Consider the following 144,179-nt stretch of genomic DNA (forward strand, 5'->3'; position numbering starts at 1 on the left):
ATGGGTAGATCACATGACTAATGAGGAGGTACTGAATAGGAGTGGGGAGAAGAGGAGTTTGTGGCACAACTTGACTAGTAGAATGGATCGGTTAGTAGGACATGTTCTGAGGCATCAAGGGATCACTAGTTTAGTATTGGAGGGCAGCGTGGAGGGTAAAAATCGTAGAGGGAGACCAAGAGATGAATACGCTAAGCAGATTCTTAAGGATGTAGGGTGCAGTATGTACTGGGAGATGAAGAAGCTTGCACAGGATAGAGTAGCATGGAGAGCTGCATCAAACCAGTCTCAGGACTGAAGACCACAACAACAACGATAGTTATATAAAATAAAGGCATATGTACAGTAAAATGGCGGAAATATACTTCAAAGTGAGCTGAGTTTGACAACACCTCTGCTCCATGTTGATTCCTACAGAGGGGACGATTCTTTCTCCAAAATATTTCTGCTAGTTTCACGACATTTCAGGAAGGCACGCTCCGTTCGCGTGATTTCATCTCAACAATAGCAAGCAGAGTGTGTAATTTTCTTTTTCGTCGCTGACCAGAGCCAGTGACAGGCAGACAGCTGCGGAAACAACTCACTGCGACCGTCCCACAACAGCCGGTGAAAATAAAAAAAATTTAAATTAAAAATATGTGTCCAGTCTGTCACGTCAGCTCGACAGCAGGAAGCGTGCTGAACAAACTTTAGCGACAGGTGAGGGAACCGCTCGTGCAGCTGACAGTAATTTCTGTTTTGCCACCATGTCACGCGGAGTGAGACGGCGCGGGGGAGGGGTATAAGTGCGGCTGCGAGCACGCAGGCAGGCGCCACAGCCTCCCTCCGCCAGCCACCATGAGGACGCTCCTGATCGCCGCAGTAAGCGCTCTGCTGTTCTCCGCCGCCTCGAAGGTAAGCCAGCGAGCTGCTGCTGCAGCGACTGCTGCTGGAGGCTCGAAGTACCGTCTCCTTACCGCCTGAAGCGTTTCGCAAATACGAGCTGCATTCAAGTTCTAAGGCCTCCAATTTTTTCTATTTAACTACTCGCCCGAAATCGATGAAACTGGCGTTAGTTCTCGACGTAATCGCCCTGCAGACGTACACATTTTTCACAACGCTGATGCCATGATTCCATGGCAGCGGCGAAGGCTTCTTTAGGAGTCTGTTTTGACCACTGGAAAATCGCTGAGGCAATAGCAGCACGGCTGGTGAATGTGCGGACACGGAGAGTGTCTTTCATTGCTGGAAAAAGCCAAAAGTCACTAGGAGCCAGGTCAGGTGAGTAGGGAGCATGACGAATCACTTCAAAGTTGTTATCACGAAGAAACTGTTGCGTAACGGTAGCTCGATGTGCGGGTGCGTTTTCTTGGTGAAACAGCACACGCGCAGCCCTCCCCGGACGTTTTTGTTGCAGTGCAAGAAGGAATTTGTTCTTCAAAACATTTTTGTAGGATGCACCTGTTACCTTAGTGCCCTTTGGAATGCAATGGGTAAGGATTACGCCCTCGCTGTCCCAGAACAGGGACACCATCATTTTTTCAGCACTGGCGGTTACCCGAAATTTTTTTGGTGGCGGTGAATCTGTGTGCTTCCATTGAGCTGACTGGCGCTTTGTTTCTGGATTGAAAAATGGCATCCACGTCTCATCCATTGTCACAACCGACGTAAAGAACGTCCCATTCGTGCTGTCGTTGCGCGTCAACATTGCTTGGCAACATGCCACACGGGCAGCCGTGTGGTCGTCCGTCAGCGTTCGGGGCACCCACCTGGATGACACTTTCCGCATTTTCAGGTCGTCATGCAGGATTGTGTGCACAGAACCCACAGAAATGCCAACTCTGGAGGCGATCTGTTCAACAGTCATTCGGCGATCCCCCAAAACAATTCTCTCCACTTTCTCGATCGTGTCGTCAGACCGGCTTGTGCAAGCCCGAGGTTGTTTCGGTTTGTTGTCACACGATGTTCTCCCTTCATTTAACTGTCGTACCCACGAACGCACTTTTGACACATCCATAACTCCATCACCACATGTCTCCTTCAACTGTCAATGAATTTCAATTGGTTTCACACCACGCAAATTCAGAAAACGAATGATAGCACGCTGTTCAAGTAAGGAAAACGTCGCCATTTTAAGTATTTAAAACAGTTCTCATTCTCGCCGCTGGTGGTAAAATTCCATCTGCGGTACGGTGCTGCCATCTCTGGGACGTATTGACAATGAACGCGGCCTCATTTTAAAACAACGCGCATGTTTCTATCTCTTTCCAGTCCGGAGAAAAAAAATTGGAGGCCTTAGAACTTGAATGCACCTCGTACTGTACGAGTAAAGTCCGTGTATTCGTGTGCCGTCAGTTACGGTGCCTAAAGACAAACACAAAGTTTCTAGTTGGTGAATGTGTAACCTCCCCCTCACTTATCGACCTCAATGACAGTAAATTTTAAACCGCATGTACCTAATGGAAATTTGGGAAAAGCAATCGTCACCAAAGTTAATCTGTCGGTAAAGAGGGAGGAAAGGGTTACATCTAAATGAAAGGAAAAATGCAAATGAAACTGGTGGAAATTAATTTTGAAAAGGGGTCAAGTTAATAAAGAAAGTAAATGTGCGGTCGTTACGTTAACAATTAACTGGCGTTAATTAGATATTTGAGATTTGGGGAAAATTACGGTCGCCAGTCCGATGAACAACTACTATAATAACTGAAAAAGAAAGGTTACTGCACATATAATTAGCACTAAAAGCGTGGCAACTGAAGGTTGACACGTGTGTGAAAACTGAATGTTTCTCAGAAGTGATAAATTTCGCTACACTCTGACTTAATTTAGCGAAAGAATTAATAAAACCGGAAAATTGAAAGTTAATTTAGTGACTGAAATTAACAGAGAACTTTGTTTCTGAACCACTACGAAATTCAATAAAATAAGGTTAGTCTTGGGCTACCTCAACAATCATTTCAAAAGCTACTTGAATCTACGCAATTTAGAAATAAGAGATTTAACTTTGAACTTGAATTAGATGTTTCTGAACAATTAACAATAGTAAAATTTAGTATGTACCAAGCTGAGCTGAAGTCACAGGTAAGCTAAAATATGGTAACAAAACTCGCATTCCTTATTTGTGCTTGTGTAATCTAAATATTGTAGCCAGCTATGAATACCTTAACTGAATTTTGAAATTAAAGCAGTGAAATCGAACGATATTACTTTAATTCTGGCGTTTGAATTTCGGAAAAGGAAGGGACCCTGCTTGGTAATGCAATTGGGACAATGAGCAGCAAAGGTTCATGCTAAATTGCTGTATTTTAGTGATGCAAATGGAACAGTTTCAAATCCTGAGGTCTGCCATACTGTTCTAAAACTTTACGTGCTTTCAGTCTTCCTTGTTGGCAGATTGAAGGTTTGAAGTCATCGATCGAGGAGGTGGCGACAATCACTCATTGTCGGCCGTAGCTGTGGCAAAAGCTGGATGTTGGCGCGCCTTCTTCTCAACACGGTCTCCATGCGAAAGGGGCTCTTGATGTGTGCCTGCTAATGTTTCCCGCCCGCGACACCGTGCCAGAAACTATCATAGCAAGTCGAGCGCAATTACATGCTGCCAAACCCCGAAAGCGCGGCAACTCGCGGGAGCGTCACACAACACACCTGCTCCACCGCCCTACTCCAGCCAGACTCTACCCTGCCCGCGCTCCACGCGGCAGAGTTCACACTACCAAAGATCCTAAACACTTTGGTCCTCCACACGACCTATCGATATAATCGTTCGATAGCATAGTTTTCCCTAGGCCAGACCCAGCGTAAAAATACAAATAATATTTACAAAACAAACCAATTATACATCGACATAAATGCATAAATTTACACACACACACACACACACACACGCACACACACACACACACACACACACACACACACACACACACACACACATATATATATATATATATATATATATATATATATATATATTAAAACAATTACAATATATAGAAACAGAAATGTCATATCTTGAGGTAACAAAATAAGGAAAAAATTTATAGTACAACAGATGGAAATAGGAGGATATGGATTTCCGTCGTTACAAATGACGCAACCAGCCTCAAATACTTATAGAATGTTTCATTTTAGTGCCATAACCGGTGTCAGGCTACCGTGCCCATCTTCAGGTGGCTAATATTACCGTTGCACAGATGTTGCGGTTACAGCATGTCGTCTGCTCCACACTGCACAAGAATATATATACACTATGTGATCAAAAATATCCGATCCCCAAAAACATACGATTTCCTTATTAGGTGCATTGTGCTGCCACCTACTGCCAGCTATTCAATATCAGCGGCCTCAGTAGTCATTAGACATCGTGAGAGGACAGAATGGGGCGCTCCGCGGAATTCACGGACTTCGAACGTGGTCAGGTGATTGGGTGTCACTTGTGTGATACGTCTGTACGGGAGATTCCCGCACTGCTAAACATTCCTAGGCCCACTGTTTCCGATGTGATAGTGAAGTGGAAACGTGAAGGGACACGTATAGCACAAAAGCGCACAGGCTAGCCTCGTGTGTCGACTGACAGAGACCGCCGACAGTTGAAGAGGGTCGTAATGCGTAATAGACATCTATCCACACCATCACACTGGAATTCCAAACTGCATCAGGATCCACTGCAAGTACTATAACAGTTAGGCGGGAGGTCAGAAAACTTGGATTTCATGGTGGAGTGGCTGCTCATAAGCCACACATCACACCGGTAAATACCAAACGGTGCCTCGCTTCGTGTAAGGAGCGTAAACATTGGACGATTGAACAGTAGAAAAACGTTGTGTGGAGTGACAAATCACGGTACAGAATGTGGCGATCCGATGGCAGGGTGTGGGTATGTCGAATGCCCGGTGAACGTCGTCTGCCAGCGTGTCTAGTGTCAACAGTACAATTCGGAACCGGTGGCGTTACGGTGTGGTCGTGTTTTTCGCTGAGGGAGCTTGCACCATTTGTTGTTTCGGGTGGCACTATCACAGCACAGGCCTACCAGTATATCGATGTTTTAAACACCTTCTCGCTTCCCACTGTTGAGGACAATTCGGGGATGACGATTGTATCTTCCAACACGATAGAATTCCTGTTCATAATGCACGGCCTGTGACGGAGTGGTTGCACGACAATGACATTCCTGTAATGGACTGGCCTGCACAGAGTCCTGGCCTGAATCTTGTAGAACACTTTTGTGATGTTTTGGAACGCCAACTTCGTTCCCGGCTTTAGCGACCGATGTCGATACCTCTCCTCAGTGCAGCACTCCGGAAAGAATTGACTGCCGTTCCCCTTGCAGCACCTGATTGAATGGATGCCTCCGAGAGTGGAAGCTGTCACGAAGGCTAATGGTGGGCAAACACCACACTGAACTGAATTCCAGCATTACCGATGAAGGGCGCCACGAACGTGTACGTCATTTTCAGCCAGGTGTCCGGATACTTTTGATCATATATATACTACACAGTTGGCCACGGGGCATGGCTGGAATTTGTATCCGCATGGGCATAATTTGCTTTGGCGGCGAAGCCACTTTCATTTGGATGAGTTCGTCAGTAAGCAAAATTGGCGCATTTGGGAGAGTGAGAATCCACATTTCGCGATCGAGATGTCGTTTCGCCCTCAACGGGTGACTGGGTGGTGTGCAGTCTCCAGTCACGGAATAATCGATGCGATATTCCTTGATGGCACGGTGACTACCGAACGGTACGTGAAAGTTTTGGAAAATAATTTAACCCCCATTGTCCAAAGTGACCCTGATTTCGACAGGAGGTGGTTCATGCAAGACGGAGCTCGATTCCATTGAAGCAGGAGAGTGTCTGATGTCCTGGAGGAGCACTTTGGGGGCCGCATTCTGGCTCTGGGGTACCCAGAGGCCACAGGCATGGGCCTTGTTTGGTGTGTTATTCTCCGAATATGAATTTGGTGTCATACTCTCTGAACACATGAGAGTTCTTTCTGTGGGACTGTCTTAAAGACAAGGTGTACAAAAATAACCTTAAAACCATCGCTGAGCCGAAAACAGCCTTTCAAGAGGTCATCGACAGCATCGATGTTCCGACACTTCAGCGGGTGATGCAGAAGTTCGATATTCGTCTGCGCCACATCATCGCCAATGATGGCAGACATATCGAACATGTCATAATCGTACAGTCTTTCCAATTTAAGGGAAAAAATCAAGTGTATAATGCACATGCGAGGCTCAACATGCATTTTATGAACATTGCGAAGTGAGCCACAGTGATTTATTTACATTATGTGTGTGTGCTATGGTGGAATTCAGGAACATATATATCGAGCTACAAAACCACATGGGCCACACCAATACAGATCGCCATCTGCTGGAACGTATTGTGGGCAGACGGTATGCTATTGATCAAAACATCTCTGTAATGAAAACTATTAGCCGTCTGAAGCTGGACATGGTAGCCCAAAATCGGTTATGGCTCTAAAATAAAACACTTAAAAAGTATTTGAGGCTGGTTATGTCGTTCGCCAACCATGATTAATGGGCGCGGAGTCCACAAGATCAAAAATGGTTCAAATGGGCCCTGAGCACTATGGGACTTAACATCTGAGGTCATCAGTCCCCTAGATTTAGAATCACCTAAACCTAACTAACCTAATGACAACACACATATCCATGCCCGTGGCTTGAAGCGCCTAGAACCGCTCGGCCACAGCGGCCGGCTTATGAGTGTTTGAGGTTGTCGGCACCACATGGTGGGTGTCACCAGGACATCTGTCTCTTTCGTATCAATGTATTTTTCAAGGGAGAAATGTAATGTTCTCGGCCTTGTTATATAATTTTCTTAAATACGTCTTGGATACTCCACATATTGCATTGTTCCGCACTCTGGAAAAATCATCTTAACCGATCATTTGTGTAACGTACTGAAGATACAGGAACAACTCATCCAGAAAGTACAACCCTGTATAGAGGAACAACGTAAAAACGAATGGTTGTATGAGGGAAAAATTTTAGCAGTAAAAATGAAGTAGTTCAATGAACCAATTAGCGAATGTTCGGCGTGTTAGGGGTGTAAGTGCACACATTTTTACTGGTGACTGAGGACAGTGTACTGAACATCATTACGTCAGTATTTACTTCATCACTTAATTAATTTGTGGTAACGACTATGGGACCAAACTGCTGAGGTCATCGGTCCCTAGGCTAACGCACTATTTAACCTAACTTAAACTAACTTACGCTTAGGACAAAACACTCACCCATGACCAAGGGAGGACTCGAACCTCCGACGGGGGGAGCCGCGCGGACCGTGGCAAGGCGCCTGAGACCGCGCGACTACCCCGCGTGGCTTTACTTCATTTGCAGACTAATAATTGTAGATACTAGGACTAGTATGTCTTTAATCTTCGTCGATCCATTATGGATCGTGGGACGACGGCTGGCATGAACTTCTTGATGCAATAATTTACCAACAGCCGTATGTGTTGTAGAAATTTATTTTATTTTATGAACTTCTATGTGCTACCACTTTCAGCATTACATTGATGCCATCTTCAGGCCCAACTCGTCATAGTCGTAAAACCGCTATACACAGAAGGAGCCATATAACTGGATCCGTGTATCAAATCGTTATCACACTGTGTCGCCTGGCCACCAAGAGCTGTTGCAGGACGATTGATTCACGGATCCAGTTATATGGCTCCTTCCGTGTATAGTGATTTTACGACTGTGACGAGTGGGGCCTGAAGATGGCATCAATATAATGCGGAAACTGGTAGCACATAGAAGACCATAAAATAAAATAAATTTCTACAATACATACGGCTGTTGGTAAATTATTGCATCAAGAAGTATGTTTTCAGGTTGGTTACTACCTCCAAGTACGTGCAGGAAGAGCAAGCCATTAATGTTTATTTTCCTCTGGGTAGAAAGTCAGGTGTATGCAAAACGGTTAGCCTATACAGAGAGGCGTAGTCCACTTAGTGGCGCAGTTAAGACCATTCAGAAAACATCATGTAGTAAATTATGTGACATGCTTGTGCAAAAACTGTAAGGTATTAATGATCACAAAATCAGTACCCACAGTGAAGTCTCAAAAATCATGAGATACTTCCAAATATCGTGTCAGAGCACCTTTTGCCTAGTATAGTGAAGCAGTTCGATGTTGCATGGACTCAACATGTCGCTGGAAGTCGCATGCAGAAATAATGAGCCATGCTGCCCCTATAGCCGTCCAGTAGAGGAATTTGTGCTCCAACTGACCTCCCATAAATGTTCCCTTTGGTTCATGATGGGCGATCTGGGCGGCCAGATCATTCGCTCGAGTTGTCCAGAATGTTCTTCAAATCAGTCCAAAAAATTGTGGCCCGATGACATGGCGCGCTGCTATCCACAAAAATTATATGATTTCCATGAATGGATGCAGATGATCTCTAACTAACCGAACATAACCATTTCCAGCCAGTGATCGGTTCGGTTGGACCAGTGGACCCAGTACATTCCACGTAAACACAGTCCCCACCATTATGGAGCCGCCACCACTTTGCACAGTGCCTTGGTGACAACGTGGGTACATTGTTTCGTGAGGTCTGTGCTGCACTGGAATCCTACAGTCGGGACTCATCTGCCCAGACCACGGTTTTCCAGTTGTCTAGCGTCCAACCGATATGGTCACGAGCCCAGGAGAGGCACTGCAGGCCATGTTGTGCTGTCAGCAAAGACACTCATCGTCTGCTGCCATAGCCCACTAACGTCAAATTTCGCCCCTAGCGGATACGATCGTCATACGTCCCACACTGATTTCTGCGATTATTTCGCGCATTGTTGCTCGCCTGTTAGCACTGACAACTCTACGCAATACAGATGGACAAAGTCGTTCATCCTTGGGAACTGACTAATGACCTCAGCAGTTGAGTCCCATAGTGCTCAGAGCCATTTGAACCATTTGAACCTTGGGAACTAGTTCACTGGTGATCGCTCTTTTTTGGGAACCGTTCATTTTTTCTAGTTCACCGTTCATTGTGCTTGGCGGCACACCGAACGAAGAATTCCTGCCCCACATCACAGTGAAACAGAACGACAGACAAAGCGCTATGCAAGATACATACAACGGTCCTCTTAGGGACCAACTGACTAAGGATCTCGGACTATGCATCCGAATCTGCCATTTCAACATTGAGGGTATAAGCACAGCAAAATGTCAAGTATTGCAGAGAATTTTACACGATAACGACATTGACCTGGTAGCCATACAGGAAACTCGTGCTGAAAATAGAGCCCAACTTGAAGCTAGAGGAAGTATACTGGGATATGATCTACTTGGAGCCACGTATGACAGACACTATGGTGTTGCGACATATTTGCGTGGGGACATAGAGGACGCCTTTCTAGTTGAAGCCTCCATTGCAAATGATATCCAAGAAGTTGTCATCAAAGTATCAGAAGTTACAGTAACTAACATCTATAAACCTCCTGCTACGACATGGCCGGCTGAAGTGATAAAGATCCACCAACACCCAAATCAAAATGGTTCAAATGGCTCTGAGCACTATGGGACTCAACTTCTGAGGTCATTAGGCCCCTAGAACTTAGAACTAGTTAAACCTAACTAACCTAAGGACACCACACACATCCATGCCCGAGGCAGGATTCGAACCCGCGACCGTAGCGGTCTCGCGGTTCCAGACTGCAGCGCCTAGAACCGCACGGCCACTTCGGCCGGCACCACCCACACCCAGGCGTATACGTTGGGGACTATAATAGTCACCACGAAATGTGGAAATACAGTACGAATGATAGCAATGGAGGCATGCTGGTCGATTGGTCCGAGGAACAAAATACATATCTGGTCTCTGATGCCCAGGACCGAGTGACATTCAGCATGGAACTGCGACTATAACCCGGATCTGTGCTTTGTTTCGAGGGATACAAACGATAAACCACTGACAGCCTCGAGAAGGGTCCTGACGGACTTCCCTCATACCCACCACCGCCCTGTGCTTATTAATATCGGTATATCCATCCCGATAATAAGGGCTTACCCTCGACCAAGGTGGAATTTTACAAAACCAGCAAGAGCTATGAGAGGTTTGTGCGAGCGGTCATTAGCTCTGCGAAAACAGCGATCCCAAGAGGGTACCGCAAAAAATACATTCTCAGTTGGACTGGGATATGCGATGACCTGTACGAGGAATTCCTCAAGAATGGGGACCGGGAAATAGCAGATGAACTATTACATAACATGGACTTTATTAGACGGCAAAAATGGGAGAATACTGTTGAAAATCTAGACTTTTCAAAATCAAGCCGACAAGCCTGGTCCCTACTGCATAAACTTGGAGGCGCAAATCCACCTGAACATAGAAAGGACAAAATATCTCCTAACAAGGTTGCATCCCGCATAGTTTCTGCGTCTAGAGCCCCATGAAATAGAAAGCACACAACAAAAGTGAAGGACTTAAAAACATTAAAAAGGACCCGTGCAATGGACTCAGAATATTCATCAGAAATTCGTATCGAGGAGCTTACCAATGCCCTGAAGAAGGTTAAACCAGGCAAAACTCCGGGTTTAGATGGTATCCACCCTGAGTTCCTCATACATGTCGAAGCCTACGCAAAACAATGGCTGGCTAAGTTCTTTACGGACATTCTCCAAGTGGGTAACATTCCTCCCTCACTCAAACGAGCAAAGATCATCGCAGTCCTGAAACCTGGTAAACTAGGCGATAGACCAGAGAGTTACCTCCCCATTGCCCTTCTCAGTATGGTCTATAAACTACTAGAAAGACTGCTCCTCAACAGAATAGGCCAAACTATACTAAAAAAATCCCTATCGAACAAGCAGGATTCCGTCCATATCGCTGCTGTACAGAGCAAGTCCTATCACTGACAACAGTGCAGAAGAAACATAAAGTAGCGCAGGATTCATAGACCTAACTGCAGCCTATGCTACAGTTTGGAAACAGGGACTCATGCACAAATTAATCTGTGCCGTTCCCTGCAAGAAGATAACCAACCTCATTGACGATATGTTGTCAAATAGAACCTTCCAAGTAATAATGGGGAATGAGAGAAGTAAACAGATGAAACTCAATAATGGACTCCCACAAGGCTCTGTCCTTGCTCCCCTTCCTTTCAGCCTTTTCATAGCTGACATGCCTGCAGCCAGATCGCGTAAATTTGGTTATGCTGACGACTGGGCTCTGGGAACAGCCCACAGAAACATAGAAACTGCCGAAGATATCCTTACGGGTGACTTAGGGATTCTCAGCGAGTACTTTAGAAAATGGAGGCTACAACCTAGTGCCACAAAGACGGAAGTATCTGCCTTCCATTTGAACAACAAAATGGCCAACAGAGAACTACAAGTATATCTAGACGGGAAATTACTAAATCACAACAAACACCCAAAGTACCTTGGGGTTACCCTAGATAGGACACTAACATTCAAAGAACACCTGACGAAAACTGCAGCGAAACTTAAAACACGCAACAACATATTGCAGAAGCTCTGTGGCATCACTTGGGGCTCCACAGCATCTACCTTAAGAACATCCGCACTCGGCTTGGTGTATCCAGTGTCAGAATACTGTGGCTCAACAGCAAACACACACACATGGTAGATAGCCAACTTAATGCAACAATGCGTATTATATCAGGCACAATCAGGCCAACTCCTACAGTGTGGCTGCCCGTTCTCAGTAACATAGCCCCTCCTAACCTGCGCATACACTCGATTACGAATCGCGGGCTTAATGCGGTTGTAAGTCTGTCTGCCTTCCATAACAATGAACATGCTCTTTTACCTTGGATCGAAAAAAGACGGAAAATGGTCACTCGTGTGTGCGATGGCGACGTCCTTTGCATGTGTAATAACAAAAAGAAAATTGCCTTTTTACGAGTATTTCTTCTGCTGTTTATCGAAATAGTGAAGTAAGCTGATACGCTGTTTTGTTACCTGAAAAGATCTATGTATTGCATACCACGTAATTTTTACGTAATTTACGTAATTATAAAATACATTTTAATTACCAGTTGTGGACGCTGAATAGAATACGAAAAGAACCAGAAGTTCAGAGTTCAAAAAAGGTTTGAAACAGATCTAGAATGGGCGTGCGTAGCGAACGAAACGAACAACTGGATACTGGACTATGAGCAGAAAGCCGCGACTGAACTATGTAAGACCGTTCCCTAGAATTCGTTCCTCGCTCGTTCCGTTCATCTAGTGAACCGTTCCATTTGGACCCGTTAGTTCGCCAACGACCCATCTCTACCACGCAAACGTCTCTGCGTTGCCCGTGGTGAGAGGTAATGCCCGAAATTTGGTATTCTCGGCATACTCCTGACAGTGTTGTTCTGGGAATAGTGAATTTCCTAACGATTTCCGAAATGTGGCGTCCTATGTGTGCAGCTACAACCACCACTCCGCTTTCAAAGTGTGCTAACTTCCGTGGTGCGGCCACATACACTTGGCCGGCCGCGGTGGTCTAGCGGTTCTAGGCGCGCAGTCCGGAACCGCGCGACTGCTACGGTCGCAGGTTCGAATCCTGCCTCGAGCATGGATGTGTGTGATGTCATTAGGTTAGGTAGGTTTAAGTAGTTCTAAGTTCTAGGGGACTGATGACCACAGATGTTAAGTCCCATAGTGCTCAGAGCCATTTGAACCACAAACACTTCGGAAACCTTTTCGTTTGAAGTACCTGATTAGAAATAACAGCTCCGCCACTGCACTGCCCTTTCATACCTTGTGTATGCGATACTGCAGGAATCTGTATACGTTCAAATCTTTATCCCATGACTTTTGTCACCCCAATGTATACACCTAATAACCTGTAGAATAAGGTACAAAGTGAAAAAAATATTAAAATCCATTGGTACAATGGTGAAGCTAGGCGAATGCGTAAACTTCCCAAAAGAATTCATAAATTCGTTCAACGGTCTCGGTATGCCGTCGCAATAAAGCGTCTGAACAACACCATAGAAGCGGAAGACAAAAGCGAGTCAATAATCAATGCCACAAATTCCAATCGAGTCAATTAACATTCAGTCTTTAAGGCTCCAATTTCCGGTAAGGTTATCATACAGTATGGCTAACAATAAGGTGCAAAGGGAGAGATTCCATTCTTGCCGAGTGAATTTAAAATAATCCTGTTTCTCGGAGTGACAGTTATACATAGCGCGTTCACGTGTCGGAAAATCACAGAACTTGTTCGTCTTTGCACCTAAAAGCAAATACCAACTGTAGGTTACAACAATATACTGAGAATAAGTTAGGTGTTTGTGCGGGTCCGTGATCTATTGTCAAAGATCTGGAGCCACGCTACCAGAGTCGAGACTCTGCAGATATAAAGGAGCACGCACAGCCCAGCTAAGGGTCTGTGGGTCCCGTCTGCAAGCAGTGCTCTACGTGGCGCCGGAAAAGTAAAAGTCCGTACAGAATACGGTGGCCGATGATCAGCGACCAGTTTTCGTCCAAAGCGCAGGGCGAGTTCTTTCGTTTGTTCGGAAAGGAAGGCCGTCAAGTGTTTTCCACCTTTCGGCCGGTCAGCGATGACGGAATCGAGACGCACGCCTTACAATCTTTCTTAAACGATTTTACACAAATTATTAAGTAAAAAAAATGTTTTTTGCTTTACTTATAGCTTTATATCTCACGTTTATGATGACGTGCCCATCATCACGTTAGTGGTCACACTTAATGTGATACGAGGGCTATCCACAAAGTACATTACGTTTTGGAATTAAAAATAGATAAAGTATTGGAATTTTTTTTATTATATACAGATGAAAGCCACACTTCAATACTACTTTTCTACATAGTTTCCATTGAAATTAAGGCATTTATCATAGCGATGGACGAGCTTGGAAATTCCTTAGTCGTAAAATTCGGCCGCCTGCGCCTTCAACCACGTGGTTACCTCTTCTTGAAGCTGTGCGTCGTCATCAAAACGCTGCATAGTCAACCACTTCTTCATTGCTGGGAATAAGTGGAAGTCGCTCGGTGCCAGGTCGGGGCTGTACGGCGGATGAGGAAACAACTCCCACTTAAAAGATGCGAGAACTTCACGAGTGGCATTTGCCGTGTGGGCCCGGGCGTTGTCGTGAATCAGCCAGACCTTTGAGCCCAACTTTCCCCTGCACTTGTATTGTATTGCTCTTCTGAGGTTGTGCAGAGTTTGGCAATACCTTTGAGAGCTTATTGTAGTGCCTCTTTCCAGGAAATCCACAAAAATCGTATTTCTACCGGGTTACTGATTAACCATGTGGTTGAAGGCGCAGGCGGCCGAATTTTACGACGAAGGAATTTCCAAGCTCGTCCATCGCTACGATAAGTGCATTAATTTAAATGGCAACTATGTAGAAAAGTAGTATTTAAGTGTGGCTTTCACCTGTATATAATAAAAAAAAATTCCAATACTTTATTTATTTTTAATTCCAAAACGTAATGTACTTTGTTGATAGCACTCGTATTTACGTGGAAGTAAGACACTGCGCGAAATTCGGAAAAGTCTGCAATGAAAAATAGAGGTCGCTATGATTTTGCGTTTGGTGTATATTACATAATATGTTTTTGGGTATGAAATTCAGCTAACATATTGAATTTTTCTTCAGACTGGTAGCGGTATCTATGTGTCACCAATCTCGAGAAATTTGCCGTGCGGGGTGGCTGCGCGGTTTAGGGCGCCATGTCACGGATTCCACGGCCCCTCCCGCCGTAGGTTAGAGTCCTCCCTCGGGCGTGGGTGTGTGTGATATTCTTAGCATAAGTTAGTTTAAGTCAGTGTAAGTAGTGTTTATGTCTAGTGACTCATGACCTCAGCTGTTTGGACCGTCAGGAATTCACACACTTTTTTTTTTTTTCTCTCTCGAGAAATTTGACGTGACGTAGGACACTCATTTGCGATCTCTCTGCACCAGTGATAAAGCCATAGTGAAATGTCCACAACATTCCTCATTATTCATAAACGGTTCCAGATATCAAAATGAGATTTTGGCAAATGACAGCACTCAAACAGGAGAGTATTTTGCCGTACCGTTATTATGTAAAACTTCATTATGTACTATGTTATTTCACTAATTACAGACTTTTTGCATGAAGCAATGTAATTTTTATCGGCCATCGATAGCTGGTGAAACGAGAAATGCTATGTATTTTGGAGGAGCTTGAGTGAAGACATTACGCGTTTGTTTGTACCAAGGATGTGCTTTTTCATAAGCTACTGACCCTACTGTTCCTCAGTTCCTCACTTAATAATCTTAATAAACCACTGTTTCAGAATTCTCTCACAATTGTGTCTGCACAAATGTTGGTGAGGTGAGACTGTGTAAACTCCTCTGTGTTTCGGCAAAAGAAGCAAATTTTAATGTGGTAACCAGGGAAATGTGTGGGTCTTACACAATATTCGCCACGCATGATGGTTCTCAGAAAGTTACAGATGGTTAACAAGTAAGGCGGAAATAAATCGCTGGATTTTCGGCAGAGTTGTTTTTAGATGCTAATCAAAGCAGAGGTGACAATAGATCTTTGTGAATGGTCACCATACAAGCGTGGGCGTTGAGGTTCGCCACATAACAGTTACAAAAAATGTGAGTGTAGGCTCCAGTTTAGAATAACACTTCCCCTCCAGTGCTCTGCATTTCTCCTACAACGCCTGCACATAAACCGCTCCACTACCGCTCTCCCTAAGTGTTCCCTAGCGTCGGTGCCTCTAAGTGCCACAGAATTCTGCGCAGACTATAGTGACGGCATTCTGTGAGTTGCTTCATGACCCTGTGGGTCCTTGTGCGAAGGTCCTCTGGTATTTGGATGTGTACTGTCGTTCCTTGGGTGACATAGTGCACTTTGCAGTGGAATAACCGTGGTAACCATAGGCGATTTTACTAGGTACGGCCTATTGATAGAAGTGCTGCACATCAGTGACCAGAAACGCCAGACGGAGTTGTCAGCCACTCCACATATTAGTCGCCTGACGTGGGTGCTTCCCGAAATATGTTTGCTGTTGGAGAACAAAGCAGCACTTCATGCCATGGTGAACGTTACGTCTGGATGCAAAATAGTGTTTTCACTGTCATTAGGACAAGAGGCTCACTTGTTGTCTGAACGTTCGGGTGTATGTCTGGGCTTTCATGTTCCTGAATTTCGCTGGCACTAAAGCTTTTGTTAGTTTAAGAATAGAGGTTAAACCGTTTACAATTCATTGTGTGTTTTTGAGACTATACCTTTTAAACATTTTCACATCCAGGAGGACGACGGTTCAATCCCGCGTCTGGTCATCTTGATTTAGATTTTCCGTGATTTCCCTAAATCGCTCCAAGCAAATACCAGGATGGTTCCTTTGAAAGGGCACGGCCGACTTACTTCCCTGTCCTTCCCTAACCCCTTGAGACCGATGACCTCGCTGTCTCGTCTCCTCCCTCAAAACAACCCTAACCCATTATTATTGTGTTTGCCCAGTTACTTTAGTGCTGTTAAACTTTCTGTAGTTCATTTTCAATTGAAATGCTCAGGACGCTTGAGGCAAGTTGTACTTATTGTACTGATCCGAAACTGAGTTTACACAAGCGTTAAAATTATGGCTTAAGATAGAGTGTATTTTGTGCTAAAATTTTTTTTTTGGCGCTACTGGGCATAATCTTTGTAATGAATATTAAGTTTGAATACTGTTTCTTAAACTCACCTAATTTAATTTCATTCCCACCGAAAGACCGCCTACACAAGTGTCAAGCTGGTTTCCATTTAATTATGTAGAATGAATATTTGTCAGTGTACGTTTTGTGATTTTTTGACATAGGTGTATCATTCTATGAAGCCAGAGGTCAGCAAGTCAAAGGGGCTGTTTGCTTGGAAGCTATACATTCGATGTTTGCCAATGTCATTGCCAATTAAAAATTTTGTAAACTTTTCAGACTGTTATTTGTTAGTAGTTTATCGTGGAAGAAACATATGCCTGTTTCTCTGAGTTTGTGCCCACGGTCCTTCCACGACAGGATTGAGTGAGCTTAAGTTTTTATGTCCTGTAGTACGACTAGGACTACTCAGTCTTGTACAGATGAGATAACTAATTGTCCGCAGCTCGTGGTCGTGCGGTAGCGTTCTCGCTTCCCACGCCCGGTTTCCCGGGTTCGATTCCCGGCAGGGTCAGGGATTTTCTCTGCCTCGTGATGACTGGGTGTTGTGTGCTGTTCTTAGGTTAGTTAGGTTTAAGTAGTTCTAAGTTCTAGGGGGCTGATGACCATATATGTTAAGTCCCATAGTGCTCAGAGCCATTCTTTTTTAGATAACTAATTACACCGCTTTTTCAATTCAGAAAACAAATTTAAAAAAGGGTCAACCAAAACAGGCCGTTTTAAACTAGCTGAGTAATAATACACTGAAGCGGCTAAGAAACTGGTATAGACATGCGTTTTCAGATACAGATGTATGAGGGTTGTCCAGAAAGTAAGTTTCAATCGGTCGCGAAATGGACACCACAGTGAAAACCCGATGAAGGTTTGCACAGATGTGTTGGGTAGCGTCTCTAGTATGACCGTAGATCGCATCAAGACACTGATTTCAGTTGTGAGCGCAATTTGAGCGAGTAAAGGTGCCTACAACAACGATGTCTCCCGCCAAGTAGGAGGGCCCGCTGCGAGGCTTCGCCTTAATGAATGCAGCCCGCCTAACACAACTGCCACACACTTCCTTCTTCATGGAAATTCTCAGCCGCACTCTGCAGGGGCAGTGAAGACGCTCCTGCAGCCTTTTCGATGGTAAGTGTCCGGTCACCCACAACACAGCCCTAAGTGACTCGTCCTGAGTATCATCTCTATTCACATGAAACGCTGGATACGAAGACCAGCGTAGAGATTTATCGAAAAGCACAGGGAGTTGCCTTCTATGACGATGGTGTTGGAAATTTTGTATAACGCTCCGACAAATGTCTAAGTCGGAGCGGAGAGTGTGTAGAGAAGTATCTGGAAAGTGTAGCTAACTCTTGGAAATAAAATGTTTCTGATTTTCACTGTGGTTTCCATTTAGCGACCGATCGGAACTTACTTTCTGGAAAACCCTCGTAGGCCGGCCGGAGTGGCCGTGCGGTTCTAGGCACTACAGTCTGGAGCCGAGCGACCGCTACGGTCGCAGGTTCGAATCCTGCCTCTGGCATGGATGTGTGTGATGTCCTTAGGTTAGTTAGGTTTAAGTAGTTCTAAGTTCTAGGGGACTGATGACCTCAGAAGTTATCTAGCATAGTGCTCAGAACCATTTAAACCCTCGAATGTAAACAGGCAGGGCATGGCACTGCGGTCGGCAACACATTTATAAGACAACAAGTGTCTGCTTCAGTTGTTAGATCGGTTACTGCTGCTACAGTGCCAGGTTATCAAGATTTGAGTTTGAACGTGGCGATATAGTCGGCGCAAGAGCAATGGGACACAGCATCTCCGAGGTAGCCATGAAGTGGGGATTTTTCCACACCACCATTTCATCAATGTACCGTGAATATCATAAATCCGGTAAAACATCAAATCTCCGACATAGCTGCGGCCGGATAAAGGTCCTGCAAGAACGGGATCAATGACGACTGAAGAGAATCGTTCAACGCGACAGAAGTGCAACCATTCCGCAAATTACAGCAGATTTCAATGCTGGGTCGTCAACAAGTGTCAGCACGCTAACCATTCAACCAAACATTATCTATATGGGCTTTAGGAGCCGAAGGACCACTCGTGCACCTTTAATGACTGCATGGCACAAAGCTTTACGCCTCGCCTGGGCCCGTCAACACTGACATTGAACTGTTGATGACTGAAAACATGTTGCCTGGTGGCACGAGTCTCATTAAAAATTGTATCGAGTGGATGGACGTGTACGAGTATGGAGACAACCTCACGAATCCATAGACCCTGCATTTCAGGAGGGAACTGTTCGAGTCGGTCGAGGCTCTGTAATGGTGTGGGCTCCGTGCAAATAGTTCAAATGGCTCTGAGCACTATGGGACTTAACATCTGAGGTCATCAGTCCCCTAGAACTTAGAACTACTTAAGCCTAACTAACCTAAGGACATCACACACATCCATGCCCGAGACAGGATTCGATCCTGCGACCGTAGCGGTCTCGCGGTTCCAGACTGCTGCGCCTAGAACCGCTCGACCACACCTGCCGGCGGGGCCATGTGCAGTTGGAATAATATGGGACCCCTTATACTACGACAAGTAAAAAGTACGTAAACATCCTGTCGATCACCTGCATCCATTCTACATCTACATCTACATACATACTCCGCAATCCACCATACGGTGCGTGGCGGAGGGTATCTCGTACCACAACTAGCATCTTCTCTTCCTGTTCCACTCCCAAACAGAACGAGGGAAAAATGACCACTGCCTATATGCCTCTGTACGAGCCCTAATCTCTCTTATCTTTGTGGTCTTTCCGCCAAATATAAGTTGGCGGCAGTAAAACTGTACTGTAGTCAGCCTCAAATGCCGGTTCTCTAAATTTCCTCAGTAGCGATTCAGGAAAAGAACGCCTCCTTTCCTCCAGAGACTCACACCCGAGTTCCTGAAGCATTTACGTAACACTCGTGTGATGATCAAACCTACCAGTAACAAATCTAGCAGCCCGCCTCTGAATTGCTTCTATGTCCTCCCTCAATCCGACCTGATAGGGATCCCAAACGCTCGAGCAGTACTCAAAAATAGGTCGTATTAGTGTTATATAAGCGGTCTGCTTTATGATGAACCACATCTTCCCAAAATTCTACCAATGAACCGACGACGACTATCCACCTTCCCCACAACTGCCATTACGTGCTTGTCCCACTTCATATCGCTCTGCAATGTTCAATGTTACGCCCAAATATTTAATCGACGTGACTGTGTCAAGCGCTATGCTACTAATGGAGTATTCAAACGAGATTCTTTTTCCTATTCATCTGCATTAATTTACATTCATCTATATTTAGAGTTAGCTGCCATTCTTTACACCAATCACAAATCCTGTCCAAGTCATCTTGCATCCTCCTACAGTCACTCAACGACGACACCTTCCCGTACACCACAACATCATCAGCAAACAGCCGCACATTGCTATCCACCCTATCCAAAACATCATTTATGTAGATAGAAAACAACAGCGGACCTACCACACTTCCCTGGGGCACTCCAGATGATACCCTCACCTCCGATGAACACTCACCATCGAGGACAACGTACTGGGTTCTATTACTTAAGAAGTCTTCGAGCCACTCGCATATTTGGGAACCAATCCCATATGCTCGTACCTTAGTTAGGAATCTGCAGTGGGGCACCGAGTCCATTGTGCCGGACTTGGCCAGTTTCAGCAGGACATTGCGACACCTCACACGTCCAGAATTTCTACAGAGTGGCTCTAGCAAGCAGGAACACTCTTCCGAGATGAAGCACTTTCGCTGGCCATCATGCCTTGCAACGTGTAGCTCAGAATAGCTCTCCTCCCCCTCTTACTCATGGATTTATAGACATCCCTGCAGGATTCAAGGTGCCTACACGATGTTTGGCAGGTGTATCAGTTTCTTTGGTTCTTCAGGGTAAATAGTATAAGGCTGTGAAAGGTTCCAGCGGAGTCTTTTCCCTGATAACTTACACTCACCTCCCCTGTTTCTTTCTGGCAAAACGGGATACCATTGCTTTACATGCACCCCATGGCAACTCTCATACACACGCTGTGTTTCTTTTCTTTTCTAGGCAGATGGCAACGACGCAAAAGTAATGAGCGAAATAAAAGCTTGCATGGCCTCCGAGAATCTAGGTAAGTCTAAATCTCATCCCATCGCATTGTACGTGTATTACGATGACCAGAAAAGTCTCTGCATTCTTGAGGTGCAAGAGTGTGCAAGCATTTTGCACATGCGTAAACAAATAGGAAACAAGACAAAATACATTATAACGTCGAACTTTGAGTGTAGAAGAACCCAAGCTGACCAAGCCTGCGCTATTCTCACATTTCGTGAAACCCATGGAACAGGTAGTCAGATAGATGCAATGTTTCTTGACTTCCAAACAGCATTCGACTCGGTACTACACCTACATTTATTAACAAAGGTAAATTATACGACCCATCAAGCAAAATTTGCGACTGTGTTGAGGATTTCTTGGTAGCCACTATGTATCACGTTATGTTGAATGCAGGGTTACGGCCAAAAGTTGAAGGGCCTTCCCCAGGAAAAGACATGGGACTATTGTTGTTCATGTTGTACACGGTGTTCCATAGTAAAATAAAATGTGAAAAATTCAATTAGCCACTAATGCGTCTGCATCAGGGGCTCGGACAATGGGCAAGAATACACAGTCCACAAATGTAAACAAACTTCACTTTCTAAACAAAGTTACCTTGTTTTTTAGTGGTACGTGTAGAAAATGTACCGAAATGAAAACTAGAGGCAGCGTTAGTATTGGGAGACTTGGTTCCACTGCTCTAAACCTTATACATTCTGGAATACTTAGACTTTAAATAATGGAATCAGTGCCACATTTTGTGACGTAACTCTATAATGTCAAAATGCCGGATATCTGCACTGTCCTGAAGCCTGATATAGGAAAATCTTACTCTACGCATTACGGCGGAAGCTCTGGCGCCATTTCTATCCTTTGACGTCTACGTACTTCGAAAGGCATGGTGTTTAAAACAGTGAAAACAAGTGTGCCGTCAATAACTGTACCGCTATTTTACATTTCTGCAGAAAAGACGTACATGTGCCATTTAAGAAAAACGTGACTGTGTTGAAAGTGATGTTTGTTTACATTTATGGATTGCGTATTCCTACCCACCGTGTGATCCCCTGACACACCGTATGAGATCAACAGTATCCGAATACCTAGCTGAAAATTACTTACAAGTTCGTGGCGTCCTCCATCGGCAATGCTGGAATTCAATATGGTGTCTGCCACCCTTAGCCTTGTTGACAGCTTCCACTCTCGCAGGCATGCGTTCAACCTGGTGCTGGAAGGTTTCTTGGGAATGGCAGCCCATTCTTCACGGAGTGCTAAACTGAGGAGAGGTATCGAAATCGGTCGCTAATGCCGGGAACGAAGTCGGCGTTCCAAAACATCCGCCGGCCGAGGTGGCCGAGCGATTCTAGGCGCTTCAGTCCGGAACCGCGACACTGCTACGGTCGCAGGTTCGAATCCTGTCTCGGGCATGGATGTGTGTGATGTCCGTAGGTTAGTTAGGTTTAAGTAGTTCTAAGTTATACGGGACTGATGACCTCAGATGTTAAGTCGCATAGTGCTCAGAGCCATTTGAACCATTTGAACCAAAACATCCCAAAGGTGTTCTATAGGATTCAGGTCAGACCTCTGTGCAGGCCAGTCCATTAGAGGAATGTTATTGAAGTGTAACCACTCCGCCACAGGTCATGCATTATGGTGTTCGATCGTGTTGAAACATGCAATCGCTAACCCCGAATTGCTCTTCAACAGTGGGAAGCAAGAAGGTGCTTAAAACATCAATGTAGGCCTGTGCTGTGATAGTGCCACGCACAACAAGATGGGGTGCAAGCGCCTTTCATGAAAAACATGACCACACCATAACACCATCGCCTCCAAATTTTACTGTTGACACTACACTTACTGGGAGATGGCGTTCACCGGGAATTCGCCATACCCACACCCTGCCATCGGATGGCCTCATTGTGTACCGTGATTCGTCACTGCACACAACGTTTTTCCACTGTTCAGTCGTCCAATGTTTACCCTCCTTACACCAACCGTGGCGTCGTTTGGCATTTACCGGCGTGATGTGTGGCTTATGAGCAGCCGCTCGACCATGAAATCCAAGTTCTTTCTGTGGTGTCACCGTCAGACACCACACTTGCTAGATGGTAGCTTAAATCGGCCGCGGTCCCTTAGTACATGTCGGACCCGCGTGTCGCCACTGTGTGATCGCAGACCGAGCGCCACCACAAGGCAGGTCTCGAGAGACTGACTAGCACTCGCCCCAGTTGTACGGACGACGTTGCTAGCGACTACACGTACGAAGCCTTTTCTCTCATTTGCCGAGAGACAGTTAGAATAGCCTTCAGCTAAGTCCATGGCTACGGCCTAGCAAGGCGCAGTTATCCATATCTGGAGAGAGTCTCACTTGTATTCACCATAGAGATGTACCACACGAGGGAATAAAGTTAAGTATAAGAGAAGCTCCGTTCTTTTCTCTATAGCTTTCATCAAGTATCCTGTTTCAGACTTAACGCAAGACGGCGTGAGTTGACACGTGCCCGTTCGGCTACCTCAGTGTGGCGTAGCAAGCTTGTTACGCCACAACACTTTCACCTCCCGCCTGTCATAGTGCTTGCAGTGGATCCTGATGCAGGGTCGAATTCCTGTGTGATGGTCTGGATAGATGTCTGCTTATTACACATTACGACCCTCTTCAACTGTCGGCGGTCTCTGTCAGTCAACAGACGAGGTCGGTCTGTACGCTTTTGTGCTGTGTGCCCCTTCAGGTTTCCACGTCACTATCGCATCGGAAAAAGTTGGCCTAGGGATGTTTAGGAGTGGGAAAATCTCGCGTACAGGCGTATGACACAAGTGACACCCAATCACCTGCCACTTTCGAAGTCCGTGAGTTACGCGGGTTGCCCCATTCTGCTGTCTCACGATGTCTGACTGCTGAGGTCGCTGATACGGAGTACCTGGAAGTACGTGGCAGCACAACGCACCTAATATGAAAAACGTAGGTTTTTTGGGGGTTTCCGGATACTTTTGATCACATGGTATAGGTGCATCCCTGGCAAGTTGCATTTTTCACATTTTTTTTCGTTTTGGGAATTTGTGAGGTGGCAGAGATAGATGGGAGGGCCTATATATTAATGATATGACATACAACATTGACATCAACCTTAGACTTTTCACAGACGAGACAGTTTTCTATAACGAAATGTCGTCTGAATGAAGCTGCATAAATAGTCTACAACTAGATGTTGATAAGATTTCAGTTGCTTCAAATTTAGATAAATAAGCATCATACACTTTGCAAAACGACAACACATAACGTGCTGTGACTAAAGTATCAGTGAGTTACTGTAGAGTGTGATTTAGGTGTAGTAGAGTTGGGCTGGGTTGCGCAGACAAAAAATTTTAAGTAACAAGATCAAAACCAATTCTCTGTAGCCCAAATACTTATGTAGCTAGAGTATTCAAACGGAATATTTTTAACAAAAACAAAATAAGGGAAAATATAGAACAAATAGCTGATAAATCCGTCTTTGCCCAGGCATTCAATATGCCAGTTTTCTAAGAGAAATGTTCAGTTTCTCCTATGCTTCGAGTCTCTACTGTGCGATACTGTGAACGTCTCTGCGGTAGCGACTTTTCGTAATTCTATACACTGCAGTTGTTTTCGCCTGTAGCCGTTTGCGCTTCGCAGTTGAAAGCTACCACATGAGCTACCAGGTGTCTGGGATTTCTGTAAGTTGACTGGACTGTAGGAGTGTCTTAATAGTAAAGAAGAAATGTATTAAAACTTAGTGCATGGTGGGATATTTTCTCACGCATCTCAGTGTTTATGATCTTTTGAATTGTGTGTCGTACAAAGACATGTTTGTTTAGACACATTCAGCGGCATATGAGAATACTGACGACACAAAGTGTTGTGAACAGAATTGGTAGTAAAGAGATAAAATTAAACATCAGTGACAATGTGGCAGTTTTTGACGCATCTCAGTGTTTATCTCGTCATATGTCCTGAGGTCCTAGGTCCACTGTTTCCAATGTGATAGTGAACTGGAAACGTGAAGGGACACGTACAGCACAAAAGCGTACAGGCCGACCTCGTCTGCTAACTGTCAGAGACGCCTCGCTTGGTGTAAGGAGAGTAAACATTGGACGATTGAGCTGTGGATAAACGTTGTGTGCAGTGACAAATCACGGTTCATGATGTGGCGATCAGCTGGCAGGGTGTGGGTATGGCGAGTGCCCGATGAACGTCATCTGCCAGCGTGTGTAGTGTCAACAGTAAAATTCGGAGGCGGTGGTGTTATGATATGGTTTTTCATGGAGGGGGCTTGCAGCCCTTATTGTTTTGCGTGGCACTATCACAGCACAGGCCTACATTGATGTTTTAAGCACCATCTTGCTTCCCACTGTTGAGCAATTCGTCGGTTGGCGATTGCATGTTTCAACACAATCGAACACCATAATGCATGAACTGTGGCAGAGTGGTTACATGACAGTAACATTCCTGTAATGGACAGGCTTGCACAGAGTCCTGACCTGAATCCTATAGAACACCTTTGGGATGTTTTGGAACGCCGACTTCGTGCCTGGTCTCACCGACCAACAGCGATACCTTTCCTCAGTGCAGCACTCCGTGAAGAATGGGCTGCCATTCCCCAACAAACCTTCCTGCACCTGGTTGAGAGTATGCCTGCCGTAGTGGTAGCTGTCAACAGGGCTAAGGATGGGCCAACACCAAATTGAATTCCAGCATTACCGATGGAAGGTGCCACGATCTTGTAAGTCATATTCAGCCAGTTGTCCGGATACTTTTAATCACATGGTGTATAATTTGGCACGTGCATATAGCGTCATGTGTGCATACGATCTGCGAAATTTATTGAGACTAGAGTTAGTTGCACAGAAGTTAGTTGCACACAAATTTATTTTGAACGTCGCCCATGATGAGGCAGTTTTTCACGCATCTCACTGTTTACGATGTCTTATCTTCCGAACCGAGACGGACATGTGGTTCTTATCCCCGCAGTGATTGTTGCTTGCAAGGAATATGTGTACCAAATTTGGTTGTAATTGGTCCAATGATTTTGGGAGGAGATGTGGAACGTACACATATAAACATACATACATACATACACTGATAAGCTAAAATATTATGACCACTGCCTACCGCAACGTTGGATACCGCCGGGAGGCGCGGTAACAAAAGTATGTAAGTGGAGGAGACACGAACTGGAGATCACCCTCGCGAAGATGTGGGCTGAAAACGGCGAAATCCATTCAGATACGCGACTTTGACGAGGGGTAGATTATTATTACGCAGAGCTTGTGAACGACTATCTCGAAAACGGTGAATCTGGTCGGATGTTCACGTTCTACTGTCGTGAGCGTCTACAGAAAGAGGTGTTAGGGCAGTAAAACTACTACTAGAAGCCAAATCGTCCACGACTCTACACAGAACGTGGGGTTCTGTGAAGTAGTATGGATGGTGATCTGTCGCATCTCTGCCGAGAGAGTATTACGCTGGTGCACGCACAAGTGGTTCAGACCACACGTTCATCGTACATTGTTCAACATGGCGATCTGCAGCATACAACGCCTACATGTTCACATGTTGACCCAACCACATCATTAGTTACGATTTCAGTGATCACGGGTGCATCTGGATTCGAGCGTTGATCAATGGAAACGTGTCGGCTTTTGCGGGTGAATCACGTTTCCGCTACACTAAGTCTCCACAAATGCCGTCATCGAGGGGAATGGCGGCTCGAAACACGCAGTGTATCACGGACGCAGGGTGGTGGGAGCAGTGTAATGCTATGAGAGACATTCTGCTGCACTTGCATGGGATCTGTAGTGGTAATGCTATGAGAGACATTCTGCTGCACTTGCATGGGATCTGTAGTGGTAACTGAAGACACCCTGACAGCTGCGAACGCCCTGAATGCCTTCACGCTTGATGTCTTCCCGGACGACGATGTCATCTTTCAGCAGCATAATTATCCGTGTCTCGGAGCCAGAACCACGCTACAGTGATTTGAGAAGCATTACAGTGAACTCGTGTTGATGACTCGGCGACCAAATTCGCCTGGTGTATATCCTATGGAACCCATCTGGGTCCCTATCTGGCGCCATCACGGCTACGCAAATCAGCGACCCGATATTTACGCGAATTACATGAACTGCGCGTAGACACCTAATGCCACTTAACTCCACAAACCTGCCAACAAATTGGGATCCCGTATTCGTAAAATCAGTGATGTATTTCGTCCTAAAGGCAGACAAAGACGCTATTGAGCAGGTGGTCATCATGTTTTGGTTCTTCAGTGTAAATACATAATTATAACATATTAAATTTGACGGTACAGGAGGTATCTAGGTAACAGCATAACAACTCAAAACATTACATTGTCCTCATTACACAAGACAACTGAAAACTTACGAAGCCACATAACATTTATGGTAATAGCTATAACCTCTAACTACATCTGGTTCTTTAAACACCAACAAGTAGGACACCGTCTACCATCCACACTAGCAAGCTACCCACACAAGCGTCTAAATAAATAGTTATCCAGTTGCATGCATGACAATTCTATCGTATAAGGCAATACAAAACAAATCTTTCTGCAGCTGAGTGAATCACAGGTCAACACATAAGAAATTAGCACAGGCTCAATTCTGAAAATCACTGACAATGTCTGATTCACTGTGGCAGTGAAAAACACAGACATTTGGGGAACCAATATAGAATCAATACTAAAAATCACTGACAACAGTTTGACAGTCGTCGCAGAAGAACGTTATACGAGCGGATTTCAATAAGTAATGCAGCACTTTTTTTTTCTCGTAGAATTTTGGCTGGAAATACGTCATTTTTGTGGCACATCGTGGAATACTCTCTCTTCGGCCCCTACAATTTCATAAAGTTCCGATGGGTGGCAGCAGTATACATAGCCTTCAAAATGCAAACGAAATTCTCCTTCTCCAGGACAAGAAGGGTAATAGGAGTAATCCATCGAACTACAGACCTATATCATTGACGTCGGTTTGCAGTAGGGTTTTGGAGCATTTACTGTATTCAAACATTATGAATCACCTCGAAGGGAAAGATATATTGATACGTAATCAGCATGGTTTCAGAAAACATCGTTCTTGTGCAACGCAGCTAGCTCTTTATTCGCACGAAGTAATGGCCGCTATCGACAGGGGATCTCAAGTTGATTCCGTATTTCTAGATTTCCGGAAAGCTTTTGCCACTGTTCCTCACAAGCGACTTCTAATCAACCTGCGGGCCTATGGGTCTCAGTTGTGCGACTGGATTCGTGATTTCCTGTGAGGAAGGTCGCAGTTCGTAGTAATAGACGGCAAATCATCGAGTAAAACTGAAATGATATCAGGTGTTCCCCAGGGAAGCGTCCTGGGACCTCTGCTGTTCCTGATCTATATAAATGACCTGGGTGACAATCTGAGCAGTTATCTTAGGTTGTTCGCAGATGATGCTGTAATTTACCGACTAGTAAGGTCATCCGAAGACCAGTATTGCAAAGCGATTTAGAAAAGATTGCTCTATGGTGTGGCAGGTGGCAGTTGACGCTAAATAACGAAAAGTGTGAGGTGATCCACATGAGTTCCAAAAGCAATCCGTTGGAATTCGATTACTCGATAAATAGTACTATTCTGAATGCTGTCAATTCAACTAAGTACCTGGGTGTTAAAATTACGAACAACTTGGGAGAGCCAGTCCTGACAAAACTCTACCATCTAGTGAGCAAGATGTATGAGACAGGCGAAATACCCTCAGACTTCAAGAAGAATATAATAATTCCAATCCCAAAGAAGGCAGGACAGATGTGAAAATTACCGAACTATAAGTTTAATAAGCAAAGCAACGATAATGGAATGTAGTTGAATTAAATCGGGTGATGCTGAGGGAATTAGATTAGGAAATGAGAGACTTAAAGTAGTACAGGAGTTTTCCTATTTGGGGAGCAAAATAACTGATGATGGTCGAAGTAGAGAGGATATAAAATGTAGACTGGCAATGGCAAAGAAAGCGTTTCTGAAGAAGAGAAATTTGTTGACATCGAGTGTAGATTTAAGTGTCAGGAAGTCGTTTCTGAAAGTATTTGTATGGACTGTAGCCGTGTATGGAAGTGAAACGAGGACGATAAATAGTTTAGACAAGAAGAGAATAGAAGCGTTCGAAATGTGGTGCTACAGAAGAATGCTCAAGACTAGATGGGTAGATCACATAACTAATGAGGAAGTATTGAATAGAATTGGGGAGAAGAGGAGTTTGTGGCACAACTTGACAAGAAGAAGAGACCGGTTGGTAGGACATGTTCTGAGGCATCAGGGGATCACAAATTTAGCATTGGAGTGCAGCGTGGAGGGTAAAAATCGTAGAGAGAGAGACCAAGAGATGAATACACTAAACAGATTTAGAAGGATGTAGGGTGCAGTAGGTACTGGGAGATGAAGAAGCTTGCACAGGATAGAGTAGCATGGAGAGTTGCATCAAACCAGTCTCTGGACTGAAGACCACAACAACAACAACAACAACAACAACAGGGTTTTGTAGCCTAGGGAATGGGGTGTTTTGTGGTGTATTGCAATTCTGAATAAAACGAACCTGTTTTCAGAAAAGAAAGTGTTGCATTACAAAGCGAACGCCTCGCGCACTTGTTGCTCCTGAAACAACTGGGAGCTGTGCGGTGATGATTACTGGCAGATATCTGATGTCTCTGATTGGCGACTTTACTGTTCGCAGATAGTCTGGCTGCGCTCAGAACCAACAAGGAGGCCAGGACTGCAGAGGAGAAGGTAAGCCAGCCTCAACTATCAGGTTCAGCCTATTGGTATAACTGACTGATGATTGATTCTGATGATTGTGCGTTTAAAGGGGCTAAACTACTGGGAACTGACTGATGATACCGTTGCCTGTGTCTATATAGTGTGTCCCAGAAGGAATGGTCAGTATTCAATTATATGAACGGAACCATCGTTCGAAACAAAAAAGTTTAGTAAAAAAGGGGCCATAAATGCATACCTGTAGAGCTATCAGCATTACTTCATCTTCGATACTGTGAAACACATCGTCCCTCTACCGCAAACTGTTGGCTTTCCCTGTCGTGGGATGCGGTAGTGTGAAGCAAAACAAAAAAAAGTCGTATAAACATGGGCTCTAGAATACATACCGTAAAAGCAATGAGCACTTGTTCATATTCGCTAGTGCAAAACACGTATCTTGTACAGCACAAGACATCGTAGCTCTGAAGGTATTCATTTTGTGGCCCGTCTTTACTAGAATTTGAATTTGTTTTTGTCCAGACTACCAGCTACAAAAATATTGATAGCAGAGAGCATACAGTAGAAGAGATTTGCTTCACAGTATCGAAGATAGACAAGTGCTGAAGGCTCTGAAGTTACGCATTTTAGACTCCATGTTTCCTAGATATCTTTGCTCTGAATGATCGTCCTTCTCGTATCCCTGAATATTAAAAATTCCTCCCCGGGACGCCTTGTATATCTACTTCCACACTCCATAAGCAAGCTTGTGATCTGTTGCAGGACATACTTTGTGTTCCACTATCATTCCCCAACCCCCTTGTACTGGTGCCTTAATGTACTGGTTTTTGGGGCACCTATCTTAAAGAGGGAAAAATTATACAGAAAAGTACTGTAGTAAAATATGTGCCAGAGAAAAGGATATAATTCAAGTTAAAACGTGGGTCAATATATTGAAATCTGGAAATCTGCTATGATTCTTTAGTTAAAATACTATTGTTTTAAATAACGGCGCACAGCCTCGCTACGTATGCGTGGCGTGAGGCGTCTTGAAATAGTGCACGTAAAATGTTTACGTGATGTGTCGAAAAGCTAAACATCACAGGGTATCCGTGATAAACTTAAACCTGAGAAAATATTCTCGGGTGTCGCGTGGTGGATTATTGTTTTCTCTTCGAAACGAAACGTAAACTATTTATTATTTTTTACCTCAAAATATTGTCTTCGAAGTGGTAATCGATCGTCGTGAAGCGGCCAATTTGAATCTCTGAACTAATAATCCACAAATTACGATAAATACTGCAAATGGTTTTAAGTTACTAATATATTCATGCAGGCCCTGTCAAAGAGAAATTATTGATACAGCTGTGAAAATATGCGAAACAAATGTTACGGCCGGTAATGGCGGCCAACAATGACTTTCATTAGCGCGAACTTCCTGCGTTGCTACAGTCACTGAAAATTAGAAAAGTCACTACAACTTGCATGGGATAGGGCTGTCTACTTAAATGAAACAGTAATAACTCTTTCTATAACATATTTTAACAATTGTTAAGTTATTACAGACGTACTATATTCAATGGCCCACCGTTGCGCGCATTCCGGAAAAAGAGAACCGTAACAGTGAATTCCTTGTCATTGTGCAATACTTAAGAAATAAAATATTTTCATTCTGTTTACAAAGAACAAAGAGTTTCTTTATTATTACACAATTTCTCCGCCAAATTTATAGACATTATTCTCAAATTAATTTTAGTTCCTTTTATCTTTAGCACGCCTCCATAAAAATCTTTGCGTATGATCAAACATATTTCAGCACATAAAAATGTTCGCTTTATTTAATGTCATCAACAAGTATCGGTACACCCTATCCTGTTCCAGTTTCGAATGGTTCACAGGAGAACAATTGCTGGTAAGCGTCCATGTAAGCTCGAATCTCTCTACCTTCACGGAGAAATAGGAGAAAGCAATGTATTGGTTGACTCATCTATATAACTACATCCTCGGGAACAAAGAACCTCATCTTGATGCACAACATCTTTCTTTTTTTTAGCGTCTGCCACCGGAGTTGGATGAGCATATCCGTGAGGATTTGGCACTTACTAAACGAACCTACAACGAAATGTGCTGTTCTTCTTTGACTCTTCTCTGTTTGCTTTATCACCACTGTCTTTGAGTACTTGCTAAATCTGAACGGTCTTGGAGATGAAGATAATAGACTAAAGGAGGCAGAAGTACACTCTGCGGGGAACGCAACGAAAACATTCTCCGGACCGTAACCCTCCCCCCCCCCCCCCCCCCCCCCCGTTTACCTTCAGACGTTTCACGCCGTACACGCCAATGGTCTTCTGTCCATTGAAGCGTGAAACGTGATGGATCTGAAAAAGACACCTGTCGCCACTCAGTGGACGTCTGCTATGCAAATTCCAGCCTTCGTCGCCTATGAACAGCAGTCAGAATGGAAGGTGAACCATAATAGCCTATTGCGGAGGCCCATACGCAGCAACTCTCGCTGAATGGTCGTCGAGGAGAAACTGTTGGTGTTGGTAGTCCCTTGGTTCTTCTGGGCGTCAGTTTGTAACCTCCCCCTTACCAATCGGCCTAGCTGCTTACGATATGAAATATGACTGTGGATCGCGTGTATGCTTAACGCATTTTTACTAATTGGATAAGGCTGTCTTTTCCGAAGAAATAATACCGATAAGTAGGAAGAAAGTATACAACAGACCCTTCAGATGGTAAAGTCTACTAAAAATAAGAAAGTAATTAAACCGAACAGTGCTATAATTTGGAAAAATGGAAGTTATTTTGTGTATTCACTCACGAACAGCACTGGACAGAAAAAGGGTATGACTGATCATGAATCCAAAAGTTACACTGATGAACGAAAAGTAAATAATTAACGGTCACCAGCCCACTAGGGCAATTTACATCCTAAATCCTGTACAAGATGATGGGGAAGAAAAACATGTAATATTAAACACTGATGTGGCAACTGAAGATTATCACGTTTTTTTGACACTAATTTTAAGTGAGTATGTAATGATAAAAAACTGAGAAGGCACTCTTATGTTATGTTTGTCATTAAATTTAAAAAAAAAAAACGAGTAATCATTTGAAAATATGCAAATTAAACTGTATGTTGGTACTGAAATTCGTTACGTGTACAATGACTTTCAGTGACCTCAACGTAACTACATCAAAGACTTTTTTTTAAAAAAAAAGCAAGCACTTTTACTTTGCAGTTATTTATTTTGCAAATTGGATTGCAAGTTATTGTCTGAACAACTGACTTTAACAGAAATAAATAATAGAATACGTACCAAACCAAACAGCGATGTTTATATGTAAAACCAATAAAACTTCGGCACTCTTAATTTGTGCATTTCTTTAGATTTGGATTCTTTCCAGCGATTGATTCTCAAACTTGAGAAATGAAATTGCGTTACTTTACGCATATACTGAAGACTCTGTTGTACAACAGTTAATTGAAAGTAGACTGAGGCTAAAATCCTTAAAAGTGAAATTATTCATTAATAAACTGGCTGTGACTATTCAATTAGTGTCTTATGACATTCGATTAGCTTATAAGAAAAAAAGGAACGAAGACCCTGCTTGGTAACAATGTCTCAGGACAATGAGGACACAATCGTCCTGAGTTTAACTGATTATTATTTAAATAAATTTTATCAATCAAATCACATTCAGTTGTGATGCTGGGTTAGCCGTTAATACTTTCTACCAATGAACAGTCGTACTTCAGTGCTGTGCATACGACGAAACTCGACGAAACTGTGTTGCTCGAACTGCTGCTGTTGTTGACGGTAGCATATTGTGGAGCCACGGAAAATTGTAGGAACGGGCAGTCGTAATTAATACAGCCTCTTATGCCCGTCCACTGCCCGTATTCCTGCTGTAGACATCTGGCCGGCGCGCGTATATTATGCCGCCGAAATTGGTACTCTCTACTGCGAGAGCGTTACACCATACTTCCGCACACTACAAGCGCTGGAACCCGTCTCCCTCTCTTCCCGCGTTCCGCGCAACAGCTGCCTACCCAAAGATTTTACAACGCACAAGCACTGCTATTATCGTTGCTAGTCGATGCGAATAACAATTCTTTTGGCTTTTCCCCAGAGCTTAGACACAGATAAATACAATGAGATGTCAACAGACTTCTACCTAAATGTACACATACAGTAAAGCAATGTTCTTACTTATTAAAAGAAAGCATTTAAATTACAAATATTTACATACAATTCGGCAAACAATTTTATATATCGGTGGCAGGTGCCATGCATCCTGCATTTTCGGTGTTACAAGTTGCTCAACAGCTACACGTCAATTCGCCTGCACACATCTCTGCAGCCGTCATTCGCACCAGTGCTGCACCACGGTTGCCTCAGCACCTGTTTTGGGGAGCGCCATTTAGCCACGCACGGTATACTTTAATCACAGCAGCATGCGAACAGTTTACACACTTAGCCGTTTGGGAAATGTTTCCACCCTTAGTCCAAAAGTCAGTGATCATGCTTTTTTTGGGTGTCAGATAAATGGCTCCCTTTCCGCATCGCAACAGCGCTTGCACTGTCTCCCTAGTGCCCCCGACACTTCACATACCCTCCACTCCCAGTGCTGCCATCTGCCATCTGTGACTGGTTATTACACGTCGACGTCGAACAAAGGCAGTGATCACACCAATGTGACTGGACCGTATATTTATCCCAACTACTGCAGTATGTCACACTGCAGTCATTGGCATTTCGTAACTCCACATGCGCATTAACTTGAGGGGGAAATTTCGATGTATTACGGAATACTTTCCTCCACGTCAGTTTTCGCTATTATGATTCGACTACATTCCATTACTTTTGTTTTAATTCTGTAGATGAGCCTCTTATAGTCGTTCTTAAAGACACTATCCGTCCAGTTCAACTGGTCTTCAAGTTAATTTGGCTTCCCTGACACAATCACAATGTCAGCAGGGAATCTACGTAACTCGAAAGACAAGCATTCCGGAAAATATGTCCATGAGTTGTATTTTGCCTCCCCAAGTCTGGAGACTCCATCCGTAGAAAATTATACTTTTGCATTATTTACTTCTTCTGTACTAAATATTTTGCGTAATATCTATGATCTACATTTTTTGCAAAACATTAATAGTATCACTATTAGTCGTAGAAATTCTGTAACAATGTTATAGAACTTTTGTAGTTCATAAGCTTGTAACTTTTTTGCTCAGTCAGTGTTAACTCTTATCGATGTTTTTGATTTCAGTGTTTCGTTGGCTGCATGATGAAGAACCTCCATGTGGTAAGTCATGCTACAGCGCCCTCGGCAGGGACGGTAACGATTAAGTTCCGCACGCTGGTTTTAGTCAGTTAACTGGTTAGTTTAGCTCGCTGACACTTTGAAATTGTTTCGTTTCAGCGCTAGGCACACAGTGCGCTGTAACGTGTTGTTCTATTGGACGCATGCCAATTATTTTAGTACGTTGACAACTCCCAAGCATAATTTGTCTTTCAGTTCTTTGTTTCTCCCGCTGATTTTGACGATGTTTTTATGCTGTCAGACCTGAATTGTCATGTGATGTCCAGGATTGTCTTCTGACTGTGTTTTGGTGATGTATTGGTGATAATGCATTATTTGGATCGGATGCCCATCTGCCGTTTCCTCCAAGGTTTCACCGAGCAGTGAGATAGTCTACGGCCAATTGTATCTTGGAATTCGTGGCATATTACGTACTAGTTGCATGTGACCTGAAGACAGCAATGGAGACACTATCGAAGACACTGATGCCAAACCAGAGTTACTAAACACACCCTTCCGAAATGCCTTCACAAAAGAAGACGAAGTAAATATTCCAGAATTCGAATCGAGAACAGCTGCCAACATGAGTAACGTAGAAGTAAATATCCTCGGAGTAGTGAAGCAACTTAAATTACTTAATAAAAGCTAGTTTTCTGGTCCACACTGTATACCAATTAGGTTCCTTTCGGAGTATGCTGATGCATTAGCACCATACTTAACAATCATATACAACCGTTCGCTCGACGAAAGATCCGTATCCAAAGACTGGAAAATTACATAGGTCACACCAGTATTCAAGAAAGACAGTAGGAGTAATCCACTAAATTACAGGCCAATATCATTAACGTCGATATGCAGCGGGAGTTTGGAACATAGATTGTGTTCCAACATTACGAATTACCTCGAAGAAAACTGTCTATTGACGCACAGTCAACATGGGTTTACAAAACATCGTTCCTGTGAAACACAACTAGCTCTTTATTCACATAAAGTGTTGAGTGCTATTGACAAGGGATTTCAAATCGATTCTGTAATTCTGCATTTGCGGAAGGCATTTGACACTGTACCACACAAGCGGCCTGTAGTGAAATTGCGTGCTTGTGGAATATCGTCTCAGTTATGTCACTGGATTTGTGATTTCCTGTCAGAGAGGTCACAGTTCGTAGTAGTTGACGGAAAGTCATCGAGTAAAACAGAAGTGATTTCAGGCGTTCACCAAAGAAAGTATTATGGCCTCTTTGCTGTTCCTTATCTCTATAAACGATTAGGGAGACAATGTCAGCAACCGTCTTAGGTTGTTTGCAGATGACGCTGTCGTTTATCGACCAATAAAGTCATCATAAGATCAAAACAAATTGCAAAACGATTTAGAAAAGATATCTGAATGGTGCGAAAATTGGCAGTTGACCCGAAGCAATGAAAAGTGCGAAGTCATCGACATGAGTGATGAAAAGAATTCGTTAAACTTCCGTTACACGATAAATCAGTCTAATCTAAAAACCGTAAATTCCACTTAATACCTAGGTATTACAATTACGAACAACTTAAACTGGAAGGAACACACAGAAAATGTTGTGGGGAAGGCTAACCAAAGACTGCGTTTTATTGGCAGGACACTTTGGAAATCTAACAGATCTACTAAGGAAACTCCCTACACTACGATTGTCCGTCGTCTTTTAGAATACTGCTGCGCGGTGTGGGATCTTTACCAGATAGGACTGACGGAGTACATCGAAAAAGTTCAAAGAAGGGCAGCACGTTTTGTATTATCGCGAAATATGAGAGAGAGTGTCACAGAAATGATACAGAATTTGGGCTGGAAATCATTAAAAGGAAGGCGTTTTTCGCTGCGACAGAACTTTGTGCTCCGAATGCGAAAAAATTTTGTTGACACCGACCTACATAGGGATAAACGATCACCACGATAAAATAAGGGAAATCAGAGCGCGTACGGAGAGATATAGGCGTTCGTTCTTTCCGCGCGCTATACGACATTGGAATGAAAGAGAATTCTGAAGGTGGTTCGATGAACCCTCTGCCAGGCACTTGAATGTGATTTGCAGAGTATCCATGTAGATGTAAATGTAGATACACCTCCGAGATATGAAAGCGGTCCTCATACAGTGAAAGCACAACAAACAGCTGTTGCGGATTTGGACTTGCAATTTTAATCTGTACTATTTTGCTATCTCTGATTTCAAATTGTTTGATTGTCCTTCACATTACGTAAAAGTCTTTTACCTGTGACATCCCAACCTATAAGGTTACTTGTATTTGTTTGTGTAGTTTGTAATGTATGTACGTTTCTTCTTTTGATTTAATAATGCCAACAAAAAGTTTCAGGCATGAAAACAAATAGTATTGCATTGAATGTGTGTTAAAGTAGCCAGCAACTCTCCGAAATGAAATTTCACAACACTTGTTAAAAACAAAGACAAAAAAGGAAATTACACAGAGTGTTTCAAATTATTTACGAGAAATACCTCGAGGTGACAGACCACGTCACGGGGGACAACTTTCCCAGCAAAGCCACACGTTGTTTAAGACTGGTGACATCCCTGGGATGTGGTTCTGAGGGGTTCTTATGCCATGTGTGTGACCAACGATTACAATATCAGGAAAACTGGATGATTTACTCAAAAGAAAGAACTTCGCAAACTGATCAAGTCAATGACGTGTTGTTCCGCCTCTGGGTCTTATGTAAGCTGTTATCCGGCTTGGTATTGATTGAGAGAGATGTTGGGTGTCCTCGTGAGAGGTATCGCGCCAAATTCTGTTCAATTGGGGCATTAGATTATCAAATCCCGAGCTGGTTGGCGGGCCCAGTCCATAATGCTCCGAACGTTCTCAATTGTGGAGACATCTGTCGACCTTTCTGGTCAAGGTAAAGTTTGTCGAATACGAAGACAACCGGCAGAAACTCTTCCGTGTGCGGGCGGGCATTATCTTGCTGAACTGTAAGCCCAGGATGGCTTGCCATGAATAGCAACATAACGGAGCGAGGAACATCGTCGAAATACCCTTGTGCTGGAAGGGTGATGCGGATGACAACCAAAGCAATCCTGCTATGTTACGAAATGGCGCCTTAGACCATAACTCCTGGTTGCCTGGCCGTAAAGCGGGCGACACACGGGATGTCTGGGGCGCCTCCAGACGCGTCTTTGGCCTGGAATCTCACTGACTGGAGTAGAATTGTCTTCACTGACGCTTGGAACTGAGCCCCAAAGACCAGAGATTCAGAGGTAATCCACAATGGCCTGGTCGTGTGTACATTTCCATGAGCTCAGTCTACACGTCCTCGGTGACAAACTGACGCGTCATCTGCGCCCTGTTTGCAGGAAGATGCGACTGGTGTCCTGTAGCAGCTCAGATGCAGAATGCAGCTTGATCAGGTCTAAGTAGGGGGAGCTGAAAGGTTGAAGAAATACACAGAAGAGCTATACGAGAAGTCATAACAATACTCCTGTTTTTTTCACTTGTTCTTTTCTTACCCAAAGAGCAGAGCGAGCTTTTCGAAAAAAAAAAAATGGCTCTGAGCACTATGGGACTTAACATCTGAGGTCATCAGTCCTCTAGAACTTAGGACTAAAAACCGAACTAACCTAAGGACATCACACATACCCATGCCGGAGACAGGATTCGAACCTACGACCGTAGCGGTCGCGCGGTTCCATGGCTTTTTGAGATACACCCCAATTAAGTGTGACTATTCTTTCCAGACCATTGTCCCAAAATGGTGGGAGTGGCGCAGAGGGAATCCTAGTTGAGAATAAATGGGAGAGGACTTCCGGTTCCGGCATTTGCTTGTTAACTAAGGAAAACATGTTGAAAATCTAGGTCAGAACCGGGGACTGGGAAAATTTTACTTTATTTCTGTCTCAGACAAAAAATAAAAGATTGAGATTTTGTACGTATGTATGTGTGTGTGTGTGTGTGTGTGTGTGTGTGTGTGTGAGTGTGTGTGTGTGTGTGCGTGTGTGTATTAGTCAGTGAGAGCGCGGGTGTCTGCAGGTTGTGTTGATTGACCAAAAGGTAAATATTATTACGGAAGAGGAAGTAGGTGAAGATAAGATAGGAGATATGGCATTGCTGGAAGAGTTAGAACAGTGAAGACGTAAGTCAATACGTGGCCCCTGGAGTAGACGACAAGGGTCCTCACAATTATTGAGATCCTTGCGAGGGCATACCAAGACAAAACTGTTCCACCTGATATGCAAGAGATGTAAGACTGGCGAAAAACCATCAGCCCTCAGGAAGAATGTAATGTATCCATTCCCAGAACAGGTAGATGCTAACGGGTTTGAATATTACCAAACCATTAGTTCGAACCATCAGTTTATTCAGTCATGGGTTAAAAATACTGCCACAAATTATTTACATAAGACTGGAAGAAATGTTCAACAATGACCTCGAGCAAGATAATGACCTCGAGCAAGATCAGGTTAGGTCTCAGTGAAATGTGGTAACATGAGAGAGAACACTAATCCTACATCGTATCTCGGATTACAGATTGAAGGAAAGATACACCTAAGTTTGTAGCCTCTATTAGACAGGGGGTGACCAAGAATTCGGTTCACGGACTGTGCCCTAACTGTCATGCAGTAGCACTCAATCTGGCTGCACACTTCACTGCCATACCATACTGTTTGAGTGGGAGGAGGGGTAAACTGCCAGTGTGACGTACTTAGATGGCAATGCAGTCACACTGCAGACAACTTGCTTTCATATTTCTCAACAACATAGATCACAAATGAAACAGATTTTCAGTGTCATTTAATTATTTTTGGCACACTTAAGACATTGTAATTTTTATCCCATGTAAACTGTCAGCATACGAACGGATGCGGGAAATTTCACAGATTTTCGTATTCACGTTGTTACGTAATCGTGAGTTGTTTAGTTTTATAATCGTAAAAAGGTTACCTTCCATTAGGAATGTGGGTGCACCCAACGGCTGTGATGTGACTTTCAAATGATAGAACACAGCAACAGCAATCAGTTGTCCTTTTCTTTCAGGTTTTATTATGCAAATCTACATTTGTAGTCTTGAACGAACTGTGACAGGAGCCCGAACAACAGGAGACTGACGTAGTAAAATGGTTCAAATGGCTCTGAGCACTATGGGACTCAACTGCTGTGGTCATAAGTCCCCCAGAACTTAGAACTACTTAAACCTAACTAACCTAAGGACATCACACACATCCATGCCCGAGGCAGGATTCGAACCTGCGACCGTAGCAGTCGCACGGTTCCGGACTGCGCGCCTAGAACCGCGAGACCACCGCGGCCGGCACTGACGTAGTAGGACATGCATTGATACTATGAAATAGTCCTTTGATAATGGCTAGACACTAGCCGAAATCTAGGTTTGCCTAACAGAATCTGAAAGAAAAGGACGACCGATTGCTGTGCCCAAGCATTTGAAAATTGTATAAAGGCCTTTCACACACATCTGTTCATCGAAATATTTTAGCACTTTTGCAACCACATTATGGAGACGTGGAAACTCTGAGGAGAACAGTGTAGATGTCCTGTACAATTTTAACGCGAAAGCATTTGTGTGTAGATGAGAAGTACAATGCAGATGAGTCAGTTCCATCTGCATATGCACAGTCGCACTTTCAACTGAATCAGCAAACAGCCTCGAAACCAGCCCGGAAACAGATGTGAAATTGGCAGCTTCTTCAAAACGTTAAGAAAACTATCCTCGTGATTCTTTCAAGGCCACAATGAATTCTTCAGACCTCCCGTTTTCTTTAACAGTAGTGTGCTTGGGCAACTAGACAGTGTTTCTTCTCACAATTCGACCCTTCTACAATGTTCAAATGGTGTGAATTCCTAAGGGACCGCCCGCATCTCGTGGTCGTGCGGTAGTGTTCTCGCTTCCCACGCCCGGGTTCCCGGGTTCGATTCCCGGCGGGGTCAGGGATTTTCTCTGCCTCGTGATGGCTGGGTGTTGTGTGTTGTCCTTAGGTTAGTTAGGTTTAAGTAGTTCTAAGTTCTAGGGGACTCATGACCAAAGATGTTAAGTCCCATAGTGCTCAGAGCCATTTGAACCTAAGGGACCAAACTGCTGAGTCATCGGTCCCTAGACTTACACACTACGTAACTAACTTAAACTAACCTGTGCTAAGAACAACACACACACCCATGCCCGAGGGAGGATTCCAACCGCCGGTGGGAGGGATCGCGCAATCCGTGACATGGCGCCTCAAATCACGCGGCCACTCCGCGCGGCTTTGTATATTGTGATTTTTTAAAAAAATAAATCCCCATCGTATCAGTGGTTCTCGTCTTGCAGTGTCTTACTGAGGACAGTGGACAGTCTGGTCCACTTAAAATGCAAGGGGTGCAACGCATTACGGATTTTCTAATTTTCGTTTCTGTACTCGATTTTCCTTCATAAAACCAACAATAGCGGATGTTAAATCCAAAAATCGTTCCAGACATTAACCAACGTTATTAGCAGTAATACGAGTCCTGTCTAAAAAGTATCCGACCTTTGGCCAGAAAAAAATATTTCGAGTACCTGGCGGGGTTGGGAACCTTAATCCCTTTCAAAGTAGGCCCCTAGTGCTTGCACACACTTAGGTCACCGATCCTTCCACTGCGGGAAACACCTCTTAAAGTCTTCTTTTGGAATGGTGTTCAGCTTCGTCATCGTGTTTCGCATTCTCTCTTCTCTACTCTCAAAACGGGATCCTTTCCGTGGCGTCTTCAATTTTGGAAACAACCATAAGTCGCAAGAAGCCATGTCTGGAGAGTAGGGAGGTTGGTGAACGGCTGTAATTCCATGTTTGGCCAAGAAATTTTGGATCAAGTGGGATGAATGTGCGGGAGCGTTGTCCTGGTGCAGCTGCCAGTTTTTCGCCGTCCACATGCCTGGTCTTTTGCGCCAAACTGCGTCACGGAGTCGCCGGAGGACATCTTGATAGTACTCCTTTGTCACTGTTTATCCTTCCGGTGCGTATTCGTGATGCACAATTCCACGGACATCAAAGAAGACAGTCAGCATCACCTCGATTTTGCTTCGCACCTGCCGCACTTTCTTCGGCCTTGGAGACTCGAGATGCTTCCATTGCGACGGCTGTCTTTTCTGTTTCTGAGTCGTACCCGTATACCGACGACTCATCTCCAGTTATCACGGCGTTCAGAAACCGAGGATAAGTGTTGGTGGTGTCCAGAAGGTCATATGCAAGATCAGAATGGAGGTCTTTTTGTTCCGGCGACAACAACTAGGGCAAAAATTTTTCAGCCACTCTGTGCATGTTCAAAGCATCACGCAAAATTGCATGTGCAGAAACTTTACTCACTCTAACCTCTCGGGCAATCTCGCATATGGTCAAATGACCATCTGCCAGCACCAAATTTTGCACCCTCTCAACAACAGCTGCACTCCGAGCAATTTGGGCCCCCCATAACGCTGGTTACTTTCCGCTGATGTGGGGCCATTTTCGAATCAGTTGAACCACCCTTTAATTTGTGTTACACCCATCGTATCTTCTCCAAACACCTGCTGAACCTTACGAATTGTTTCGCTTTGAGAATCACCAAACCTGGCAAAATTTGATGCAGTACCTTTGCTCAACACGTTCAGTCATCTTGAAGGAATCGGTAATCCGACGAACGCGTTGTGTAGCACCTCACTCAGCGACCGACAGGCAGCGACTGACGCGCTGGAAGGCGGGGACAAAATTCACGCATGCGCATAAAGGTTTACTGTGTACAGTGGCGCCGCGCTATCGTATCTATCTTGCGCGGGAAAATCAAAGGTCGGATACTTTTTAGGCAGGCCTCGTATATATAGTCAAAATTTCAAACTCAAAAGTTTGGTTCCGTTACAAGTGGCAGTAGGTTAATGCTTGCGAATCCACGTTATTCCAGAATGATATTTTCTCTCTGCAGCGGAGTGTGCGCTGATATGAAACTTCCTGGCAGATTAAAACTGTGTGCCCGACCGAGACTCGAACTCGGGACCTTTGCCTTTCGCTGGCAAGTGCTCTACCATCTGAGCTACCGAAGCACGAATCACGCCCGGTCCTCACAGCTCTACTTGTGCCAGTATCTCGTCTCTTACCTTCCACACTTTACAGAAGCTCTCTCTCGGTCGGGCACACAGTTTTAATCTGCCAAGAAGTTTCACGTTATTATTCGTACTATCAATTCCTGCACATTCTCCATGCCTGCACATTTAGCGCAAAGTGCTTCTCGACGAGCCCCATCTGTCTATCGTAATTTTTTACTCTTTCATCATCAACTAAATCTTTAAACACGTTCTGCATGAAGTTGAAATGTCGTTTCATAGCAGATTAGAGGTACTGTCGATTATGCAATTGCATAATTGATATTGAGAATGTTTAGCCCTCTCTTCTGTCCCATTAATTTTTGAGGGCTTCTCACGATAGACCACTACAGTGCCTCTTTTTGTGCAGAGCCACTAGATCTGCATCTCCAGTTGAAACGACAGACCTGGACCCTGGACGCCTCCACGCGCTCATCGCCCACTCACGGACAGACCAGCTCAGCGGACGGGTCGGCAGACCGAGCAAATGTGAGACAGGCAGAGCCTCGGTCCCCACGTGACCTACAGTACACATAGGGCTCCCAGTCCTTTGTTAGACAAAGAACTTGACTGCATTGACTGGAATACATTCTTTGATATTCTCACCGCAGCAGAGATAATAATATAAAGGGATAGAAAAGTTGTCTACACGTTCCACAGACATCAAACGGCTGTTATAAGCGCCGAAAGAGATCAAGAGGAATCGGTAGTTGAGATCGGAATGAGGTGTAGCTGCAGCATATCTGTACACTGAGCAAGGAATAAGGGAAACTAACAGGAAATTCGAAAAAGGAATAAAATTTCTGGAAGAAGGTATAAAAACTCTGAGGCTGATGATGACACTGCAGTTCTGTCTGAGACGACAAATGACTTGGAGGATCAGCTGACTCCAGCAGATGTCTTGCATAGTGGTTATAAGGGGAACATCAACAAATGTAAAACGGGGGTAGTCGAGCTGAATCCAGCAATGCTGGTTGAATTAGATTAGGAAATCAAACACCAAAAGTAGTTTATGAATTTTGCTACTTACGCAGCAACATAACTGAGGCTGGCTGAAGTAGAAAGGACATAACATATGAAATTGTCGATAGCAAGGGAAGTATTTCAAGAAAAGAGAAATTTTTTAACACAGAAGATAAATTTAAGTGGTGTGAAGTCTTTTCTGAAAGTATTTGGTTGGAGTGAACCTTTATATCAAGGTCGTATGTCATCGATGAACAGGTAAGAATAGAATAGCAACTTTTTCAAAATGTGATGCGACAGAAGAATGTTTAAGATATGATCAGTAGATGGGTTGCGTTATTGAATCTAAATGGGGAGGAAAGAAATTTATGGGACAACTTGACTAAAATTGAGGGCTGGTTTGTAGGACACTTCCTGAGGCACCAACAATAATAAATTTGTGAATGGGGGCAGGTATGATGCCGGGGGTGTGTGGGGGGAGGGGGCGGGGGCGGGTGGGGGGGGGGGAAGGGATTAGATGAGGTAAATCAAAGCTTGAGTACAGCAAACATCTGTAGATATGTGGAGACGAAGATACTTACACGAGACAGGCTAGTATGGAGAGCTGCATCAAACGACGTTTCAGACTGAGTCCGACAACAACAACAGCAGCAGCATAGAGACCGCGCAAGCGGACGCAGCTAACTGACGAGTAAGTTGGTGTTTCCGACTAATGCACTCCGTCCGGATATCTCCAGAATATGCGATCAGTAAACGGAAAAAAACGCTCATTTAACAGAAGACAGTGAAGCGACTTCCGCACTCTCTACGCCGTTATACGTTGCGTCTGCTTTATCTCTCAGAATATTACTGAGTCTGTAATCAGAAGATAAATTACATTTTCATACGCCGACGGAAAAAATTTAGAGTAATGAAATTTGGGCAATACATTTGTCCAGGTAACATATTGCAAGATCACAAGTTAGTGTAAGTACGAAGTAAGCTATTGCACTTGTGAAATGTTGGTACATTAATAACCGGTCTACCATCCAGAATGTTGAATGTAAGCATGCCAACGTGAATACATTGTGCTATACAGGCGCCAGATATCAGTCTGAGGGTTGGAGTCCCATGCCTGTTGCGTCTGGTCGGCCAGTACAGTGACGGATAATGCTGGCTGTCGATGACGTTGGAGTTGTAGTCCGACAATGTCCCATACGTGCTCGATTCGACAGATCTGGCGATCGAGCGGGCCACAAACCCTTGGAAAGAGTTGTTGTTGTTGTTGTTGTGGTCTTCAATCCTGAGACTGGTTTGATGCAGCTCTCCATGCTACTCTATCCTGTGCAAGCTTCTTCATCTCCCAGTACCTACTGCAACCTACATCCTTTTGAATCTGCTTAGTGTATTCATCTCTTGGTCTCCCTCTACGATTTTTACCCTTCACGCTGCCCTCCAATACTAAATTGGTGATCCCTTGATGCCTCAGAACATGTCCTACCAACCGATCCCTTCTTCTAGTCAAGTTGTGCCACAAACTTCTGTTCTCCCCAATCCTATTCAATACCTCCTCATTAGTTACGTGATCTACCCATCTAATCTTCAGCATTCTTCTGTAGCACCACATTTCGAAAGCTTCTCTTCTTTTCTTGTCCAAACTATTAATCGTCCATGTTTCACTTTCATACATGGATACACTCCATACAAATACTTTCAGAAATGACTTCCTAACACTTAAATCTATACTTGATGTTAACAAATTTCTCTTCTTCAGAAACGCTTTCCTTGCCATTGCCAGTCTACATTTTATATCCTCTCTACTTCGACCATCATCAGTTATTTTGCTCCCCAGATAGCAAAACTCCTTCACTAGTTTAAGTGTCTCATTTTCTAATTTGATTCCCTCATCAGCACCCGACTTAATTCGACTACATTCCATTATCCTCGTTTTGCTTTTGTTGATGTTCATCTTATATCCTCCTTTCAAGACACTGTCCATTCCGTTCAACTGCTCTTCCAAGTCCTTTGCTCCTCTCTGAGAGAATTACAATGTCATCGGCAAACCTCAAAGTTTTTATTTCTTCTCCATGGATTTTAATACCTACTCCGAATTTTTCTTTTGTTTCCTTTACTGCTTGCTGAATATACAGATTGAATAACATCGGGGAAAGGGTACAACCCTGTCTCATTCCCTTCGGAAAGAGTATTAATCGTAAAACATCTAGGAGTAACTATTTGGAGCGACCTTCAGTGGAATGACCATATAAAACAAATAGTGGGAAAGCAGAGGCCAGACTCAGATTCATAGGAAGAATCTTAAGGAAATTTAACTCATCCACGAAGTTAATGGCTTATAAGGCGCTTGTTCGACTGACTCTTGAGTATTGTTCATCTATCTAGGATACCTACCAGACGGGACTGATAGAAGAGATAGAGAAGATCCAACGAAGCGCGGCACTTTTCCTCACGAGATCATTACGGAGATGCTCAATAAATTTGATTGGCAGACGTTACAAGAGCGGCGTTGTGCATCACAGAGAGATTTACCATCGACATTTCAAGAGAGCACTTTAGCCGCCAGGGTAGCTGAGAGCAGTAGCGCGTTGCTTCCTGGACTCGGGTAGGCACGCCGGCCCCGGATCGAATCTGCCTGGCGGATTAACGAGGGCCAGTGTGCCGGCCAGGCTGGATGTGGTTTTTAGGCGGTTTTCTGCACCCCGATAGGTGAATACTGTGCTGGTCCCCACGTCTGCCTCAGTTACACGACTCGCAGACATCTGAACATATTCACACTATTCCATTGATTACACTAGACGCCGACAGATGGGGTACACTAATTCCCTCCCGGGGGTGTACGGGGTGGCAACAAAAGGGCATCTGGCCGCCCCTTAAAAATTAACATGCCACATCTGATTAACCAGCAGACCCCGCAAGTCGGTATAAATTCTTGGAAAGAGAGAGAGATTTCGAGAGAGCACTTTAAGGGAAGAGTCGGAAAACGTACTACTTCCCCCTACATACTTGTCGCGTAATGATCACGAGGAGAAAATACGAAAAAGTGGAGCCAACACAGAAGCTTACCGACAATCATTCTTCCCACCCACTATTCGCGGGTGGATTAGGGTTCGACAGCTGGGTTATTGGCACAAGAAGTACCCTCCGCCACACACCATTAAGTAGCTTGCAGAGTATGATGTAGATGTTGCAACAGTAGTATGTGAACGAGATGTATAATTTTGTAGTCAGGGTGCGCAGGACAGCCATGAGGGCGCTCCTGCTGTCATACGAAATCGCACCCCAGACCACAACTACAGTTGTAGGTCCAGTGTGTGCAGCTCACAGACATGTTGGCTGCAGGCGCCCAACTGGCGTCATTCTGACCGACACACGGCCATTACTGACGCAGAGGCAGAATTAGCTTTTATAGGAAACACAATACACCTCAACCCTGCCCTCTAATGAGCTCCCACCTGACACCAATGAAGTCGCTATCGGCGGTGGTTTGGGGTCAGGAGTGCAGACTACAGGGCGTCTGGATCGAAGCCGTCCTTCAAATAACCGATCTGTGACAGCTCATCTATATCTACATCTACGAGGGCTATTCGGAAAGTAAGGAACGATAGGCCGCGAAATGGAAAACACAGTGAAAACGAAAACTGTTTTATTTGCAACGGTTAGCAACACCTTCCAGCTACTTCTCTACACAGTCGCCGCTCAGACTTAGACATCTGTCATAGCGTTGTACCAACTTTTCAATTCCATCGTTATAGAAGACAGCTCCCAGTGCTTTTCGACGATTTTCTACTCTGGACTGCAGCTCGTTGTCTGTGTCAGTATATTATCTTCATAGTCAGCGGTTCACTTGAGCAGAGATGATCCTCAGGGGTAGCCAATTACAGGCTGTATTGTGGGTGATCAAACACTTCCCATCGAAAACGCTGCAGCAACATCTTCGTTGCCCCTGCAGAGAGCGGCCGAGAATTGTCGTGTAGAACGAACCGCGTGACAGTCATGTTATGTTGATTGCATACCTTCAGACGAAATCTTTCGCCAGGCGCTCATACGAGAGCAGTTCATTAAGTAATGCAACACATTTTTTTTCTCGGCCAATTTTGGTTGAAAAAACCGGAAATTTCTTGTGGAATATTTTCAAACATTCCCGCTTCGTCTCGTATAGTTTCATTGACTTCCGACAGGTGGCAGCGCTGTACGGAGCTGTTAAAATGGCGTCTGTAACGGATGTGCGTTGCAAACAACGGGCAGTGATCGAGTTTCTTTTGGCGGAAAACCAGGGCATCTCAGATATTCATAGGCGCTTGCAGAATGTCTACGGTGATCTGGCAGTGGACAAAAGCACGGTGAGTCGTTGGGCAAAGCGTGTGTCATCATCGCCGCAAGGTCAAGCAAGACTGATCTCCCGCGTGCGGGCCGGCTGTGCACAGCTGTGACTCCTGCAATGGCGGAGCGTGCGAACACACTCGTTCGAGATGATCGACGGATCACCATCAAACAACTCAGTGCTCAACTTGACATCTCTGTTGGTAGTGCTGTCACAATTGTTCACCAGTTGGGATATTCAAAGGTTTGTTCCCGCTGGGTTCCTCGTTGTCTAACCGAACACCATAAAGAGCAAAGGAGAACCATCTGTGCGGAATTGCTTGCTCGTCATGTGGCTGAGGGTGACAATTTCTTGTCAAAGATTGTTACAGGCGATGAAACATGGGTTCATCACTTCGAACCTGAAACAAAACGCCAATCAATGGAGTGGCGCCACACCCACTCCCCTACCAAGAAAAAGTTTAAAGCCATACCCTCAGCCGGTAAAGTCACGGTTACAGTCTTCTGGGACGCTGAAGGGGTTATTCTGTTCGATGTCCTTCCCCATGGTCAAACGATCAACTCTGAAGTGTATTGTGCTACTCTTCAGAAATTGAAGAAACGACTTCAGCGTGTTCGTAGGCACAAAAATCTGAACGAACTTCTCCTTCTTCATGACAACGCAAGGCCTCTCACAAGTCTTCGCACCCGAGAGGAGCTCACAAAACTTCAGTGAACTGTTCTTCCTCATGCACCCTACAGCCCCGATCTCGCACCGTCGGATTTCCATATGTTTGGCCCAATGAAGGACGCAATCCGTGGGAGGCACTACGCGGATGATGAAGAAGTTATTGATGCAGTACGACGTTGGCTCCGACATCGACCAGTGGAATGGTACCGTGCAGGCATACAGGCCCTCATTTCAAGGTGGCGTAAGGCCGTAGCATTGAATGGAGATTACGTTGAAAAATAGTGTTGTGTAGCTAAAAGATTGGGGAATAACCTGGTGTATTTCAATGCTGAATAACACAACCCCTGTTTCAGAAAAAAAATGTGTTGCATTACTTATTGAACTGCCCTCGTACTTGGCGGGAGGCGCTAATTTCTAACCATCTTTACGTTCTGACTGTGAGCTCAGAACTGAAAAGAGCGACATGATGCAATCGATGGGCATTCTAGACACAGTGCCCAACGCATCTGTGCAAAGCTTCATCAGATTTTCCCTGTATTTTCCATTTCGCGACCGATCGTTCCTTACTTTCCGAATAACTCTCGTACATCCACGTGACCGAGCGGTCTAAGGCGCTGCAGTCATGGAATGGGCGGATGGTCCCGGCGGAGGTTCGAGTCCTCCCTCGGGCATGGGTGTGTGTGTTTGTCCTTTGGATAATTTAGGTTAAGTAGTGTGTAAGCTTAGGGACTGATGACCTTAGCAGTTAAATCCCATAAGGTTTCACATCCACGTGATTACTCTGCTACTCACAATAAACTGCCTGGCAGAGGATTCAGTGTATTCAAATGGTTCAAATGGCTCTGAGCACTATGGGACTTAACATCTGAGGTCATCAGTCCCCTAGAACTTAGAACTACTTAAACCTAAGGACATCACACACATCCATACCCGAGGCAGGATTCGAACCTGCGACCGTGGCAGTCGCGCGGTTCCGGACTGAAGCGCCTAGAACCGCATGGCCACCGCCGCCGGCGATTCAGTGTACCACCTTCAAACTGTCTGTCTACCGTTCCACTCTCGAACGGCGCGCAGGAAAAACGAGTACTTAATTTTTTCTGTACGAGCCCTGATTTCTCTTATTTTATCGTGACGATCCTTTCTCCCTATGTAGGTGCCAACAGAACGGGTTCGCAATCGGAGGAGGAAACTTGTGGTTGAAATTTCATGAGTAGATCCCGTCGCAACGAAATACGCCTTTGTTTTAATGATTGCCACTCCAATTCACGTATCATGTCTGTGACACTATCTCCCCTATTTCGCGATAATACAAAAGGAGCTGCTCTTCTTTGTACTTTTTCGATGTCATCTGTCAGTCCCACCTGATGCGGATCCCACGCCGCACAGCAATACTCCAGAATAGGGGGACAACTGTGGTGTAAGCAGTCTTCAGTAGACCTGTTGCACCTTCTAAGTGTTCTGTCAATGAATAGCACTCTTTGGTTTGCTCTACCCTCAACATTACCTATGTGATCGTTGCAATTTATGTTATTTGTAATTGTAATCCCTAAGTACTTAGTTGAATATACAGCCTTCAGATTTGTGTGACTTAAAGCGTAATCGAAATTTAGCGGATTTCTTTTAGTACTCATGTGAATAACTTCACACTTTTCTTCATTCAGAGCCAACTGCCACTTTTCGCACCATACAGGTATCTAAATCATTTTGCAATTTCTTTTGGTCATCTCATGACTTTACAGGACAGTAATTGAGAACGTCATCTGCAAACAATCTGTGACGGTTACTCAGATTGTCTCCTATATCATTAGTATGGATCAGGAACAATAGAGGGCCTATAACACTTTCTTGAGGAACACCGGGTATTAGGAGTACTTCTGTTTCACTCGATGACTTTCCATCTGCTACTACGAACTGTGACCTTTCTGGGAGCAAATCACGAATACAGTCGCAGTTTGGTTAGAACACGCTTGTGTGGAACGGTGTCGAAAGACTTCTGGAAATCTAAAAATACGGAATCAATCTGACATCCCCTGTCAATAGCACTCATTACTTTATGAGTATAAAGAGCTAGTTGTGTTTCACAAGAACGATATTTTCTGAACGGCTGACTATGTGTCAATAAATCGTTTTCTTCGAGGTAATTCATAATGTTCGAATACAGTATACATTCCAAAACCCTACTGCAAATCGACGTTGGTGATATGGGCCCGTAATTCAGCAGATTACTCCTATTTCCCTTTTTGGATGTTGGTTCGACTTAAGCAATTTTCCAGTCTTTAGGTACGGATCTTTCTGTGAGCGAGCGGTTGTATATACGAGGGGCGTTCAGAAAGTAAGCTCCAATCGGTCGCGAAATGGAAACGACTATGAAAATCCGATAAAGCTTTGCACAGATGTGTTGGGTAGTGTCTCTAGGATAACCCCAGTTAGCATCACGTCGCTCTTCTCATTCCTGAGCTCGCAGTGAGTGCGTAAAGATGTCTAGAAAATAGTGTCTGCCGCCAAGTACGAGGGCCTGGTGAGAAATTTCGCCTGAAGCTATGCAGCTAACATTACATAACTGTCGTGCTGTTTCTTCTTCAAGACAATTCTCAGCCGCATTCTGCAGGGGCAATGAAGATGCTCCTGCATCGTTTTCAAATGGAAATGTGAGATTACCCACAATACAGTCCGCAATTGTCTCCCCCTGAGTTTCATCTCTGGTCACATGAACCGCTGTCTTTGAAGACAACATTTTGACACAGACAACGAGGTGTAGGCCAGCGTGGAGAATTGGCGGAAAGCACTGGCGGCTGCCTTCTATGATGAGGCTATTGAAAAGTTGGTACAACGCTATGACAAAAGTCTAAGTCAGAACGGCGACTACGTAGAGAAGTAGCTGAAAGGTGTAGCTAATTGTTACAAGTAAAACATTTCTGATGTTCACTGTGGTTTCAATTTGGCAATCAATCGGAGCTTACTTTCTGAACAGGCCTCGTAATTGATAAATATGGAGCTATTGTATCAGCATACTCGGAAAGGTACCTGACTGGTATATAATCTGAATCGGAGGCCCTGCTTTTATTAAGTGATTTAAGCAGCTTTGCTACACCGAGGATATCCTATGTTTCTCGTCTTGGCAGTTGTTCTTGAATGGAATTCAGGAATATTTACTTCGTCTTCTTTGGTGAAGGCGTTTCGGAAGACCGTGTTTAGTAACTCTGCTATAGTGACACTGTCATCAGTGACTTCACTGTTGTTATCACGCAATGAAGGTATTGTTTGGGTCTTGCTACTGGTGTGCTTTATGTATGACCAGAATCTCTTTGGATTTTTTGCCGGATTCCGATACAGAGTTTTGTTGTGCAAATTATCAAAAGCATCTCGCATTGATTTGTGCGTTATATTTCGAACTTCCGCAAAACTTTGCCAGTCTTGGGAATTTTGCGTACTTTTAAATTTTGCATGCGTCTTTCGTTGCTTCTGCAATAGCGATCTGACCCGTTTTGTGTACCATGGGGGGGTCAGTACCATCACTTATTGATTTACGTGGTGTACATCTCTCAGTTGCTGTCGATACTACCTCTTTGAAATCATTCCACATCTTTTCTACGCTTGCATGATCAGAACGGAAGGAGTGAAGACTGTCTCTTAAAAAGGATTGATTGGCGACCCCGTGGAGTGTTCTGTGCACCACGATCAAATAGTGGATAGAATTGGAAGGAGAATCAGCATTGGTTGTATCTTTTTTTTTTTTTTTTGTTTTATTATCCGCAAAATCGATTTGTGACCATCCTCAGTGCTCTAACATACAATTAAAATTGGTAGGCACTGGTATCAACAAGCTTAGAGCGATCACATAAACTTTCTAAGCTTGTTGATGCCAGTGCCTACCAATTTTAATTGTATATTACAGCACTGAGGATGGTCACTAAGTGACCGAAAATCGATTTTGCGGATAATAAAAAAAAATACGACCAATGCTGATCCTCCTTCCAATTCTATCTCAAAAAGGAGCAAGAGCATTGTGTTGCTGTGGCGCCGACTGCTCCTGCACGGGCGGTACGATGCGCCAGAGCGCTACGCTGAAGGCGGCGGTCTTTCCCGTCGGCAGTGCCTCCTGGTCGTTCGGAGTCCGGTCCTCTTGCGACCACACAGTGGCTCGTGTACAGTGGATACGTTTCCGCCAAATCTTTCTGCAGTGTCGCAGAAGGAACACCCAGTTTCTTGCAGTCTTACAACACGGCCTCGTTCAAACTCAGTGACCTGTTGATAATGGCATCTTTGTCGTCTCAAAGCTTTCAACAACCCACCATGCCCAATCTCAAGGGTAAATAACGCTCACGATCATTACAGTGTATATTTAAAGCAAACATGATTTGCATCCTCATAGCACCAGTGTTACGCGATTGGAATAGACATCATCGTTAAGATACAGAAACACGAAAACCAACTTTCATTTCTCTCACACAATTCATCCTTGGTGCTGGGATTTTTTTTTCCATCAGTGTTTGTCAAAACACAACCAAATGTGTTGTATTTTTCTTAAGTAAAAATGAAGAAAGGATCCACAAATTCTCCATTTTAGGCCTTATTGATAAGGACAAATGAGAATTTTTAAATTACTTGGATTTTAATGACAGTGGAAACATTTCCATACATTTTCTTACATCTTATGAAATATACGGGATAATTCAGCTGTCACTATCTGTGAGTTTATGCTAGCCACAACGCCTTCAAAAATTATAGCCCTACAGAAAAAATAATTTCACGAAATTTGGGTGCATAGATCCTGAGAAATCAGTACCCAGAACAACCACCTCTGACCGTAATAACGGCCTTGATACGCCTGGCTATTGAGTCAAACAGAGCTTGGATGGCGTGTACAGGTACAGCTGCCCATGCAGCTTCAACACAATATCACAGTTCATCAAGAGTAGTGACTGGCGTATTGTGAGGAGCCAGTTACTGGGCCACCATTGACCAGACGTTTTCAATTGGTGAGAGATCTGGAGAATGTGCTGGCCACGGCAGCAGTCGAACATGTTCTGTATCCAGAAAGGCCCGTACAGGACCTGCAACGTGCGGTCGTGCATTATCCTGCTGAAATGTAGGGTTTCGCAGGGCTCCAATGAAGGGTAGAGCCACGGGTCGTAACACATCTGAAATGAAACGTCCACCGTTCAAAGTGCCGTCAATGCGAACAAGAGGTGACCGAGACGTGTAACCAATGGCACCCCATACCATCACTCCGGATGATACGCCAGTATGGCGATGACGAATACACGCCTCCAATGTGCGTTCACCGCGATGTCACCAAACACGGATGCGAACATCCTGATGCTGTAAACAGAACCTGGATTCATCCGAAAGAATAACGTTTTGCCATTCGTGCACCCAGGTTCGTCGTTGAGGACACCATCGCAGGCGCTTCTGTCTGTGATGCAGCGTCAAGGGTAACCGCAGCCATGGTCTCCAAGCTGATAGTCCATGCTGCTAAAAACGTCGTCGAGCTGTTCGTGCCAATGGTTGTTGTTTTGCAAACGTCCCCATCTGTTGACTCAGGGATCGAGACGTGGCCATGCGGATAAGATGCCTGTCATCTCGACTGCTTCGACGAGCAAGTCACCGAAGTGGCGTCAAATCGAAAGACTTGCACCAGGCGAGCGGTCTACCCGACGGGAGGCCCTCGTGACACGCCATTATTATTATTATCTCGACTGCTAGTGATACGACGCCGTTGGGATCCAGTACGGCGTTCCGTGTTACCCTCTTGAACCCACCGATTCATATTCTGCTAACAGTCATTGGATCTCGACCAACGCGAGCAGCAATTACGCGATACGATAAACCACAATTGCGATAGGCTACAATCCGACGTGTATCAAAGTCGGAAACGTGATGGTACGCATTTATCCTCCTTACACGAGGCATCACAGCAACGTTTCACCAGGCAACGCCGGTCAACTGCTGTTTGTGTATGAGAAATCTGTTGGAAATTTTCCTCATGTCAGCACGTTGTAGGTGTCGCCACTGGCGCCAACCTTGTGTGGATGCTCTGAAAAGCTAATCATTAGCATATCACAGCATCTTCTTTCTCTCGGTTAAATTTCGCGTCTGTAGCACGTTATTTTCGTGGTGTAGCAATTTTAATGGCCAGTTGTGTGGTTAAATTTGTACTTCAATGCTCGTAGCTTTTAAATTGTTCAAGAAAAACGTACAAAAGGGACCTGTAAACGCCATTTCTTGAAGAACTCGAGAACTGTGCCCTCAGCAAAAACGTATCCCAGTACAAAATTGAACCACATTAAATTTCTTAAAAATATTTCATGTTCGTTTCCTTCTGTAGGACTAATAGTTTGTGCATAACGAACGAGGGAATAGGAAAATCTCGCGCCAACTTTTTGAAGGTGCTATGGGTTGCATAAACCACATATTTGGGCGGAGCTGAATTACCCTGCATGTTTCTTTGTTGTTGATTTATTTGTATTGTTGGTATTGATCACTAATTCTTGCATTGCGAGTTATTTTACTGCAAAAATATAGAACGACTCTTGCATTATCTTTTAATGTCTAATTTTCTGATCTAGTTCAATCAGCATCTCCTGATCTGTTTCTGTTGCACTACATTAGCCTTGTTTTGATTTTATTGAAGTTCATCTAACAACCTCTTTTGAAGGCACTGTCCATTCCGTTCAACTACTCTTCCAAGCCTTTTGCCATATCTGACGGGGTTACAATGTCATTTGCAAGCCCTAAACTTTTTACTTCCTACCCGTAAAACTGGACTTCCATTTCCAAATTCATCCGTTTTCATGTACTGCTAGCTCAACGTACATTTTGAACAGCATGGCAGCGAGGCTACATACCTTATCTTACTTCTCAACTACTGCTTCCTTTTCATTTCTTTCACTTTACAATTTCAAAGTCAAAGCTGTGGAAAGGTATCGCGAAATTTGGAAAAGCTATAACAATAAGTTTGCCTTTCTTCAGTCTACCTTCTAAGTTAAGTCGTGGAGTCAGTATAGTCTTGGGCGTCGCTACATTTCTCGGGAACTGAAATTGCTCTTACCCGAGGTCGGCTTCTACCAGTTCTTTCATTTTCTGTAAATAATTGGTGTTACTATTTTGCCACCGTGACCTAGTAAACTAATGGTTCGGTAATATTCACTCCTCCCTGCAACCCTCTTCCTTCGAATTGAAATTACAGCCTTCTTCTGTACGTCTGGGGGTATTTCGTCATTCTGATATATCTTGCATACAAAATGGAATAGTTTTGTCGTGGTTAACTCACCTAAGGATCTCAGTAATTCTGAGGAGACGTCGTCTACTCCAGCGGTCTTGCTTCGTCTCTCGAAGTATCGTATCTCTCATGTCATCTTCAATTCTTCCTCTTCTCTTTTCATAATATTGTCTTCCTTTTCGCCTTTCAGACTTCTCTTCTTGCTTCAGTACAGGCTCGCCGTCCGAGCTCTTAATATTCGTACAAAAAATGGTTCCAATGGCTCTGAGCACTATGGGACTTAACATCTGTGGTCATCAGTCCCCTAGAACTTAGAACTTCTTAAACCTAACTAACCTAAGGACATCACATACATCCATGCCCGAGGCAGGATTCGAACCTGCGACCGTAGCGGTCACGTGGTTCCAGACTGAAGCGCCTAGAACCGCACGGCCACACCGGCCGGCAATATTCGTACATACAATTCTCTTTTCTCCAAGTGTCTCTATGATTTTCCTACACGCTACGTTGTCACAGTTGCAACATTCTTTAAATTGTGTCGTTTTCCAGCTCAACTCTGACGGTCAGTACGACGCGGAGCTTTTCAAGGACCACATCAACCACTGTCCTGAACTGGACAACCAACCGCAGAAGAAGGCGGCTGCCATTGAAGTCGCCGACAGCTGCACTGGGAAAGGTGAGCACCACGTTTCATTCGCTCGTCCTTGATTCTTCATCAAAATATGTCGCACACCGTTCCTACCAGTGAACTGTTTCACAAATCTCTGCCATGTGCGCAAGCTATTTTACAATAATATTCTTGGTGAACCTAAACTGTGTGCTCGCAATGCTAAATAATCTGAATATCACAAGTTTTCTATCGTGGCCGCAAGCGGTGGCACACATGATACGTCGCGTGAAGTCTCCGTGCAAACTGTTAGGGCTGAAAATCAAGACCGCAGATCGCGTAGGGTTGGCACGCCGTGCTCATTCTCCCCCTTCTCTTCCATCCACTCCAGCGTGAGCGCTCATTTTCGCTTACAAAATTAGGTTTTAACATCCGGCCGATATCGAGGCACAGGCAGTTCCTTTTCAAAAGTAACTGTATTTCCAGTTCATGACGTGACAGACACACGAGATGCACTCGAACTCGAGGACTTTATTAAAGAAATACCTGAAGCAGCCGGAGTTGCCCAGATGTCCATTTATTCGAATTCTGTTACCACTGGCAAAAAGGGCATTCCTGGTCCATAGAAGTTGTAACCTCCCCACAGAATAAATAATACGAGGTGTGGCTAGAAAAAAACCGGACTAGTACTGGTGAAACAATAAAACGAATGCAATAAGGCTGAAAGTCGCGTGGCCTGTCACGTGACTCTCGCTCCGCCTACTGCTCGACTTTCATCTGCCTCCTGCACTCAGTCTGCCCGTGGCGTCTGTTTTAAGTAGTTGACGTTTTGTCTGTGCGTCGGAAAATGTTGAGTGTACAGAAAGAACAGCGTGTTAACATCAAATTTTGTTCCAAACTAGGAAAATCTGCAAGTGAAACGTTTGTAATGTTACAACAAGTGTACGGCGATGATTGTTTATCGCGAACACAAGTGTTTGAGTGGTTTAAACGATTTAAAGATGGCCGCGAAGACACCAGTGATGACACTCGCACTGGCAGACCATTGTCAGCAAAAACTGATGCAAACATTGAAAAAATCGGTAAACTTGTTCGACAAGATCGCCGTTTAACAATCAGAGCAGTGTCTGAGTTAACAGGAGTTGACAAGGAAAGTGTTAGGCAGATTCTTCATGAAAGTTTCAACATGAACAAAGTGTGTTCAAAAATGGTTCCAAAGTGTCTCACAATTGAACAGAAGGAACGCCGAAGAATGATTTGTTCTGACATCCTGGAAAACATTGAAAGTGATCCCACCTTCTTACAAAATGTTATTACTTGCGATGAATCGTGGTTTTTTACTTACGATCCCGAAACTAAACGCCAATCGATGCATCGGAAAACTCCTGGTTCTCCACGACAACAAAAAGCACGAATGTCAAAATCGAAATTCAAGGCAATGATGATTGTTTTTTTTTTTGACATCAAAGGGATTGTGCACATTGATTGGGTACCAGAGGGACAAACAGTGAATCAGCATTACTACATTAGCGTCCTGGCTACACTACGTGAGCGAGTACGGAGAAAACGGAACGATTTGTGGAGAAAAAAGTCGTGGATCCTTCACCAAGACAATGCCCCAGCTCACAGTGCGTTGTCAGGGAAGAGGTTTTTGGCAAAACACAACATTCCCATCTTAGATCATCCACCCTACTCACCTGATTTGGCCCCCTGTGACTTTTTTCTTTTCCCTACAGTCAAGTCAGCTTTGAAAGGAACTAGATTTGAGACTGTTGAAGCAGTAAAAGAAAAAGCGACGGAAGTAATGTATGGACTTACCGAAAATGATCTGCAGCATTGCTATGAACAGTGGAAAATTCGTATGGAGCGGTGTAGAGACCGAGGAGGAGAGTACATTGAAGGAGATAACATGAAATTGTAAATAATTGTAAATAAATGTTTTTTCCAGCATCAGTCCGGTTTTTTTCTAGCCGCACCTCGTATTTATAATAACTTCCCAACAGCAAAAAATATAATTATAGCATTGACATTTAGTGTAACCTCGCCACAAAAGAAATTCCGTAACCTCGCAACAGTAAAAACAATATAATTATTTATTTCATTCACGTTCAACTTAACCTTCCAACAGTTTATTATTCCGTAACATAGGAATAATAAAAATGTGGCTCACTTATAACCGTTCAATAATTGACTGTGAATTTAAACTGGTAAATTTTGGACGTCACCAGTGCTGCGTCATGGCCCTTAAAGATCATTCTGAACAAATTGAAAATCCTTACCTCAATAGGGTCGCCGGATAAAGCATATATATATCAGCTCCTATAAGAAATTGTTCTGGCACAGCCGAGTGCAACGCTGGCCGATAGATTTGTCGTGTATAAAAGGAAACAACTGATTTTTCTTTAAAATGATCGGGATGACCATGGCTTGGAGAAATTAGTAAATTCTTTAAATTGAGGTGAATGATTATCAAAAGTTAATTTTTTTATAAGAAAGATTATTATTAAAGCATTTACATGGGACTTGATATAACAATACTACATATGCACGAGGCTGCTTTTACCTTATACTACAATGCTCACGCCCCGCCATCGCTCCCCACGACCGGCCCAGCCAACTCCACACACACGACTGCTAGCTACTACTTACTCCTACTGCTACACACTTCCTACTGCTGACAACACTGCTCTCTGGTCTGAGATTCTCTTATAGCTTACGTATCACAGGCAGCGCGTGAGCAATCCATCGAAATTACATCTGCTCGAGTGTGCTAGCAACAGATTCCTTAATCGTGGACCTCTTACAAAGTCTACTAGTATCAAACAAAGACCTTACTTTGAGGAAGAAATTTTCGAGAATACACGTTTAGAGCACAGCATTTTATGGTAGTGAAACGTGAACTATGGAAAAACGAGAAGAGAATTGAAGCACTTGAAATTGTTGCTGCAGACTTATAATGAAAATTAGGTGGACTGATAAGGTAAGCAATGAGAAGGTTGTACACAGAATCGGTGAGGAAAGGAGCATCCGGAAAATACTGACAAGAAGGATGGACAGGAGAGTAGGGCATCAGTTAAGACCTCAGGAAGTTACTTCCATTGTACTAGAGGGAGCTGTAGATGGTAGAACCTGTAGAGGAAAATAGAGGTAGGAATACATCCAGCAAATAATTGAGGACTTAGGTTGCAAGTGCTATTCTGAAATGAAGGGGTTGGCCAGGAGAGGAATTCATGGCGAGCCGTATCAAGGCATTCAAAAGACTGCTGAGTCACAACAAAAGGCTTCTAGCTCGTCCTTTCCCCTCTCTCTCTGCCAACATCCTTTTCCCTCATCCGTGTCCTTCTCTCCCTCTCATTGCCCACCTGTTTCGCCCCACGCCATTTCTATCCTTCTCAACCTGCCTGTTTGTGTCCGACTGAAACTCAACCCCTACTCTCTCTCTCTCTTTCCATCTGGTTCTCCCCCTCCCCCTGTCCATTTGCTCCTTCCGCCTCTGTCCATCCCCTTCTGTCCATCCCCTCCTCTCCCATCCAGGTCTATATCCTCTTCTCCCACTTATCTCCTCTCCCCATCTATATCCTTCCCCCCTATTTCTGTCCATCTCCTCTGTGGTGTACGTAGTTCTGTGTAGTCAGCGCGTACACAACTTTCCCACCAGAGCGCGCCCCGCTAAGCACTACGACATGGTGCTGCCATAGAGACGGACCAAATTCTGCTTCCGCCGATCCGCGTATTAATATGTAACACAGACAATGAGGACTGCTGCTAACGCAGAACCTTTTCTCCTCGCGGATCACACTCACGCAGTGATACATGAATGCGCGAGGTACTGTAACGAGTGTACAGACCTCCGATTAGTCAGTCTGCATTTGTCGGTACCAGTCTGCATTTGCCTGCACCAGTCTGTACCAGTCTGCATTAGTCTGTACGAGTCTGTACGAGTTCTACCTTTGTCTGTACCAGTCTATAGTCAAGTTTCAGTCTGCGCCTAATAATATTACCATATTCCTGTACATAGCTATGAAGATAAATGTATAGACACTCTTGTCAAGTATCAGAGATATATGTGAGAATAACATTAAAGTACCAATACCAAAGGAACTTCAGATTGTCAATTGTAAATACTATCCAGAACCAAGTTAAGTAATTTTTATGCTTGTTATTATTTTAATAAATTGTGTGAAAATTAATCAAGTTCTGTTTAAAGTTGGTCACCGTCAATCTGCTACTCGAAGCATGCAGGTGGCATTTCTATCGTCTGACCTAATGGCAGCAGATAAACACGCCACGATAAGACCACGAGACATATTGCTGACACTCGCCTACTTCGTTAGAGCGACAAGTCAAATAATCTGATGGTGTGTGTACTGAAGGTCTTACAGTACGCACACCACATCCTCCTACCCCCTTCTCTCTGTCCATATCCTTTCCCCTTCTTTCTGTCCATCTCATCCTCCCCCATATCTGTTTTCATATCCTCCTTTCCACATCTCCGCTTATCACTTCCTCCCCAACTTCTCCCTCCTCATTACCACCCAAACCATAATAAGAAGTTGCTGTTTGTTACCGCTGCAGTATTTCTTCCCAGATAGTAAGTTATGTCTGTACTGATGTTGGTTGAAATGTAACCAGGAGCTTAGAAGGAGTGTTTTGCCCGTGGTTTTGCCTGCATATTCACGTGTCATAAACATTTCACATGTACAATGTGACCAGAAATAGTCTCAGTATTTTGTAGCAGTGGTGCTGAGCATGTTGTGTTGAGACATAACTGTTAAGAAAAAATTCGGTAACTTGCACCATTTCCGGGTTAATTGGCATTGAAGTTAGACACTCAGGCCGTCGTGCACGCAGATTCAAGAGGCCCACCAGATACAACTAGCGTCAGTTGTTCTCACAGCATAGATGATACCTCAAGAGACTGCTCAGCCTTTTGCTCTGGTTCGAGCCTTACTGCCGTCCCGTGGCCAATTTTTGTGTTGCTCTCTTGATCATGTTTAGGAAAGCAAACGAAGAACATGTTTGGCGACATCCTCTCTGACAGGCTGCTTAAACTGACACACTCAACGGCTTGGCTGGCTAACTGCAATATTATTTAACTCGGAAATGACGCAGTTATCGAATTTTTTCTCAACGATTATTTCTCGACACATTCTACGCTGCAACACCCTCACAAGCTTTTCGAGCTGTTTGTGACCACCCTGTATATGAAAGCCACTCTCGTAAACTGCTGTACAGTTATTAATTCCGTTTTTACTGATAGGTACACTGATTCCCGACGAAATTTGGTGTATATAATACGAGGGTAATTAAATAATTTAAGAGACAAATTGGTCTGGGAGAGAAAGGCGTTTATTTTTACAAAACAAAACTCCTCCTACTTTTCAACATAATCCCCTTGAACATTTATGCATTTGTTACAACGGGCTTCAAGCTTTTTTATTCCGGCTGCAAAGAACTCTTTATCTCGATGTTTGAACCAATTTCCCTCAAACTTTTTCACGTCCTCGTTGTACTGGAACCTCTTCACACGTAATGCCTCCTTCAGTGCACCAAAGAAATGTAAATCACTAGACTTAAGTCTGTACGGGAAATGAGGTAGTACTTCCCAGCCCATTTTGTCGATGGTTTCACGGGTTAGTTGACCAATATGAGGACTTGCGTTGTCTTGCTGGAGAACTATACCTCTCCTCTCAGATCCACGAAGTCTCTCTTCATTGTACGCTGCTCTTCGAGATAACTACAAAAACAGGCCCTTCACCATCCCAAAACACCGTCAGCGTGAGTGCTCCTGCTGATGCTTAGGTTCTGAATTTTTTCTTGACAGGTCAGTTGGTATGCTTCCACTCCATACTTTGTCTTTTTGATTCTGGTTCATAATAGTGAACCCAAGTTTCATCACAAGTTAAGACTTTATTAAGTGCTCACCTTCTCTTCCATGACGTTAGCTCTGCGCACACTCTCAACCCTCTTTCCCTGTGTAGCCGTGTCAATTCCTTTGGGACCCATCTTGCACGTGTTTTGCGGTACTTCAGCTTGTTACAAATTATGTTATAAACTGTAGTAGTACTAACTTGAAGCTTATCAACTATCATTTCCACAGTCACACGGCGGTCGGCAGGAATAATGTCATCAATTAGACTTCCTAGTGAGTGAGTTGAAACTGAAACAGGTCGGCCAGAACGGTGTTCGTCAGTCACGACCATTTTTGAACTGCTCTACCCACTTGTAAAAATTTGCACGATTTATACAACCTTCACCATAAACTTTAGACATTCTACTCTATATAGTCACTGGTTTCTCGCCTTCAGCAAGTAAAAAACGAATAACAGAACGTTGTTCAACTAATGTGGACGTTTCAAGCGGACTCGCCATCTTGAAATGTGTTTTTTAGGCTATAAACAAAACAGTGTTATACATTAGCTGATCAGGACTCATCCCAGTGATGCCAACTTAAAGCCATAAAAGTACCAAACTTGCCCTACTAACTGTTTTTTCCCCAGACCAATTTGTTCCTTTAATTATTGAATGACCTTCGTATATGGTATAGGATCTCCATTGTTTACACTGTGTATAAATGATCTAGTAGAAGTCGTCAGGAACTCATTACATAATATATGTTATAGGACCTTCATGTTTATAATATGTAGAAATGATCTAGTAGAAAGCGTCTTCTGAAGCTCGTTCGCCAGTGATAGAGTTTATGGAGAGGTAACAACGCAAGAAGGCTGCAGCGAATTGCAGGAAGACCTGCACAGCATTGATGATTGGTGCAGGGCCTGCATTAGATCCAGAATGTATACAAATGTAATGTATTGACATAAATAGGAAAACAAATCTATTAGTGTATGTATAATACGATGACAGAACGGAGGCTCACGCTCTGCAATATTTCTCAAAAGATTTTACAAAAACTATTCGGTAAAAAATTTCATTTTTGCGTTGCTAATAATCTTATATGTCAGCTCCATGATGACGTGCCCATAATTTCGATAATGGTCATAGTTATTGTGATATTTGCATTTAAGTAAGACACTGCGCGAAATTCGAAAACGTTTACAATGGATAACAGGAGTCACTATGACGCTGCATTTGGCGCATACTGCAAAACATGTTTCTGCTCATGAAATTTAGCTGACATGCAGAATTTTTCTTTAAATTTGAGTGGAGGTCTCTGCCTGTCACCAACCTCAAGAAAACTGATCGAATGTGGTGCACTAATTTGCGATCACATTTTCCAGCTATAAATCTAGAATGAAATATCCGTAATGTTCCTCATATTTCATAAATGGTATGAGACATCGAAACGAGATTGTGGCAAATGATAGCACGCAAAGAGGAGAGCGGTTTTCCGTATGGTTATTATGTGAAACTTCATTGTCTAGCGTGCTAGTCCACTAAATATGTACTTTATCCATGAAATGATGAAATTTTTTTAGGGCTATCGATATCTGGTGAAACACGAAATTTTATAAGTTTTGGAACGACATAGCTTAAAACATTACACGCTTATTTTTGTACAAAGGATGGTTTTTTTTATAAGCTACTGACCTTACATGTCTTCAGTCCCTCACTTAATAAACCACTGTCTCAGAATTATCTCGCAGTCGCGTCTACACAACATATTAGTGAGCAAAATTCGCCACTCATGAAACTTTTCTGAAAGTTACAAATGGTTTGTTGCATTTTCAACGGAACTTTTTTCAGCTACAAACCAAAGCAGATAACTTTGGATGCTCATCATCCAAGTGTGGAGATGGGGAGGCTCCACTTAGTACAAGTAATAATAGATGAAAGTCTGGTTGGTTGGTTGTTTTGGGGAAGGAGACCAGACAGCGAGGTCATCGGTCTCATCGGGTTAGAGAAGGACGGGGAAGGAAGTCGGCCGTGCCCTTTGAAAGTAACCATCCCGGCATTTGCCTGGAGCGATTTAGGGAAATCACGGAAAACCTAAATCAGGATGGCCGGACGCGGGATTGAACCGTCGTCCTCCCGAATGCGAGTCCAGTGTCTAACCACTGCGCCACCTCACTCGGTGATGAAAGTCTAAGTTGGACTGAGCACGTAGCTGTATTGTGCTAGAAGAGCATCTCTCCGTGCCCTACAAATACAAAACTCTCTTCCTACTTGATCTGAAAAAGAAACTTGTACAAACGCTTATACTCCCAATTATTGGCCGGCCGGAATGGCCGAGCTGTTCTAGGCGCTACAGTCTGGAACCGCGCGACCGCTACGGTCGGGCATGGATATGTGTGATGCCCTTAGGTTAGTTAGGTTTAAGTAGTTCTAAGTTCTAGGGGATTGATGACCTCAGAAGTTAAGTCCCATAGTGCTCAGAGCCATTTGAACCATTTGAACCAATTATTGATTACAGCGATGTTAACCTGCAAGATCTTTCTCAGCAATGCACACTGTGGCAGCAACTGGTTGTGAATGTCTTTGTTCGTTATGTCTGTGATGTTCGAGTCTTTAGTCACGTTTCAATATCATACAGGGCTATTACAAATGATTGAAGCGATTTCATAAATTCACTGTAGCTCCATTCATTGACATATGGTCACGACACACTACAGATACGTAGAAAAACTCATAAAGTTTTGTTCGGCTGAAGCCGCACTTCAGGCTTCTGCCGCCAGAGCGCCCGAGAGCGCAGTGAGACAAAATGGAGACAGGAGCCGAGAAAGCGTATGTCGTGCTTGAAATGCACTCACATCAGTCAGTCATAACAGTGCAACGACACTTCAAGACGAAGTTCAACAAAGATCCAACAACTGCTAACTCCATTCGGCGATGGTATGCGCAGTTTAAAGCTTCTGGATGCCTCTGTAAAGGGAAATCAACGGGTCGGCCTGCAGTGAGCGAAGAAACGGTTGAACGCGTGCGGGCAAGTTTCACGCATAGTGATGTGAAAGATTCAGTGTTTAAACCTCCTCTACCAAGAAACGTGCCAGAACTGCGAGCTCGCATCAACAATGCTTTCGAACTCATTGATGGGGACATGCTGCGCCGAGTGTGGGAGGAACTTGATTATCGGCTTGATGTCTGCCGAATCACTAAAGGGGCACATATCGAACATTTGTGAATGCCTAAAAAAACTTTTTGAGTTTTTGTATGTGTGTGCAAAGCATTGTGAAAATACCTCAAATAATAAAGTTATTGTAGAGCTGTGAAATCGCTTCAATCATTTGTAATAACCCTGTATGCACAAGTATCGTCGCTGTGTACAGACAAGCGCAGAGCTTTCCATACCATCTTCTCTACTGTCTTATCAACGAACGCTGTCCCCCATATTCCTCCTCGACCTTAACGCTCTTGTTTGAACAATACGGCAGAAACACCAGTTCCCGTCAGAGCAAAATCCTCTCTGATACGCTCCTTTGTTCAGCTACCTTCTCGAAGTCCTTCTCAGTAGCAGAAAACCGACTCTGGAATGACACCCGCATAATATCAGACAAGTAAATAACACCTCTTGCTTCAGAAGACAGGTAATGGCATTTCTACTAAAGTAACAATAATTATTACTGTTGTCCCTGTGCGCACTCGTTACCGTTGTACATCTCTCTTCCCAACTAGATTTTCCTCATGTGGCAGTATTCTTAGCTGGTCTAATCTCCTTCAATTTCCTTTTCCCAGAACTCACTATATCAGAAAACATCTGTTTTGTACACTTATAAATTCTTCTCATATCTGCCTCCATAGCTATTGTTATTAATGCCACTATTACTGTCATTATTATTATTATTAGCACTATTAGTGGCTTCAGCTGCACTAGTGCATGTAATTCCACTATTAACTTCCACATTTCATAGCCCGTACAATTTACGCATACCAATACTTCAAAGCACTTAAATCACTTAAGTACTAGTTGTCATATTACATTTGTTATTTCTTGAGCAACTATGATGTAATATATACTGTAGGGTAAGTGTACCAAATAGTTGGCAGTACCAAAGAGAGCGCAACATGCGTTCCTGACAATTTTCTAAACTCAGCAGCTCACCACTGACGTAGTTGTGTTCAGTATGGTGTCAGAAAACCTCGTATGAGTCGTGTGGAGAAATCCTGTGTTGTGAAGCAAGTAAGAATCACTTTTCAGCTTTCTTGATGTAGTTCTGGTACTCTGTTGCGTAAGTTATACACATAATATACGAGCAACAGTCCCTAATTCTTGAGTGCATTTTGAGATGCTGGCTTGCTTCCACATATTTTGAAAAAGTGACGTGTGCTGCCACCTGTTGACTTCGCTTGTAATCATTGTTTCTGTACGAAAGACCGCGCATATAATGTCCCAAAAGGGTGGATACGTTCTCTTTAGGGCAGAGCTGCAAAATTTGTACATTAAGTACGAAAATCGGCCAGGAAGTTCACTAAACTGAAGAACAGCTGAATGGCACCAGAAAACGAATTAAAAATGGAGAAAACAAACAATAGTTGCCACTGCTCTTGGTACGAAGGAGTCTGCGTTAAGGAAAAGACTGTTAGCTGTGAGTAGAGAACATCGATTTTGACGTTTTCAGAGGACTGGAATCAGTGCATTAAGCGTGGGAGCTGGTGGCACGAACTGAGTTCTTTATTTGCGGGTGACACTGCGTTCGTTTACAACATTTGCTAAATGCGTACTATTTGGGCATGTTTGGCGTACTCTTCAGCACAGATGAACGGAAGAGTACGCATTTCTCGTTTTTTTTGTATTTTTGAAAAATTCAATAAAAGTATTACCTCTGTGCTGCTGTAGTTTTCCGAACATGTAAATTTTTTGTTAATAAACGTAAACTTAAAATGATTTTGTTTTCCTATTGATAATAACCCAGCTATTTAAGGTTATTCCTTAACCGCACACTCTTAGGTATGGTTCCCCTATATGTGAATCCCTGTAAGAGAGGATCTGACCTCCCTAATCGTATCACGTTAAGTAAAAACATAAATAATAAATACCAAGGCCACGTATATATATTAGACGAACCATTCGTGATGACGTGGTCCATGGAAGCAAACAGGTCCGCGGCACCGATGGCATGTAACACGCTCGCGTTGCCACCTACTGGCCGACCCAACATACGTGATTGAAGTTCTGGTGTCTGGTGATGTAACCCCTTTCGTGTAGGCCGCACGCTTACCACAGGTGTGAGAGGAGTTGCAGAGCTGCCAGGCAAGCGGCTCTTAAGGGGGCTAGGACGTTAAACGGGCCGTCTTGGAGCAGGAGAGGCACCACAGGACATTTTAATTTCCACTTTCTATGCTTTTACAAATAAATTCATCAAACTTTGTCAGCATTACCAGGAAGGATTGAGGATTCACACTCATATACGTGGAAATTAAAAAACATAACAAAAGAAATTTTTTTACATGTGAAATTTCATTATTTTATCATTGGCTGCATTTGTTGCTATAGGTACCCTTTTCTTCATAAGTTAGAGAGATTCTTCGATGAATTTTGCACAGTATACAAACCATACTTACAGGTGTTTGTTACATCTTAAATTTCATGTTTAGAAAAAACTCGAATTTTACAGTTAATTATTTAAATTTTTACGACATCTTTTAATATATTTGGAAAATTCTATGCTGTGCAGAATTCATCGAAGAATCTCTCTTATTTATGAAGAAAAGTGTACTTATAGCAACAAGTGCAGCCAATAGTAAGTGATAAGATGATGAGATTTCACATATAAAAAAAATATGTGTTTTTTTTTTTTTTTTTTTTTTAATTTCCACTGATTAGAGTGTGAATCCTAAATCCTTCCTGGTCATGCTGACGAAGTTTTATGAATTTGTTAGACAGTGGAAATTAAAATGTCCTGTGGTACCTCTCCTGCTCCAAGTCGGCCCGTTTGACGTCCAACCCCCCCCCCCCCTTAAGGCGCACAATTACTCGTCACAAGCGCCATTCGCAAAAGGAACAGGGAAGGCAGAAAGGGGTGAATGGTGGACCACAAATACTCCTCTCCAGCCAGACACTGTGGGATGGGTTGTGAAGTATAGACATATATGTTTATGTAAGTTCTGTTACACCGATATATATTCGTTCATAGCGTTATTTAAGGATGTGTGGCCGGACGCTGTGGCCGAGCGGTTCTAGGCGTTTCAGTCCGGAACCGCGCTGCTGCTACGGCCGCAGGTTCCAATCCTGCCTCGGGCATGGATGTGTGTGATGTCCTTAGGTTGGTTAGGTTTAAGTAGTTCTAAGTTCTAGGGGACTGATGGCCTCAGATGTTAAGTCTCATAGTGCTTAGAGCCATTTGAAGGATATGTGTGTTGAGAGCTAGACGGCAGTTAAATGGCGAGTTTATTTCGTCACAAATATGCTACAGTCGCTGACACTGTGCTTTTCTTTGTCACAGTTACGGCGTGCAGCGGCTACTGTGAATGCGGTCTCGTTGCTGGAAACTGCCTATCCCAGGGAATGGAAACCAGGGGCCATGAGGTAAGCTTAAGATGGCGGACTGAGGCGAATAATTATTATGTAGGTATTACCCGTAGGGGAAGAAGGACAGTAAACAATATTTACAAAATCCAAGAGAGTCACAACAAGGATGGCTCACCAAGAACTAAGTGCTCGCATTGGAAATTACTGTTCAATCTGTACATAGAAGAAACAGTTATAAGAGTTATAAGAGTGGGGTTTCAATTCAAGGTGAAAATGAAACTTCCTCGCAGATTAAAACTGTGTGCCGGACCGAGACTCGAACTCGCTGTGAGGAGGGGCCGTGAGTCGTGCTTGGGTAGCTCAGTCGGTAGAGCACTTGCCCGCGAAAGGCATGGTCCCGAGTTGGAGTCTCGGTCCGGCACACAGTTTTAATCTGCCAGGAAGTTTCATATCAGCGCACACTCCGCTGTAGAGTGGAAATTTCATTCTAGAAGGTGAAAATGTATCATATTTTAGGACCACCGGTAGTATAACTATCCCCAGTGGAAGTGAGGAAGCTTCGCAGGACCTGTTGAATGGAATGAAACTTCTAATGAGCACGGTATATGGATTGAGAGTAAAGAGACGAAAGCAATGCGAAGTAGCAGAAATGTGACTAGCGATAGTCTTACCGCCAGGCCACGAAGTAAACGAAGCACAGGAATCTTGCAACATCCGAAGCAAAGTAACTCGTCACGGATGAACTGAGGAGGACACAGAAAGCAGACTAGCGTAGGCAAAGAGGGTACTCGTGGCCAAAAAAATTTAGTAGTATCAAATATCGGTGTTAAACTTAGGGATAAATTTCGGAGAATGTGTGTGTGTGTGTGTGTGTGTGTGTGTGTGTGTGTGTGTGTGTGTGTGCGTGTGTTCGTGTGTGCGTGTGGACCATAGTGTTATATCGACTGTGGGAAAATCGAAATAAGGAGAACTGAAGCGTTTGAGATTTGGTGCTATAAAAGCATGCTGTAAACCAGGTGTACTGGTAACATAAGAAATGATGAAGTTCTCCGAAGATTTTGCCACGAGAGCGACACGTGGAAAACATTCACAAGAAGAAGGGATAGGATGACAGGACATATGTTAAGGCACCAGGGAATAACTTCCATGGTACTAGAGGGAGCGGCAGAGGGTAAAAATTTGTAGAGGAAATCAGAGGTTGGAATACATACAAAAAATAATTGAGGATATTGGCTGCAGCTAATACTCAGAGATGAAGAGTTTGGCACAGGAGAGGGATTCGTGGCTCACCACATAAAACCCTTCAGGAGACTGGTGATAGGATACGTTCCACAGTTTCAGTACCGGTCGATTTCCATAGTCTTTGATATCAATTTCGAGAACACAGATTCCGTTCGATCGCATCTCATAATAAGTTGAGCTCATCCACCTGCATTCCGTAGTTTTGTTCATGAAAGGCGACTCACCATCAGCAAATTCACGTATCAGTTCACTTGGATATACTCGTCTTGTCGTCATTTGTTTGTCCAAGGTTATAGGTTCATGGGTTCATTTTACGATTCTATACATAAGTGGCGATAAAAAAGTTTCCTTTGCAAGGCTGAACAGTCGAGAACCGGTATGGCAATCAGGCAAAATCACGGGACGCAATCAACGATACGCTGCCCCCATGCACGTTATTCTTTCTCCAATGGATGACCATCGGTATTTGTCCTACGGCAGAACAGAGCAGAACAGCCCGTTGGTCCTGCTTGGACGCATTTGGTAATAACGTCGCCATAGTCCACGTTTTGGCATTTACTGTACGCACACCGTAAAGACACGAAAACCACACTAATCCGTTGTCCACAGGTCAGTGCTTATATTACCCATATAGGAGTCACACTACTTTGCATATACAATGTAGCGACGGCCTCAAACGTAAGCTTTTTTATCGGCTCGTATAACAAAAAAAAAATCCATGATGTTTATCAATTATCGTTTAACACAAAACGACAAAATAAAATGCGCCGCTCTTCTTCAGTGTTGTGTTATCTCAGTGTTTCCACCGTACTATTTATCAGAATGGAATCATTCGAAACAATTGCTCCTATGATCCTCGTAGTAACAAACCTAATCATATGAAATGCCTCCAGAACTAACCATCCACAGCTGATGTGGCTTATGTTATTATGATGAATTGTGATGCCATTCTCATAGCGTTAAACAAGCCCTGCGTCAGAATTATATTGTGTCTTATGGCCCAAATGAGCGGTTAAGTAATTTCTAATGACAATGAAGCGCAGACGTCCACAACGGCTCGGGGGTGGTGGTGGTGTTGGTGGTGGAGGTGTTGGTGGTGGTGGTGGTGATGGAGGGGGGGGGGGGGAGAGGAAGGGGCAAGAGGGAGCACTTGCTACCTCCTGAACCATAGGAGGGTATTAAAATTTCTCGTGCATTTCTGGTGATAATTCTGTGATTACACTAAATCGCCGATTTTGCAGCGTCAGGCACTATAGGAAATACTGAGTTTTTTTAGTTTATTTCTGTTTCTACAGTTCCAGTATTAATTTTGCATTTTTCCCAAATTGTTTATGTTCCTATTCAACAGAATTTTTTCAAGTGTTCTGAGTGTTCTATTTTAATTTTTTATGTATTTTCAGCAAAAACCTAAAATTATTTGTTTATAAGAAAATGATTACTTCTGAAGAAGTTATACGATACAGTTAACTTAATCGTAAGAAGGATGTAATTTCAGATAGACGCTTCGAAATGGTGGGATCCATATTCATGTTAAGACTATAAAAACATTAACGAAATATGTTTACTAATTAGGTATCATTGTAATATACCTGTAGGTAACCCATTGCAGAACTCATGCAAAGTGAAGCACTGGCTAATATAAATTGTGAATAATGTTTTTATTGTTCCTAAATCGTACCAACATACACGCGAGCGTCTGTTCGCAAAGGTGCACAAAACAACACTGACTAAACAGAAAAGATATGCGATACTTCACTATTCCTTGTTCTCATATCCTCAGTCATCTTTATCGATATTATTTCATTGTTCCATTGCATCTCGATGGGCAGGAGTGCCCCATACCTGTTAACACTGAGCTGCTACTGTTGGGTGTTTGGGATAGGATGCATTTTGTGTAATTCCTGTCAAATTTATTTTTGAGGACAATATACATTCTCGAACTCATTTGGTACGTTGTATAAAAATAGCAATTTTAGTATGTTGTTCCTCCTTGAATTAATTTCTGCGCAGGCCCACGCACTGGAGGCCAGATTTCAGCAGGACTCGGTGGATCGGAACTGCAGGCTCACTCAGGGCCCCTCACAGACTGGTTCTGTTTGCATACAAGTCATGCTTATAATATACTGATTAAACACGGTCGACACACAAATCGAAAATCCCTAGAAAAAATATTAAAATCAAAACTGAAGATAATGTGGTTGATGGATACATATGAAAAGACATCATTTTCATCATAGTTTACAAATCAGAGGAAAGTATACCATACGTTAGTGATGCATTTTTATTGATGTCTTACTGATTTGGTACTAATTAGAACATTGACTTTTTAAGAAACAAATTACCTGTAGAATGGTTATTTAGACACTGTACATCCACAGTGACGCTTCAGTTCTTACAGAACGCTTTTCAAAGAAAGTGTGCCTAAATGTAAGTTTGGTGGAACTATCACAGGTTTTGGAAGAGGATTTTGCAAGGAAGCAATTCTCCGAAAAATCTCTTATGTCACAGAAAATAAGAGGCGGTTCTAGCTTCCAATTCGGTCAGTAATGTTGTGGATTGCTTGTGAAAGAGAAACTAATTATGAAACCTTGAATCATATCCCTTAACTCACTATGTGACTTTTCTGTAAGGTGTACTACGATGCGGGAGTGTATGGGACAATTACTTTTAAATGGAATTTAAGGCGCAAATCATTTGAAATTTTTAAGTGGCATGACAATTATTTTTACAATTATTATTTAACTGTTGTTTAAGTAATCCTCGTTGATTTTATTGCGCTAAATAGAACCTGCAGTAATTTACTTATCACATAAAGTCACATACTTTTGTATCGTTTTTTAAATAGAACATACAAACAAATTGTTACATATCGGAATTTTTCGTTCTAAAAATTACTGTACCTCTATACCAAGTAAATTATCACATAAAATTAAATGTCAAGGTTTAATCTTGCACGTAAAAATTGGGTAGAAAAAGTAAGTCTGCAAAACTGGGCTCTACATTTTCCATCACCACACAAAGTACATTTTAATTTTAACTAACACCTTAATTATTTTATTGGAGAAACAGAAAGATCCCCATAACCACTGTTCTGAAGTTCTTACTCTGAATAATCCTTCGGTAGCGTAACTGTGATCAAAGTCTATTGTTAAATCGCCATCGATCTCATCTATTTCTTGACCTATTATCACTGACATCTTATTCCGTCCACCAACTAACGATTTCATCGATCCTAAGTCTGATGAATTCAGGTATCATCAGACTCAGGGTCGTTAAAACTCACACATTCCTGCAGATACATTTTGTACTATATTGGAAAAAGAAGAAACAGATTAGTAGTTCACGAGGCGCGCTCTTTGGAGACCCCAACACGTGTCAGTAACACGTGTCAACAATAAACAAAGGTGATAATGCAACTTACAACAAAATAATCTAGGAAAGATGATTAAAGGAGGATAGGGAGGGTACACAGGGAGATTCACGTAGATATGCAAATATTTTAATATGTTACTCTACAAGTAAAACTAAAAAAAAAATTCATATAAACGTAGGTCCGCAAATGTTTAGTTACGGAGTTACGGCTGATAAGATTTTGTCTGAAATTTAACAACTTCGCTAGTACGAAGCCATCACAAAACAGTACGAGGTTAAAGTAAAGCACAATTTTCATTTACTTTGTTGTTATTGGGCTGGTGAATCAGTGCAGCGCAATTTCCAGCAGTGATTTAGCATAAATGTGTGGTGTGGTATAATCAACACACTCTTTATTGGACCATTCATTTTCCCAGGACGTCTAACTGGCGAGACGTACTTACAATTGCTTCAAGAAGAAATGCACACTTGCTCGAAGATGTTCCACTTGCTGCGCGATTGCAAATGTATTTTCAATATGACGGCGCGCCTCTGCATTTCACCAATACCGTTTCTACCGTACACATTTAAATGAACATTTTCCCCAGAAATCGATTGGTCGAGGTGCTACACGTCTGTGGTCACCCAGATAGCTCTATTTAATTCCTATGGATTTTTGTGTATGGGGATGGATGAAAGATATAGTTTATAAGGACAAAGTCAATACAGTAGAAGCATTACTTGCTCGCATTATGAATGCGATAGACGAAATTAAGAACAACTCTTGAAACTGAAACGAGCAACAAAATCTGTTCACACACGTGCAACTAAATGCATTGAACTCGGTGGAGACGTTTTTGAACATTTATTGTGAATGTATTGTGAAATCGTATGTACACTGTACAACTTCCTTGAGCTTTGTTTTTTCTGGTCTAACAGGATTTCACATATGCTATGGTATTGATAAAATCAGATTATCTGACACATACATGCAGTTTCAGTTAACGTTTTTTACCATCTTTTTCTAAAATTAATTTCTCAACAACTTCTATTGAAAGCTTTGTACAATTGTTTCGAATTTAAAAAGCAAATTGGGCCAAGTAGTTAGATTAAAAATTTTACAAAATTACTTCTTTGCTTCTCTGGATGTTCTGGAAAACTACTGCAGGCACACTTCTGGGATATGTTTCATTAGATTCACCAGACCAACAACAACAACAACAACAAAATGGAAATCATGCTTTACTTTAAGCTCGTACAGTTCTGCGATGGCATCATATTAGCGAAGTTGCTAAATTCCAGGCAAAATCGTTTACTAGCCGTAACTCCGTAACCAAACATTTGCGGATCTATGTTTATATGAACTATTTTGTCTAGTTATACTTGTAGAATAAGATATTAAAATATTTACCCATCTTCGTGAATCATCCTGTAACAGCATTCCACCGGGGCTGACGTTGGAGAGCGAGTGCGAAAATTATCACCAGGTCTGAGACACTACACGTCGTGAGTTAAGAGGTACTGAGAAAGATGATAAATACAATGAAGAATATCGATATGGAAAATGATGAATAATCCCGTCAGTTTTGTATAGTACCAGAAAGTAACTAATATGTTACATAAGAAGCAACTTCTATGACTATAAGCGGAAATTTTAAATGAAATCACCTTTTTTCCGAAGGGAACAGAGAACTCAATAAAATTATATTACAAGCAGCCCCCCCCCTCTCTTTCTTTCGTCTTGGAACACTATAAATTACATGAATCTTGTGGACAGGAGATCTCTGAAACATGGAAAGAGGTCAAGAATGCAAATTTTCTTGAAATGAATTGTAATGAAATGATTTAACTTTATGTATGGTTATATTGAAATACCAGAGTGCTACCAGTAATTACATCATAAGCCATAGGCATCCGAAAGCAGGAGAGAGGGGGAATAAGGGACAAGAGAGTTCTTCCCCATTCCTTGAAGGTAGGGGTATAGATTATCTAGTCGTTACAAAATTCTCGTGGTTGTTTAGCACCGATTCTCTGTAGATATAGCATTGCCGAGCACGATAGAATCGCTGTAGGTTAAACAGTCTCCGTTTCTCATTAGTCTAGGATCTGTACCATCTAGGACAGTTAGAGGAAATATAGAAGAAGTGTCTTTCGTCACAGGTTCATTTAGTAAACTAGAACGCATCAAGGATATGCCCAACCAACACCGGTGGAATAAGTTAGATCTGTGACGACGTGTATCACGGCGTGGTTTACTGTTAAAATTCTGAGAACGTAGCCTGAAGGTAGGCGAGAATTACCCGATTTCTTTCTTCCTCCTATGTACACTGATGTCCAAAAGTAAATCAACGTTAATTTTGCAAGGCTGTGTTTATTACGCCACAAAACATTACAAACAGGTGATGGTAAAAGTAGAAACAATGTAAACAATACAGAAAGTAAACAACTGTAATATGCATAACGGTAGACAAAAATGTTGTTCGTGTTTTACAACTTAATGGATTTGCGCTCACATTCCTACAACTGGTTAATGTGCTCAGTATGGTGTGTGACCATCTCCGGCAGCAATACAGGTCTGACAACGACGGAACATGCTGTGAATGATATCGTCAATCTCATGTTGAGGCAGTAACGCCCATTCTTCCTGCAGAGCTGCTCACAAGTCTTGGTGAGTGGTTGGTGGATGCTGACGTGAGACAATGTGTCTCCCTAGTGCTCCCCAGACATGCTCTACGGGATGCAAATCAGGAGAGCGAGCAGGCCATGCCATGTGTGCAATATATTCCGTTTCCAAGAAAACATCAACCGCTCTTGCTTTGTGAGCTCGATCGTTGTCGTCCATCAATACGAAGTCTGGGTGTGCACCACATTACAACGACCACACACGGGGTCCCAAGATCTCTTCACGATACCTGACAGCAGTTAAACCTTGCCAATTCACCCATACAATTTTGTGAGGAGCTGTTCATGCGATCAGCGAAGTCCATAACCACAACATTAGGGATCCTCCCCGATATCGGTCTCTTTCCATAACGTTTAGGTTCCGTAAACCTGTTCCATGTTCCATCCAGATGCGAATGCGTCGAGAATCACTCTCCAGGCCACATCGGGCTCATCTGTGAAAAGAACATAGTCAACTGTTCGACCATCCACTCTAGGCGATCTCTTCTGTGAAGACGCATCAGAGGTACACATACAGCAGGCCTCCAACAATGAAGGCTACTCTGCTGAAGCCTTCTGTACACCTTTTGTTTCGATACAATACGCCCAGTGGATGCTGCAGTGTCAGATGCCAGGTGCCAGGTGCCATGCAGTATAAAAGCAGTACTGTTGTACCCTTATGTCCAAATAACGGTCCTCTGTTTCTGATATCACACATTGTCAGCCCTGCCCTGGTCTTTGGGGTGCCGTTTCAGCCTCTGTAAATTGTTGCCACATCCAAGAAATAACAGAACAATTCACATTAAGACATCAGGCCACATCAGTTTGTGGCTGTCCTGCTTCCATTCGTCTTATGGCCCTCCACTGCAGGTAGTCAGGTAGACATCATTTTTTTACCACAGTACACCGCCAGTGACTGTGTACGCAGAGATTGTGGTGTGAGACTACTCGCCAAACTCTACCCCTTTTGATAGGTGCCCTGATGTCATCACACATGTGCTAGTCCGTTGACCGAAATGCCATTTTTCGTGCAGAACACGATTGTACGGACATCCATTGACAGTTTGTATGACTATATGGTGAATTGTCCGCCCTCGGTAGCTGAGTGGTCAGCGCGACAGACTGTCAATTCAAAGGGTCCCAGTTCGATTCCCGGCTGGGTCGAAGATTTTCTCCGCTCAGGGACTGGGTGTTGTGTTGTCCTAATCATCATTTCATCCCCATCAATGCACAAGTCGCCTAAGTGGGGTCAAATCGAAAGGCTTGCACCAGGCGAGCGGTCTACCCGACGGAAGGCCCTCGTCACATGGCATTTCATTTCATTTCATATGGTGAATTAGATACAAGACGAGGAAAAAGCAATTCGTTGCTTTAATTTTGGACACCAGTGAGTATTTTAAGGGAAAGGCCATGAAGGTAAAATCACAGACATACCGTGTTCATACGGTGGCGTATCAACAATCATGCTTGCCAACACGAAAATGGAATGTAATGGTGATACACGAAGTACCTTACACCACACACCATAAAATGGCTTGCGGATATGGAAGTAGTTGTGCCACTTCTTGGTAAATATATTCCTATTTCACAAACGAACAGTCCAGTAGCACCAAAGACTTCAAGGGTTTCATATTATTACACAAAGGCATCGTTTACAAGGGCCCACATGCATTCAACAACCGACTCGAGGGCATTAAATGTCTTGTGGATAATGTGATGAAGGGTAAGATTGAATTACAGACAGTTCTATTTGACAACTTCATCTATTCCAGTGATAATTCCCCTCATTCTCAACTTAATTTTTTTTAAATTTTTATTAGCACTGTAGTCCAATAATAGCTCACAATGTTGAGCTATTTAATCATGTTGTACTAAAATAAAAATTGTCACTGATTTCACTGCATTTCTCAGAGACTCCTATCTGCAATGTTCTATTTAATTGTTAAATGAGCAGCTTTATTTTTCTCTACTATGGTTACAGTATGTTTCTGTTTTCTGCTTCTGTTGATGCTACAACCCAGAAAAGCTTCACCAGATCACCAATTTTTCTAAGCCTCTGTTTCTTTCAGAAATGATGTTTCTGTGTCTCCTCAAGAAATGTAGTCTTGTTACTTGGTGACTACTGCAGACAAATATTTAATACGTTTTTCATTAGTATGTTAATAATACTGGAAGTGACTAGGCCAAATATTATAAAGGTGAACAGGATATGTTCTGAATAAACTTGTTTGTGTTCTTTCAGACATTATATGGCTGGCTTGGAAAAATCATTGACAAGATGGACTCCTAGATCAGGACTAAGTGAAGGAATATGATGTTACTAATTTCCATCTACTGTTATAGTTTAAACGCTAGTAAAAAATAAAAATGCTGATAATTGGCTAATTGTTTTATTTAGCAACTTATCCCATCAGTCCAAGAAGTTTAGAGGCTGAATTAGTAAAAAATAGATGAACACTAAAATGGTGGTTTTTATACTTCAGGTATTCTACATATACTCTTCCCACATGAGTATATAATCTCCCCTTATATATGCTATTAATATTTCATTTATGCGTTTTTAATGAACAATACTACTTTTGCAACGTATGTCATACTATTACTTATCTTGTAAATGGCATCAGCTTATAGTGGTTGGTGTCCATTAAAAATCTTGATTAAAGTATGAGTTGTCCAAGTTTTTATTATATTAAGACTGAAGCATAATGTTGACATTTAATTTTGACCCTTTTTATTTTTATCTTCACTTATCCCAAGATTTTCACAAGTATCGTATATGGCATTACAGTGTAAACACTTTTATCATTTACATGCGCTCTTTCTCACAGTAATCGAACAGATAGTATATGTGCAGTATTTAAACAGTCTCAGAACTCACAAGAAGTGTCTGCACTGTTTTGAGGAACTGAAGTGCCTCCTTCGGCGCAAATTTCGTGGTAATACTTTGATGCATAAGTTCGTAGCGTTTTTGTTTTGCATATTGGTATTCCAGTCACTGTGGGTTTATTTAGCTATTGTCATTTTGTGTTTGTAGTTCGCTCTTGCTATTTAGGTTTGCATTTTGTTATCTGGAGACAGTGAGTAGAGCTGCAGACGCTAGAATATGGAGTGCCAATTTCCGACATATTCTGCTGTTTGAATTTTAACACAGGAGATGCAGCAAGAAACATTTCCACCATGTTTGGGGATAATGACATTTGACAGAACATTCCAAGCAGGGGCGCCGACTTACAAAAAACATTGGGAGGGGGCCATACTGGGGGCCTCGCCCAGGAAATTTTCTAAATTTTAGATGAAAAATAGTGAGTTTTAAAGTTTTTTTAAAAATATTTTAGTCATATGATCAACATTACAACCCCGAAAACTGGGCTCTCGATAGCTCAGCACTTCAGGAAACTCGACAACCCTGACACATTTCCTGGCTCTAAAAAAAAAAGAAAAGAGGAAAGAAAACATAAACATGCATGGTATTTTCGTAAAAAGATAATTTAATTTACATGCTTATAGACTATTACAGAGCAGTGAATATATAGCTCTGAAAAGACTGAAATTATATTTAAATAAATCCTAAACTATCATTAAAAGAATAAAACATAAAATATTTCTGTCACACAGTAATAGCACTTACATTAATAAGTGAAACAGCTAATTTAAGTTTACTTTGAATAAGGCTCAGGGTTCATAAAATAAAAACAATAACTCAAAGTTAATACTTCAATACAGTTAATAAAGTTAATACAGTGTGCCTGATACTTTCAGTCAAAAAGTATGTAAATAGCGGGTTTTAATTGGGTCTTACACCTAAAAATATTTAAGTATTTTAAAATAACTAATACAATACTATAGTAATACAGTAGTAAACTAGTACTAATATTCCAACATAATTATGTGATTTTACAAAGCATAATATAACTAATAACGTTCTTAAATTATTAGAGGGCTCCGCCCCCTCCCCAAAAAAACCGAATTCTTGAGTAGGCTCAGGCCACATCGGGCACTATGGAGTCGGTGCCTGTGATGCCAAGAAAATGGTTTCCTCGTTTTAGCAAAATAGTTTTACCATTACTCGCCACATTCAGGAAGACCTCTGTGGTTTGATGTGGATCGTTTAAACGCTTCAATTCACAATTATTCACGTCAGGGTAGTCGAGTTGATGAACTGTCATCATTCCACCATCGTGCGGCATTTGCGTGCAATGGAGGAGGTTCATAAATCAGGTGTTTGGGTAGTGCACACTCTAAGCCAAAATCACAAAAATCAGCAGGTAATCATATGTGCATCTCTGCTTAATCGTGATCAACTGGCTTGTGAACAACACCAGCGATTCTTATTCTGTATTGTTACGGATGACAAGAAATAGTGTCTTTATGCTAACATATGGGAAAGAAAGAAGTGCGTGAGGCCACCCATAGCAGCAATTCCCTGTACAAAGACCTGCATGCAACCACAAAACATAATGTTATGCACCTGGTGGAGCAACGACAGTATGGTGTGCTGCGAATTGATTCGGCACGGTTTAACCATCACTGCTGATATGTATTATAAATAGCTGAGAAATGTTGCACACGGAATCCAAGGAAGCTAAATTGGGATGAGAAGCTAGGAACTGTTCTGCATATAAGTTCATCTGTTCAGCTATTATTGTGCACAAAGCATCATCCGCAAAACTCATAAAACAACTCATCGCATCATATTGTTTTAGAGGCACAACTGTGCCACTACTACCACTGAACAAATATTGATTATGAAATGAACTAGCACGCACATATGCACTAGGTACTGTCTGCTGCAGGAGTGTCTCGGCGTCAGATGTTGTTTCTGAATCGAAGTCACTTTCACTAGGCTCAACATCCGTATCTTCAAAACTTTCAGAACTGTCACTGAAATTACCGTCACTTTCCACAAGCAGCTGCTCAATCTCCGAATCTGGTAAAAGACTTCTTTTCACCATTGCAAAAGATCACTCACTGACGCGGCGGTAAACACGACGAAAAAGGCGTGCTTTTGCGGTTGCTTTACTGAACGCATACTATTGACGTGCGCTCGAGTGAACAATATTATAACTAGTCTAGAAGGAGCTGTGTTGCCTGCCGAGAGCTGCCATCTAGTGGACGAAGCTCAACTAATATCACAGTGTCAACAGCAGGCCGATACACGTCATTCCACTAGCTACTAGCCAGTGAACGTAGCGGACGGATATATCCATCGAACCCACCGTGAATTAACAAAGCGTGGGCGGATATATCCGTCATGCCCACTTAAAGGGTTAACCACATTGATTGTTGGTGCAACGTATCATGCTCTAATTCCTCCTGCCAAGAGGAGGAAGCCCACAAGAGAAACAGAGATTTGACCTTATTTAAGTCGGTAAAGCAGAGAAATCTACAACAAGGTATTTACAACTTTAAAATAATCCACCAGAATGTACAGGGCTTGAGCAAGAAATATGAACAATTACATGTGTTTGTAAATGAAACTATGCCTGGTGTGCTTGGTATTAGTGAACACTGGCTATCTGATGCCAAATTAGAACTTTTTAAACCTCTAAACATGGTACTAGCTAATAAGTTTTGCAGATCTACTATCAGAGGTGGGGGTGTATCAATGTATGTAAAGAGCACATTTGATTTTAATTCTGTAAATGTAAGTAAATATACAATAGAAGGAACAATTGAATTATGTGAAGCACGTATAAAGATACCAAATGATGAAATTTATGTTATATGTTTATATAGACCGCCAGCTGGAAACTTCGAAGTTTTCTTAACAAAGTTTTGTGACATGATAGAGAATGTTTTATATCACACCTGAACAAGTTAGTAATTATAGGAGATTTCAACATAAATGTATTAGCAGATAAGTTACACACTAGACTATTCAAGAATACTCTCCTTGAATATAATGTAAGATACCTGATAAACACTGCAACCAGGGAGACTGAAACATGCCAGTCTGCAATAAATAACATAATCACCGGTATTCGTCTTTACGATCTTACATCTTCTGTTATTATAAGGGCTTTGTCAAACCACCATGCAGTAGAAATAAGTGTGCACATAAAAAATGTTCCTACACACAGTTGCTATAGATATATTAGGATGAATACAGACCAAAATATAACTCAGTTGAATAATATGCTAAGGAATGTGGATTGGAACAGTGTTCTAACAACACTTCATAGTTATGGCAAATTCTCAAGTGAACTATTCTACATTCTTAACCAAGCCTGCCCATTAATAAAAAAGGGAATTCAGTCACATGCTGTAACCCGAAACTGGATATCAAGTTCAGTCACTGAGGCTAGAGAAAAACTAAGATGGTATGAATATGCTATGTTAAATGACTTGAGCAATAAAAAATTAAAAGAAGAGTTCAAAAAGTATCAGAAATACTATGTAGACCTCCTAATTTCAGAAAAACAGAAACATTTTGAAAGCGTCATTCAGAACTCAAATAATATCTCCAAAATAGAGAAATAGGTAAATCTGGGAACCATACAACTGAAAATCACTTCCTGATAAATGGCACAATAGAAACTGATCAGAATAAGATAGCAGATCTATTTAACAATTACTTTGCTTCTGTTGGCTCCAGCATAAACAATCAGCTTAAAAATCATAAATACAAATTCAGAGGAACACCAGTGTCACGAAGTATATTTTTGATGCCAACAAGTAAAGAAGTAATAATTAAAATAGTGAGTAGCTTAAAGAATTCCCATGCAGCAGGATATGATGGTCTTAGCCTGGACACTCTTAAGAAATGTATACATAAAATTGCATCACCTTTATCAACAGTTATCAATTATCATATGGAAGATGGTCTATTTCCAGATGAGTTGAAAATTGCCCGAGTTGTGCCTATTTTTAAGAAAGGAAACAGGAATTTAGTAGAAAACTTTCGACCCATTTCTGTTCTTCCAATAATATCCAAAATCTTTGAGAAAGTAATATACATAAGAATCTGAAACTTTCTGGTATGCAAAAAAGTGATTTCTAAGGGGCAGTATGGGTTTGTCAAGGGGTCATCCACCATTACAGCGGCATCCAACTTAATCGAAGGTGTCACTCAAGCAATAGATAATAAAGAACATGTATGTGGCATCTTTCTAGACTTACAAAAAGCATCTGACTGTGTTGATACGACTATATTGCTGGACAAACTGTGAAACTATGGCATTCGAGGCACAGCCCATAATATGATGAGGTCCTACTTGACAAATAGGAAACAGTTTGTGTCTATTAGCACTACAGACGGAGCATACAAATGAAACACCACTGACAAAAATTTTGGTATTCCACAGGGGTCAATATTAGGACCACTTCTTTTTATTATCTATGTAAATGATATTCAGTCCATAACAAACCATGCAACAGCTATCTTATATGCAGATGATACCATGTTAATATGCAGCAATCCAAGCTATTCACAGCTCGAAGTGGAATCCAATACTGCAGCAGGCTTAATTCTGCAGTATTTTAATGAAAATAAACTAAAATTAAACACAAATAAATCTGTCTATATTGAATTTGATCTTGGGAGGCAAAAAACTCATGAAAACCAAATCTTAATGGGTGACGAATACATTAAAAAACAATACTCGACCAAATTTCTTGGCCTGACACTAGATGCAGAGTTAAACTGGTCTGATCATGTGAATGATATTTGCAAAAAACTATGTACTACCATTTTGTAACATCACCACTCTGAGGCAAATATATTTTGCACTATTTGAATCCCATCTAAGTTATGGGACAGAGGTATGGGGATCCAGCAGTAAAGGTAATATGAAAAGTGTACTTACCTTACAAAAGAAGGCACTTAGAATTATGGGAAAGAAATGTGCCAGGGAGTCCTGCAGAAATTTGTTTAAAGAATTTAAAATACTGACTGTTCATAACCTCTATGTGCTGAAGATAATAATTATGGCAGTAAACAGTAACAAAACACTTAATAAAGAAATACACTATCACAACATTAGAGGTAAAGAGAGACCCCACATCATCTCTCATAGAACAACACTTTATGAGAAAAGCCCTCACTATGCAGGCATAAAACTACTGAATTGCTTCCATCCTAATATCTCCAAATTGCCCATTACAAAACTAAAAATGAAATTAAAATTATGGCTCCTAAACAATCTTGGATATTCAATAGATGAGTTTCTAGATTTAGTACACTCGTATGATAGAAGACCATCTATCTAAAAATAATCTCAGGTCTTAGACTGTGTCACAAACTGTAAATATTTGAATGTCAGATATGAATACTGTGTTACAAACTGTAGATTCCTTAATCTAAGTATGGCAACAACAATTTTTTTTATGTATGGTGCATATATGTAACTCTGTTCTCTCAACTAAACTTAGAAAAAGTTGTGTAGATAAAAGTGCCAGCCAATAATATGTAACTCTAGTAAGTAAGGCTCTGACTTATCCAGAAGACTGGAACAAAAAAAACCTTTTTTGTAATCAGTTGATGTTGGATCAAAATAAATAAATAAATATTCGTTGTTCATATTTGCTCCCTCTTTGAAAAAGGTTCTAGCTAGAACAACGGGAGACAGCAGTCGCGCGCACGCGCGCGCGCGCGCGCGCGTGTGTGTGCGTGTGTGTGTGTGTGTGTGTGTGTGTGTGTGTGTGTGTGTGTGTGTTTTCTGAACAAGGTTTTGGCCGAAAACTGGTGTGAACATTGTTTTCATTCTACGTGCCTGTTGCTTGTTATGTAAGCAGTAATCTACAGCTTCTCAATATTGTTATTCCTTCACGAAGTTTGTTGTAAATAATCCACTGCATTTCAACAGGAACAATGATGTACATAATTACAACAATAGAAGAAAAAAATTACATTTATTACACTACATTGAGTTTGCTTGTGGCACAAACAGGAGTTCCCAATGCTGCAGTCAAAAGTTTTGATCACTTATCCATTGATATAAAATGCCTGACAGACAACAAAATAAAATTTGAAACTAATCTAAAATCGTTTCTCTTTGACAACTCCTGTTCTACAGAAGATGATTATTGTAATGTGTAAATGATGATGGTAGGAATTACTAACATCTGTCTGCCTTTAATTAAAAAACGAAAAAAAATGCATGGAGGCATATTTACGAAACAAATTGTTCAAATAAAATTGCTCATTGCAAATGATATAGAATATTAAACTAAGTAACTAACTAACTAACTATTGGTATTGATACATCACATTACCATGGTATAGGCTTATATAGGCCGACTATTAAAACCTCAAAATGAAATTTAAAAATGAAATCAAGCAGATGATCAAAGTAGATGTACATTGTAACATACTTGGTCATTTCTGAAAAACAGAGTTACTGGCAAGAAATATTGCGCGAAAAGAAATAAGTAAGTTATTGCTGGGAAGGTAAGCCTACAAATTAGCTAACTAAAAAGAATGACTTACATATATGTTAAAGCAAAACATTCGTTTTACATGGGTCTTATCCCATTTATAGAAATTCGCAATGCTGGAACATCTTTTAAAAATTATTTTGGTTTTTAACCCTGTAAATCGCTATTTTTGATCACACACTGAATGACGCACCAAGCTAAGATTTCAAACTGAGAAGATATGTAAATTATGGTGAGATTAATGCACTGAGAATCTAATAAAACAAGAACTCTGTTTTGCATGAAGCCATCCCTCTACTCAGTTCTGTTTTAATAATTGTTCACTTTGTCGATATGCACAAGATACGATAGCACGCCTTACTTCATTCCTTACTGCACAATTTTGTGGGTTTATGAAGAACATGTAGGTAAGTTTTTTGCAAACCTCAACATTAAGAATGTTTTAAATCGGAATAGACAGCTGAAAATGGTACCACATTGCTTTCGGACTTTGTAACAAATAAAAAATGAAATATTATAATAAAATATAATAATTGTTAGTTTGGATAAGTAATTGAGGGATTAAAATTTTACGCCGTGAATTCATCGAACTTCGCACGTCCGAAGATGTACGGAACGTAGCCAGGGCTCATTATGTATTTTTTTTTTTTTTTGTAGACAAGAGTCTGATATCTGATCTCAGCATCAATCATGAAAATGGAGTGACTAAAACAAAGAAAAGCATAAGATTAAATAAACATATATTCATTTCAACATATACATTACGATATAAATTAGACTTACGTAAAATTCTAGATAAATAATGGCAGATCATTCACAAGTGAGAGCGACTTATTAATTTTGCGCCTCTTTTCTGCTAATAAATATCAATATGGCTAACTGTGGAGCCGCACAAAATATTAAGTCCTTCTAGGACAACGAATGACATGAGAGTGTGCTGATGCCTACTGGCTGACAAGAGAGCGGTGTTAATTGCTTTATTTTGCATTCTCTTGTCTTAAAAAATCGATACATATAATCTAAGTTAACTAAATTAAATATTGTCTGTGCTCGAGTGCAAATGGTTCCTTAACTGCCCCCCAAATTGCGAAGGCAAAGGTGTACCACCTGCAGCTGAGCAATTTTTTGACGTATTTTCTTTATTTATCATGTTATGAATCATAAGTTGTTACGTATCATGTTTCACAGATTCAACATACATATAATATCATAAATGTCATACATCTATACAAATACATAAATAATATTTACACACAAGAAAAATGAAAGTGAAAAGAAAAAATAAAAATATTTGACTCCGAGAGGTATTGAACCCGCGAACTCCGGTACCAAACTGCAGTGCACTGGCTCAGTCAACGCCACCTGTTCCTAGGTGGCGTTGGCTCAGTGCTATCACTGCTCTCATATATCTACGACCGTTCTACATAGACTATAACAAATTTCACAGTTCGTATTCACTTGTGCTGTTACTTTGTAAAAGTTGTTGGGCATATAGTCCGTTGTTCTCTTTCACTTCAAAATGTTATTACACATGTTCACAATAAATAAAATTAATGGTTTTGTGCATATTCAGAGATATGTGAACATATTCTCTTTAGAATGTCACTTGTTAGTAAAGGTTGATACTGTGCGAAAGTCTTTGCACTTTAAAATAACAGGCGTCTAAAGCTAGCGAAATGAGGGATGCTCAACTACCGGACCTACCGATCGATGGCTCTACCAGCTTATTACTGTCGTCTGTATTGCCCGCCATATTCGAATTTGGCAAGAAGTTTCTCTCGGTCTGTACGGTGTATAAGGAATTACGGATTATCGAAATGGTGATTTCTTGTTCCGCTTTCAATTGTACGAAGCGCTGGAGTAAGGAGAGTGACTTACCATTTCACAGGTAATACGACTACCGATACAATACGATAAAAATACAGACTTAGTGCGTTTGCTAATTAGATGTTTTTGAACAGGTTTCCTCTAAAGCACCCAGAGCTACTAAAGACGTGGATTACTTCCGTGAAGCGGAAAGATTTTAATCCTGCGTCTTGCAGTTTTCTTTGCGGAAACCGTTTCCGACAAGATGATTACGTAGTGAGCCCTGGAACGTGGAAGAAACGTTTCAAACCCGAAGCAGTGCCATCAGTTTCCGACACATTTGATGCACCAAATAAACAGCTACGACGACATGTTGTTAGGATTTTGAGTGACAACAATGATTCTACTTTTGAGGTAGCTAATTACTTTCCTTGCTGTGTGTGCGCTTTTTACTTTTGTGAATTTATTTCGTACGGTACATAGGTCTAAGCAATGTTGTAATACAGGTCCATATTTTTATTTTTAGCGTTCTGTCATGGAATCCGTGCTCGATTTGCCGATTGCAGACGCTACTGATTGCGTGGAGAATGTTGTCAATGAGGATTCTTCCGTGGAAAGCATGTCCCACTTATCCAATGCAGAAGCTGCGAATTGTGTCGAAAACGTTAGTATAAGGATGTTTTCACACCCCCAACGTTTTCTTATAATATTTTTTCATCAAGCCTTGAGTTATTTCAATCGTATATAACGAAATTATTTCCTTATTTAGAGTGCAGTTGGTTCTTCAGTAATTGATTGTGGTATACAGTCGAAAGTAGAAATTGAAGACAAGGCGACCGAAACTTGCATTTTTTTTTTCTCAGACATTGTGCACGAAATAAAACGTAAACTGAAGTGCGTCCGTGAAAAACTTCGAAGAAGAAAGTGTTTTCCGTGGATGACATCATAAGTTCATTGAAGGAGAAGGGGCATCTCCACCACATTAGTGAAATCGCGCCCTCGTTCACCGAATAGACACTCTTGCAGCCCACGTTCGGTATATAATCAGAACGTTATTGTTGTGTGTCCATCGAGCCACGGCAGCACTCAGCATTTAAGCTTAGGTCGTCCCCTACGTGAGCGACATCAATCATCAGAAAGGAACACAAGTGGAATTAGTTTGCAATTTAGTGAACAACTCTGTCTCATCAAAGGGTAATAGATACACAACAAATGTGAAAATGTTTGCGATGACTGTGTACTTTTATTCACCAGCAGCATATGAATACCTGAAAAAATTAATGCCTCTGCCCCATACATCATTGATTTCAAAATGGGTGGCAAGTGTAGACTGTGAACCTGGCTTCTTAAAAGATGTTTTCAAGTACATTGTAAGGGACCAGTTCAGCGATTCATGTCTAATTGTAGACAGTATGGCAAGTAGGAAGCAAGTAGTTTGGTACCAAGGAACTAAGCAGTACACAGGTTTTTTTAGACTTTGGTGGGGAAGTGCCTCAGTAAAAGAAGTAATAGAGCCATCTGAGGTTCTGGTTTTCATGCTTGTCTCTATTAAAGGCAAATTTAAATGCCTGATTGCATATTTCTTTATCAACGGTGTACAGGCAAATAATCAGGCCACACTGATAAAATCTGCTTTAGAGAGGCTGCATAGTTCTGGCATTAGGGTTTGGTGTGTTACATGTGATGGCTGTAAGGTAAATATAAGCACTTTACGTTCACTTGACTGTACTTTAAATTTTTCCAATGGTGAATTTAAAAGCTACTTTCCTCATCCTGTGGAAAAATACAATGTTTAGTGTATCTTGGACATGTGTCATATGATTAAGTTTGCCAGAAATGCTCTAGCAGAATTATCTGCTATTGAGTCTCCAACTGGCATTATTAGATGGAATTTCATTGAGCAATTGAACAAGGTACAACAAGAAGAAGGTATGACATTTGCCAACAAACTCTCAGGACAACATATAAGAGGTGTAAATAGAAAAATGAATGTTTCATTAGCTGCACAGACTTTGAGTTCTAGCGTGGCAGATAGTATAGAGTTTTTGAGGAGGGTTGGTGATCCGAATTTTAAAGGAACTAAAGCAACAGTAGAATTTTTGTATTATATTGATAGGATTTCTGATATTCTGAACTCCAGAAATCCATTAGGTAAAGGGTATAAGAGCCCCCCTGAGACTTGACAACAAATCTTATTGGCTTGGTATTTTCAGACTCTGAAAATTATATCAAAAGCTTAAAAATCATTGGTGTTCCATTGCTGCTCCATGCAAGAAATGTTAAGTCTGCATTAGAATGTATTTATCTCTCTGCTTTTCCCAATATGGCCAATAAAAATGCATTTGTAAATTTTGTTAACTAGGGAAAACTGTTTAAAACAAGTGACTGCGTGTACTCTGTTGTAGAATACTCAGAAACTGTTTCAGATGTTTGTGATTGCTGGGGATATGCGTCAGAAATATATACAGGCCAAGATTTTGCATTGTGTTAAAATTAAATTTGTAGATTACCCATTTGCTGCTCCTGCTCATGATTACCATTATGAAATTGGGATTGAGGATTTACATCAGACTCAACTTGTTTGTAAGATTGCATCCCTGTACTCCTGCACATGCTTAAAAACATATGGGAAAAAAAGCCCGCTGAGAAAATTTTAAACAACAAATCAACTATAAGGCAGAAGTTAAATAAACTCATATTGTTTAACCATGTATAATGCTCAAACTGGAAAAGATTATGTATTGGGACATTTCATGCAGATGGGTGTGACATTTTGACAGATTTTTTAAAACTATTTTGTCCATAGATTTGTTGTTGTATAATGATGAACTTCAAACGATGAATCACATTGAAGTAAAATTAACTCTTTACATCCTGTGTAGATATTGTAACAAAATTATAATTATTTATTATATAAGCTTGTTTTAAGATGTTTGGTGTTACAAAATATGCACTTGCATTAAAAACAGGTGATTTGTGTGACATTAACGAAAGAAAGTTCTGTGACTTATTTGACAGTTAGCTTTCAGTGTGAGAAAATATTTCCCTCAATAACTATGTTAACTAGAATTTTTCACTTTAAGAAAACAGTTTAATCACAGAATGGGTGTGATCTAATGGAGTATGCAGTGGCCCTATGTTTCAAACAGTAATGTTTGTGGATACTCTGAAACATAAGAGCAATGAAATTGTTACTCTCTTAATTCTTGTTTTAATACTTTTTAGAATGAACACAATGTTCCAATTGATTGTAAGCATTCTTATTACTTTAGAACCATTCTAGACTAACGGGGCCTGATTCAGGCAAAACCTAATTTTCTTAATTTTGTCTTTATTTTGCTAGGAGGTCTTTCTATTATATTTTCCTGTGTTGAGGGAGGGGGGAGGGGAAGAGAATGCAAATAATCATATAGAATTATCTTTCTAGCACTACAAAGTACTGAATACGGTGATTACAGTTACACTTGGAAATCTAGGAAATTTCAAAAAATGGTTCAAATGGCTCTGAGCACTATGGGACTTAACATCTATGGTCATTAGTCCCATAGAACTTACAACTACTTAAGCCTAACTAACCTAAGGACATCACACAACACCCAGTCATCACGAGGCAGAGAAAATCCCTGACCCCCTGGGAACCGAACCCGGGCGCGGGAAGCGAGAACGCTACCACACGACCACAAGTTGCGGATTAGGAAATTTCAGAACTCATGTTACATGCCTAATTTTCATCAACATTTACCTTAATTATACAGTTACACTTTTTGCTGATTTGAACTGTGTACTACATGTTAAAAAGATTTTGTTTGGTCATAGTAATAAAAGCATTTCATTTTATTTTATTTTATTTTTTGTAGGTCATGTCCCATATGGAACTGAAATTATCAAGTTACAATGACAAAGGAAGGAATTAACATTAAGGAATCTTACTTCACAGAAATTATGTAACAATGGTTACACTTTTTGCAAGGGAACTTTAACATAAACCATTTAGTTTTCCATTAAGAGTGAAAGCAGTTGCATGAGTCACGTAAAGAACAAAGTTTCCCATAGGGAACTAAAGTATTTTACATTTGAGTTATTGCAGACCCAAAGTATTGTGATCTTCATATTTCTATTTAAAAAAGTTTGTAACGCAAATTCACAGACATTTTGGAATCTGTACATACATGTGTGTAACAACGTACTTTTCATGTGTCATGTGGAACCTTTAATTTTCTGGTTTAAATATAATTTATTTCATGAATTACTTTTAATACCGACAATGTCTAAATGCAATATTTGCCATTTAGAAGAAGAAATATTAGTGTACAGAATAACAAACCTCATGAAAAATGCGAGAGATTGTAATGTACCGAACTTGGAATGGCTCTTTATCAATAGCAGGTAAAAAGAAGGCTTCTATTAAATGTTCAACGAAACCAGTCAGTACCTCTTAATTCACCATAGAGGTGATACAGTAATAAAAGAATTTACTTTTTTCAGAATTTCTGCTAAGTATTGAAAGGGTGAAGACCTATTCAATAAGTATTTGCTTTACCAATAACCTGTAGTACAAGCACATGTATAAGCAGGTAATTAAGGGAGTCAAGACTTATGTTAAAATTAAAGATACTGACTGGCATTACTTGCTCACAAAACATTGTAGTTGCTGTACAGTTTATGCTGTAAGTGGTGTACCCAATGTGATTCCTGGAGGACATAATATTCTGTTATCCTATTGGAATGCACTGCTACCACACCTGTTGAAAGTAAGTTTTGCTGTGGAATAGTTGTATCAGACGTCTGTACCAGAAAACAAATCTCCACTGTGACACCCTCATGTTCTTGGTATGCTATTAGCTACTATTACAGGAATACTCTTCACATGGAGGGGAGAGAGAGAGAGAGAGAGAGAGAGATGGGAGAAAATCATGTTCTTAGGAGGAGCAAGCTTTACAGCAGCATATGCTGTTAAAAGCATACTGAGATTTTCTTTTTCATCATTTCCAACGTTGTACACAACTTTCTTGCACTTTTATTTTATCACATTTTTCCATTGAGAATGGAGAAGAGAGAGGAAGAAGAAAAAAAAGAAAAAGTAAGCGAGCTTTCATAAGAACTCAAAACTCTACTTGTGTCATTTGTTATTTTCAAAATGTTACTCTCTTTCCAAATGCTGTTCTATTTTTTCAAACCAATTCTGAATGTCTCAGGTTATTACATATTATTTACTATACATTGTTCAGCAATACTTCTGTTGTTACTGGATAGTTTGTAATTTGGCACTACCTTTGTACCACTGGTATTGGCTAGTGTACTTTTGCAGATACGAAAATCGACTGGACTAGAATGTCCTGTCAGTATAGGACAAATTCAGACAATATGAAACTTTTTACACTAAATTTGCAATATAATGTCACCCTTGTCTAATACAGATTGTAGCAGCCATTGGGGTGCCTGCGTGGCCAGCTTCTACAGCTTTCGCTTTCAGGTTTGTTTTTTGCTTGGGCCATATCATGACAACCAGTCATTCCAGTGATTGACACCATGTCAAAGACTGGAACCAAGATTCACAGAAATAAAATTCCATGGTTGTAATTCATAGTGTAATTAATTTTGCTCACTGACATGTTTTGAATTCAATTTTAAAGTAAAACCATGGTACCAGTAATTATTTGGGTGTCAGACTGGAAAATTACAGTTTTAATACACCCCAACCTTAAAATTAACAGCTGTGATCAATGTTATTTTCAACAAGTTCCTTCACTCCCTACATCATCATGGATCAGTCCAATACAATATTATTACTACTACACTTAACTTCCAAATGATACAAGTTATGCATTTAAGAGGAGCCTTAACGATGGCCTTTGTGTTTGTCTCATTTAAATGTATTTCTTGTCTCGTATCAAAGACTGAAGCACTGTCAAAAACTGGTGCTTCTACCTTATCACTCAGTTAAAATACACTGTGACATATACAGGCGTTAATAAAATCATGGCATTTAAATTTCTGATCAAAGAGAGAGCCAAATTCCTAAGTGAATGTTGCAATTACAGTGTCAGCATGTATGGAGATCGGTAATGTATCACTTCAGATAAAGAAAAATAACAGTTTTTCCGTATATAACTAAGTAATACTTTAATAGTTCAGTTGTAATTTCTGTTGTCAGTAAAGATACGCCTAAGCAAACGATGTCAACTTTTTTTCAAGATACGTCTTCACTATTTTCCACACTTGATTTTCCGAATTATACCTGTAGTTAAAAGCTTTGGCAACCAAGGTAATTTGTTGAGCTCCATTGAATCTTAAATAGTATTTTAAAACGGGCAAATAAGTAAAGCACTCATAAAATTAATAGTAAACAATTTATAGGTCAGCTTGTCAAACTTCCAAAACACACTCGAATTTAGGAATTTGATAGCAGAACTGTCACTGTTTTTTTCTCACTCAGGGCGCAGAACTAAAAACATTTTCATCCGTGTTTTGACACTTCGTTTTTCGCCAAATTTGGCCGGCACGCGCTAGAGCCATCTGTCGGTAGGTCCGGTAGTTGAGCATCCCTCATTTCGCTACCTTTAGACGCCTGTTTTAAAATAAATGTCACGTGTCAAATGTTTTGTTTACATTGAGACGAAAGTTCTTGAAGAAACAAGTTGGAGATCAAGAATCTGGCAATGAAGCGTGCTTTGGAACACGTAGTTAAAATGTGGTTTCGTCTTGGTAGGGATTCATGGTGTCAGTGGTTCCATACTGACCAGTCCGTGTTACATCTACTCAATAACCTCCAATTTCATCTTCCGAAAGGCGTATGTCGTCTCCTGAATATTTTGTCGTCGTTTCGTCGAAAGGTGTACCGTGGTTTTGCAACTCACGTCACCTATAGTATCCCATCATGAGTGCAGTGAACCGTTTTTTTAATTAATTTGCACACAACTTTTTCATACATTGTTCGTTACCAAACAAAATGTTCATTCACAACACAGAGCACAAAACATAACAATTATCACTTCACTTTGAGTACAGTTTTCTGTTATATATTTACATAGATATAAAAATTTTATGTGAAACATGTACCTATACATTTACACTACATTGTTTGGTAATACATATACATATTTTATATTTTTCAATTGCATTAAACTAGATATTTACAAATACATATGGGTCAGACATTAAAAAAATTATCTTATAGGTTCAGTGTATTGTGATACATTCAGAAAATCCATTTTCTTTTATAGGTCTCCCTTTCTAATAAAGTTTTCCTTTCAAGTATATTTTCCTTTACATCAGTACTACACAATAAGTGTTCTTCCTCATTAAATGTTTCCTGCAACATAAACTTTTATAATAGTTTAGAAAATATCTTTGAGATGATCTGTCCTGAAAAGTCATGATTACAATAAGACACGACACGTCACATCCACAATCAATTCCAAATTAGCACATGCACAAAGTATCATTTACAAATAAAGTATTAGCCTTGCTCAATTAATCTCATTTGTCATTTCCTGTAGAGTTTTTTTTGTGCATGTTGTGTTCATGTGGATTGTGGTGTGAGTGTGAATAGCAAATCAAGTGTCTATCATGCCAATTAATATATCAGGTTCAGGGCAGCAATTAATTGTTTCCGGTTATTTAGTCTGTCAGCTTGTCTGCAGGGTATTAATAAATATAATGAGTAGCTGTGCTTTGCATGAAAATCATTAGTTCTTCCTGTGTCTTTATCTTCTTGCTGCTGCTGTTACTGCTGGTGCTGTAAAATGTAGATAATTGAGATTATAGCTTATATCTTCTTCTTCTTCTTCTTCTTCTTCCAGCTTGAAGTACCAGATGTGACTTACCTTGTTTTTGTATCAGCATACTCTGCTAAGGGCTAAAGGTTTTCAAATCTTTGTGAGGGTACAAACCTAAAATTCTCTTATTCTTGGGGTTTTGTAACTGATATGCTCCAGGGTGTGGTATATCAATGATTGTGTAAGGACCTTCATATAATGGACACCACTTAAAATTACGTTTTAGAGGTAATGACGATTTGTAGTGGGTCTTAAGTAAAACTTGCATGCCTATTGTAAAGTTTTGCCTTCTTTTCAGATTAGCACCATAGTTCTTATTTCTAATGTCAGCTTGTTCAGTAATTGCAATGAGTACTTCCCTTACCTTTTCCTCGTGTGAAGGTTTGGTGTCAGAAAATTTTGGTAGTGGGTTGCTCCATTCATTAGTTTCCTTTGTGTCAAACATGATTTCTCTGGGAGTATAGGGTGTGTTGTATATATTTAAATTGTTGTGTATTTCCTCAAAAAGTGCTAGGTAGTGTATCCAGTTTGTGTGCTGTGTTGAGGTATAAGTTCTCATGAATCTATTTAATTCTGTAAAAACTCTCTCACAAGGGTTGGCTGATGCATGAAACTTTGAAATAAAGATGCTCTTAATATTATTGTCCTTCAGAAATTTTCTCCAGGTGAATCCTGCATAATACTTGGCGTTATCTGATAGAATGGCTTTAGGTTTTCCACAGTATGGAATGTAATCATTTGTGAATCTCCTGATGATGGTGTTTGCTGTGGGTGACTTAATGGCAAAAAGTTAGATGTGCTTAGAAAGTATGTCATAGAATGCTTGAATCTATTTGCAACCTCCGATGCTAGTTGGATGAGGTCCGCTAACATCTGTACAAAGTATCTCTCTAGGTCCAGTAGGTAAGATAGAGTGCAAATCTGTTTTGGTGGATTGATTACGTGGCTTGGATTTTTGACATATGAGACATTTGCTGATAACATCATGTATTTTTCTTCTCATGTTTGGAAAATAGCAATATGTATGTAACTTATTTAGACATTTCTTTGTTCCATAGTGTCCCCAAACGGTGTGAGTGTGTGCAACGAGATTGTGTACAGAATCTTGTGGTATGCAAACACACCAGTTAGTAGCATTTGTGTGTCTTTTGTAGAAAAGTATGTTGTTGTGTAACATGTATCTGTCTTGTAAAGTGTCATTGTGTTGTTGTACTATGATTTGTTTTATTTTGTACAAGTGTGGATCTGAATCTTGTAGTGTTGCCATGTTCGTGCATAAGTCTTTGTAGTATTGTGTAAACTGTTTGTCTTGCATGAGTAGTATTCTGTAATCATCTGTGTTCTCAAAGTCTGTATTCTTATGGTGTAATCCTTGTGGTAGTCTTGAAAGTGTGTCAGCTATTATGTTGTCTTTTCCCTTGATGTGCTTGATTTCGAAAGAGTAATTCTGTAATGCAAGTGCCCATCGTGTAAGTCTAGGATGAATGAGTTTACATGACAAAAGGAAGGTAAGTGCTTGATGGTCAGTGTATATAATGGTGTGTCTTCCATACAGATAATAATTAAACTTTTTAAATGCCCATATAATGGATAATGTTTCCAATTCTGTGGTGGAGTAAGATCTTTCACATTCCGTTAAAGTCCGACTGACAAAACCAATGATCTTAATATGTTCTGAAGTTTCCGTTTTAACAAGTTGGAATAAACAACATCCCAAACCAATATTTGATGCATCACAAGCAATACAAAAGTTCAAATTGAAGTCTGGATGTTCCAGCATGTTAGAATTTACTAGGGCTTCTTTGATTTTAGTAAAGTCACTTTCACAGTCTTGGTTCCAAATCCATACCTGGTTCTTCTTTAATAAGCTTAGTAAGTATCTGCTATTGAGTAACTGTTTAGGTATGAATCGTCTGAAAAATGAGCATAGACCAAGAAACGATTTTAACTGTTTCTTATTAGTGGGACTGGGGAAATGTCTGATAGCATCTAATTTTGAAGGGTCAGGTTTAACGCCTTGTGTGTTGATGTGTCCTAGGTATTTGATCTCAGAACAAGCAAATCTAGATTTACAAATATTGGCAGTGATACCAGGTTGTGTGAATCTGCATAGTAAAGTGTTCAGGTTATCAGTGTGTTCCTTCCAGGTTTTTGAGGCAATCAATATGTCATCTACATAGTGTGTAACAGTTTCTAGTAAATCATCACCGAGTACAGAGTTTAGTGCAGTAATGAATACTCCTGAGTTTACATTTAGGCCAAGTGGTAATACATAAAATTGATAAGTTCTGCCACCAAACATAAAGGCTATATATTTTCTAGATTCTTTGCCTATTGGCACCTGCCAAAACGAATTTTTAAGGTCTATTGTAGAGAAATATTTTGCATCCAAGAATTTCTGAAGTTGTTCGTCAAGATTTTCTGGTTGTGTCCTCATAGGTAAGATAATTTGGTTGATAGCTCTTGCATCTAATACTAACCTGATACTTCCATTGTGTCTTTTCACTACATGCAGAGGGCTACAATATGGAGATGTTGATGGTTCTATAATATTCCATGTAATCATTTTCTTTAGTTCTGCCCAAACCACAGGTCGCAGAGCTAGAGGTAAATTGTATGACTTGTGGTAATAGATTTGGTGAGGCTTGACTTCAATTGTATACATATATGTGTTGATCCTACCTGGCTTACTAGTGAAAACATCCTTATTCTTAAGTAAAATATGTTTAAGCTGGGATCTCTCCTCTTCATTAATAGCATCACATTCTGATAACTTAGAATTAATTTGTGTAAGTACATCATTCACTACCTCACCGTGTGATACAGGTTGTTGTGTGGAATCTATGTCAGTCTCACGCATAATCTGTATCTTGTAGCCAGAACAGTGCTTGTTATGGTCTACTAGTCGAGTGTCCAAGTTCAAAACTATGTCTCTGCCTTCATACTTAAAATAACAAATGCCTTTGGAGAAGTCTATAGTACAGTCCTTCTTGCAAAGAAAATCAGTACCCAATATACAATTGGCAGCAAGGCTTTGGACAACTAGGAAAGTCCATTGTACGATTCCATTTCCCATATTAACAGTCACAAATACCTGCTTATTAACTCTACTTGACTTATTACCTAATGCAGTTAATATTAAACAGTTTTGAACTGGGAACTCTGGTATCTTAGAAGTTTTCTTCATCATAGTATAAAAATTGTGAGAAATCACACTGACAGCAGCTCCCGTATCAACAATTATGTTAGTAGGTATACCTCCTACAATGCCTGAGGTGGAAGACAGTACAAATCTTTTCTTTACATTGTGACATTGTGTGTTGTCATTTATCAGATCATCAGCTAAGTCTCCACTTTCGTTATATCTTAAGAATAATGTAGGCAACTCTTGTTGTGTAAATGTTAATTTTTCTTGTTTCACAGTTTCACTAGCAAGTGTGTATTCAAACATAGTTTCTAAATTGAAGTTGCCCCCCCCCCCCCCCCAAATGTTCCTCAGTCACGACCTGGGGCTCAGTAATGACTGGTTCTAGTTTAACTGGTTTCTCTGGTCATTGGCAAGTGTAGTTGTAGTTTCATTAGCTACCTCAATAATGTTTACATTAGGATATTGTCTTTGCCAATCACCTGTCTGTTTTCGGTTGGCTGAAGTCACTTGTTGGTTTGTGTTGCTTGTTTCTGCAAAATTCCCTTGTGGCATCTGAATATGATTTTGTGGTGGCGGTTGCGGTGTTTGCCACTGTCTCACATAATACTGGTTGTCGTTCTGGTTAAAGTGCGGTGTAAGTGTTCCATTTCTTGTGTAATCTGTGTTGTTGTTTCTTTGCCAGTGTTTCTGTTTGGCTTTGTGTCCGTTGTTGTTTCCATTATTCCTTCTTCAATTAAAATTGTCGTTTCTTCGTTTTTTGTACGGGTTATCTCCCTGTGTATAGTTGCAGTTGTTGTTTGTGTGCAGCTGTGAGTTGTGGTGATTGTTTTGCATGTTTACTGTGTGTTGTGAATTTTGCTGCGTGTTTGGTAATGTAGCAATGTAGACATGTTGATTCCCACTGCGTGAGTTGTGTGTTGGTTGTTGTTCTTCATATAGTAAATCAACAGCATCTAACTTTTCCAAAAAATATTCGGGATCGTCGTCCGGTAAGTACAGTAATTTCTCTTTAATATTAAAAGGAAGTCTTGCTTTCAGTGATCGGACCACATCTTTTGGTTTCACTGGTTCATTAAGGAAGTGTGTCATGTTTAGGTACTTCTCGAAATATCTGCGCAGGTTGCCGTTTTTAGGATTGAAGTGTTTGGGTTCAGTGACTTGTTTGCGGATGCGTTCCTGCACAGTGGGTCACCAAAACTTATTCAAGAAGGCGCGTTCAAACTGCTCGTATGTTACATCTGTCGCTTTCATGGTAAGCCCAGACAGCAGCGTCCCCTTGAATGTAATCCACAACGTACGCAATGCGTTTGTGGTCGCTCCACGAACGAGGGAATGCGTTCCTAAAAGCTTTTAAGATGACAGGGTGTACAGTGTTTTTGCCTGGTATAAAAGGTTGGAAGTGCTTGAATAGACTTTCTTCTTCTTTGTTACGTGTTCGTGTGTTTCTTTCCGTGTAATCATTGAATTCTTCCCTGTGTGTACATGGTTCTTCATCAGAATAATTGTATTGTATTTCAGGTGATGGGTATCTGTTGCTATGCGTGTCAGTGTATTGTGTATTTGAGTGTTGAAATTCGTGTGTGTACATGTGTTCATTTCCGAATCGAGATTTTCTTCTGTGTGTGTAAAAATGTGTAGTGGGTGTACTATTCTGTTGTGCTTGGCATTGAGTTGTTATTGTTTGCATATCGTCATCGATTACTTGTCTATTGTTGTTCATGTATTCCACTACAGAATCGTGCACAATATGTGGCAATTTGTTTTGTATACATTTTTCAAAAATTTCGTCTTTGTGTGCCGTCCATTCTTTAAATTGTGAATTAATGCGAGACAAATGGGGTTTAGCCTCTATCTGTATTGTGTGAATCTCTCTGTGAATGTCAGCTACGTTTGTTTCTATTGCATTCACCTTTAAATTAATTTCGTCACATGCGTGCGTGTTTGATTCTAATTTGCAATTAATAGTTTCACAGGTTTTTGTCAAGTCATGGATGTGATTGGCATTGTCGCTTTGTCGTAACTCTAAATTTTCGAATTTTTCCGTAAGATCGTCGACCTGTTAGGAAAGACGTGTATTAATTTCATCTACCTTTTGAGTCAGTGTGGCGAAGTCTGATTTTATGTCATTTCTGAAGGCTGCATTGTCTCTCATTAATTGTGAGAATTTTTCGTCATTATCTTGCTTAATATTGGATAGGCCTTCCAAAATTGAATTCAGTACAGCGCCAAAATTTTGATTGCAAAATGAGCTTGCCCCCGCCGCGTCATTAGACGTGACGTGGTCTCTCAGGTTTGGTTTTGAATTGCTCCTTTCGTCGTTTGTGTGTATGTGTAGCAGGTTATTTTGATGCGTTTGCGTGTCTGTATTAATTTCTATGTCTGAATGTGTCTGTGTATCCATGTTTGCATTACTTGATTGTTGTTCCATTGTGTACTGGTGTCGAGTTTTTACCATATCATCAATAAATTGTGTGCAAGAAAAAAAATTGTTTAAACGCGTAGTGTCAAAACGCACTGGCTATGTGTGTGTTTAAATGGCTGAGAATGATTGAGAGATGACTTTAAAGATCGCAAGAAGCAAACGTGTTAATGGTGACTAGCCATGTTGCTTGAATCTTGCACAATGTCGGCCATATTGTGCAATGTAACTTGCGTATTGTTGGATCGGAATGTAATTCGTCTGAATAATGAGATTTCGCGGAATTTGGAAAAAATTACTGAATGGAAACGGAATATTGAATTTAATGCTGACAAAAATAATTTTGAATGAAAAATGTGCTTGGAATCAATTGTGGATGCGCGAGTGCTGCGTCTTAGCGTACATGTCTTGATGCGAAGATTGCATTTCCAGTCCAAATTGTCTCCAGATTTTATTCGTTTTCTTCAATATTCTCATCACATAGGTTGTTGCCGGTCAGGATGTACATGAAAAAGAACAATTAGTTGTAGTACAGATACAATAATGAGTCCTGGCACATAGTCGCCAGTGTAACAAATAAAAAATATAAAAATAAAATATAATAAAATATAATAATAATAGTTTGTTTGGATAAGTAATTGAGGGATTAAAATTTTACGCCGTGAATTCATCGAACTTCGCACGTCCGAAGATGTACGGAACGCAGCCAGGGCTCATTATGTATTTTTTTTTGTAGACAGAGTCTGATATCTGACCTCAGCATCAATCATGAAAATGGAGTGTCTAAAACTACTAAAACAAAGAAAAGCATAAGATTAAATAAACATATATTCATTTCAACATATACATTACGATATAAATTAGACTTACGTAAAATTCTAGATAAATAATGGCAGATCATTCACAAATGAGAGCGACTTATTAATTCTGCGCCTTTTTTCTGCTAATAAATATCAATATGGCTAACTGTGGAGCCGCACAAAATATTAAGTCCTTCTAGGACAACGAATGACATGAGAGTGTGCTGATACCTACTGGCTGTGACAAGAGAGCGGTGTTAATTGCTTTATTTTGCATTCTCTTGTCTTAAAAAATCGATACATATAATCTAAGTTAACTAAATTAAATATTGTCTGTGCTCGAGTGCAAATGGTTCCTTAAAACTTCCAGCTTCATTTGCTATCGATACAAATACAATATATGTGGAATCAAATGTACTAAGAACCTTTCCACATCACATCCTTCTCTTTTTAGTTATTTGAAATACGTCAACAAAAAACAAGTTACGTTAACGAGCCAAAATGTGTTGTATTGCTAGAGCAAATACGCTTTCAAGAAGAGAAAAACATACCAAATTGCTTTACTGACGCTGTGTTATTCATTTAAGCACTGTAATTTTTGGTAGTTATAACAATTGTTGCCTGCAAACGACAGAAATAATTAACAAGAAGCAATCGTAAAAGGTAGTCTGCTAGTGTTTCGGGCTATTTAAGATGGCGAGAGGCCACGCCCACTCTGGCTTCAAAACAACGTACAACCACTGTCTAATGAAGACAGTGGTATATAGTGCCGCCTGCCTTTTTTTTTTTTGCCTCGATGGTGCCATCTCCTTTCTTCTTTCTACCTCTGTGGTCACAAATGGCAGTGGAGCAACATACCTGAACAAAATGTCCACCACATTCTCCAGAATGGTTTCAAGAAAAGAACAGTAAGTGCAAAGTTTTTTTCACGCACTTTGACTCAAACAAAAAAGACGACTCGTGGGCACCTGCTACGACTTGACTGAAATGCAAAATGCAGACAACTCTTTTGTGGAGAATATCATCTCGATTGACAAGACTTGATGTCATCAATACCAATTTCCCACAAAACTGAAGTGCATAAATTCAGATGTAGGGTCAACACTTAGTATAACCGACATTCAGACCAATGTGATGTGTCAGTCGAACATCATCCCAAAGTTCGACTTTTCTGACAGTTTCGCATTGTTGTATGAACATTGTGTGCATTGTACTTTTAACAATCCAAGATTTATGGTAGCTTCTAGAGGTAACCAATATTTGCGATACCACATTATTTTCAGAAATGTTTGTTCCACTTTTCAGCTGCAAGGTATGAGAGTCATGTTTCTCTCATAATTTCACAATACACTGACTCATTTACGAAATTCTGTATCTGTCAAAAATTGTCGATTATGTAGGAACATTTAGCATGTTTCTGTGTGATAATGTTGTGTTATGAAATTAGCTATTCTACTAATTTTATTTCCCTTTATAGTGATCTAGATTTAAAATAAAGTGTGTACATCCATGAAACACACTTTGGTTTTAATTTTTTCTTAATATCATTCATAACAAATGCCACTTGTGTGTGATTATTTTCCACATTTAATTTATATGATGTAAAACAAAATTTTATTTCTCACTAAACAAAGAATTATTCTTATATTCCAGTGTTATAGTTAACTTCGTCAGAAATAATTTACCTTAATGTAAGAGTTAAATGTAAACAAACCTTGTGGCTTGGTGTATAGTCAAAATTAGTGAATTTATTTTATCGTCTGTTTCTATTACATTTTTTTAGAATTTTGCATCCACAAATAAATAATTAATTTAAATTTGTCTCTATTATTAAGAGCAGAATTTACACCATTTATCAACTTCATTAATAGAAGTTTGTAGATGCATCCCCAAGAAATGCTGTTTTCGATGTACCAGGTTGGTTCATAAGTTTCGATACACAGAAGAAATTTTAGTCAATAATATATTCTGCTTCACAATTTACAACAACCTGCTAACACTGGGTTAACTTCTCGATTCCGCGACTGTATAAATCACATGATTTTGAGATGAACTCATCGAGCCATGTTCGATGTGCATTTTTACCATCAAAGGAAGTTCCTTGAAGGTAGTAGAACAGAGGGTGGTAAGGTGAAAATCTGAGAGAATGAGGTCAGGCGAATAAGGTGGGTTCAGAATGACTTCTCAACCCAGCTCCTGTATAGTGTTTTTTGTCAGTCTAGCTGAATGCAGATGCAGAATGTGATTGGCCATTATCGTCGGGTACCTTCACTTCATGCAGAGTTCCTTGGATTGCACATGCAATCTTCAGTAATTCAGGATTTTCCATGACTGCTGCTGGGATGGAATGTTTATGGAGGTGTGAACTGTTTGGGTACTGGGTATTGTGTTAACTGCACCATGAATCAGTTCCAGGAGGGCAAAGGTGGTGTACTGGTTTTTCATCAGTTGACAATCTGTGGAAGAAGATAGCCCATACTGCCTGCTTCATTTTCAACAAATCCTAAGTATTATTTCTAATGGCCATCCCATAATACTGCTGTAGATCATCAATCATTTTGTCTGTCAGGCTGCCTCTTATAGTTTTACCATCAGAAAGTTTCTTGCCTCTCAAACTTTGCTTCAACTTCCTCAACCTGGTGCCCATCCTCTTTTGGACATAGTCAACACATTCCAGTTTTGTGATAATCTTCTCACAATAAGTCTGATTGGTTACTACATTGTTGCCGGCCTGTGTGGTCGAGTGGTTCTAGGCGCTTCAGTCTGGAACCGCGTGGCCGCTACGGTCGCAGGTTCGAATCCTGCCTCGGGCATGGCTGTGTGTGATGTCCTTAGGTTAGTTAGGTTTAATTAGTTCTAAGTTCTAGGCGACTGATGACCTCAGAAGTTAAGTCGCATAGTGCTCAGAGCCATTTTTTACTACACTGTTATATGCTTCTGAGTCTCCATCACCTATGAACTTAGTGTAATACACTCCCCTTTTGTTCATGGATCAAATAAAAATTTCAGTGGCTGAAGAGGCCTCCATACCATCACTTGTTCCTTCATAATTTCTATCACAGATATTCATTCCCTGATTTACACTTATAAGAATGTTTGGTTAAAATCTGAAAATCTATTACATTTCCAGTATCTACACTGGTCACTGTAGCAACAGGATTTGTAGAACTGTAGCCTCACTTCTACCAAGTGCCATCAAAAGCTACTGGTATGTCAGTCATGCCATCATTTATTTCAACAGCAACGTTTGCTGCACTCCCACAATAAATTAAAAAAAATAGTAAGTTGAAATAATACTATTATTTGTAATCAATTTATATACAACAAAATAACCTGTCTGTACATAATGACAGTCTGGAGGCAAAAGATGACAGGAAGAAGACTTATCGTATCTCATTTCTTTTCAAAATATAAGATAAGCAAACTTTTATGAGCGGATGTTATTTTATGTCAAAGGTTCTGCTATAAACTCAAAATGATCTGATCATTGACAATAAAAAACACTGATTTGCTATAACACTCTACAGTACACCAATCTACCTTTGCCTGGCATTTGCCTTATCTATAACTGAGCCTGTGTGATCGTTTCCCTGCATATCTCTGTACACTGCTGTCTCCAAATATTTATATGTCATGATTGAAGCAAATTACGACATGAAACATTTATTCAGAGAATATCACATTTTCACAAGGATAATTCAGAAACTAAACAGAAAAGGAGCTGTACAGCAAAAATGGTTTACTAGATCTGGGCAATTTTTTGTCTATTCTCCAGGTAACCCCCCCTCATCTCTATGCACTTGTCCCATCCTATGTGTTCTTACCCATCTGCAAACACTTCTTTACCTTTATCCCAGAATTTTTCCCTGATTATGAACATGCATAACACAGAAAATATGACACATCTTTTATCTTGAAGGGAAGATAAGATATTCAAATTTTTGTGTACATACACACAACTAATAAATTCAGAAATGTTTCCTTTCATTGGCCAAAGGATATCCAAGTGATAGTCCAATTCTATCAATATATTGGTCAGTATTTCATGAAGGATGGATGTTCTGACATCAGTAATTCTGTGCTGTAAGGCTGAGATGCCATTCGCTGGCCTTCATTCACCCACATGCAACAGATTCCACAGAAGCTCCAATAATTCCTGCATACTTCTCATTTTTAAAAGGTGGGTGTGGGACACATTGTTTCTGCTGCATTGTGTCCTTTCCCAATAGCTCTCAATCCATAAAATTACCTAAGATTTACTTCAAAATAATTATCTTTAAACACCTCACTGTCTTCATGTAAACTAACTGGCCCTCCACATACACTCCTGGAAATAGAAAAAAGAACACATCGACACCGGTGTGTCAGACCCACCATACTTGCTCCGGACACTGCGAGAGGGCTGTACAAGCAATGATCACACGCACGGCACAGCGGACACACCAGGAACCGCGGTGTTGGCCGTCGAATGGTGCTAGCTGCGCAGCATTTGTGCACCGCCGCCGTCAGTGTCAGCCAGTTTGCCGTGGCATACGGAGCTCCATCGCAGTCTTTAACACTGGTAGCATGCCGCGACAGCATGGACGTGAACCGTATGTGCAGTTGACGGACTTTGAGCGAGGGCGTATAGTGGGCATGCGGGAGGCCGGGTGGACGTACCGCCGAATTGCTCAACACGTGGGGCGTGAGGTCTCCACAGTACATCGATGTTGTCGCCAGTGGTCGGCGGAAGGTGCACGTGCCCGTCGACCTGGGACCGGACCGCAGCGACGCACGGATGCACGCCAAGACCGTAGGATCCTACGCAGTGCCGTAGGGGACCGCACCGCCACTTCCCAGCAAATTAGGGACACTGTTGCTCCTGGGGTATCGGCGAGGACCATTCGCAACCGTCTCCATGAAGCTGGGCTACGGTCCCGCACACCGTTAGGCCGTCTTCCGCTCACGCCCCAACATCGTGCAGCCCGCCTCCAGTGGTGTCGCGACAGGCGTGAATGGAGGGACGAATGGAGACGTGTCGTCTTCAGCGATGAGAGTCGCTTCTGCCTTGGTGCCAATGATGGTCGTATGCGTGTTTGGCGCCGTGCAGGTGAGCGCCACAATCAGGACTGCATACGACCGAGGCACACAGGGCCAACACCCGGCATCATGGTGTGGGGAGCGATCTCCTACACTGGCCGTACACCATTGGTGATCGTCGACGGGACACTAAATAGTGCACGGTATATCCAAACCGTCATCGAACCCATCGTTCTACCATTCCTAGACCGGCAAGGGAACTTGCTGTTCCAACAGGACAATGTACGTCCGCATGTATCCCGTGCCACCCAACGTGCTCTAGAAGGTGTAAGTCAACTACCCTGGCCAGCAAGATCTCCGGATCTGTCCCCCATTGAGCATGTTTGGGACTGGATGAAGCGTCATCTCACGCGGTCTGCACGTCCAGCACGAACGCTGGTCCAACTGAGGCGCCAGGTGGAAATGGCATGGCAAGCCGTTCCACAGGACTACATCCAGCATCTCTACGATCGTCTCCATGGGAGAATAGCAGCCTGCATTGCTGCGAAAGGTGGATATACACTGTACTAGTGCCGACATTGTGCATGCTCTGTTGCCTGTGTCTATGTGCCTGTGGTTCTGTCAGTGTGATCATGTGATGTATCTGACCCCAGGAATGTGTCAATAAAGTTTCCCCTTCCTGGGACAATGAATTCACGGTGTTCTTATTTCCATTTCCAGGAGTGTATTTTACAACACACACACACACACACACACACACACACACACATTCGCATCACACCCTTGTTAGGATGTATAAATCTATCAGAATATAACCTGACTTACCATTTACATTACTTTCGTTTTGAGATAACTGTGTATCATAATGTTTTAATCTTCAAAGCACTAATGAATACTTCCCTAGATACTGACGAGTTTGCCTGTATTTCATTGTCTGTAACTTCACATGCCACATGTTGAACACAATGTTTCCCTTTATTCGAAAATCTATTAGCCTATCATGAAACCCACGTTATTTAAAAACACTTCGTTTTGGCGTCATACTTTACTTTTTGAGAGATTTACCAATCTATTCGTCACTTTTCCTCGGAAAAACGTTATCACTTCGACATACAACGCGTGTTTGTACTATGAAAAGGTACAATACTGTTTTTGACAGTGCTACCAATATAAACACGTAATTTAACCTTTATAACACAGCAATCCACAACTTTCTGTATTAAAAATTACCGATTTTAAATTAAAAACACATAAGTTAATGCATAATAGTAGAGAAAAAACTGTCGTGTTTAAAAACAGTATTGGTGGAGTGCTGCTTGACACAGTCACATCGATTTCTACATCTACATCTACATTTACACTCCGCAAGCCACCCAACCGTGTGTGGCGGAGGGCACTTTACGTGCCACTGTCATTACCTCCCTTTTCTGTTCCAGTCGCGTATGGTTCGCGGGAAGAACGACTGTCTGAAAGCCTCCATGCGCGCTCAAATCTCTGATTTTACATTTGTGATCTCCTCGGGAGGTATAAATAGGGGGAAGCAATATATTCGATACCTCAGCCAGAAACAAACCCTCTCGAAACCTGGCGAGCAAGCTACACCACGATGCAGAGCGCCTCTTGCAGAGTCTGCCACTTGAGTTTGCTAAACATCTCCGTAACGCTATCACGGTTACCAAATAACCCTGTGACGAAACGCGCCGCTCTTCTTTGGATCTTCTCTATCTCCTCCGTCAACCCGATCTGGTACAGATCGCACACTGATGAGCAATACTCAAGTATAGGTCGAACGAGTGTTTTGTAAGCCACCTCCTTTGTTGATGGACTACATTTTCTAAGGACTCTCCCAATGAATCTCAACCTGGTACCCGCCTTACCAACAATTAATTTTATATGATCATTCCACTTCAAATCGTTCTGCACGCATACTCCCAGATATTTTACAGAAGTAAATGCTACCAGTGTTTGTTCCGCTATCATATAATCATACAATAAAGGATCCTTCTTTCTATGTATTCGCAATACATTACATTTGTCTATGTTAAGGGTCAGTTGCCACTCCCTGCACCAAGTGGCTATCCGCTGCAGATCTTCCTGCATTTCGCTACAATTTTCTAATGCTGACACTTCTCTGTATACTACAGCATCGTCTGTGAAAAGCCGCATGGAACTTCCGACACTATCTACTAGGTCATTTATATATATTGTGAAAAGCAATGGTCCCATAACACTCCCCTGTGGCACGCCAGAGGTTACTTTAACGTCTGTAGACGTCTCTCCATTGATAACAACATGCTGTGTTCTGTTGGCTAAAAACTCTTCAATCCAGCCACACAGCTGGTCTGATATTCCGTAGGCTCTTACTTTGTTTATCAGGCGACAGTGCGGAACTGTATCGAACGCCCTCCGGAAGTCAAGGAAAATAGCATCTACCTGGGAGCCTGTATCTAATATTTTCTGGGTCTCATGAACAAATAAAGCGAGTTGGGTCTCACACGATCGCTGTTTCCGGAATCCATGTTGATTCCTAAAGAGTAGATTCTGGGTTTCCAAACACGACATGATACGCGGGCAAAAAACATGTTCTAAAATTCTACAACAGATCAACGTCAGAGATATAGTCTATAGTTTTGCGCATCTGTTCGATGACCCTTCTTGAAGACTGGGACTACCTGTGCTCTTTTCCAATCATTTGGAACCTTCCGTTCTTCTAGAGACCTGCGGTACACTGCTGTTAGAAGGGGGGCAAGTTCTTTCGCGTACTCTGTGTAGAATCGAATTGGTATCCCGTCAGGTCCGGTGGACTTTCCTCTGTTGGGTGATTCCAGTTGCTTTTCTATTCCTTGGACACTTATTTCGATGTCAGCCATTTTCTTTGTTTGTGCGAGAATTTAGAGAAGGAACTGCAGTGCAGTCTTCCTCTGTGAAACAGCTTTGGAAAAAGTTGTTTAGTATTTCAGCTTTAGCCGTGTCATCCTCTGTTTCAACGCCATCATCATTCCGGAGTGTCTGGATATGCTGTTTCGAGCCACTTACTGATTTAACGTACGACCAGAACGTCCTAGGATTTTCTGTCAAGTCGGTACATAGAATTTTACTTTCGAAATCACTGATCGCTTCACGCAAAGCCCTCCTTACGCTAACTTTGACATCGTTTAGCTTCTGTTTGTCTGAGAGGTTTTGGCTGCATTTACACTTGGAGTGAAGCTCTCTTTGCTTTCGCAGTAGTTTCCTAACTTTGTTGTTGTACCACGGTGGGTTTTTTCCGTCCCTCACAGTTTTACTCGGCACGTACCTGTCTAAAACGCATTTTACGATTCCCTTGAACTTTTTCCATAAACACTCAACATTGTCAGTGTCGGAACAGAAATTTGCGTTTTGATCTGTTAGGTACTCTGAAATCTGCCTTCTATTACTCTTGCTAAACAGATAAACCTTCCTCCCTTTTTTATATTCCTATTAACTTCCATATTCAGGGATGCTGCAACGGCCTTATGATCACTGATTCCCTGTTCTGCACTTACAGAGTCGAAAAGTTCGGCTCTGTTTGTTATCAGAAGGTCCAAGATGTTATCTTCACGAGTCGGTTCTCTGTTTAATTGCTCGAGGTAATTTTCGGATAGTGCACTCAGCATAATGTCACTCGATCCTCTGTCCCTACCACCCGTCCTAAACATCTGAGTGTCCCAGTCTATATATGGTAAATTGAAATCTCCACCTAAGACTACAACAAGCTGAGAAAATATATGTGAAATGTATTCCAAATTTTCTCTCAGTTGTTCTGCCACTAATGCTGCTGAGTCGGGAGGTCAGTAAAAGGAGCCAACTATTAACCTAGCTCGGTTGTTGAGTGTAACCTCCACCCATAATAATTCACAGGAACCATCCACTTCTACTTCACTACAGGATAAACTACTACTAACAGCGACAAACACGCCACCACTGGTTGTATGCAATCTATCCTTTCTAAACACCGTCTGTGCCTTTGTAAAAATTTCGGCAGAATTTATCTCTGGCTTCAGCCAGCTTTCTGTACCTATAACGATTTCAGCTTTGGTGCTTTCTATCAGCGCTTGAAGTTCCGGTACTTTACCAATGCAGCTTCAACAGTTTACAATTACAATACCGATTGCTGCTTGGCCCCCGCATGTCCTGACTTTGCCCCGCACCCTTTGAGGCTGCTGCCCTTTCTGTACTTGCACGAGGCCATCTAACCTAAAAAAACCGCCCAGTCCACGCCACATAACCCCTGCTACCCGTGTAGCCGCTTGCTGCGTGTAGTGGACTCCTGACCTATCCAGCGGGACCTGAAACCCCACCACCCTATGGCGCAAGTCGAGAAATCTGCAGCCCACACGGTCGCAGAACCGTCTCAGCCTCTGATTCAGACCCTCCACTCGGCTCTGTACCAAAGGTCCGCAGTCAGTCCTGTCGACGATGCTGCAGATGGTGAGCTCTGCTTTCATCCCGCTAGCAAGACTGGCAGTCTTCACCAAATCAGATAGCCGCCGGAAGCCAGAGATGATTTCCTCCGATCCATAGCGACCCACATAATTGGTGCCGACATGAGCGACCACCTGCAGATGGGTGCACCCTGTACCCTTCATGGCATCCGGTAGGACCCTTTCCACATCTGGAATGACTCCCCCCGGTATGCACACGGAGTGCACATTGGTTTTCTACCCCTCTCTTGCTGCCATATCCCTAAGAGTCCCCATTACGCGCCTGACGTTGGAGCTCCCAACTATCAGTAAGCCCACCCTCTGCGACCACCCGCATCTTGCAGACTGAGCGGCAACCTCTGGAACAGGACAAGCAGCCATGTCCGGCCAAAGATCAGTATCAGCCTGAGACAGAGATTTCAAACTAGGCATAAAATTACAAAGCATTACGAAATGGATCATGTATGTAAGGTTGGTAGTAGTGAAGCATACGGTAGACTTCGATTTATTGGGAGGATTTCAAGAAAGTGTAGCTCATCTATAAAGTAGGCCATTTATAGTACAATGGTGTGACCCATTCATGAGTACTGCTTGAGTTTTTGGGATCCCCACCAGCCAGATTAAAAGAAGACATCAAACCAATTCAGCGGCTTGCTGCTAGGTTAGCTACTGATAGGTCCAATCAACAGAATAGGTACCGGTATTAAAGAGGTCATCCATGAACTCAAATGGAAGTCCCTGGAGGAAATACAATGTTCTTTCTGCAAAATGCTATCCAGAAAAATTAGAGAACTGGCATTTGCAGATGACTTCAGAACGATTCAACTTCCACCAAATTACATTTTGTATAAGAGCCACATAGACTAGATAAGAGACATTAGGGCTCATATAGAGGCATATACACAGCCTTTTATCCTGTTTCCATCTGCAAATGGAAGAGGAAATGTAGCAACTAGTAGTGGTACTAGGTATCCTCTACCATGCACTATATAGTGGCTTGCAAAGTAGGTATGTAGATGTCCATGTGGATTCATCTCAGCTTAAACCAACAACATTTTCAATTCTCCACATTTTGTGCCCAAGACAAATATGATGCCTGCCTATCGATGCACGCTGCTCCTCAGATCGGAGTAACTAGTCAAAGTTTGATTGTACACAACTGTTCACTTGCAAGCCTCTGACTCCTGAATTTTTACATTTAAGTTCTGAATATATTGATTATGCAGAAAACAAGTTGCTTGATAGATAAATCATCATCTTTCATTCTTATAAATGCTTCCAAAATAAACAACATGTTCTGCTCACTGCCCAGTTTATCAGGCTGAGACATTCATCCAATCACTGTGTCTCCAAACTACTCTGCCACTCTGAATAAAGGACCTGAAGCTCCGCCTAGGTTCACACAAACACAATTAAGAAGTTTCCAACAGGGGGCGGGTTATTCTGTAGGTCTACAGATTGGCTTGTCCAGTCACAGAGTACAACACAAGACATCACTATTATTAGCGAACTGTAAAAGTGACAGATTACGAACAGCCACCTGAAAGTGTGCCTTTTGCCAACTTAACACAGAGCTAATGATAAGATCAAAACAAATCAATATGGGCCAGCTCATGCCTGATAATTGCAAAGAAACTTAATCAAAAACGTGATGCAGTCAACAACAAACAAAGCTGGCATAATGACAAAGGCAATGAAATATTTACAGATGTAGAATTAGTATAAGACCTAAGTTCAGGTTAGAGATAACACTATAAATTGAGACTACAAGCTGTCGACATCTGGGAGGTCAATGTGAGCATTAAATCAAAGACAGCAACTGACTGTTGTTGTTGTTGTTGTGGTCTTCAGTCCTGAGACTGGTTTGATGCAGCTCTCCATGCTACTCTATCCTGTGCAAGCTTCTTCATCTCCCAGTACCTACTGCAACCTACATCCTTCTGAATCTGCTTAGTGTATTCATCTCTTGGTCTCCCCCTACGATTTTTACCCTCCACGCTGCCCTCCAATACTAAATTGGTGATCCCTTGATGCCTCAGAACATGTCCTACCAACCGATCCCTTCTTCTGGTCAAGTTGTACCACAAACTCCTCTTCTCCCCAATCCTATTCAGTACCTCCTCATTAGTTATGTGATCTACCCATCTAATCTTCAGCATTCTTCTGTAGCACCACATTTCAAAAGCTTCTATTCTCTTCTTGTCCAAAGTATTTACCGTCCATGTTTCACTTCCATACATGGCTACACTCCATACAAATACTTTCAGAAATGACTTCCTGACATTTAAATCCATACTCGATGTTAACAAATTTCTCTTCTTCAGAAACGCTTTCCTTGCCATTGCCAGTCTACATTTTATATCCTCTCTACTTCGACCATCATCAGTCATTTTGCTCCCCAAATAGCAAAACTCCTTTACTACTTTAAGTGTCTCATTTCCTAATCTAATACCCTCAGCATCACCCGATTTAATTTGACTACATTCCATTATCCTCGTTTTGCTTTTGTTGATGTTCATCTTATATCCTCCCTTCAAGACACCATCCATTCCGTTCAACTGCTCTTCCAAGTCCTTTGCTGTCTCTGACAGAATTACAATGTCATCGGCGAACCTCAAAGTTTTTATTTCTTCTCCATGGATTTTAATACCTACTCCGAATTTTTCTTTTGTTTCCTTTACATCGGGGAGAGGCTACAACCCTGTCTTACTCCCTTCCCAACCACTGCTTCCCTTTCATGTCCCTCGACTCTTATAACTGCCATCTGGTTTCTGTACAAATTGTAAATAGCCTTTCGCTCCCTGTATTTTACCCCTGCCACCTTCAGAATTTGAAAGAGAGTATTCCAGTCAACATTGTCAAAAGCTTTCTCTAAGTCTACAAATGCTAGAAACGTAGGTTTGCCTTTCCTTAATCTTCCTTCTAAGATAAGTCGTAAGGTCAGTATTGCCTCACGTGTTCCAGTATTTCTACGGAATCCAAACTGATCTTCCCCGAGGTCGGCTTCTACTAGTTTTTCCATTCGTCTGTAAAGAATTCGTGTTAGTATTTTGCAGCTGTGGCTTATTAAACTGATTGTTCGGTAATTCTCACATCTGTCAACACCTGCTTTCTTTGGGATTGGAATTATTACATTCTTCTTGAAGTCTGAGGGTATTTCGCCTGTTTCATACATCTTGCTCACCAAATGGTAGAGTTTTGTCAGGACTGGCTCTCCGAAGGCCGTCAGTAGTTCCAATGGAATGTTGTCTACTCCGGGGGCCTTGTTTCGACTCAGGTCTTTCAGTGCTCTGTCAAACTCTTCACGCAGTATCGTATCTCCCATTTCATCTTCATCTACATCCTCTTCCATTTCCATAATATTGTCCTCAAGTACATCGCCCTTGTATAGACCCTGTATATACTCCTTCCACCTTTCTGCTTTCCCTTCTTTGCTTAGAACTGGGTTTCCATCTGAGCTCTTGATGTTCATACAAGTGGTTCTCTTATCTCCAAAGGTCTCTTTAATTTTCCTGTAGGCAGTATCTATCTTACCCCTAGTGAGATAAGCCTCTACATCCTTACATTTGTGCTCTAGCCATCCCTGCTTAGCCATTTTGCACTTTCTGTCGATCTCATTTTTGAGACGTTTGTATTCCTTTTTGCCTGCTTCATTTACTGCATTTTTATATTTTCTCCTTTCATCAATTAAATTCAATATTTCTTCTGTTACCCAAGGATTTCTACTAGCCCTCGTCTTTTTACCTACTTGATCCTCTGCTGCCTTCACTACTACATCCCTCAAAACTACCCATTCTTCTTCTACTGTATTTCTTTCCCCCATTCCTGTCAATTGTTCCCTTATGCTCTCCCTGAAACCCTCTACAACCTCTGGTTTAGTCAGTTTATCCAGGTCCCATCTCCTTAAATTCCCACCTTTTTGCAGTTTCTTCAGTTTTAATCTACAGGTCATAACCAATAGATTGTGGTCAGAGGCCACATCTGCCCCTGGAAATGTCTTACAATTTAGAACCTGGTTCCTAAATCTCTGTCTTACCATAATATAATCTATCTGATACCTTTTAGTATCTCCAGGGTTCTTCCATGTATACAACCTTCTTTCATGATTCTTAAACCAAGTGTTAGCTATGATTAATTTGTGCTCTGTGCAAAATTCTACCAGGCGGCTTCCTCTTTCATTTCTTAGCCCCAATCCATATTCACCTACTACGTTTCCTTCTCTTCCTTTTCCTACACTCGAATTCCAGTCACCCATGACTATTAAATTTTCGTCTCCCTTCACTATCTGAATAATTTCTTTTATTTCATCATACATTTCTTCAATTTCTTCGTCATCTGCAGAGCTAGTTGGCATATAAACTTGTACTACTGTAGTAGGCGTGGGCTTCGTATCTATCTTGGCCACAATAATGCGTTCACTATGCTGTTTGTAGTAGCTTACCCGCGTCCCTATTTTCCTATTCATTATTAAGCCTACTCCTGCATTACCCCTATTTGACTTTGTGTTTATAACCCTGTAGTCACCTGACCAGAAGTCTTGTTCCTCCTGCCACCGAACTTCACTAATTCCCACTATATCTAACTTTAACCTATCCATTTCCCTTTTCAAATTTTCTAACCTACCTGCCCGATTAAGGGATCTGACATTCCACGCTCCGATCCGTAGAACGCCAGGTTTCTTTCTCCTGATAACGACATCCTCTTGAGTAGTCCCCGCCCGGAGATCCGAATGGGGGACTATTTTACCTCCGGAATATTTTACCCAAGAGGACGCCATCATCATTTAATCATACAGTAAAGCTGCATGCCCTCGGGAAAAATTACGGCCGTAGTTTCCCCTTGCTTTCAGCCGTTCGCAGTACCAGCACAGCAAGGCCGTTTTGGTTATTGTTACAAGGCCAGATCAGTCAATCATCCAGACTGTTGCCCCTGCAACTACTGAAAAGGCTGCTGCCCCTCTTCAGGAACCACACGTTTGTCTGGCCTCTCAACAGATACCCCTCCGTTGTGGTTGTACCTACGGTACGGCTATCTGTATCGCTGAGGCACGCAAGCCTCCCCACCAACGGCAAGGTCCATGGTTCATGGGGGGGAGCAACTGACTAAGAATGTAAATTCAAAACCATTGAAAACAATAATAATAAATATTACTGTACACAACAATTAGAACCCAGAGTATCAGAATATCAAGCACGATTCAGACCGAGCAGATTGTGTCTGGAGAAAATTTTCAACCCCAAAATCATACTCAAAATGAGAGCTCTCAGACAAAAACCTGTAGTATGCACATTTGAAGATTTCAAAATAACATACTATTCAATAGACAGGCCCTCACTATTCCAAGTTTTATAAGAGAGGGGATTAGATACCAAAACACGTGAAATCACAAAACAAACACTAATTAGGACACAATCCAAAGTAAAATTTGTGCGGGAGATCTCAGAACCTCTCGACATTCAAACAGGTGTGAGTTCAGAGGGACTGTCTCCTATTGTGTTCAATGTAGTTCTACACAAAGTTATGGAAGAATGGGAGAGAGAACTCAAGAAATGTTGGCTGTCGAACCCAGTCTGATGGCATTTCCAAAATCAACCACCACATACCATATCTTGCATTTGCTGATGACTGGGCAGTACTAATTGCAGTCAAACAGCTGGAAATACTCATAGAACATGTGGAAAAAGTAGGTTCACAAATTTCATCTGAGAAAACTGAATTCTTTTGTTCAAAAACAAATTGCAAGCTTGAAAACAAAATATGGTAAAATTAACAGGGTCCCATACGTTGGACACCTTGGAGGATTCATCGAACTGACACAATGAAAAAATCTCACATTAGTATCACCTCCAAAAAATTAAAAAAGGATTAGAGTTAACTCAAAACCTCTACGACAAAAAAAATCTATATCAAGAGGGACAAAAACTCAACTCTACAAAACTGTCATAAGTCCAGCAATCCTCTACACAAGTGAAACGCTAACCTTTAACAGAAAACGACGACATAAAGACATCAAAAAAGAAGAGAGAAAGATCATCAGGAAAATTTTAGGAGGAAGACATACCCAAGACGGTTATAAACTACATTCAATTAAAACAATAGAAATGTTTTCAAACACCGGAACTGATGCTTGAAAAAGGCGAATGAAATTCTTTGGTCATCTCAGCTGACTACCAGAAAATCACTTAAGAATTCCACACCTTGGCTAGATGAAATTGGAAAGGAACTAAATAATGCAAATATAAGACCAGCTGACATTCTAGAAACAGACACCTTTAGACACAAAGTAGACAAAGTAGAGCAAACAAAAGAAAAACAGTACAGACCAAAATGATCAGATGAGCATAAACAAGACTACTGGAACAACAATAAAAACTCAAAGCAAAACTGATCGAGTTATTTGCATACGGTCTTACATTTATGAGGAGAATTCGCTAATAATAATAATAATAATACACACAGTATCAAGGCATATAGAACATAAAGGCACTAACATTTAAGGAAAATTAAAGAGACCTTTGGGGAAAAGAGAACCACTTGTATGAATATCAAGAGCTCAGATGTAAAACCAGTTCTAAGCAAAGAAGGGAAAGCAGAAAGGTGGAAGGAGTATATAGAGGGACTATACAAGGGCAATGTACTTGAGGGAAATGTTATAGAAAGGGAAGAGGATGCAGATGAAGATGAAATGGGCGATACGATACTGTGTGAAGAATTTGATAGAGCATTGAAAGACCTGAGTCAAAACAAGGCCGCAGGAGTAGACAACATTCCATTAGAACTACTGACAGCCCTGGGAGAGCCAGTCCTGACAAAACTGTACCATCTGGTGAGCAAAATGTATGAGGCAGGCGAAATACCCTCAGACTTCAAGAAGAATCTAATAATTCCAGTCCCAAAGAAAGCAGGCGTTGACAGATGTGAAAATTACCAAACTATCAGTTTAATAAGTCACAGCTGTAAAATACTAACGCGAATTCTTTACAGACAAATGGAAAAACTGGTAGAAACCGACCTCGGGGAAGATCAGTTTGGATTCCGTAGAAATATGGGAACACGTGAGGCGATACTGACCCTACGACTTATCTTAGAAGCTATATTAAGAAAAGGCAAACCTACGTTTCTAGCATTTGTAGACTTAGAGAAATCTTTTGACAATGTTAACTGGAATACTCTCTTTCAAATTCTGAAGGTGGCAGGGGTAAACTAAAGGGAGTGAAAGGCTATTTACAATTTGTACAGAAATCAGATGGCAGTTATAAGAGTCGAGGGGCATGAAAGGGAAGCAGCAGTTGGGAAGGGAGTGAGACAGGGTTGTAGCCTCTCCCTGATGTTATTCAATCTGTATATTGAGCAAGCAGTAAAGGAAACAAAAGAAAAATTCGGAGTAGGTATTAAAATCCATGGAGAAGAAATAAAAACTTTGAGGTTCGCCGATGACATTGTAATTATCTCAGAGACAGCATAGGACTTGGAAGAGGAGTTGAATGGAATGGACGGTGTCTTGAAATGAGGATATAAGATGAACGTCAACAAAAGCTAAACGAGGATAATGGAATGTAGTTGGGTGATGCTGGGGGAATTAGATTAGGAAATGAGACACTTAAAGCAGTAAAGCAGTTTTGCTATTTGGGGAGCAAAATAACTGATGATGGTCGAAGTAGAGAGGATATAAAATGTAGACTGGCAATGGCAAGGAAAGCGTTTCTGAAGAAGAGAAATTTAAGTGTCAGGAAGTCGTTTCTGAAAGTATTTGTATGGAGTGTAGCCATGTATGGAAGTGAAACGTGGAAGATAAATAGTTTGGACAAGAAGAGAATAGAAGCTTTAGAAATGTGGTGCTACAGAAGAATGCTGAAGATTAGATGGGTAGATCACATAACTAATGAGGAGGTATTGAATAGGATTGGGGAGAAGAGGAGTTTGTGGCACAACTTGACTAGAAGAAGGGATCAGTTTGTAATACATGTTCTGAGGCATCAAGGGATCACCAATTTAGTACTGGAGGGCAGCGTGGAGGGTAAAAATCGTAGAGGGAGACCAAGAGATGAAAACACTAAACAGATTCAGAAGGATGTAGGCTGCAGTACGTATTGGGAGATGAAGAAGCTTGCACAGGATAGAGTAGCATGGAGTGCTGCATCAAACCAGTCTCCGGACTGAAGTCCACAACAACAACTAATTAAGAAATTCATACTAAGAGCAGTCAGCTCTCAACAAACCATTTACTGATCCTGAATCTAAAATTCAGCATCTGCATTTGGTTACTGTAAATTGCAGTTCGGCAATATGCATTTCTTGTTTACTGCCACTCAAATGGGATGGAACATATCACTGTTTCACTGCTTAGGGATACCAAGACCAGTCAACATTGTTGTGAAGAGGATAGATTGCTACTCACCATACACAGGAGATGCTGGGCTGTAAACAGGCAAGAGATTGCTATGAATTTAAGCTTTCAGCCCAAAGGCCTTTTTATAAATTGAAAAACACATGTGCGCGCATGCCAAAATCACAACAACCAATCAGAGACTGTGCTTGACATCTATTGAGCATCCCAGAGTGTCCCAGAGAGCATCCCAGAGTGCCCCAGAGAGCTACAACACTAAGAAGAATCGCTTCTCGGCTTTTGGCAAGATCAATGTGTAGTATTTGTGGCCCTTAAAAGGGCCGTTTTTTGACAACTGCTTTCAATGATTATATAGAGTACAATCACCCACAATGCGACAATCTTCCAAAGAAGAAGGACCACTAGCCTTCACCCATAACTGAACGCTAGAATCAGAATTTATCTTACAACGTCTACGACAAGACAAAGACAAACTCCCGTGCGGAAATAGGTAGGAACCCTCACTAGCTATAATAATCTCAGAAACCGGTATAGTACGGTAAGCTAAGATTTCCCGACTTTCAAAGGATTCCAAACCTGGTCTACCTGCATTGTTACAAGCAACGAAAGCTACAGTTAGCCATCCGTTACCCAAACTGGAGGAAGAAGAAACTTTCATTATAGAAAAGTTTAACCTCGCACCACAAAATAAAGTAGGTCCATGAATAAGAACAAATTGAGTTTTACCAACTCCTCTTACTTCGTTCTTTTTACCCTTCGCAGAAGATGTCGAAGCACCAAGAGTGCCGTCCACATTGACAAGTGATTTGTAAATCTGCGCGCGCGCGCGCCACACACACACACACACACACACACACACACACACCTACTGTTTTTGGCCAGTGTAGGGGTGGGATGGGAAAAGGAGTTTTGCTGCTTATGGAGGTGGAGGCTTGTGGGGACAGGGTGGGGCTGCCACATGCAACTTGGAGATTTGAGGCAAGGATGGGGGGGGGGGGGGGGGCTGTGGGGAGGGTGGGCGGCTGTGGGGAGGAGTAAAGGAGTAAAGGGGGAAGAGTAAAAAGGAAAGAAGTAGCGGAGGGTAAAAAGACTAGTGGGTGTGTTGGTGGAATAGAAGGCTGCATAGCACTGGGGTGAGGGCGGGGAAGGGGATATGGGAGTGAACGACAGAGACTAGTACTAGACCCTATCCTGCTGCCTATCCCCTTGCTCCCATACCACTGTATATGGAGCAAAGTTTAAATATTTGCGAAAAGTGACCTACACCGTTTGAAAGTTAAGCATTCCCATCTTCTTGTGTAGTATTTGAAAATTACCTAAAACTCCATTATCTTCCAAAATAATTAAACTTGATTTTCTGGACCAGTACCATTTTCCACCACAGATTTCATCTAAACCAGTGTTAGATTCCAGACTATTTACTTTTGTTAGCTGAATTTTTCCATGCACAGTGACATATAGTATTAACTGATTAACTTAATAATTAATAATTTCACATAATCCACTAGGATTAGCAAAAAATGCCTCTAAGCACTATGGGACTTAACATCTGAGGCTATCAGTCCCCTAGACCTAGAACTACCTAAACCTAACTAACCCAAGGACATCGCACACATCCGTGCCAGTGGCAGGATTCGAATCTGCGACCATAGCAGCAGTCCGGTTCCGGACTGAAGCACCTAGAACCGCCCGGCCACAGCGACCGGCCTATGTACAGATTGAGCAGTAAGGGCATAAGTCTACATCCCTATCTTATACCCTTTCCAATGCAAACACTTAGTTCTTGTGAGCCATTCTTATTGTGGCTCTCTTGGTTTTTGCAATATGGCATCTAGTCATCTAAATAAGGGATACCACAATGCAGAAGAAAAGCAGTGTCAAAGTATTTTTATAATTTATAACTGTTTTCCTGCAATCAAAAATTCTATTGATTCTTGTACTTCGTCAAATACAGTAAATTCCAATCTAGCTATATTTCAAAGCAGTGTTTAGTTTTCAGAGTAACAGTTTGTCCTTACACCTGCCTTTACGAAGTCGAGTGCCACCCAAAAATTGTCAATCCAAGGCTAGAAAGTGAACAAACACTTAACACCTGTGCAAAAAAAGCTTTCTTTATTTGATTCAGACCTGTATTATTTATATTCTGCACACAGGAATACAAGCACTGATTACTGTGTAGCTCAAAGCACTTTAATGTGTAAAAACTCTCTTGTTATTACAGCACTTCTAATTAACAAAAATTTTCACTAAACTGTGTTGTGATTATCAAAATGAATTATGCAATTGTGATTGAAAGAACGTGGTACACCTCTTTGGGACTTACTTAATTGAACTACTACAGTATGATCTATTTCATTAACGGTGTACTGAAGGATTGTGCTAAATCTGAGGTGTATCACTTTTGGATAAATGTGTTAATATCGTACTGCAATAGAATAAATTACTTGCCACTAAAATTACACATGCTGGCTTGTATAATTGTATAGTTGCTCCTAGTGTATAAAATGACTACCATAATTAATAACTGGACATAACAAGGAATAAAGCATGTGTTAATATTAACTAGGCCTAAACTGTTCATGTCACAAATTTTTGAATGCCACTATCCCACAGTTATGTGAACTTTCAGGTTCAAGGTGATCAAGAAGATCTGCTGCAAAGGAGCAGCTACAAATTACAGCTCGGTTCCATTACAAAGTCCACAATGTTGTAATTAAGAAAGGCAAAAGCATATTAACATTTGCAGTGTCAATATTCTTAACAGCAACACACTGATCTCAGCAGATTATTAAGAGCACATTTGCAATGCATATACTGACAAGATGAAACATGTAGTAATTTTTGTTGTTGTGTTCTTCAGTCCAGAGACTGGTTTGATGCAGCTCTCCATGCTACTCTATACTGTGCAAGTTTCTTCATCTCCCAGTATCTACTGCAACCTACATCCTTCTGAAACTGCTTAGTGTATTCATCTCTTGGTCTCCCTCTATGATTTTTACCCCCCATGCTGCCCTCCAATACTAAATTGGTGATCCCTTGATGCCTCAGAACATGTCCTACCAACCGATACCTTCTTCTAGTCAAGGTGTGCCACAAATTTCTCTTCCCCCTAACATTATCCAATACCTCCTCATTAGTTATGTGATCTACCCATCTAATCTTCAGCATACTTCTGTAGCACCACATTCTGAAAGCTTCTATTCTCTTCTAGTCCAAACTATTTATCGTCCATGTTTCACTTCCATACATGGCCACACTCTATACAAATACTTTGAGAAATGACTTCCTGACACTTAAATGTATACTCGATGTTAACAAATTTCTCTTCTTCAGAAATGCTTTCCTTCCCATTGCCAGTCTACATTTTATATCCTCTCTGCTTCGACCATCATCAGTTATTTTGCTCCCCAAATAGCAAAACTCCTTTACTACTGTAAGTGTCTCATTTCCTAATCTAATACCCTCAGCATCACCTGATTTAATTCGACTACATTCCATTATCCTCATTTTGCTTTTGTTGATGTTCATCTTATATCCTACTTTCAAGACACTGTCCATTCCGTTCAACTGCTTTTCCAGGTCCTTTGCTGTCTCTAACAGAATTACAATGTCATTGGCGAATCTCAAAGTTTTTATTTCTTCTCCATGGATTTTAATTCCTAATTCGAATGTTTCTTTTGTTTCCTTTACTGCTTGCTGAGGATACAGATTGAATAACATTGGGGAGAGGCTACAACCCTGTCTCACTCCCTTCCAAACTGCTGCTTCCCTTTCATGCCCCTCAACTCTTATAACTGCCATCTGGTTTCTGTACAAATTGTAAATAGCCTTTTGCTCCCTGTATTTTACCCCTGCCACCTTCAGAATTTGAAAGAGAGTATTCCAGTCAATGTTGTCAAAAGCTTTCTGTAAGTCTACAAATGCTAGAAATGTAGGTTTGCCTTTTCTTAATCTATTTTCTAAGATAAGTTATAGGGTCAGTATTGCCCCACGTGTTCCAACTTTTCTACGGAATCAGAACTGATCTTCCCCAAGGTCGGCTTCTACCAGTTTTTCCATTTGTCTGTAAAGAATTCGTGTTAGTATTTTGCAGCTGTGGCTTATTAAACTGATCGTTCGGTAATTTTCACATCTGTCAACACCTGCTTCCTTTGGGATTGGAATTATTATATTCTTCTTGAAGTCCGAGGGTATTTTGCCTGTCTCCTAAATTTTGCTCGTCAGATGGTAGAGATTTGTCAGGACTGGCTCTCCCAAGGCTGTCAGTAGTTCTAATGGAATGTTATCTGCTCCCGGGGCCTTGTTTCGACTCTGGTCTTTCAGTGCTTTGTCAAACTCTTCACGCAGTATCATATCTCCCATTTCATCTTCATGTAGATCCTCTTCCATTTCCGTAATATTGTCCTCAAGTACACCACACTTTTATAGACCCTCTATATACTCCTTCCACCTTTCTGCTTTCTCTTCTTTGCTTAGAACTGGATTACCATCTGAGCTCCTGATATTCATACAAGTGGTTCTCGTTTCTGCAAAAGTCTCTTTAATTTTCCTGTAGTTAGTATCTATCTTACTCCTAGTGAGATATGCATCTACATCCTTACATTGGTCCTCTAGCCATTCCTGCTTAGCCATTTTGCACTTCGTGTCTATGTCATTTTTGAGATGTTTGTATTCCTTTTTGCCTGCTTCATTTACTGCATGTAGTAATTATAGGACATCAATATCTTTAAAATGTTCCCCTTTTATGCAAAGTTTTCACCCATGAATGAACAATGCAATCTGATTTCTGTAGATGAAATATTCAAAATAGGCAGAACTTTCATAGTATAAGAGGATCTTCAACATTTTTTCAAGAAAAGTAAAAACAATATGTGTAAATATCTGAACCTAACACAACCTGAAAGTGTAATGTATCCTCTTTCACATGTGCTGTGAAGCTGTGGACTCCATTTTGTATAGCCCAACACTCATTTGTAAAAAGCATGACTCACAGTAGCTACTCTCAATGTATTCAGGACCATCTTGAAGTTCTGAGCAGCTCAGACCTGCCTTGTACTTATTGTAATGTAAATGTAAAGAAATACATATGTTGTCTGTCAATAAAAGTTTATCGGAATAATGATTCTGCTGAAGGCAGTATGCATTCCAGAAATTATGCTTGATTCAACTGTAAAGGTAGACAATGAGTGGAAAAGTGAGCACATGGGATTTATCGTGAAAATGTAATAAGTTATAAGTGGCTCTGGAATGAAAAATATTTGAAGAGAATTTGAAATAACTTTTGGTTATTATTAAATAAACAAGTATGAAAAGTTAGTACTGAAATTGTGTACGTCTTTCATGGGGTACAAACCATATAATTTCTAATCCCCAAAGTGTAATTATACAGGAGGAGAAGCAATGTCAGCACTTATTTACATCCACAGATAATTTAATGAAATACAGATATTCATCCTAGTGCATGGAACAGAGCCTAAGCTGGAACAACACACTGAGGTAACAAAGGTCATGGGATACATCCTATTGTGTTGGACCCCCTTTTGCCTGGCATAGTGCAGCATTTCAATGTGATATGGACTTGACAAGTCGTTGGAAGTCCCCCTCAGGAATATTGAGCCATGATGCCTCTATATCCATCCCTAATTGCAAAAGTGTTGCCTGTGCAGGTTTTTGTTCACAAGATGACCTCTCAGTCACATCCCATAAACATTCAGTGGCATTCATGCAGGGTGATCTGCATGGCTAAACCATTCAATCAAATTATCCAGAATATTCTTCAAATGAATTGCGAACAACTGTGGCCTGGTGATGTGGTGCCTTGTCATCCACAAAAATTCCATTGTCGTTTGGCAACATGAAGTCCATGAACGGTCTCCAAGAAGCCAGAAATGATCAGTCAGTTATCAGTTCATTTGGACCATAGGATTTTGTCCATTCCATCTAAATGAAAGTAAACCTAATCTCATCTAATCGAAACACAGCCCACACCATTATGGAGTCACAACCAGCTTGCAGAGTGCCTTATGGACAATTTGGGTCCATGGCTTCGTGAGGTCTATACCACACTCAAACACTACCATCAACTCTTACCAATTAAAATCAGAACTCATCTGATCAGACTACAGTTTTCCAGTCATCCAGGGTCTAAACGACATGGTCAAGAGCCGAGGAAAGCTGCTGCAAGTGATGTCATGCTGTTAGCAAAGGTAATCTCATCGGTCTTCTACTGCCATAGCCCATTAACGCCTAATTTTGGCATACTGTCCTAAAAGATTTGTTTCTCAAACATACCCCACTGATTTCCGCTTTTATTTCATGGAGTGTTGCTTCTCTGTTAGCACTGACAAATCTAAGCAGACACCACTGCTCTTGATCATTACGTGATGCCTGTCGGCCACTGATTGTGCATGGTGAGCAGTAATGCCTGAAATTTGATATTCTTGGCATGCTCTTGACACTGTGGTTCTTGCAATACTGAATTCTCTAATAATTTCTGAAATGGAATGTTGCACGTGTCTAGCTCCAGCTACCATGCTGCATTCAAAGTCTGTTCAAAATGGTTCAAATGGCTCTGAGCACTATGGGACTTAACATGTATGGTCATCAGTCCCCTAGAACTTAGAACTACTTAAACCTAACTAACCTAAGGACATCACACAACACCCAGCCATCACGAGGCAGAGAAAATCGCTGACCCCGCCGGGAATCGAACCCGGGAACCCGGGCGTCGGAAGTGAGAACGCTACCGCACGACCACGAGCTGCGGGCTCAAAGTCTGTTAATTGCCATAGTGCAGCCATAATCACTTCAATACAAATGACAGCTCCTCTAATGCATGTCCTTTTACACCTTGTGTGTGTGGTATTATTGCCATCTGTATACAGGGTGGTCCATTGAAAGTGACCAGGCCAAATATCTCACGAAGTAAGCATCAAATGAAAAAACTATAAAGAACGAAACTCGTCTAGCTTGAAGGGGAAACCAGATGGCACTATGGTTGGCCCGCTAGATGGCGCAGACATAGATCAAACTGCTATCAACTGCGTTTTTTTAAAATAGGAACCCCCATTTTTTATTACATATTCATGTAGTACGTAAAGAAATATGAATGTTTTAGTTGGACCACTTTTTTTGCTTTGTGATAGATGGCACTGTAATAGTCACAAACGTATAAGTACATGGTACCACATAACATTCCCCAGTGCGGACGGTATTTGCCTCGTGATACATTACCCGTGTCAAAATGGATCGTGTACCAATTGCGGAAAAGGTCAACATCGTGTTGATGTATAATTATTGTGATCAAAATGCCCAACGAGTGTGTTCTATGTAGGCTGCTTGGTATCCTGGATGACATCATCCAAGTGTCCGGACTGTTCCCCGAATAGTTACGTTATTTAAGGAAACAGGAAGTGTCCAGCCACATGTGAAACGTCAACCACGACCTGCAACAAATGATGATGCCCAAGTAGGTATTTTAGCTGCTGTCGCGGTTAGTCCACACATCAGTAGCAGACAAATTGCAGGAGAATCTGGAATCTCAAAAACGTCGATGTTGAGAATGCTACAACATCAATTGTACCCGTACCATATTTCTATGCACCAGGAATTGCGTCATGATGACTTTGAATGTCATGTACAGTTCTGCCACTGGGCACAAGAGAAATTATGGGACAGTGACAGATTTTTTGCACGCGTTCTATTTATGGATGAGTGTCATTCACCAACAGCGGGAACGTAAACCGGCATGATATGCACTATTGGGCAACGGAAAATCCAGGGTGGATGCGACAAGTGGAACATCAGCGACCTTGGCGGGTTAATGTATAGTCACAATTCCTATGTGAGCAATATGTAGGAGGTTGTAATATATTCCTAGAGTAATCATTTAAAGCTGGTTCTTGAAACTTCATTAATAGTGTTTCTCAGGATAGTTTAAGGGTCAAGAATGTTCCAGTTCAGTTCCTTCAGTATCTCTGTGACACTCTCCCACAGATTAAACAAACCTGTGACTATTCATGCTGCCTTTCTCTGTATACTTTCATAAACCCCTATTAGTCCTACCTGGTGCGGGTGCCACACACAGAAGCAGTCACACAAGTTATTTGTAAGCAACCTCCTTTGTAGACTGATTGCACTTCCCCACAATTCTACCAATAAATCAAAATCTACCACCTGCTTCAGCCACAATTGAACCAGCATTATGTCATCATTCCATTTCATATTCCTACAAAGTGTTTCACCCAGGTATTTGTATGAGTTGCCCAATTCCAATAGTGACTCATTGTCATAGGATACCACACTTTCTCATTTTGTGAAGTGCAAAATTTTATATATCTGAACATTTAAAACAAATTGCCCATCCTTCACTACTTTGAAATTTTATCAAGATCTGACTGAATATTTATACAGCATCTCTCAGATAGTAACTCATTACAGACAACAGCATCATCTGCAAAAAGCCTGATTTTACTATTAATATCATCTGCAGGATCATTAATATAGAAAATTAATAGCAAGGGTCCCAATGTACTTCCCTGGTGCACTCCTGAAGTTACTTCTACATCTGACAGTGAATCTCCATCTGAGGTACTATGCTTTTTTCCTCCCTACCAAAACGTCCTCAGTGCAGTCATAAATTTCATTTCCTATCCCATATGATCATACTTTTAACAATAAGTATAGGTGTGATATTGTGTCAAATGCTTTACAGAAATTAATAAACACTGCATCTACCTGGTTGTCTTGATCCAAAGATTTAAGTATGTCATGTGAGAAAAGTGCGAGTTAGGTTTCACATGATCGACATTTTTGAAATTCATGCTGGTTGGCACTGAGAAAGTCATTCTGTCCAAGACAGATCATTATATTTGAGCTCAGAATATGTTCTACAACTAATCAATATCAAGGATATTGGACAGTAGTTTAGTGGATCACTTCTACTACTCTTTTTGTAGACTGGGTATCAAAGATAGTTCTGTGTACTTTCTTTGCATAAGGAATACATTTTGTCTCAAAGTAGATGTGTCCAAAGATGAATTGCCACTGTTAACTTGTTGCACTGTAACAATAACAGTAACATTGACAAACATAATTCTGCTGATCTATTTGCTATGGTTGATAAAATGGAAGAAGATTAGGAATAATATCTTGTTGACAACAAAGTCATTAGAAACTGGACAGAAGCTTGGGTAGGGACAAAATGGAAAATGAAACTTAATGTGTCCTGCTCAAAAGAACCATCTGAGATTTAAACTAGCTTAAGTGATTTAGGGATCATCCATATGTTTAACTGATCATTTCTGGGATGGAAACAAGGTGGTGGACCATACAGGCCGCATCATCTGCCACCCACTTCTCAGTACAAAAACTGAAGTTATTTGTGAATCATTGCTGCAGATTACAATTTTAAATTTTCTGTGTTTATTACGTCTGATATTTCTATTTTTATTATTATCCCTGTTTTTCCCTCCTGTGAACAACATTTAACTTATGCATTTCTGATGTGTCAAATTATTTTAGCAAATCTTTAGATGCCATATGTTTCCTGCAGAAAGGCATGACCATGTACAATTGACTAGTTGTGAATAAACCAGTTGATCTTTGCTTATTTCTCTACATGCAACACACATCAGGAGGTAATAGCAGTACCATTTTTCTGGCATCACACATAGTATTCAGCTGCTTATTATAAAAATGCTTCCTAAGTGAAGTACTGGACTGAAGATTTTTGCAGTGTGGTAAATAAAATGCTTAATTTGATGTGGATGCTGAGTGCAAGCCATGCAGTTTCAATTTTTATTTATTTTTGTAATGTCACTGGTACAAATGTGTTCCTTTATCTATAAATGGTGTTCCTTTGTAGAAGCTACTAGAGTCCTTACAGCAGTATTAGTCTGTTGGACATACGTCAGCTGGGAGACTGTAGTATGCAGTCGCAAAGAAATGTCTCTGTTACATCGTCAGTGTGCGGGTAGTAACTGTGTTTCCAAAAAATGAGCTCCTTTCCAACAATTATTTTCAAAAATATAAAAAAAGTTTGAGTAAATACAAAGTACTTAATTTCCTTCAGTTAAACACAGAAATTCACAAATAATCTAAAATTCAAAGAAACTGACTTCATCCACTAGCACATATAAAATGAACATACTGTACAAAGTAATACTGGAAAAAAGTGCAAAATATTCCCACTTTCTCATTAAGATAAAGTTAAATTAAAATCTCTCATACTGTTACTAGAAATGTAACATGTATCAGTCAGACTCACTCTGTTTATTTCAATTATATTGTTACCCTGAAATATTCTTAAGGTAATATCTTTCCAAAATCAACAATCCCCCAGTTGGTTAGAACTTAATGATCACCCACTTTTATTTATGTTCAGTTATGTGTTGCGTTTAATACATTAAATGACTTCCTTGGTTTATCCTCAGGCGTTATGTTTTTATGGTCACCTAAAATATTATACAGTATTCAGTATCTCACATAAATTATCCTAGAAAGTTCTCTCATTCCAATACTGTGTCCTAACAATAAAGTAACTAACAAAAATTCACTTACCACAGATAAGCCAGACCCTTTGCAAGCATCTCATAAAAATTATCAACTTAACCAAAGATCAAAATTTTACTTCACAGATAGCATAGTCACCCACAGCCGCCGACTCCATGGGGCCTGGGGGACCCAAGTCCCCTCAAAAATTCATTTAGGACGGTGGAGCCCCCCCCAATAATTTAAGAAAATTATTAGTCATATTATGGTTTGTAAAATCACAAAATTATGTTGGAATTTTTTATTTTCCTTTAAAATACAGTAGTAAGCAGGTTAACTGAAAATGAGTGGTGTGAATCATGATAGTGTTACGGTGCTGCGGGCACACTTAGAATTTGTCCCGGTGTGTAGACCCTCGGGTAAAGTCTGGCACTGGCATGCAAGCACTGTGGCCATGGCACATCGAAAGGACTGGAGCAGAAGTGCCTGGAACCCTCTACCTCGGGTCGCCTTGACACTTCGAGACATTACGACGACGCGCCTATATAAAGCCTACCCTGCTGTCGCAGTAATTCAGTGTGGATAGTTTCATTCAGTGCATGCTGCAGACATGTTTAGTGTTCCAACTTTAGTGTCTAGTGGACTATTTTATATGACTATATTTTCTTTCTTTACTTTAGTCTCTTAGTGTATTGTGAATTAAGTTTGCAATGGATAAATTTGTTACCAAAAAGGTGCGCTTGGAAGTTGATGATACTGCAAGTCAACCTCCAACAATTATTGTGTCATGAATTGCTTCATTGTCTTCAGGCAAGAACTGTTCACAGCTGAAACCTGGAGAATCTGGTAAGGGAAAATCGTTTCAGAAGTGCTGGTTGATCGAATATACATGGTGAGAATATGAAGCATCTATCGAAAAAGTTTTTTGAAAAATCTGCAAAGAGGCAGATGCTAAATATCTATTACAATTTTCTTCAAAAAAAAGAAGATGCACTTACTTCCATAGGTTTTTATAAGTGGAAAAAGGCTTTGTAAAACTCAGACTTCATGAAAATACGTTTACACATAAAGGTGTTCTGAAACTAAATTCTATTACTGACCCAAGTGTGGCCTTCCAATTGAATGAACAGTTAGGTAGTGATGCAAAGAAAAGCCATTTATCTCTCGCAACAGTTTTTACTATGATGCAATTTCTATGCTGACAAGGACTAGAAATTAGAGGGCATGAAGATGTAAACTCAAATTTTTTCCAATTGTTGGAACTCTGAAAGAATGACATCCCTGAGTTTAAAGATTGGTTAGGGTGTTTGGGGTATAAGTGAATGTCCCATGATACTCAAAATGAGATCATTGATCTACTAGGAAAGTCTGTGATGACAAAGGTATTGGCTTCAGACAAGAAGACTGAATATTTTTCTATTATGGTTGATGAAACAGGTGATTCTTTGATTCATGAACAAGTGTCATTTTGTATTCGAACTGTCGACAATTCCTTAATCATCAATGAAGACTTAATTGGCTTATGTGAGACTGCCAAAACTGAATCAAAAACTCTGTTTAGTATTTTAAAAGTCATTTTTGCTCATCCTGATTTGTCAACCGATAATTTAAAGAGCACAGTGCTATGATGGTGCCTCGAATATGAGAGGTAAGTTCAAAAGACTAAAAAAGTTAGTTTTGGATATACAATCAAAAGCATGTTAAGTGCACTGCACCGCTCACAGTTTGGACTTGGCAGTTGTAGACAGTCTCTGCCATCTTACATCTATGAGGGATATTATGGCTTTAGCCAAGGACTTAATAAACACTATAAGAGAATCTAACAAAAGGATGGGACTTTTCAGAAGCATACGCTGTGAGAGTGCCAATGACCAAGCTGGTCTATGACCCCTTTCCCTGACTCGATGGACTATGCGAGGTTCTAGTATCTTGAGAATATTGAAAAGCCTTGAAGAACTTATAGAGATTTTGAAACATTTTCTGCAGAGGACAAAACAGAGGCAGGTTACAAATGTGCAGGTTACCTTGAGTCAATGTTACAATTGAAGACATTTCTTTTTATGTCTTTATTGCCATGCAATGAACTCAGCAGATGATGTCAATGAAAATATTTAGTGCCCTCATCTAAGTGTTGCTGATCTGGAAAATATATTGAATGGAAGGTGTGATAGTTTTGAACACTTTTGGCAACTGTGTTTAAAAGAAAAACCTTCACAAGTTGACGATCTTTCAGTTCCTTGGAATTTAAGTATACCAAAGTATGAAAACAATGAATCCAGCTCACTGCACACTTTCAAAGCCCCAAAGGAATACTACAAAGCTATTTAGATTATAGTTTGTGAAACAGTGCAATCTTGCATTACTGAGCCGTTTGTTTCAAATGGACTCATACAGGTCACTGCAGTTGAATAAGAGTGCTTGCTTTTAGTAAACAGATGTCTAAAGTCATAGCTCCGATCAGCAATGGGGCAGAAGCGATTGAACAACTTGGCTGTTCTTCATGCCCACTGAGATGTTTTGGATGAACTGGATATCCGACCAGTCATCAATGACTTCATATTCAGTAATCCAGTCAGACAGTTGACATTTTGCACATTTATAAAGACACTCTAGCCCTAATACCGACATTTAGAGCTACATAGAAAATCTTTATAAAATAGAGGATTAAATACATACATAATGTTAAATTTTCAGTTTTGAAAACTAGTACTAGTTTAGTACAGTATTACCATATTACTATAGTACTGCATTAGTTATTTTCAAAAACAATATTTTTATTTAATGAACCCTGAACCTCATTCAAAGTAAGCTTAAATTAGCTATTTCACTTATTAATCTAAGTGCTATTACTGCATGACAGCAATATTTTATGTTTTATTCTTTTAATGATAGTTTAGGATTTATTTAAATATAATTTCAGTCTTTTCAGAGCTATATATTCACTACTCTGTAATAGTCTATAAAAAATTAGCTTTTTACAAAAATATTGTGCGCGTTTATGTTTTGTTTCTTTTTTCAAAAGGTTATACAGTATACTGCCACAAATAAGATTAAAAGAAAGCATAACCAAGAACACCTGTAAGTCCCTAATGCATCAACACCTCTACATCATCGTAATCATTAGAAATGTTGCAGAATACATCGCAAAAACTTCATCACTATTATCTCCAATAAAATTTCATAAACTTGATCATTATATCCTAAATCTCACAAAATACTTCTCCATAGCTTCCACATAACCCTGTGGTGAGTAATGATATTGTGACAAAATAACAACATTTCATACTACTTTACCATAATGATATACTTTATTTACCTCATGATCACAAAAAATAGCAACACAGATCAAAAGTAGACATCAAGTGAGTTCAAAGATTATCATAAAGAGAGATCACACAGATCGATATATCGAACCGCCACAGTCCTATAAATACCATACAAGTGATTTGTAAGGTATCTCCTTTGTAGACTGATTGCGTTTCCCCACTGTTCAACCAATGAATCGAAATATAGCACCTCTTCATCCACAACTAAACATATGTAATCATTCCATTTCATATCCCTACAAAGTTTTACACTCAGGTATTTGTTTAAGTTGGCTGATTCCAGCAGTGACTCATATCTGCAAAATGATTTTTATACAGGAAGAAGAAGACAAGTTGATAGTAGATGATCATTTTGAAAGATTAAAAAGGTAAGACACACACTTAAGCAGAGTTTGTGATGGTCTGAGGACATTTTTACTAAAGATCTTCATCAGCCATTTTCTGGTCCCCATCTGTTTCAAATATTGTCATTGTTTCAGTAACAAACCCCAGTTTTGCTAATTCTCTGTTCAGTACCTTCACACTTTCTATTGGTTGTGTTTTATGTAAATCTGCTTCATAACATGTTATTAGCAATACTAACATCATAAAAGCCTGCACAGTACAACTTGTCACTTCATCAGTTCATTACTAAGGCCAAAATTCTCACAAAAAGCTATCACAGGTGAATACTAATTACTGTGAATCTTTTTTAGCATAAAACTACAATCATCACTTGTCCTACAAACTCTCTCTCAATATACATATACATTATTATGATTGGTGAGACTGTGCCAGCAAGAATACTACTAGTTGCCTCAACTGAACGCTCTTGAGCCACATGACAGACTTTACTGCTACATAAAAATATTTTTGCTTCTGCAACTTGGCTGTTGATGAATTTACTTTGTTGACTGCCATTTTGTTTTTTATTGAATTTCATTTCTAGTTTCAGTTCCCCTAGTTGACTTAAAATTGCTCACAATAAATTGTCTTGGTTTGGTTTCCTTTTATTTCCAGAATGGTCTGTATCCTGACTCATATCTGTTACATGACTCTCTCCCCCACCCCTCCCCCCTGTCCACCACTGCTTCATTCACAAGTTTTTTTGACTTTCACTATGTCTGATGCTTTCAAAAAACAGTAATTTTCTAATTTTTTTTGAACTTATCTTGTCTCTTCTTTTGAAGTCCAGCCTGACAATCTTCTGTCTATCTTTTAACCTCATTTACTAGTAGTATTTCTGCAATACTCAAATTCATGTCCAGCATTGTATTTCCTTCTATAGCTCTCATGAAAAATTATTTTCACAAAATAATATATTCCTGAAAAATGAAACTAGCATTAATTCATCAGTCAAAAAGTCCTCATGTCCCAGATGGAGCACTCACACATACACTGAGGTAACAAAAGTCATTGCACATGTACGGACAGTGGTTGATATGAAGGTGCGAAATGGAAATGCATTGGCAGAGCTGTTATTTGTACTCAGGTGATTCGCGTGAAAAGGTTTCCGATGTGATTGTGCACGGTGGTAGTTGGATATATATGCATGGGACATCCCATTCCAGAAATCATTAGGGAATTCTGTATTCTGAGATCCACTGTGTCAAGAGTGTGCTGATAATACCAAATTTTAGTCATTATCTCTCACCACAGCAACGAAGTAGCGGACGGCATTTTCTTAATGACGGAGAGCAGCAGCGTTTGCATGGAGTTGTCAGTGTTAACAGACAAGTGAAACGGTATGAAATAACTGCAGAAATCAATGTGGGATGTACAATATATGTTTCCATTAGGAGAGTGCAGTGAAATTTGGCATTAATGGGCTATGGCAGCAGGTGGCATACAGGAGTGCCCTTACTAACAGTGCAGTGTCACCTGCAGTGCCTGCCCTGGGCTTGTGACCATATCAGTTGGATTGTAGATTGTTGGAAAATCATCACCTGGTAAGATTAGGCACAATTTCAGTTGGTAAGGGCTGACGGTAGGGTTTGAGTGTGGCGAATACCCCATGAAGACACTGTGCAAGTTGGTGGTGGCTCCACAATGGTGCAGGCATCCAACTGAACTGATGATTGACTGGAAATGTTTACATTCATCTACTTGGAGACCATTTGCAGGCATTCCAGCACTTCATGTTCTCAGACAATGATGTCATGTCACTGGGCCATTGCTGTTCACAACTGATTTGGGGAACATTCATAGCAATTTGAGTGAATGATTTGACCACCCAGATCACCTTATGTGAATCCCACTGAACACTTGTGGGACATAATTGAGGGCTGGGTCATGCACAACACACTGGCAACATTTTCACAGCTATGGATAGTTACAGAGACAGCACAGCTCAATACTCCTGCAGGAGACCTCTAATGGCTTGAGTCCGTGCCATGTCAAGCTGCTATACTATGCTGGCAAAAGGAGATCAGGGATGATATTAAAAGGTATCCCATCTACATCTACATCTGCATCTGCATCTATACTCTGAAAACAACCATGAGATGAATGGCAGAGGATACATCCTGTTGTACCAGTTATTAGGGTTTCTCCCTGTTCCATTCACATATGGAGTTTGGGAGGAATGATTGTTTGAATGTCTCTGTGCATGCAACAATTATTGTAATCTTATCTTCATGACTCCTATGTGAGTGATATGTAGGAGTTGTAGTATATTCCTACAGTAATCATTTAAAGCCAGTTCTTGTAACTTTGTTAATAGACCTTCTTGGGATAATTTACATCTATCATCAAGAATCTTCCAGTTCAGTTCCTTCAGTGTCTCTATGATACTTTCCCAAGGATTAAACAACCTGTGACCATTCATGCTGCTCTTCTCTGTAAATGTAACATACCCCCTTTTAGACCTGTCTGGTGTGAGTCCCACACACTTAAACAACATTCTAGAACTCATCACATAAGTGATTTATAAGCAGTTTCCTTTGTAGATTGACTGCACTTTCCCATCATTCTACCTATAAACCACAGTCTAGCACCTGCTTTACTCATGACTGAACCTATATGATCATTCCAGTTCATATCCCTACAAAGTGCTACAGCCATGTATTTGTATGAATTGGCTACAATAGTGACTCATTGATATAATAGTCATAGATACCACTCTTTTTTATTCTGTGAATTGCAAAATTTTACATTTCTTAACATTTAATGCAAGTTGCCAATTGTGCATTACTTTGAAATCTTATCAAGATCTGACTGAGTACTTATACAGCTTCTCTCAGATAGTACTTCATTATATATAACAGCATCATCTGCAAAAAGTCTGATTTTAGTATTAATATTGCCCGCAAGGTCATTGATATACAGAATTAACAGAAATAGTCTTAACACACTTGGGCACACCTGAAGTTACTTCTACATCAGACGATGACTCACCATCCAAGATAACATGCTGTGTGCTCCATACCAAGAAGTGCTCACTCCAGTCAAAAATTTCACTTGATACACCAGATGATTGCACTTTTGACAATAGGCATAGGTGTGATAGTGAGTCAAATGCTTTTTTGGAAATCAAGAAAGACAGCATCTACTTAACTGATTTGATCCAAAGCTTCTCATCTGAGAAAAATGGGTTTTACATGATCAGTCCATGCTGGTTGGCACCAAGGACATCACTCTTATGTCATCTCAGTGTACAGTTCTCCTTAGATGTATTATTTAACTCTTATTGTAGGCTAGTGTCACACATGAATTTTGCAATTTAAATTGTATTGTTCTAAGGAAAGACATGATATTACTTCAACTTAACTTGAATATGGCTTCAGAATCCAAGCTTGGCTTCCATTTCAAAACCTGAATAAAACTACAATTAGTCCTTGTTGTTTTGTTTGTAAAAATTGAAGATTAATGCCATATTCTTTATATGAATTCTTTTTATCTTCAATTCACTCTTCATAAATTATATTTACAGATAACTCAGAAACATTTTCATGTATACTATATCATAATGTTCAAACAAATACTAATTGCTCAGTATCTCATTGTTCTAAGAGCTTAAAGGAGATGCTTACCTGAAGTGGTCAACTGAACTGACTGAATACAAGTGATAAAGTGAAATCTTTGGTGTGAATTTTATCATCTACTGGTACATAAAACATAATTTCTTCTTGAAACATCTGGAACATTCTGTTAGTCAAACTGACTAACAGCAATGTTTCCACTTTTTGTGACAGGTACAAATTTAAATAAAATTTTATTTTTTATTAATGAAAATTTTTAGAAATGTAACATAAACAAAAGGTTTTATATACTCATGAAAATAAATTAAATACTTTTGCAAAATGTGTCATGTCATAAGTTCCACACAAATTAAGTTTGTAAATTAATCATACACACACCACCATCCAACCATGACCCTCCCTCCCCCTCCCACCTAACCACCTCCTGGTGACCTTCCAGGAATTCCTTACCTGCAGCTTGGCCTCACAATCCCTTCCCAGATCCCTTCCTAAGAACACCAACTTTCCAGCAGAAGGAAGGACAGCCATACACAGCCACAAAACGAATCCTGACCTGATCATCCTACTTACAGACAAAAGTTTCACCACTGTCATTATGAATTGCTCTGACAAATTGACAGAAGGCCTCTGCCAATTATCTGAGCCCTCCACCTGTGATCCCGTCCCAGAAACCTAACATAACCTTCAAAATTCCTGCTTAACACATTAGGCCCTCCCAAGAAGTTCTCCACTGAATCAATTTCCATCCTCGCATGTGTGACACGCCACACTCCAGCTTTCTACATGTTCCCCAAAATCTACAAAGCCAATAATACTGGATGCCCTACTGCAGCTGGTTATTGTGCCCCCAATGAAAGAATTTGGCCCTCATTGACAAACACCTCCAACCAATTGCCCAAATAAAGACTCCCATGTCAAAGATACCAACCACTTCCTTCACTTACTCCGTCACCCCTCCATTTTACCTCATGGATCCCAACTCACCACTATTGATGCCACTTCCCTATACAGACATCCCTCATGCCCATGGTCTTGCCATTATTGAACACTACCTTTTCCAGCTTACATCAGGCTCCACTATGTCATTCTGCATACACTTTACTAACTTTATCCTACCATAAAACTACTTCTCTTTAGAAGGGAAGAAATACAGACAAATCTGCAGCACAGCCATGGGCACCACGGTGCACCCTCCTATGCCAACCTGTTTATGGGCTCTCTAGAGGAAACCCTGGTCTCTCAAAACCCATACCCCTGGTCTCGTTCAGGTTCACTTATGATACCTACATAACCAGGACTCAGAGCCAAGACGTCCTATCCTTACTCCTTCACAACATCAACACCTTCTCTCCCATCAACTTCACATGATCCTCCTCATCCCAGCAATCCACCTTCCTAGATGCTGACCTCTTCCTCTCTGATGGCTCCACCCACATTAAACCTACCAATGACCAATAGTACATGAATTTTGACCACTAACATCACTTTCACACCAAAAAACTCCCTCCCAAACATTTTGGCCTCCTGAGGATGGCATATTGAAACAATCTGTATTTAGAGTTTTTGCTGAGAAAGAAAATTACAGCCCATTAAGTAGTAGCACCATTGAAATATACTATGGAAGATTTCAGTCTGTCTTTTGATATTGCAAAAAAATGACTCCTGCAAAATAGATGATAAATTTAAAAATTATAACCAGTTTGGAAATAAAAGACAATAGAAAACACTCAAAATAAATTTCCAGAAGAAAGAGGAAGTAACGGAGAACCTCAGAAAAGCAAAGAATGAAACTTCTCGAGAAACATATTTCAGCTTTGTTTTATAAATGACTTTAGCATGCCCTGACATTTCAGAAAACTTGGCATACTATTGCAAACAAATTGTATATGTATAATTTTGGAGTTCATGGCCTAGGGAGTGAAGAGATGCTCATGGCATGGAAGGGACAACATAAAATTAAATCAAGGATAAATTGTAAATTCTGACAGTTGTATGTGTGTGTGTGTGTGTGTGTGTGTGTGTGTGTGTGTGTGTGTGGAGGGGGGGTTGATAGGAATTTCAAATTTCCTATACTAGGATGTAAAGAGGCAAGGGGTTTTAAGCAACAATTTGTAATGGGTCATGTGGTTTTTATCGAATGATGCAGATTCTGCAGTCATTGAAAAAGTGCCCTGTCAACAGGAATTTGTTTCAGTAATCTAGGTAGGACATTTTTGAATGACTTGCCTCCATCTGTTTCTGTACTTATACACTTCCTTCCATACCAGAGCATCACATGTGTCTTATTTCCTTTTAAGATCTTCTTTAATTTGCTCCCACCATGTCCTTTTTGGATGTCCAACCAGTCTTTGTCCATACGTATTTCCATTCCAGGTACTGATGGTGAATTTGACAAGCCTGCATGTGATTAATGTGACCAAGCCATTTCAGTTTCACTACACTCAACCCTTCTAGATTGTCCTTATATTCCTCTTTCTCATCATCTCTCCTTGTTGTCAGCAGAGCAGATCTAAGTACAAACTATAGGATATTATGGACAAACTGAAAGTTTTGAACTTGGTCTGTTTAGCTTTTACAGAAACATACTTATGACAGACATGTATTCATACAAAATTAAAGAAATTGGTTCCTATGGTTACTCTACTCCAAACCTTTGCCTTGGCACTCCCATCACTTACTAAAACATTACAAAGACACAGGTATTCACATTCTCCATCTTCTTCCTCTACAAAAATAGATAACATGGAGTGGATGTTTGCAGTGCCACTGTCTTTTTTCTTTTCATAGGTAAACCAAACTCTTTGAACTCCTGTACCTCCATGTTGGTTTCACCAACATTCACCGTGCACATTTTTCTATTTCCTTTTCTATTTATATCTTTTTTTGAACTATCTTGAAGTCCTTCATTATTGTGTCCTGGAGCATGATGTAGGGTAATGAAGGAAGATAGTTGCATTATTGGACATCTCTCTTTGTTCTAAGCCTCTTTGTCTTTACAACATCTGAATTTAGGTAATTAGAGAGTTAGGGACTTTCAGTTTTTCCAAGCACTCCAACATTTCGTATCTCATCACACTGTCAGATTCTCTCTCCAAATTTAGGAACATTATTATAAGGTTGTTTTCACTTTCTTTCATTTTTTTGTGAACATTTGCCTGAGTTCAAGAAAATTTCAGTTTATCCACTGTTAATACTATACTTATGCTATTGTTCTTCAAAGTGAGGTGATCCTCTATCACCAGTGCACCTTTTTCTATTTCCTTTTTTAAGTATCAGTAAAATAACTTCCATTTACCAGACACTTGTTACCCCACTCACCCCCCCCCCCTATATATCTCCCAGAATTAGGTACAACTGTTGTATTCCATTTGTCCCTGCTGCTTTATCATACCTGCAGTTAACTGATTGTGACTAGGAGATATCCCTTCTTTCATTTGTTTAAAAGCCTTTTCTGTTCCTGTGCAGTTAAATTGGTGGTTCTCTTTCTCAAGCAGATTGGTAACTCAGGGTTCATTATGTCCCTCTTTCCCTTCTTCAACAATTTTTCAAAATAAATCATCTCCAGAAGTTAGGAGTTGAGGCACAGGCAGAAGTAAAGCTGTGAAGTGGGTCATGATTCATGTTTGGCATACTCAGGTGGCAGAGCACTTGGCCGTGAAAGGCAACAGTCCAAGCCCCAGTCCAGCACACAGTTTCAAACTGAAGTTAGAAACCTCCCTCTCTTCCCTTATTCCTTTTATGTCTCTGATGATGTTTCACTGTTCTGCTCATATTTTGGTTTTATCTCTTCTTTTCCTGATTTCATATTTTTTTGTGAGCTAGAAAATATTTTTTGATGTTCTCTGTCTAAAGTTTCTGATTGACTTATCCCAATTATTCTCTCCCTACAGCCGTTTTTACATGGAGTTTCTTTCCTCTGTATTCCTGCTGAAATCTGGCTATAGTTACTCCATCCTGTGGCGCTATAATTTATTTGACACTGTTTTACTATTCTTTTTTCTTTGCCTTTTTTTGGTCCTTAATAAGATTCTTTTCCCCTCCAGTTAGTTCTCTATCCCTTCTTTTGTATTTTGCTTGGACAGATACATCAATAGAACAACCTGCTATTGATGTTTTTATTAAATTTCATTCATATTTGACATTTGAGGAGTGACATTTCAAAACGTGATAAGTCCACTTACGGTCAAAAATTAGTCTGAAGCGAATTTCTACACTACAAGGTGTGCTACATCATGCTATGGTGTTGTTTTCAGTCAATACAATATTTTTAACTATTTAAATCTGGTAAAAAATTTGACTTTTGGTTCAAAGTGCAATAAGCCCATCAGGAAAATGGTTCAAATCGCGGTAAGTTCATTTACTCCCGATTGCTAACTAAAGTTTTTCAGTAAGACAAATAAAAGCTGTGGCGCCAAGACAGAATGGGTTTTAAAACTTCACTACAATGTATACCCATATGACTTATTGTTGCAGCCAGTGCATTGTCACATGAAACAGTTTGGTTGGCCAATATCTTGTTTATGTGGGAGCTTGCTGTTTGTGAAAAATATGACAGACGTGGAAGGAGTTGTACATGTAGGGCACCAGTCCTCTGGATCTAGGAAGCAGCAGAAGGACATTGTGAAAAGGATAATTGAGCAGATGGAGAGGTAAGATGTTTTAAAAGATAATTTTTTGAGAGACTGTACTACATTGATTTTACTACACATACTAACTACATGTTTCACTTTAATTTCTGGATAGGAATCTGCTTAAATGCATACTATTTAACTCTTTCAGATACCATGATAAAAGCCCTGAAATGATGGAATCTGAGCCTCCTGTGGACGCAAAGAGGGAATATTCGAATGTTGTACCATCCCTGTATACCATCTAATGAGAAAGAGGATGAAAGTCTACAGACACTTAAAGTACAGAAGGACAGGATTCTGGCTTCATTTACGGTTGTCTCCAATCCAAAATGATGACATCCTTGGAAAGACAATGAAAAACTGAAGACACCAACTATAAAGTTTCAGGTGAGAGTAGACAGAATGCAAGTTCTTGTGTATACTAAGTCTTTTAGAGCTCTGTTCGGTATAGGATCAACTCAGCTTAATAGCATTGCTTCCTCAGTAGTTGCTGGTAATGACATTTCTAAAAAAAGAGGAGGGTATCACAGAACAAAACAAAACTGAAAAGAAAAATAGTGTGATTCAATTCATCACAAATTTGGAGGCTAGGGAGTGTCACTATAGCAGACAAAAAAGTAAAAGGCAGTATCTATCTTCAGACTGAAATATCACAAGACATTTTTAAAATGTATAATGAAAGTGTCCCTGATTCATTAAAAGTAAAACGGTGATTCTTCAGCAACACATCCTCAAAAAAAAATTAATTTCGGGTTTGGTGATCCTGCCGTAGATGTTTATAGTTACTGCTGTAGAATGAACCATAAAATAAAACTGACTAAAGAGTTGATCAAAAGACAAATGGTGCAAGCAGAGCTTGCTGCTTATAAAATGAAAGCTACACAGTTTTACCAAATTATGAAAGAGAAACTGCAGCAAGTCCAACCTCTGCAAAAACTCATTATTCATGTGGCTTATTACGCTCACCAACTCTCATATGCTCTCTGGATTGCAGATACTGACAATAAGTCTCTAAGCTTTTCCTGCTGGACTGAAGACCATGCTGGTAGATGTTCAAATGAAGTAGCTTCAACTTTAATAGAAGCTCTGAGTAAGCAGAGATATGAAGAAAACACTTCACCAGTAACATTATTTTGTGATGCCCGCACTGGACAAAACAGAAATGCTCATATGGTTCATTCTCTCTCCTGGTGGCTGTTAACAAAATCTCCAGACTCAGTAAAGGAAATACACATTACTTTTGCAGTGCGTGGTCAATCCTACTTACCTGTAGATCAACTTTTTGGTACTGTGGAAAAAAGCCTTCAGAAACAATCTGAAATACTAACTCCTGAATAATATCACAGGATTTATCAGAAAATTGGGAATGTTCGAAAACTAGGAATAGACTGGGATGTTCTGAACTTCGAGGACCTCCGCCAAAATTTGAGGAAGTCAATGGGGATAAGAGACGTGAAATGGATTATACTCAAAGAGAAACAGAAGGGGAAAAGAATCCATGTTGTTTTTAGGATGGAGCCCTCATTTGGATGATCCATCGAAAAGTTATACGACCTTGCTAAAAAGAGGTGTAGCAACGTCCATCACCCAAATGTTGTCAGTTTCGTACAGCCAATAAAATCAGAAAAGAGAATGATTTATTCTACCTTCTGAAACAATGATTTGGTAATAATTGGAATGAAGATAGGTCTTTAATATTTTATGTTGACGTACTGCACAGAGATTGTGTGGTAGCCAATATCGAAGATAAAACTGAAGATGTAGAGTGCGATTGCTTGGAGGAGGGACCAGGACATCAAATGTTTGAAGAAAGTTTGAAGGAATAATACCCAGCAAATTCTGAATATTATTTTTTAATTATAGCATGGGAAAACTGAAATTACGTTTTTGATAGTGATCTCCAAAATATGATTTTCTTTTCAGTATCTCATAAAAATTAATTTTACAATTATTTTAAAATAATAAATTAACCAAGATGTGAAAAGAATTATTAATAATTTCAATTTAACTGCTTACAAAAATTTTAGATAATTTTGTGGAAAACATTCAATCAAATGACTAATTTTGATTATTTTCTTTCAACAACAACTGGATACTTGTTCCAGTTTCATTTGTGTTTTTTTTTTTTTTGTTTTGGTTTTAGGGCGCAAAACTGCTATGGTCATTAGCGCCCAGCCCGTGACTTAGGAAACAGTAAAAAAAACGAAATTGAAAACCAGCAGCAATGGGAGCAAAGTCATAAAATTGGAGAAACTAAAAGCAGAAGGAAGGCTTAAAAATCCACTACAGAAAGGGGTTGGTTGTCCCAAAAAAAAAGCTTCAAATGACGGACGTCATTTCACTTGCACTAATAAACCGGAGAACGCGGTCGGCTGAGCGCGTGTCATCTGCTAAAATCGACGATAGATCAG

The 144,179-nt window shown here is 41.0% G+C and overlaps 1 protein-coding gene across 1 annotated transcript; it reads left to right on the forward strand.

Annotated features, from left to right (window-relative positions):
* The first annotated feature begins 796 nt into the window (after nucleotides 1–796).
* Nucleotides 797–78,600, forward strand: LOC126210440 (uncharacterized). The gene is made up of 7 exons (XM_049939672.1): nucleotides 797–894; nucleotides 20,684–20,747; nucleotides 29,442–29,494; nucleotides 34,736–34,771; nucleotides 56,552–56,678; nucleotides 68,948–69,030; nucleotides 78,470–78,600. The coding sequence occupies exons 1-7, from the start codon at nucleotides 838–840 to the stop codon at nucleotides 78,515–78,517; spliced, it is 468 nt and encodes a 155-aa protein (XP_049795629.1). The 5' UTR covers nucleotides 797–837; the 3' UTR covers nucleotides 78,518–78,600.
* Nucleotides 78,601–144,179: the final 65,579 nt, after the last annotated feature.

This window comes from Schistocerca nitens, chromosome 10 (assembly GCF_023898315.1).
Source record: "Schistocerca nitens isolate TAMUIC-IGC-003100 chromosome 10, iqSchNite1.1, whole genome shotgun sequence".
NCBI classification, from domain to species: domain Eukaryota; kingdom Metazoa; phylum Arthropoda; class Insecta; order Orthoptera; family Acrididae; genus Schistocerca; species Schistocerca nitens.

Coding starts and splice junctions, on each gene's coding strand:
- LOC126210440 (XM_049939672.1), top strand. CDS start 838: ATGAGGACGCTCCTGATCGCCGCAGTAAGCGCTCTGCTGTTCTCCGCC. Junction 29,495..34,735: donor CCAGGACTGCAGAGGAGAAG/GTAAGCCAGCCT, acceptor TTTTGATTTCAG/TGTTTCGTTGGCTGCATGAT. Junction 56,679..68,947: donor CGACAGCTGCACTGGGAAAG/GTGAGCACCACG, acceptor TCTTTGTCACAG/TTACGGCGTGCAGCGGCTAC.